The 141,492-nt window shown below is 47.4% G+C and overlaps 6 protein-coding genes and 1 long non-coding RNA gene across 8 annotated transcripts in view; 3 read left to right on the top strand and 4 right to left on the bottom strand.

The window, feature by feature from the left end:
* Positions 1-4,765: 4,765 nt before the first annotated feature.
* P3H4 (prolyl 3-hydroxylase family member 4 (inactive)) lies at positions 4,766-26,028 on the bottom strand. The gene is made up of 8 exons (XM_060281474.2): positions 25,331-26,028; positions 17,157-17,306; positions 13,188-13,359; positions 10,987-11,115; positions 9,490-9,635; positions 8,706-8,789; positions 6,167-6,311; positions 4,766-5,638 (listed from the first exon to the last, which is right to left on the bottom strand). Exons 1-8 carry the CDS (start codon positions 25,925-25,927, stop codon positions 5,619-5,621), a joined length of 1,443 nt encoding a protein of 480 aa, XP_060137457.1. The 5' UTR covers positions 25,928-26,028; the 3' UTR covers positions 4,766-5,618.
* Positions 26,029-30,412: 4,384 nt separating this feature from the next.
* Positions 30,413-32,958, bottom strand: LOC118094619 (uncharacterized). The gene is made up of 3 exons (XM_035135173.3): positions 32,913-32,958; positions 31,816-32,064; positions 30,413-30,662 (listed from the first exon to the last, which is right to left on the bottom strand). The coding sequence occupies exons 2-3, from the start codon at positions 32,054-32,056 to the stop codon at positions 30,568-30,570; spliced, it is 336 nt and encodes a 111-aa protein (XP_034991064.1). The 5' UTR covers positions 32,057-32,064; positions 32,913-32,958; the 3' UTR covers positions 30,413-30,567.
* Positions 32,959-38,853: 5,895 nt separating this feature from the next.
* Positions 38,854-41,736, bottom strand: EIF1 (eukaryotic translation initiation factor 1). The gene is made up of 4 exons (XM_035135583.3): positions 41,594-41,736; positions 40,139-40,302; positions 39,837-39,938; positions 38,854-39,565 (listed from the first exon to the last, which is right to left on the bottom strand). The coding sequence occupies exons 1-4, from the start codon at positions 41,622-41,624 to the stop codon at positions 39,521-39,523; spliced, it is 342 nt and encodes a 113-aa protein (XP_034991474.1). The 5' UTR covers positions 41,625-41,736; the 3' UTR covers positions 38,854-39,520.
* Positions 41,737-53,831: 12,095 nt separating this feature from the next.
* On the top strand, positions 53,832-68,602 carry LOC118094861 (keratin, type I cytoskeletal 19). The gene is made up of 9 exons (XM_035135582.3): positions 53,832-54,616; positions 58,481-58,609; positions 58,941-59,023; positions 61,380-61,536; positions 63,428-63,589; positions 64,488-64,613; positions 66,195-66,403; positions 66,678-66,706; positions 68,354-68,602. The coding sequence occupies exons 1-9, from the start codon at positions 54,149-54,151 to the stop codon at positions 68,449-68,451; spliced, it is 1,461 nt and encodes a 486-aa protein (XP_034991473.3). The 5' UTR covers positions 53,832-54,148; the 3' UTR covers positions 68,452-68,602.
* On the bottom strand, positions 64,511-78,663 carry LOC148683827 (uncharacterized). Of its 2 annotated transcripts, XR_015946562.1 has the most exons (4): positions 78,481-78,663; positions 69,447-69,521; positions 67,239-67,390; positions 64,511-64,648 (listed from the first exon to the last, which is right to left on the bottom strand). It is a non-coding gene; the product is annotated as an uncharacterized LOC148683827 (long non-coding RNA). The 2 variants fall into 2 exon arrangements; XR_015946561.1 differs by lacking the exon at positions 64,511-64,648 and having other exon boundaries at positions 66,852-67,390.
* A 30,882-nt stretch (positions 78,664-109,545) lies between these two features.
* LOC148683828 (keratin, type I cytoskeletal 14-like) lies at positions 109,546-119,620 on the top strand. The gene is made up of 8 exons (XM_035135740.3): positions 109,546-110,091; positions 112,076-112,158; positions 112,317-112,473; positions 114,148-114,309; positions 114,427-114,552; positions 115,801-116,021; positions 117,519-117,553; positions 119,374-119,620. Exons 1-8 carry the CDS (start codon positions 109,597-109,599, stop codon positions 119,469-119,471), a joined length of 1,377 nt encoding a protein of 458 aa, XP_034991631.2. The 5' UTR covers positions 109,546-109,596; the 3' UTR covers positions 119,472-119,620.
* Positions 119,621-131,651: 12,031 nt separating this feature from the next.
* LOC118094884 (keratin, type I cytoskeletal 14) overlaps positions 131,652-141,492 on the top strand; it is a 12,853-nt gene continuing 3,012 nt past the window's right edge. The window contains exons 1-5 of the mRNA XM_035135622.3: positions 131,652-132,545; positions 137,197-137,279; positions 138,448-138,604; positions 139,708-139,869; positions 139,983-140,108. Coding sequence (XP_034991513.2) covers positions 132,051-132,545; positions 137,197-137,279; positions 138,448-138,604; positions 139,708-139,869; positions 139,983-140,108 — 1,023 coding nt within the window. The 5' untranslated portion in view covers positions 131,652-132,050. The remainder of the gene's footprint in view (positions 132,546-137,196; positions 137,280-138,447; positions 138,605-139,707; positions 139,870-139,982; positions 140,109-141,492) is intronic.

Consider the following 141,492-nt stretch of genomic DNA (forward strand, 5'->3'; position numbering starts at 1 on the left):
TATTAGTAGTAGTAATATTATGGAATAAAACGCTCCTATTTTCATTGAAGAAATGTTGGAGGGTATGGGATCCCCGATTGCCTTTGCAGCCTGAAGATGCGCCACTTTGCTGAAGTGCTGAAACAATGAGCTTTGACTTCACTTCCTTCCTCAGGCTGCCGACCACAGCCGCCTGTCCACCTTTTCCCAGAAACTGCTGGCTCCCATTATGAGGACGTGAGGAGCTCTGCTGGGAGGTGTGGGAGTCGAAAACCGTCTAAAAATGATTTCATGGCTGGTGCTAGGTGAAGTCATTGGCCCTCGGGAGAGGCCGGGATGTCGCAGGACGTAATGAGAACCCTGGGGTGGTTATCCTCAGCGCACCTGAGCCTGTGGAATGCTCATAAACCTGTTGCCAGGGAGTGGCGCACGGTTGCTAGGTGGGTGCTGGCCGCAGGTGGAGCCCGCTGTCATGTGACTGCCGCGGTGAATAAGCCCGGCTTTTGTGCCAAAGGGCTTCAGGGAAGAGTTGAGCTGGGTGGGGCCTCTGCTAGAAGAAACTGGAAGGGGGAAAAGAGAAAGGAGGAGCTCACAATACTCAACATTACTCAGTGGAAATGTGGGAGGGGAGCACGCTGCAGATTTTATACCTTGCGCAGCAATCCAAGACGTGGCAGGGGTGGGGAGACACAGAATTTACCTTTGCGTTACAGGGCTCATCCACAGTGGAGTTAAATGTGCATTTGTCTCTTCTTGTTGCTGCATCCACTTCTTCCCTGCCAAATTTGGGTTTTCCCAATCCACAGGTAAGAAAAAACACCACCCCACATAAAACCACACATGACCCAACTGTGGACGTGCTGAAGTGCATTGCGTGGGCATTGTGGCTTGTTCTTACAACTGTAACGACACTTCTCTGGGTGCTGTATCTATTGCATCCCTTATCCTCCAAGGTGTACATTTTGTTCCCATCAGCCGAAAGGATGCAGCCTGCCCTTTTTCTACTGGCTGCTGCCAAAAGCACATCCATGGTATCTTCATTTTAAAAACCACTCCTTTGCACAGAACTCTTGGGCAAAATGGCTACATACAGTATATTTCGAAATCTAACATTTGGTCTTGCAGGTATAGGAGGAGGAAAAGGAGAAGGGGAAGAAAGGAAGCAGCAACCTTTCATGTGTGCGGCTCCAGATCATTGCCCAGCTTTTAAAATTATTTTTGACTGCGCTTTTGTGCATGTCTGGTGGATTGAAAAACTTGTAGTTCATTTTAAAAAATGTTAAAATGGGTGCACAGGTAAACAAACAAACACCCACCTGTTCTTTGGCGATCACTCGTAGCCGAGTAAGATTGTCTTCCATAAACACGGTTTTAACAATGAGTCCATAAGTGACTGTGGAGGCCAATTCTGGATCCACACGTCCTTCCACAGTGGGGACATTGGTTTCCAGGCAGGAGTTGATCACAGTGTGGATTTGCCAAGCGTGCCTTCCTCTTAGCACGTTTCTCCCTTGCGTCCTGCAATCGAGTTTCTTCAAAGCCCATGACACCTTTGGTAAAGGCTGTAACAGATTACTGGCTCATAAAAGACCCCTGGATGGTTAAGTCCAGTCAAAGGCGACTATGGGTTGCGCCGCTCATCTCGCTTTCAGGCTGAGGAAGTTGGTGTATGTTCACAGACAGCTTTCCGGGTCATGACTAAACGGCTTCTGTTGCAATGGGTCACTGTGACAGAAACCAGAGCGCATGGAAACACTGTTTAACTTCCTGCCGGAGCGGTACCTATTTATCTACTTGCACTGGCGTGCTTTCGAACTGTGAGGTTGGCAGGAGCTGGGACCAGAGCAATGGGAGCTCACCCTGCCGCAGGGATTCAAACCAACGACCTTCTGATTAGTAAGCCCAAGAGGCTCAGTGGCATAGCTGTCAAGTTCTCCCCCTTTTAAAGGGAAATTCCCTTATGCTGAATAGGCTACCTCAGGAGAAAAGGGAAAACTTGACAGCTATGCTCAGTGGTTTAGACCACAGCGCCACCCTGTGGGGAAGGTTAGCCCACAGCACAAATAAATCCCATCAAGTACCGCCCACTAGTGTGGATGGGAAACACTGAGGTAGATTTCAAAGGCACACAAAGGAACAGCCACCCATGTATGCAATAACGCCTTATGTGGACACAGTCAAAAAGTCAGGGGCAGATATTGGTCGATCCTCTTCCATGGTGTGGTCGCAGGCTTCATTATTGACAGCTGGATGTGCGAGCAGCCTCAATAATAATAATAATAATAATAATAATAATAATAATAATAATAATAATAATAATTTATTATTTATACCCCGCCCATCTGGCTGGGCTTCCCCTGCCACTCTGGGCAGCTTCCAACATACATTTAAATACATCAAATATCACATGTTAAAAACTTCCCTAAACAAGGCTGCCTTTAGGTATTTTCTAAATGTCAGGTAGCTGTTTATCTCCCTGACCTCTGATGGGAGGGTGTTCCACAGGGCGGGTGCCACTACCGAGAAGGCCCTCTGCCTGGTTCCCTGTAGCTTTGCTTCTCGCAGTGAGGGAACCGCCAGAAGGCCCTCGGCGCTGGACCTCAGTGTCCGGGCAGAACGATGGGGGTGGAGAAGCTCCTTCAGGTATACAGGACCGAGGCCGTTTAGGGCTTTAAAGGTCAGCACCAACACTTTGAATTGTGCTCGGAAACATACTGGGAGCCAATGTAGGTCTTTCAAGACTGGTGTTATGTGGTCTCGGCGGGCGCCCCCAGTCACCAGTCTAGCTGCCGCATTCTGGATTAGTTGTAGTTTTCGGGTCACCTTCAAGGGAAAAGCAGGGTTTTGGGGGGAGGGATGTCCCTTTATTCATGGTGAGGCAAGGTGAAATGAAATGCTGTGATGGCAACTTCCATTCACACAAGCAAATTGCACCATTAAGCCATGAACACACAGGTATGAATCAGCTCTCTGTTTCCTATTTTCATGGGTTTCTAGTACCGATACAAGCTTTTATTCACAAAACTATATGGTTGTGGCTTGGATCCAAAGTTAACTTAATGAAGTTCACGAGAGGAAAGGCTTCAGTCTGCTCACCCCACCCATCATTGTTCTGCGAGTGCCCTCTGGAGAGGCTGGGAAACCATTTTCCTGTGAACTCCCTTAAGGATCGAGCCATTGTATTCACCCTCAAAATGTTCCAGTAAGGTAGTCCCACATCAAAGGCATGACTGAGGCTGAAAAAGAAAAAAGAGATATCTACCCGGGAATTTCATGCTGAATAAGGATTTGAACCCAGTACTGCCTGGTTTAAACGTTCTATCCACTTACTAGAGAATATGCCTGGCTCACACCAAAGAATCTGAGACTCCTTTTTGTGCTCAAGATGAAGGTCACCCACAAATGCAAAACTGGATCCTGTTAATCTAACAGCTGGGTGGTTTTAAGAGGCGGCGCAAATATTTTGGAACAAGAACCACACAAACCTCTCTCTCAGTCCTTGCAATTCAGTCCTATTCACACTGAAGTCTGTAGTAAAGATACTGGGGAGAGCATTTTGCTCCGAACTTTCCAGATACCTAGTGGAGAAAGGTTTATATCTCCACCGTTACATACTGTAACAACATAATAATAAAATATTTTGTTAAAAACAGTGCACACAAGGAATGCTTCCAGAGCTGGCTTGCTCAAAGCTCAAAACTGCCACCTGGCGGAAAGCTGAAAGATTATGTTTCATCAGAGACAATGGCACGCAGATCCTTTATTAAAACAGCTGATGGGGATGTAGCTGACAATCCTTTAATTTCTGAAAAGCACAACCACTCTTCTTCCTCAGGCTGTTGGCGTCTCTGCCCCATTCCAAGAGAAAGCTGGGCCTGTCATTTTGCCTTGCCCATTACAGCCAAAACATATCTGATAGCACTTGTTTTGTGGCACAGAGCATTGATGCTTAGAGCCCTCCTACTGAAACAACAGGCAAACCCTGTTACTGAGGCATGCACATGACCTGACCCAAAGCCCACCACCAAATACCAGAAGAAAATAACACTAATTCTTAGTACCGTACATACAAGTGTATGTACATACTGGGGTCAGTATGTGGCTTTTTTGAGCAGTTGTTCGGAGCCGTGGCCCAGTGCCCTGGCAGAGTCCATCACTAGGCGAATTTGCCATTCAAATTTCCCACAATGCCCTGGAGTGAGACAGCGGCTGGGGCATTAGGGGAAATATAAATGGCAGCTCCAACCTTCAAGCTGTCCCGACTCCGAAAGGCCGACTAAACCAGGTGAGGGTAGCTGATGGGTCTCAAAGCTCCAGTGAGTTAGCGACTTCACCTGCATGTGAAAACAGCCTCCGGTTGATTGAGCGGATTAGACCAATCGTGGGCCCAACGGTCAAGGAGGCGGGTTCTGCAAGTGCCATAGAGGGATGTGAGGGGCAGATGGGGCTCGTCAACCTGGGAAGGGAGCCCATCTAGGAGAAGGAAAAACTCTGATTCGAAACCTCCACTGACTTGCCACACAAAAGAATTAGATACAGGTAGGTAGCCGTGTTGGTCTGAGTCGAAGCAAAATAAAAAAATTCCTTCAGTAGTACCTTAAAGACCAACTAAGTTTATGTTTTGGTATGAGCTTTCGTGTGCATGCACACTTCTTCAGAAAGAATTCACCCCCTCAAAAGAATTAGAGAGGAAGCTCTTCTCTAAGCCATGAGAAGGTAAAGGGTTGCAGAGCTTGGATAATAGGTCTTTAAAAAAGAAAAAGAACCAACACACTCAGAAGACAAGTCATGAAAGAACTGGGAGGTATTTTATTAAAATCCAGCTAAAATTGTAACAAAAAGAAATCTGTACAATGCAAGGAAAAACAAAACAAATTAAATTAATTGACAACAACATTACAAAGGCAACTCTGTGAGGTTTAAAAAGGCACTTGACAAGCCAATTTGAACGTACCTATCGCTCTGTTTTAGAACCATGTCAGAAGGGAGCTGACATGTCCGAACAGTCAGTACCAGGCAAAACCAGAGCAATGCATGCTGGGAGCCTGGTTCTTAAGAGAGCCAATGTTCTGTGAGGAAAGGGTCAATGGCTTACATTTGGTCCCGTTGGGAAATCAGTGGCACTAAAAAAAACCAGTTGCATAGATCACTACCGTGTGTGTGTGTGTGTGTGTGTGTGTGTGTGTGTGTGTGTGTGCGTTTGCCCGAATAGCCAAAGTCACTGGCTCCCAGCATATCTGAGGTCACACTGGCAGAGCCCAGGATGAAATCAGAAGCAGGCGCTGTGCCGGTCACCTCTGCCACTTTTGCATGGAAGTTTGTTACAAAGCAGGGCTCTCCTAGAAGCGAAGCACCATGGGACAAAACACAGCATCTTGGATTGGCTCAGAGGCACCCCAGTTGCGTTTGGGGTGGACTGGAAAGTTCTATGCAGGAGGTACTGGGAGGTAGAAACACCCCCCCAGCCTTGGAAGAATCTTAAACAAGGGCCTGGAGGGTGAGGTTCCCAAGGCAGGGATTTTGTTGAAACACCATCAGGGGCACATCTGCCGGTTCCAGACAGCCCACTTCAACCCTGGTGGGCGCAAGGAATCAGAACACACACCCCTCACCTACAGAGGATGTAGGGACCACACCGCTCATTCGAGCCCCTCTGTCTCTGTGAACAAAGAACACAGTGCGTTAAAGGAGTCCTTCCTTTGTCTTTGCAGGGGCACGAATACTTGCCAAAATGCTGTTTGCACTCTCCAGAGAAGTCATGCCACGATGCGCGTGCTCACTGCTGCCCCCTCCAGGATCCATGCAGCATGCACAAGAGTCCACCTGCCAGCTTCAGAACTCGGAAGCAAGAGGAAGGGGCGGGGCATGCAGGAGAATCGGCACAAACCCACCGGGGAGCCGCTGCAGCTCTCTCCTTTCCTATCCTACAAACGCTCTTTGCAATGCCTTCTGGGAGCTGCCTGAGCTCCGGAGCCAAGCTTAGCATCATTGGCAGGCGAACGGCTGGACAGACGCACATGGATGGGAGCAGAGGCGGCACATTGGAGACACAGATAGGAGAAGGGGACACAATGCCAAACAGGAAGGGGTTGTGAAGGAATGCAGGAGGGAGGGTAGGAGTGTGGACACAGGACCAAGCCACACAGTAGGGAGAAAGGTCCAGCCCTTCAACGTTGCTATTAATAACCTTGGTCAGCCCTGTCGCCTTTCGATTTCGGCTCCTGCCACCACTGGGACAAAAATCCTTCTTCGTAGTCACCCATCCCCTCAAACTCGGTATCTGATGGCAAAGCCGGATCCTTTGCTTTCTCCTCACCACCGTTCACCTCCGCCTGAGGGAGGAAAGAACATGTCACACAAAAACAGAACAGCTTGAGAGGGCTGAGTATGTGCTGCTTCCACAGAGTGAGGGAACTGGGCATAGAATCCAGCATCAAAAGATTACCACCCTCCAAGTTTCCAGTCTATATGACTGTCAAAACAGTCTTCAAATCACACGCATGATGCCTGATGTAATCTCAGAAGCTGTGGCAAGGTGGAGGTTGATTGGAACTGAGCTGGCGCCTCCTACTACAGTCGTACCTTGGATCCTGAACGCCTTGCAAATTGAACGTTTTGGCTCCTGAAAGCCGCAAACCCGGAGGTGAGCGTTCCAGTTTGCGAACGTTCTTTGGAACCTGAACATCTGACGGGGCTTCCGATTGACTGCAGTAGCTTCCTGCAGCCAATCAGAAGCCGCGCCTTTGTTTCCGAACGTTTTGGAAGTCGAACGGACTTCCGGAACGGATTCCGTTTGACTTCCGAGGTACCACTGTATAGATGAGCGGAGTTATATATTTATAGCAAAACATTATCTACGAATCAAGGTTGCCAACATTTTCCTTTCTTTTTTTAGGAAAAAAGGTAGCACTGTACCAAGTTATAATCAATTAGAAAACAAAACAACGTTCCTAGCATTTCCTTTATGTAAAGTAGGTAAATGTAAAGGGGTAAAGGGAGCCCTGACCATTAGGTCCAGTCGTGACCGACTCTGGAGTTGTGCGCTCATCTCGCATTCTTGGCCGAGGGAACCGGCGTATAGCTTCCAGGTCATGTGGCCAGCATGACAAAGCCGCTTCTGGCAAACCAGAGCAGCACATGGAAACGCCGTTTACCTTCCCGCTGTAGCGGTTCCTATTTATCTACTTGCATTTTGACGTGCTTTCGAACTGCTAGGCTGGCAGGAGCTGGGACCAAGCAACAGGAGCTCACCCCGTCACAGGGATTTGAACCGCCGACCTTCTGATCAGCAAGCCCTAGGCCAGGGGTCCCCAGACTTACCGCGCAGTGGGCCGGTGCCCGCCGTGCCAACCGCGCGGCGGGCTGGAGGGCAGGGGAGTGCGCGCCCGTGCGCATGCACACACGCACATGGGCGGGGAAAAAATCGCTGAAAATCGCTTATGCGCATGCGTATGGGCCTCCCCCGACCCGGAAGTGCATCGGAAATGACCTCTTCTGGGTCGGGAGAGGCCCATACGCATGCGCACAAAGGATTTCCGGCGATTTTTTGCCGATTTTTAAGATCGTCGCCGCGCCGCGCGCTGTAAGAGCGGGCGGCGGCAGCGGGCGGCGGAGGTCGTCGCAGGCCAGATTGGGAGGCCGATTGGGCCGCATCCGGCCCAGGGGCCGTAGTTTGGGGACCCTGCCCTAGGCTCAGTGGTTTAACCCACAGCCCCACCTGGGTCCTAGCATTTCCTTTATGTAAAGTAAGAAGTCCACAAATCACCCAAGACCGTTTACAGATGTTTGTGAGATGAGCAAGACTCAAAGGAGTTGGCTTCTCTGGATGCACGGGCAGTGAAATCATGATTGTGTCTGTATCCTTTACGCTAATAGTGAACTCATTTTCCAAGTGCTGATACTCAGGCGGCCAAAATGGCACCATCGAGCCTCAAGAGAGGTCTCAGCTGCCTTTGGAATACCCCAATTTGAAGAAACATGGAGAATGTGTGTGAGAGAGAAGAAGAGGAGGAGGAGAAAGGGAATAACTTAGAGAAGGCATGCCTGTCTTCCTGAACGGTACTTCACACTACGGCATTCTGTTGCAGGCCACATTAGTTTTATATGTATAGTCCCATGTGTAAATAATATCCAACACCTTGATAGATCTGATTGGATGATTACCACAACAGATCTGCAAACTTTGCTGGTTTGCAGGACTTGTTTTTCCTATGCCCTCTCCCGTTTTGGAACAAGATAATTGAATGCCTGCTTTTATTTCATATTTTATTTAACTGTAAAGTGCTGGGCTAGATTCTGCATGATTTGAAACCACATTAAATTGTATTTTTTTTACAGGCCGCCTGAATGAAGCTCATGGAGCCCTAGTGGTCTGCGAACCGTAGCTTGGGAATGCCTGGCCTATCACCTTCCTGTCCTACTGATCTTCCTGTGGCGTAGGTGAGGTCAGTTGATCAGCTGTTCCTGCAGCTGCCTTTTTGGCCCCGCCTTTACCTGCCTCTCGTCGCTGACAGGTAGGCATGGCTTGGCCAAAACAGCCTGGTGGGTAAAATGGAGAGGCCCTGAGGGCTGGAGGCTGCCCATCCCTGGGTTCACATTAGAGAGAGACCAAGTGTGTGTGTCTGGCCCCAAGCCACCCAGAAAGCCAGGATATGAGCTTGGGCCTCTCTCGTGAAGCATCCTAGCAGCCACCACATCATTCTGCCTCTGGCCTCGTGGCCTCTCACCTCATCGTCTGGCTGGAGATACTGCCTGGCAAACTCCAACAGCTTCTTCTGCGCAGATGTCTGGTTGTGATAGCGCAAGGCCTCCTGTGAAGGAGACAGAAGTCAGTCGTTGTAGGGGAGGCAAGTAGGGTGGGAAAGGAGGCCCCTTCTTCCCCCCTCAGCTACATGACAAGAGGCTTTGCCCACCAAGGAGATAAGCTCCATAGGCAGAGCACAAGACTCTTAATCTCAGGGCTGCGGGTTCGAGTCCCACTTTGGGAAAGAGATTCCTGCGCTGGAAGGGGTTCCCTTCCAACTCTACAATCCTAGGCATGAAAACACTTTCCCAGCCGCTTTGTTAATGCAGCTCTGGGCCCTGCACATCTGAGCACAGAACCCCAGATCTTAGCTTTCATTTTAAAAGGGAGGAAGCTTCGAGACTGAATGGCTTGGAAGTCTGGAGCCGACAGCTGGTGAAATCTCCAAAGGGGCTTGCGAGGTTTCCAGTGGGGGTGATCTTTGGCCCTCCCCGTGACAAGAGGAAGCAGAAAAAAATGGGCAGAATGTGTGTAACAATCCATAGTAGGTTGCACAATTTCTAATTTAATATAGAATGATAATTTTTATTATTTACACCCAGCCCATGTGGCTGGGTTGCCTCAGCCACTCTTATATTTTTAATACCAAGGGGTAGCATTCTCTGGGATATCTGGCCTGCCAGCTTTCCCAGGACAGCTGGATGTCGGAAACCGGATGTACATTTGGTTTTGCTACAATAGGCTACTCCTTAAGGCAGCCCCCTTACCGGCCGTGGGTGGAAGTCGTCTTCCTCCAGGTGCCACCGCTCACGATAGAAGCGGTAATAGACCAGATTCTGCTGCATGACCTCGTCCCCAGGGTCAAAGAGCATATAGCTGGCCACACTCTGCACGGCATTCTTGATATCATTCACTGTGCAGAGAGAGAGAGAGAGAGAGAGAGAGAGAGAGTTTATAAATAAGTCATAATACACATCATTTAGGAGCGAGGTGAAGGAGTGAGGGAGAAGAGAAAGACAGGGATAAAAATGTCCTGTAGGCCAACTGGCATGCTGTGAGCCAGATCTAGCCCCCAAAGTAATTTTAGCCCCAGCTGGCCCTACCCAATGCTCCCGCCCCCCACCCCCGGCACCGTCTCAGTCTATGACATCACCTAGATGCAACTGTGGCTATATCTGCAACATATGTTTAAAGCACTATTATACCACTTTAACAGCCAAAGCATTCTGGGAACTGGAGTTTGTTAACGGTGCTGAGAGCTGTCAGGAGAACCCTATTTCCTTAGCAGAACTGCACTTCCCAGAGTTCCATGGACACAGGGGTCGACTGTTAAACCACTCTGGGAATTGCAAAAGCATCAGAGAGGTTGGGATGCCATAATGAGTGGAGGAATATGAAATTTTAATTCTCTCAAGATGTTAGGAATTTGATCAACCTGGTGGACTATTTCTATCTTCTGTTATGCAGGTGGCATTCTGTGGCTTGGGTGATATTTTTGTGTCCCCCCCCCCTTAAAATATACAGTGGTACCTCGACTTACGAAGGCGATCCATTCTGCGGCGCTCTTCGTAAGTCGAAACCTTCGGATGTCGAAGCATCCATTTTGCGCATGCGCGAAGCACGCTTTTGCACTTCTGCGCAGGCGCAGAATGTGCATGCGGTGAAAATACTTCTGGGTTTGCCGACTTCGTAAGTCGAAACCTTCGGAAGTCGAGGCATTTGGATGTCGAGGTACCACTGTACTGCTTCATTGCAGTAAAACCTCTAAGCGGCTTACAAGAAAGATTACAATAATAAAAAGCCAGTTAATGCGACAGAATAAATTCTCATATACGCATTTAACATGGGTGAAAATATTTTCTTGTGATTGTTTCCTGTTGTTTTTGTTTTGATAAAAAAAATAGTTTTAAAAAATAAAAGCCAGGTTTTTTTAAAAAAAATTTTTTGGCACAGTGAAGGTGCCTGCCTGATATCAAGTAGCAGGGTGGAAGTTCCAAGGTGTAGATGTTGCCACACTGAAAAGATCAATTCCTTACAAGTGCAGAATGAGCATTTTGGTACTTGGAACAGTGCCAGTTCCGCAGATTGAAATGGAGTGTGTGGGGCGCAGGACAAGAAACCTCTCCCCTGGGATAGGGGCGAGGAGAAGAGGGAATACTGGCCAGATCCTAAACTAGAGAATTCCACAACAATCTGCCAGTAGCCAGCTACCCGACCAACATTGCTTTCCGAAGCACCATTCCTCCCCAACCCTGAGGACTCACACTTGTAGTACGCGAACTGAAGGTAGTGATACATCGTGGCCACAAACTTCTCCACAAAGTAGCCGCCTACATTTGGGATCAAGTCGGTTTCGCAGTCTACTTTGCACTGCAGGACATCGACAAAGTGATCTGGATGGAGGGGTGGATAGGGAAGGAAGGAATCCACAGGGTTAAACATCTATACCAGGCACGTCCAACAGGTAGATCCTGATCTACCAGTAGATTACTGGACGTCTGTGGTAGAGCACTGGTAGATAACTGGCTCCCCCCAAAGAAGCTCAACAACTTTGACTCCCCTAAACAAAGCTCAATTTTTTGCCTGCACCCCCCCAAAAACGGAGCTTTCCCCCGCCCTAAAAAAGCTCAACAACTTTGACCTGAACACCAAAAAGGGGGGTAGATCACTGCCGGTTTTTAACTCTGTAAGTAGATCACAGTCTCTTGGGAGTTGGCCACCCCTGATATATACCAACTGATGGTTGCCAGGTAGCTAGGAAGCTTCAGAGATTTTATCACCTTTCATAACCATTTGTGGCACTGTCTCCTGCAACCTGGTCCTATTGTCAAGGACTGGGCAGAGGAGGAATGGTGGAGACCACCTCCCCAGCCTGACCCTTCCAGAGAAGAAGTTCAGAATCACAACAGGGGTTTGAGGGAGGTCACAGCTCAGAGGTAGATGAGGGGGAAAGCTGGGAAATAATGGGAGAGGAAGAGGAGGAGGAGGAAGAAGAAGAAGCACCAGAGGGGCGACAGCTGATGGACACAGTGTCTTTAGAAAGCATTCCAGACCCCCCCCCCCAAGAACCCAGCAAGCATTGAAAGTAGGAGAACAAAGAGCTCAAAGGCTGATGGCACTTTTCAGCACCTGTAGCTGTGACACATGAGAGAGGAAGGGAGTAGAGACTCACTTAGGGCAATACCATTATTCCAAGAGGCTGCATTTCCAAGCCTCTCTCTGTGAATATTGAATAAAAAGCAGCTGGTAAGAACTTTTCCTTGTCTTATCCGTTCTTGGTGTCCTCCTGCTGAAGGGGTCGGATCCTCTGCCGCCTGACACCTACGCATGCTTGCTCAGCGGTAACGTTCTATTTGCTCAAAAAGGCAAATGTATGCAGTTGTAACAGTCTCCCCACTTTTCTGGAAGCCTTGGTATACTTCCCCATACCTACCCCTCCGCCCCAGTTTCCACTTTCCTTGGATATGTCTGGGTTTGGCTCCCATTTAGCTCTCTCAAAGGACGGAGCCAAGTTGAGACCTTGGACCAAGTCATAGTTTACCACAGGGGTAGGCAACCTCAGGCCCGTGGACCGGATGCGGCCCAATCGCCTTCTCAATCCGGCCCACGGATGGTCTGGGAATCAGCATGTTTTTACATGAGTAGAATGTGTCCTTTTATTTAAAATGCATTTCTGGGTTTTTTGTGGGGCCTGCCTGGTGTTTTCACATGAGTACAATGTGTGCTTTTATTTAAAATGCATCTCTGGGTTATTTGAGGGGCATAGGAATTCGCTCATTTCCCCCCTCAAAATATAGTCCGACCCACCACCTGGTCTGAGGGACGGTGGACCAGCCTACGGCTGAAAAAGGTTGCTGACCGCTGGTTTACCATGAGAAGAATGAATGATCACACATAGGTTTGTGGATGCCTGTAAAAGGTAAAGGTAAAGGACCCCTGGACAGTTAAGTCCAGTCAAAGGCGACTATAGGGTTGCGGCGCTCATCTCGCTTTCAGGCCAAGGGAGCTAGCATTTGTCCACAGACAGCTTTCCGGGCCATGTGGCCAGCATGACTAAACCACTTTTGGCGCAACGGAACACTGTGACAGAAACAAGAGCACACGGAAACACCATTTATCTTCCCACTGCAGTGGTACCTATTTATCTACTTGCACTGGCGTTGGTTTCGAACTGCTAGGTTGGCAGGAGCTCGGACACAGCAATGGGAGCTCACCCTGTCACGGGGATTCAAACTGCCGACCTTCCGATCAGCAAGCGCAAGAGGCTGAGTGGTTTAGACCACAGCACCACACTGGACGCCACCAGAAACAACCACCAGGCTAATGAGAGCTCAGAATAGAACAAAGACAGACTGCCATGCCTACCTGAGTAATGGCTGACCTTCCCTCAGTGGCCTTCATTTGTTGTGATGGCAGCTATCACTGCCCTTACCCTTAATGGCTGCCCCTTCCCCAGCGCCCTCACCTGCAATGGCGGGGTAGAAATCCTTAAATTCACGGAGTTCGTAGCTGCCTTCGCAGCCAGTCAAGCAGCTTTCGTAGGCCTTGTAGTACTGAGACAGGGCGTGCTCCATGTCAGCAATGCTGCTCCGGAAATCTCCAGCGTTGTAAAGTTTCACCGCTCGCACAAAAACAGTCTGAAAACAGGGAGGAGGGAGACTGGGCAGGTCAGGTTGAACAAAGAAGCCCACAGACCTGGAACTTAACAAGGAATGGCCATAAAAGGGTGAAGCGCCATTGAGCCTTCTTCCTTTTTCTGAATTTAAAATATGTTTAGGTTGTCATTTTTAAGTGCAAAGGCCTTCCAAGGCGGACTGCACAAGATAAACACACACACACACACACATATCTAGTTACAGGTAGGTAGTCGTGTTGGTATGACGTAGTTGAAACAAAATAAAAAAATATTGTTTCGACACACACACACATATATATTATTCTATACTAGTGTCATTCAGCCCGTTAAGTAAACGGGTGCTGCACCCCCGGAGCCACCTTCGTCACCAGCCTCTGTTGTTCTGGCGAAGGAAGGAGGCGGCAGAGGCGGCGGTAACAGCAGCAGCGGGAGCAGCCCCGCCCCCTGAGGGTGAGGAGCTCAGAATGGGCAGAGGCCAGGGATGGTGAGGCACGCTCGGGCCGGGCTGCTCCCGCTGCTGCTGTTACCGTCGCCGCCTCCGCCTCCTTCCTTCTCCAGAACAACGGAGGCTGGTGACGAAGGTGGATCTGGGGGCGCATATGGTTCTCACGGGGCCGAAGCCGGGGCGGCGGCGGCGGGAGGGGGCGGGGATCCTCTAGGCGCCCATGGAGGCCGCCGCTGGGAGCGGCCCGCTAGCACAGCCTCCGGCACCGCATGAGAGTGTCCTGGGCTCTCAGCAGCCGCAGCTGCCCCCTCCGCGCTGACTCCTCCGCGTGGGGCTTGTCCAGGCTGGCGCCTCCTCAGCCGCCTCCTCCTGCTCCTCCTCCCTCACTCGCAGGTCTCTAAGGCAGGCGGAGGCGGCGCTGCTGCTAGAGGCTGCTGCCACACGGACCCATCTTCCACCTTCACCTCAGGTCGCCGCCACTGCCCCGGTAGGGAAACGGTAGGCAGAGGGGTGGGGGGGAGAGAGAGTGCGTGCGTCCAGTCTCTGCGTCCAATCCCTGGGTCCGTGGGGCACATGCGCGGTAGCGTGGACACAGGGAATACTGGACGCAGAGACACAGGGACTTTATTATATAGGATTTCATTCACAAACCATTTCCTATGAGACATTTTGAAGGCATCTGCAGCATACAGAACACAGCAAATAGATAAACTTAGACTTAGATCCCAAATATTTACATCCTATGCCAGGCATCCCCAAACTCGGCCCTCCAGATGTTTTGGGACTACAACTCCCATCATCCCTAGCTAACAGGACCAGTGGTCAGGGAAGATGGGAATTGTAGTCCCAAAATATCTGGGGGGCCGAGTTTGGGCATGCCTGTCCTACACCCTTTTAAAATGTGTTTTTTTGGGGTGGGGGCTATTGGGTTGTTGTTTTTATTTTTATTATGTACTTTGTGGTTTTATATCTTGATTTTATTCTGTGAACCGCCCTGAGACCCCCCAGGTATAGGGCGGTAAACAAATTCAATAAATAATAATATCTGAATGACAACCTTCTTCCTAACAGACCTTCTCAGGTGTTAAGATCAACAGAGGAGGCTCTCTTGGTAGTTGGGAATTGAGGGAACGGCAACCTCTGAGCCCCCTTTCAACACTCTTGCCTCCACATGGAAAGGGTTAATGATGCCTTCTAGGTCTCAGATGTTCATTGGATTCTAACTTCTCAGAGTTGGGTTCTTCAAAAACTAACAGTGACATTTAAGCACCTTCTATAGTGTTTTCCCCAAATATTAACTCAAGCTTTCTTGGTCCAGGGTTACTTTTCAGAGTTTCAGAAAAAGACAGATTCTAGCCAACGTAAGGAAATATACTGTAGATGGATAACAACTTGACTCTGTATGGAACACAGCTTTTGACAAAACTGAATAAAGGCACCCAAGTCCACTGTCATATTAAGCTGGGGTGGGTGGGATCCATTTATTGAATGAACCATCATTCTGCAGTATCAAATTGCCTTCCTGTGCTTCCGCCACTTGTGGGCGGGGGAAAAATGTTCTCTTGGTTCTTGACACACCCAACTCTATCCAGCTCCCAATTTTGTTCATTTTCCAGCCAGACAAGCACTACAGATTGGTCCAGCCTTCTTATTGCCCTCAGAGCAGGGGTCCCCAGACTTACCGGCGTTTGGGCCGGTTCCCACCGCGCCGATCGCGCGGCGGGCCGGAGGACAGGGGAGTGCGCGCCTGTGCGGGCTGGCGGACGGGGGAGTGCGCGCCCGTGCGCATGCGCACGGGCACTTACTGGCGCAGCAGCGCGCTTCCAGGGTGGAAAAAGTGCCGAAAATCCGTTGTGCGCATGCGTATGGGCCTCCCCAGACCCAGAAGTGCACCAGAAATGACCTCTTCCGGGTCGGGAGAGGCCCATACGCATGCGCACAAAGGATTTTCGGCGCTTTTTCCCCGACCCGGAAGAGCGCTGCCGCGCTGCGCGCCATAAGAGCGAGTGGCGGCGGACAGCGGGGGTCGTCGCGGGCCGATTGGCAGGCCAATTGGGCCGCATCCGGCCCCCGGGCCGTAGTCTGGGGACCCCTGCCTCAGAGGCTTGCTGAAACCAGCAGGCCCAACCCTCCATAACAATGGACACCATTCGTCTGCCACAAAAACACTTGATTCTTTGCCCCCTTGTACATCCAAGACCTTTAAGGCAGGGATGGGAAACTAGAGGCCTTCTGGATGTTGTTGGGGCTCCAATTCCCATCAGCCTCAGCCAGCGTGGCCAGGGATGATGGCAGCTGGAGTCCAGGAGACTTTCGGAGCTCTCCTATAAGGCTTCCGACCAGGGTGGATAAAAATCAATAAATTTTTTAAAAAAATAAATTAAAAAAATCAGATTTTTTTATTTAAATCGGATTTTTAAAAATAAAATGCTTTTTGAGGAAAATATATTACCATCCAAAGGTTATTCCATCATGATATAAAGATTAGTTTTTTAATTATGTAGAATAAGGTTCTATATGTTTAATTTTGGGGGTAAATAAATTCCATTAATCCATTCACAATGTCATGCTCTTCCAGAGGTTTTTGTAAGATTATTGGGCAGTTTCTCTGCCTACAAGATATTATCACAGATGCTTGGTTTACTTTTGCAGTTCTCAAAACTGAATTTGACTCAGCAGAGATCACATGCCTCTTCTTCACAGCAAAAATGTTATAACATCAACAGAGTTGAGAAAAAGACCTTAACCCTATTGTTCTACAAACCTATGAATACAGAAACAACCCCTTCAGTGCTAAGTTTCAAGAAGTTCAGTGAATAGAATAGAAACAATATTTTTCTGATTGTTTGGAGTGGACAGTATTTAAGTTTTTCATGTGTAGGCTGGGCTGACAGTCTAAGTTTCCTAAAATATATATATATTGTTTATTTTTAGCCAAATTAGTTAACAAACATGGATGTTTGTTGAAGCAAATAACATATGCTGTAATGTTATTGTTTCAGTTGAATAAATCTATTTAAATTGTTATTATTAAGGTAATGATTATTTTTCTCCTTCCTAAGTACAACAGTACAAGTATGTCCAAGTATGAATGATTAACCTATTAAACTGGGGATAAAAAACTAATATGAAAAGTTGTTATTCTAAAAATCTTCATCTACTTGCATATTAAAGTTATACCAGCAAGAATTAGTCTTTATGTAGAAAACTATGATTTAAATCAAGCCTTACTGACTAGTGATTTAAATCGTGATTTAAATCAAATCCACCCTGCTTCCGACCGTGGTCCCGCTCCAGGAAATCAGCTCCCTCTTTTCCCAGCCACCCCTGAAAACCTCCCTCGCTCCATTTACCTCATAGGGCTGTGCTTCCAAGTCTATGAGGTATTCGTCCACATCAACCATAGTTTTGTAATAGTTCATGTACTTTTGGGTCATCTCGTGCTTGGGGTTCTTCTGCAGGAACGTATGCGCAGCCGACACAGCTTTTTCAATCTTATTTGCCTAAAGAAAACAAGGGAAAGTAGTTACAGGTAGGTAGCCGTGTTGGTCTGAGTCGAAGCAAAATAAAAAAATTCCTTCAGTAGCACCTTAAAGACCAACTAAGTTTATATTTTGGTATGAGCTTTCGTGTGCATGCACACTTCTTCAGATACACTAGAAACAGAAGTGTCAGACCCTATATATATACAGAGGGTGGTGGGGGTGGGTGGGAATGGGTGGTGGGCTGATGGGAGTGGTAAACCTGGAGATGGGTGTTAATGGCTGCTGATGGCTGCAATTAGTCCTGGGCTGAGGTGCTAAAGAGAGCTTGATCATGCATAATGAGATAAGAATCCGATGTCTCTATTCATCCCAGGTGCTTCCATGGTTTTAAGCTTGGTAATGATTTCCAATTCAGCAACTTCTCTTTCCAGTCTGTTCCTGAAATTTCTCTGTAATAAAACAGCTGCTTTGAGATCTTGTATAGAATGTCCTGGGAGATTGAAGTGTTCTCCTACTGGTTTTTCAGTCTTATGGTTCCTGATGTCAGATTTATGTCAGATTTATGTCCATTTATGTCCTGATGTCAGATTTATGTCCATTTAGGGAAAGTAGCTCAAGCAGAGGGTTTCATGCTTTCCAGACCCAGGGCCCTAACATGCATTTGGTGTGGACCCACATCCAAATTTATTTTACCATACATGGCAATGCTGCTGTTGCGATCAGGATTAGATCAGGTCGTCATTCAGTGAGAGATGCTAACCTACCACCTGAAGACATATGGTTTAAGGCAGGCTTCCCCAAACTGCGGCCCTCCAGATGTTTTGGCCTACAACTCCCATGATCCCTAGCTAACAGGACCAGTGGTCAGGGATGGTGGGAATTGTAGCCCAAAACATCTGGAGGGCTGAAGTTTGGGGGTGTCTGGTTTAAGGCCCTCCAGATGTTATTGGACTCCAACTCCCATTAGCCCCAACTGGCGTGACCTATGCAAAGGCAATTGTGGTTCTTAAAACTAGGGACTGGAACAAAGTTTTTAAAATTTTCACTAAATATTATGCAGTTTACACCCTCTTTGAAACAAGTGCAGACTGCAAGGGATTGTGTGTGCACTTGTGGAATTGCATTGCCCCAGATCAGGCATCCCCAAACAGCGGCCCTCCAGATGTTTTGGCCTACAACTCCCATGATCCCTAGCTAACAGGACCAGTGGTTGGGGAAGATGGGAATTGTAGTCCAAAACATCTGGAGGGCCGAAGTTTGGGGATGCCTGCCCTAGATCCTTATTTTTCTGAAATTTACCTAAATGTTTTCGAAACAATTGGTCCCCTTTTTATTTTTTCCATACAAAATATTGTTGCTAGCTTCAGTACACAACTAATCTCCATTCGTTCCTGAAGGGGAGGTCGGGCTGTCTTTGGTCTAGAAGCAAATACAGTCGTACCTCGGAAATCGAACAGAATCCGTTCCGGAAGTCCGTTTGACTTCGGAAACGATCGAAAACCAAACTGCAGCTTCCGATTGGCTGCAGGAAGCCCCGTTTCCAAAAGAATGTACGAAAACCGGAACATTCACTTCCAGGTTTCGATCATTCGGGAGCCGGAATATTTAACTCCCAAGGCGATCGGGAGCCAAGGCTTACGGCCTAGAACAGGCATCCCCAAACTGCGGCCCTCCAGATGTTTTGGCCTACAACTCCCATGAAGTTTGGGGATGCCTGGCCTAGAAACTGGGTCTTTCCTTTGGGGGCAGGGGAAGAGGGGGGGAAAGGAAGAAAGAATGTTACACTCTTCATGAAATACTAATGGAGTGTGATCACATAGCAGTCATTATCTGGAACAAAAGTGAGATCATGTGGGCGGTGAAACCTGAGACGCAACATTTAAAAAGTAAGTTATAGAAAAAGAGATAACGACTTGCCTACCTATGTGCTCAGCGGAAACTTGGAATTTTAAAAAGCAGACTTCCGTACCCATTAGAGCAGGCATGTCAAACCTGCGGCCCTCCAGATGTTTTGGACTACAATTCCCATCTTCCCCAACCACTGGTCCTGCTAGCTAGGGATCATGGGAGTTGTAGGCCAAAACATCTGGAGGGCCGCAGGTTTGACATGCCTGCATTAGAGTAACTAAAAGCCTCTGAGTCAGCAGCACAGAACTGCCAGGCTGCCATTCAGTGCCAACACTTGAAGTTAAAAAACACATTTGCCACCAATAGTTGCATTCTCTCTCTCTCTCATCTGAAAAGTTCCACTAACTTCTGTTCATGCCTGCTGTTCTCATCATGGTGTCAAATGCCAGGGTGATGACGTGGGAAGGAAAGCTCACCACTGGGAGCATCTCATCTGTTCCAGAGGGAAGAAAGGAGCTACTGTATTCAGGGTCGAAACAAATAATTTTTTCTTCTTCCAGTAGCACCTTAGAGACCAACTAAGTTTGTCATTGGTATTCAGGGTGCGGGAGAGCACAGGGACAACCTACTATCTCTGCTGGTTTTCTTAGATTCTCCTCCAGGCGATTTGGTGGCACCAGGAAGCGACATGCGGATTTTCAAAACCTTTTTCTTTTGCCCTCACCTGTCTAAAACACCCCTCTCTTTAGCCAATTCTGCCCTCGCATTAAAAAAATGTATCTCTGCAAATTTTCCGGAGCAAGTTTTTTTTTATAGAGAGGACGTTTCTAATGAAGTCTGGAAACTGGGTGTTTTTTTAAAGTAAAGTATTAAAAACCTAAGTTCTTTCCAATAGTAGTAAACCTGACTTTACAAAGGCCATTATACGACCTGGTTTTTAAAAGTCCCATTTGCACCTGCACCTTGGTTTTCAAACAGCTTAGTTCTCTAATGTTAGTGACTGTTCCGGTTTGCGAACTATTTTTGGAAGTCGAACTTCCAACGGGGCTTCCGATTGGCTGCGGGAGCTTCCTGCAGCCAATCAGAAGCCGCGCTTTGGTTTCCGAATGTTTTGGAAGTTGACCGGACTTCCGGAATGGATTCCGTTCGACTTCCAAGGTACAACTGTACTGGCAATGAGGCCAGGAATACAAGGGAGAAGGGGCCCCACCCATGGTACCCTGCCCTTCCAACATACCTCCATGGGGCCTCTGAATACACTTTGCGGGTGGACAGCAGAAGGGGCTTAATTTGAATCAGAAGGGTCACAGATGAGAGGCAGAGCATCAGCTATGTGTGTAGGAGGTCTCACCTCAAGATGCCGGAGGTCTCACCTCAAGATGCCAGAAACAGAACATGGGACCTTCTGCCTGCAAATCTCTGAGCTACAGTCCTCCCCAAAGGTCAGCAGCAAAGAGGCGAGAGCAGTGGTCAGATATATAAGCTGATTGTCAAATGGCACCTGAAACCTAGGTTGCGTAGAATCATAGAGTTGGAAGAGACCACAAGGGCCATCCAGTGCAACCCCCTGCCAAGCAGGAAACACCATCAAAGCATTCCTGACATATGGCTCTCAAGCCTCTGCTTAAAGACCTCTAAAGAAGGGGACTCCACCACACTCCTTGGCAGCAAATTCCACTGCCAAACAGCTCCTACTGTCAGGAAGTTCTTCCTAATGTTTAGGTGGAATCTTCTTTCTTGTAGTTTGAATCCATTGCTCTGTGTCCGCTTCTCTGGAGCAGCAGAAAACAACATTTCACCCTCCTCTATATGACACCCTTTTATATATTTGAACATGGCTATCATATCATCCCTTAACCTTCTCTTCTCCAGGCTAAACATACCCAGCTCCCTAAGCCATTCCTCATAAGGCATCGTTTCCAGGCCTTTGACCATTTTGGTTGCCCTCCTCTGGACACGTTCCAGTTTGTCAGTATCCTTCTTGAACTGTGGTGCCCAGAACTGGACACAGTACTCCAGGTGAGGTCTGACCAGAGCAGAATACAGTGGTATTCCCTTGAGTTCCCTTGAGTTACTTCCCTTGAGTTCCTTCGGTTCCTTTGAAGGAATTGCAAAGACTGTTTATGTACACTACTACAGCTGCAAGGATGCTGCTTGCCCAGAGTTGGAAAGATGACAAGATGCCTATGAAGCTGGACTATGCAGGGTTGGCAAGACTGAACGGGAAAATCAGAAATCGGGAGGATCAAAACTTCCAACAGGGAATGGGAGAAATATAGATTGTATTTAAAAGAACACTGTAAACCAGGCACCCCCAAACTTCGGCCCTCCAGATGTTTCGGACTACAATTCCCATCTTCCCCGGCCACTGGTCCTGTTAGCTAGGGATCATGGGAGTTGTAGGCCAAAACATCTGGAGGGCCGCAGTTTGGGGATGCCTGCTGTAAATGCTTTAACTCTTTGGCAAGATTTAAATAACTCTTGCAATGTTACAAAGACTTTGGACACAATGGGGGACTGTAATTTGGATGAATTTATAATATGCAGTTGACAAAGGTATTGAAAGAACCCATGGAATGGAGGGGGGAAGACCTAAGATTCAGAAGAATCTTGTTTTAATTTTAATATCTGCAAGAATTTCAATTGTGTGAATGAATTTGTAAAACCAAATAAAAATTACTTTAAAAAATAAATAAACCTAGGTTGCGGTCGCCACAGCAGAATGCCTAGGCACCTTTTTTTTTTTGCATTGTGATGATGATGATTTTCTATACCACTTTCTATTTTAAAGGGGGGGAATCTCAAAGCAGTTTACAACACATTAAAACCTCAAATAAAGCAATCCAGAATAAAACAAATTCAAGTTTCAAAGAAAAAATAAAAATTCAGAGCCTTCTTCCTTTTGCTTTCCCCATATTTATTCACCTACTTACTTAATATAGCTGTCCCAAAGCAGAACTACTCTAGGAAGCCAGTGTGGTGTAGTGGTTAGAGTGTCAGACTTGAACCTGAGAGACTAGAGTTCAAATCCCCACTTCAGTCATGAAGCTCACTGGGTGACCCTGGGCCAGTCACTGCCTCTCAGCTTAACCTACCTTGCAGGGTCGTTGTAGAGATTCACTGGTGTGTGTGAACCATGTACACCTTGGAGAAGAGGGTTGGATATAAATGCAATAAATAAGCTCTTCCACTTACTTGCTTAAGAGAGCTGGAGAGGCCAGCTAGATGGAGATGTCAGTTGCCAACCTGGCATTCAAAGATCTCCACGGGGTCGCAACTGGACCTGCGCCAGTCACTAATTTCTAATACTAGGCAACACAATCCAACCCCCCCCACCTGTGCGTTTTCCAGCAGGAAACCTGGATAGGAGAGACATTGTGGGACCCCCCCCCCCAGCAACCCACAATGAGGCCTACTGCCCTCCTGATAACAGCCCACCACATCTCCAGACTCCTCTAGACCAGGCATGTCCAACAGGTAGATCGTGATCTACTGGTAGATCACTGGACGTCTGCGTTAGATCACTGGTAGATCATTGGCTCCCCCCCCCAAAGAAGCTGAACAACTGTGGCTCCCCTAAAAAAAGCTCAACATTTTACCTTCTCCCTGAAAAAAACTCAACAACTTTGACCCGAACCCCCTAAAAATGGGCCTGCCTCCTTCCTAAAAAAAAAAGCTCAACAACTAACTTTGACCTGAACCCCCCAAAAGGGGATAGATCACTGCCAGTTTTTTATTCTCTGAGTAGATCGCAGTCTCTTGGGAGTTGGCCACCCCTGCGAGTCTAGACCATGTGATGTATGTTGCAGAGCACACCCCCAGGCCCAAAAGTACACCAAAATGTGGCATCTTCCCAAAAGTCTAGCTGCTTTCCCAGCATCACTTTGGTAGACAGACAAAGGGTTAAACAGCCTGGAAACTCCACCAAGAGGAGGCAGCCAAGGAACAAGAAGTCCAGGGAAGATCAGAAGTGAATCTGATCATCTCTCGGCAATAGTGTCCACCTCCTCCAGGAGTCTGAAAGCTGCGGGACGTGGCATCTGAAATGCCTCTGTTCCAGGAAAGCCAGGGGAGGCTACCTCATTGGTGAAGGAGATTGGGGGGGGGGCGGAAGAAAGAGAAGGGGAGGAGAGACCAGAAGCTGCTGGCAAAAGGCACTGCTTTGCTCATCCAACTCTCCTCCTGGAGGCCCAGATTTAAAGAGCCAGGCTGTCAGGATTAAGTTACTTAAAAGGGAAAGGGTCCTGGGAGGAGGGGGGGCAGAGAGAAGGAAAAAGAGGCAAAGCAAAGGAGGAAGTGAACAGTTTCCTCACTGGCAATGTAACACCTTTCGGGTTTGGAAAGCAGGGATCAGGAATTAGATGCACACACCACACTGTTTCACAGTTCACAAAAATCCCAGCACGGAAAGCGCGTAGGAATGAGCACAAACTCCTCATCTGCAGATTGTTGCGAAGCCTCCCAAATGGAAGGCTGTCAGAGGAGGTGACTGTTTCACGCTATGGTACTACCAAGTGATGGGAGTGCTGAGAGCAGTGGGGTTGATGGGGGGGGGTCCTGCTTGAGGCAGTTCCGTCTCCTGCTCTTGACCTGCTCAAAGGGACCCAAGCAAAGGAATGTTTTCAGAGGGAAACAGCACACACCTCGAACTTCCATAACCTCAAACTTCATCCATTCAGGGAGTCTGTTCGACTCATGAAACGTTTTGAAAACCAAGGTGCGGCTTCTGATTGGCTGCAGGAGCTTCCTGCACTCAAGCGGAAGCCGCGTCGGAGGTTCGGCTTCTGAAAAACGTTCACAAACCGGAACACTTACTTTGGGTTTGCAGTGTTTGGGAGCCAACTTGTTCGACCCCTAAGCCGTTTGGGAACCAAGGTACCACCGAACTGTGAGCCTGTACTGTTTAATTGTAACACATACTGATCATTCATTTGGCGGTGTGTGTACACGTGTTGAGGAATCATAGCCTGTGAAGATCATGAAGTGTGGTGCTCTGGGAGGGAAATCTACATGAAACAAATCACACAAGTGGGTTTTTCATTCAGGGGACACGAACTGGCTATAGTTCCTTGACACAGTAACCTTTCCACATGCAGGATTCAGTATCTTTGCATAGCGGAAAGCACCTTCCCTGAAAGCTGGATAGCTCAGTTGGTTGGAGCGTGTGAAGGAAGGTCATAAAATGAGAAGCAACCCGTAGATAAGGTCCCCTGATGTGCACTGGAGGGGCTGGCGGAAGGAACAGGCCTTGGATGTTTTCTACTGGTCACTTTGAACCCCAGATCCGAAGAAGCTATGGAAACATTAACTGAGAAAGAGGCTCCGGTGCAAACCTGGAGATCGAACAGAAGCTTATTTTGCTCTTAGAAATATTGAAGGGGTTCTGGGAACACAAGAGTACTGAGAAGGCCCTTAGATCCTCTGCGGTGGCATCTTTTAATGAAATGCATTGTCTCCAGAGGAAGAGATGTGAAAACCCGCATCTGGAAAGAACTCCCTTTGTCTAGAAACTTTTTCTGCCTAATATCTGATGGTTGGGAACTCTCTGTAGTCAACAGGGAAAGAAAGGCACACTGTATCATCTCAGGACTATTCTTTCCTGTATTTCTGCCCACTGGAAACAGATGTCCTGCCTCTGCTTTTACTAAAACACACTGGACAGTCTACCACCTCTGGGAACCATTAATACTTCTTACAATGCTTACAATATTTAGATCAGGAATAGGCAAACTCGGCCCTCCAGATGTTTTTCAGACTACAATTCCCATCATCCCTGACCACTAGTCTAGTAGCTAGGGGTGGTGGGAGTTGTAGTCCCAAAACATCTGGAGGGCTGAGTTTGCCAATGCCTGATTTAGATCATAGAATTGTAGAGTTGGATGGGATCTTGGGGATCATCTAGTCGAACCTCCCTGCTATGCAGGAATATGCAGCTGTCCCATACGGGGATCGCACCTGGAACCTTGGCATTATCAGTACTGTGCTCAAACCAACTGAGCTCAGGCTGTCTACTACGATATACTTTTTATATTATTTTTGTATGCCGCTTAGAAGTTGTTCTCTCTCTATATATAGAGGTTTAAAAGTGATTTTAATTAATTAATATTTTGATTAAATCGCAATTAATTGACATCGTTTCCGAGGAAGCCTCGAGACGCCCCCCTGCGCGCGCTCCCCATTTGCGCCCCGCTCACCTTGAAGAGCGCGTAGTGCAAGTACTGGTAAGGAGTGCGGCGCTGGAAGTCGCGCAGGGTGTCTGCGGGCGGGTAGCTGAGCTGGAAGGCGGGCAGGCTGCGCTTGCACCTCCGCAGGCACGAGGCGCGCTGCAGGACGAGCCCGAAAAGCTCCATCTCCCGGCGCCACTCATCCGCCGCGCCCCCGGCCGGCTCTCCAAAGTCCGCGCCGGGCCGTGCGCCCTCGCCAAGCGCAGCAGCGGCGGCGCCTTTCGCCTCTTCTCCATGCGCCGAGGCTCCCTGGACGCCCTCTGCAGGCTCTCCAAAAACAGCACCCTCTCCAAACTTCTCGCTGCCGGCGCACTCCTTGTGGCAGTGCGCCTCGCTGTCCCGGAGCAGGCGATGGAGGCGCAGGCTCGCCTCCAGGTAGCGGACGCTCTCCCGCCAGTTCTCGGCCTCGTACTGCTCTAGCGCGTACGCGTAGGCGCTCTGCAGAGGCATCAGCTCGGCTTCGGGGAAGCCGCGAAAGCTGTACTTCTCATACTGCGCGCCGCCTTCAGGCGCCGCCGTGGCCAGGAGCACGAAAGCCAGCAGGAGCCCCCGGCTTCGCCGCTCCATGCCGCCCGCGCAGCCGGCGGCTCGGTGCTCGAGAGCTGCTGCCCAGCCGCTTGGAGGCCCATCGGGAGTCTCCGGGAAGCAGGGGGAAGGAAAGAAGGCGGCGCGGGAGAGCCCAGGCGGATTCCGCAGGGTCTTAGTGCGGCCTGGGATAAGTTGTGGGCCCCGCCCACCAGTTTCTTCCTCCAGGAGTAGGGCTGGAGTTATGGAAAAAGTGAGGCCGCTCAACACTATATGATCCCGCGCCCTGAACTGAGGCATCCCAGAAGCTAGCGAGTTGACGTTGCTTGTTGTGGGAGAAGAGACCAAGGTTCTCTTCTCCAAGACCTATCTTCCTGCAGGCATCATTCATGACGGATCGATAGATAATACAGTATTTGTACCCCAATAAATTCAGAACAATGTGTATGAATGACAAAGATGCAATGCAAAGTTACACCACAGCCTAACACAACAAGCAAGCTAAAAACAGCCAGGGAAAAGCAGGTCAACAGCAATGTTGTCAACCCAAAATCTAAAGGAAGAGGCTTACAAACAGATAAAGAACTATATGACTTTTAGAAGACATCTGTAGGAATCCCTGAATAGGGAAGTTTTAATTGTTGTTAATGTTATGTTTGCTGGAAGCTGCCCAGAGTGGCTGGGGCAACCCAGTCAGATGGGCAACACACACACACACACACACAGTATTTCCTGCTTTTAAAGTTTTTACAAACTTTAGACTGTTGTTCCAGCTCAGTGGATGGGGTTCAAAAAACGTGTTTGCGAGCTCAGAAAGCTGCTGCCATATTCAAGATGGACAGCTCCACAAACAACTGCTTGGCGGGGGGATGGGGAAGTTTGGACAAATTCTAACAAAGATTTGAGCCCCTGGAATACTTTGAGTCAGGGTATCTAGTGTGGTGACCACCATGTCTGACCATTGGCTCTCCTGGCTGGGGCTTATGGGACAGTTGGCATCCCAACAACATTGGGCGGGGGCACCACATTGTGTTTTTAATAGGGTCGGATTTACTAACAAACCCAGCCGGATGGGCAGGGTATTTAATTTTAACAACAACCAACAACAACCCTCTGACAGACACACACACACACACACGGGCACACATATTGGCTCGCTGCCTCCAGAGAAAGTCTGTGAATTGCATCTTCTTTGCTTTCTGCAGCAGCCATCCAAATATGTGGCTGTGATGTTGCCTTGATCTCGCTTTTTAATAGTTTCTGGATGGAAAAAAAATGTCAGTTTGAAAAATGCACTGATTCTAAACTCCAGGAAAGAGATGGACGAAGTCCTCTGCTGCACTCTTAATAGGAACTTGAAAACTAGGTCAGAGAGTTTGTATTGTCTGAGGGCAAAGCGTGGTTCCAGTTCCTGGCATGATGTACAGAGCTCCCATCTGTCCCTTATTTTAAGGTATGGTAGGCAGCATAGTTTTTTTTAGCCCCTTCCTGCTTGAAAGCCACAGCCCGGTGGAGCGTATTTCAATAGTCTCTTCTTCTTTCCAGTTTACGATTTGGCAGGCAGAATACAAAACAGCTTTCCTTGCAAACACTGCCTCCTCCTGCAGAAATCCTGCATTAAATTGCTTTTATCAAGCCCTTCCATTATAGAGAGTTTTAAATCATCCTGACTTCTCTGACTGCCTTTGCTGCAGACGCAGGTCACAGCCCTCTTGAGTGCTTGTAACATATGCATCCCAGTTCTACACAGGTTTACTTAGAAGTAAGTCCCCCTGGCTTGTTTTTGTTTTTTAGAATATTTTAATTAATTTGTTGTGAAATAACGTTGATCCAAGTCCAACAAAACCTGTAGATTGTTGCATGCTTACATCAATCGCCTATAGAAAGAAGATTTGAGTGGGGAGGCTGTCAGATAACTGAACACATAATCAAGGCCACAAATGGGTGGGGCTCCTTCTTCGCCTCTTAGATAGTTAGAAGGACAAAGCCTGAGTTGAGTTTGCAGTAATGTGGCCTGGAAGCAAAGCAGCAAGCAGGAGAGTCTGGATGAAGACCCCTCCATCGTAGACTCAGGTTGTATATAAGCAAACCATATATCCTAATGACACCACAGCCTCCTCAGTGTCTTATTCCCAGAAGGAAACACGAACTCTAGTTAAGCAGCAGGAACCCCTGGCCATCTCTCACAGCGTGCAACTGTGCAATGAATTTTATTCAAATGAATAGTGTGGATCTGCCTTCTCTCCGACACACACACTTTCTCCATCTTACTGCCACTATGGAAGATGACTTGACAGCCTTTCTCATTGGCCAGGCAGGCTTTCGCTTCATGTACTGGTCTCTTCTCAATCAGGCTGCCGTCCTCAGAAAGTCTTGATGTGGGCAGTTGGAAAGGAGCTGGGTGGAGCAGAAGGGCTGTGGAAGCTGCCCTCTGGGTTGAATAATGAACTGCGCCACAGGGAGCGGGGGAAGAAGTGTATCTGGGACCCGTTCAGCACCCACAAACCACCCCAAAGATGCCCAAGAGTCTGTGCATGAGCTGAGTCTGAGCCCCTCGCCGCCAGGCTTCCTGCAGTCCATAAACAGCACGTGAGCCGTAGACCAAGGGTGACACCCACTTCCTGTTGTACACAGTTACCATTGAATTCAGTGAGGTTCAGTTCTCAGGGATAGGATTATATACCTGAAGGAGCGTCTCCACCCATATCATTCAGCCCGGACACTGAAGTCCAGCGCCGAGGGCCTTCTGGCAGTTCCCTCACTGCGAGAAGTGAAGTTACAGGGAGCCAGGCAGAGGGCCTTCTCAGTAGTGGCACCCGCCCTGTGGAACGCCCTCCCATCAGATGTCAAGGAAATAAACAACTATCTGACTTTTAGAAGACACCTGAAGGCAACCCTGTTTAGGGAAGTTTTTAATGTTTGATGTTTTATCATGCTTTTAATATTCTGTTGGGACCCGCCCAGAGTGGCTGGGGAGGCCCTGCCAGATGGGCGGGGTATAAGTAATAAATTTATTATTATTATTATTATTATTATTATTATTATTATTATTATTATCCTGTTTTCCAGAGACAGTTCCTAATTTCTGGCACTGGTCCCTCATAAATCACTGCCCACATCTTGCCTTTGTGGAAGGTTTCGGTGGTTGCCTGTTCAATTATCTTTGTCAAGGTACACTTCCTGTGCCTGCAAATGATCATTTCTGATACTCAACCCCCTCCTTAAGTTTCTAGATGGGGTAGCTTAGTTGGGAAGACTCTTAATCTCAGAGCTGCAGGTTCGAGCCCCACGCTGGGCAAAAGATTCTTGTATTGAAGGGGGTTAGACTAGATGCCCTCATGGTTCCTTCCAACTCGACGATTCTATGAGTCTCTCAGGGGGAGGGTTGATGTTTCTTGGCTTGAGCCTATCTGTGGAGGGCTGTGCAAAGACCCTTATGGGATGCCAACGGAACAAACATAAACAAGAAAGGTTGTGGTTTTGTGTATGTGGAGTTGAATTTTGTGGGAAACTGAGGGTCAAGTCATGAAGCAAACGGAGTGAACTTGGGCAGCTGGTCAGACTGGGTTTTCCCTTTTCTCATCTCATATATAGAGGGGTACCTAGGTTCCCCTGCGTCCTTGGCAAGTAGATTTATCAGTGCCCCCCCCACGAAAATACCAGCGGTATTTGACGCCCACTAAGCTGGCAAAAATGTATAGGACAAGTACAAATGTCTGCTGGAAATGTAAAGAAAACTACTTTTTATCATATGTGGTGGACTTGTAAGGTGGTAAAAGCTTTTTGGGAAACGATATACAATGAAATGAAAAAAAAATGTCTAAAATAACCTTTGTTAAAAACAAACAAACCCCAGAAGCTTTCTTATTAGGAATTACGGGTATCGATATCCCAAAGGACCAGAAAAAGACTTTTTATACATGGAACAACAGCTGTTCGGATGCTACTAGCCCAGAGATGGAAAGAAGACAAAGTCCCTACAAGAGAAGAATGGCAAACCAAGCTGATGGACCATGCCAAAATGGAAAAGCTGGCTGGAAAAGTCAGGAATCAAGAGGATGAAAACTTTACAAAATGGGGGAAATGTATAAGTTATTTAAAAGACCACTGTAAGCAGATGGAAACATTGGCAGGACTTTGATTTCACTTGTAGTGTAACAATTACCATGAACAATATGGATTGATATAATAGTTAGAGTATGGAAGAAGATGCAGTTTTAAATGATTAAAAAGGGACTCCAGGGAGTGGGTGGAGGGTGGGAAGTCCTGAGATTCGGAGGAATTTCTGTATATGGTTACCGGTATATTTTTGAATTTTTTTTATAATTTTGTATTGTAAAACCAAATAAAAATGATTTCAAAAAAGAAAAAGAAAATGACAAAATTCAATAATCACCAATGACTCTTAAACTGGACGTTTAAAAGCACCATCCTATAAATGTCTAGTCTAGCCCTCCAGGTCTTCCGACTGGGACATTACCAATTTGCTCCGCTGCTTCTGTCCTCTTCCCCAGTTTGTGGAATCACGAGCCACTCAGGCAGAGATAGCATTGGCACAGCTTTATTGGCACAGACACGCAAGAGGAACGGGTCTGGACATTTACAAAATGCTCATAATGTATTTAGAATGTGCATCGCTGCCTCTTCCTTCCCCGCCTGGCTTGGCCTGGGAAACGGGTCACTTAGGCCTCTCCTTCCAAGTCCTCAGAGCTTCGCCGTCCAAAGTCCATCCAGCTGGGGTAATGAGCCTCTGGGTCCTGCACTCTGCCAGCAAATTCTGCAGTTGGGGGACGAGACACGGTGCGATTAACTAAAGGCAGGCGGTGGATTGGCCAAACCTGCCCTCAATCTCAGTCCTGCCAGCCCACTCTCTGCAGATCATCAAGAGCGATGGGGTCTGCTGGAGTTTTTCTCCTATGGCTAATAGCAGCTTCAGGGCAAGGGATTTACATCAAGACACTGGCAGGGGAGGAGATGGCTGAAAAAACACCCCTCCCTGTTTCTGCCTCCAGCATCCCCAGTTCTGACTGCCCACCCTTTGCTGCCATTTAAAAACAAAGCGAGTTAGTCACATTCAGACCATTAATATAATGTGCTGTTTTCTCTCTCGCAATTTGGAGGTACCGGTAATTCCACTACCAATGGAGACCACAAAGTACTTCTTTGGCATCCCATGTTTCCAAAAGTTAGAGGTTTTAAATTGTGCTCTCAGAGCAGTATGGAAACACTTGCAAACCACCCAGACAGTTTAAAGATTGAAGCCAGGGAGTGGTTTGCCTGTGATTCTCCAGATATTTTTGGGAGTATGGTTCTCACCACCTCCCCTGATCATTGTGGCCATGTTGGCTGAGGCTGAAGGGAGTCCAAACAGCAGAGGACCACAGGTCTGCCAATCCTGGTTCAATCAAGTAAGGAGGCAGGTTTACATTCAGATCGGAGTCTCCCCACTCAGCTCACTTCAAATCTGCCTTCCCTGTCCAGGGTTGAGGGCTGGGGGGGGGGGGAAATGGCAGTGCAAATTTGAAGCAGAAGCTCGCTCTGCACAGTACTGATCGGCAGCACCCTCTAAGATGTCACCGAGAAACCTCTTCCTTCATCCTGTAGCGGGTTTTGCATTTAACACTTTAAGTGCCCCTTTTAAAATTAATAATAAGGGATGAGTGAATGCATGAATATTCATAACATACTTGCATGTATTAAACACCATGCATGTAGGGAGAAGCAAGACGGAGGGCTGAGTAAATATTTTATTTAATGCTTCGCCTGTCGTTTCATTTGCACAGCCAGATTAACCCCTTGGCAGAGGGAGATGCACACTATTAGTTCTTACTTTGGGAGTGCCTCTCTTGCTCTGAAGAACCCCAGCCATCCACTACGATCTGCAAAGGTCTTACTGAGAATGCGAGAAGCATGTGTGCAGTTTCTCCTACCTGTACGGAGGTAAGGCAGGAACTGGGCGACCAAATCCTTCTGGTCCTCAGAAAGATGTCCTGGCCACTCCCTGCGGATGGGACCGCCACTGCTGCTCCTCTGCATCCTCTCCGGTTGTGGTCCAGCCTTGGCTTGCCTGCTTAGCCTGCCACCCCCCTGATAGGACGTGGACACAGATCTTAAAAGGCTTGTGGCTATGAAGGTGATCAGCAGCAGGCTGGTAAGTACCTTGGTGTGCATGCCTGGAACTTGGAAGATAGTAAGAGGAGGACTTTAGGGGGTGGGTGGGGTGGTTGCCCAGCATCACATAAATTATGGAGCTGATTAAGTTCTATTGCATAGCCTGGATTTCTTTTTACCCACCTTTAGTTAACGTAATGTACACATTCACGCCATCATGCATTTGCTAGGCTTTAAAGTCTAAACTAGTGGTTCCCAATGGGTGGTCTGAGGACCCACCAGTTGTACTACCGGCCAACCAGATGCTTGCAAGCAATTCAGGAGTGCAGCAGCGCTCTCTCTACTTGGCAGACCCAGCAACTGGTGTTAAGAGGCACTGCCTTCAATACTGGAGACAGCACACCACTGTCATCATTGTAGTAACCATTAGAATAATAGAATTGTTGGAAGGGACCCCAAGAGCCATCCAGTCCAACCCCCTGCAATGCGGGAATCTCATCTAAAGCATCCATGGCAGATGGCCATCCAACTTCTGCTTCCCAAGGAAGGAGAGTCCACAACCTTCTGATGGAGATGGTTCCATCGTCGCAACAGTTGTTATTTGACTTTTTTCCATGTAGTTTTCCCACCACCCTTTTAAAGCCACATTGGTGGCCATCAGAACATCTCGTGGCAACAGATCCCCCAGTTTCAGTCTGCACTCTGTGCGGAAGCACGCCCTTTTGCTTGTCCTGAATCTTTTAGATCTAGCATCTAAAAAACCCTATCTACTCAAGAGTAGCCTTCCCCAACTGAGCGTCCTCCAGATGTCTTAGATGACAACTCCCATCCATCTCAGTGGATAAGTGTTATAGTCCCAAACACCTGGATGGCACCTGGTCAGGGAAGGCATGACTCAAGGATTCCTTCTCCTTACCTGTTGGGAGTCCTCAGTCAGTGCTCTGCTTCCGTCTCAACAGGATTCTCTCTTCTTCTCCAAAGCAGTGAGGTGCTCTCTTAAAGGCCTGTGGGCTTGCTCCTCCCCCTGATGGAGATAACTCCTCCTACTCTCTTTTACGTCAGCGGTATAGAATCAATTCCTGCAAGGGAGGGGGGATGTCTTTCCGCCCATTCCTTCCCTTTTATTGGGTCACCACGGTGAAAACTGCTCACCTGCAGCTGCTTAAAACTCAGCCAAGCCGTTTCAATAAAAGCCCAGCATTCAGCCTTCCCCAACCCAGTGCTCTCCAGATGTTGTTGGACTCCAGCTCCCATCATCCCTTGCTAGCACGGGATGGGGAAGGCTGGTGTAAGGCAACTCGACAGGAGCTAGATTTCTTGGGGGTTTGTTTTAAGGGGACAGTGAGAGGTGGTGGCATAGGTCAAGCCCCTGTCTATCTTCTTAGAGCAGGCATCCCCAAACTGCTGCCCTCCAGATGTTTTGGACTACAACTCCCATGATCCCTAGCTAACAGGACCAGTGGTCAGGGAAGATGGGAATTGTAGTCCAAAACATCTGGAGGGCTGAAGTTTGGGGATACCTGTCTTAGAGTGATCATTCCCCAAGCCTCCTCAAATCTGTTTTTCCCTTGGGTAGCTTTAAAAGAGGATATGCCTTTGAATACCAGTTGCTGTGAATCACAGGTGGGCAGAGTGTTGTTGTTGTTGTTGTTGTTGTTCTTACTTTCATTTCTATACTGCTTTCTATTTTAAAGGAAAAATCTCAAAGCGGTTTACAATACATTAAAACAGTGAATCAAACAATCCAGAATCAAACAAATTCAAGCTTCAAGGAAAATACTTCAGACCCTCCAGGTTGCAGGATTTCCACAGGTAAAATGGTAAAGGTAAAGGACCCCGGGATGGTTAAGTCCAGTCGAAGGCAACTATGGGGTTGCGGCGCTCATCTCACTTTCAGGCCGAGGGAGCCGGCGTTTGTCCACAGACAGCTTTCTGGGTCATGTGGCCAGCATGACTAAACTGCTTCTGGCGCAACGGAACACCGTGATGGAAACCAGAGTGCACAAAAACGCTGTTTACCTTCCTGCCACAGTGGTACCTATTAATCTACTTGCACTGGCATGCTTTCGAACTGCTAGGTTGGCAGAAGCTGGGACAGAGCAACGGGAACTCACCCCATCGCAGGGATTCGAACCGGGGATTGATCGGCAAGCCCAAGAGGCTCAGTGGTTTAGACCACAGCGCCACCTGCATCCCATTTCCACAGACACCTGGCTGGCCACTGTGAGAACAGGATGCTGGACTAGATGGGCCACTGACCTGATCCAGCAGTCTCATGCTATGTCCTTATGTGGAAAAAGTGCTGCAGCTGTATAACCTTCTGAGCACATATAGATACATATGAACCAGTTTTGATAGAGGTAAACCTGACCTAGCAACTGTCTGAACATCAGAACAAAGTTTGAGGAGGGAGGGGGGACAGAATTTAAATGGAAACCAAGGGTACTTGACACAAAACACATATTAAAATAGTTTATTTTAAAAATAGAGCACATCAGCCATCACAATGCCACTGGAGGAGGTGGAGAATGATCTAACAGCGACGGAAAAGAAACCACACTCCACTAAAAGCATCTTTGAAGTCTTAAGTGGCAAGGAAGGACCTCAGCTGCAAATGCTGTGTAAAGATGAAGTTTGTTTTTCAGATGCAATCCTTTCATCATCCTCTTGTTATTTCCCCGTCTTCTTTGTGGAGCAAAAATACTTCGATGATGCATAGATAGATCATCTTAAAAAGTGTCAACTTGCTACCATAAGAGCTGTTAAAGAAAGTGGGACTGTAAACATAGCCTCATAACATCCATCATGTAAGGCAATAAATTTGTATTTTCTTACCTTCTCCCCGCTACCCGCCTGCCTTCCATTCTGGTTTCCTGAAATAACATGTTGAGCTAAAGCTCCCCAGATTGCTGCCATCCCCAAACTCTCATCTTTCAATGCCAGAAAAGAAAGGAAAAAAAGAGGAAGCTTTAGGCCTACATTAATGCATTGAATTCCTACAATAAGACACCAGCCTCATACAAACCAAGGCTGTTTTGAAGATCTAGGAGGCTGCCAGTCCAATAAGAAACAACTTCTGGTACGTTGATCAAAATAACACAACGCAAAGACATTTTCAAACACGGCAAAAGGCTGATGGGATGCACAACTGACTTGTGCTTCCTTAGCTTGCACTTCTCCATCTCGTCCCAAAACCATCTTTGAATGGGAAAGAAAAATACGCGAGACACAAAACACAAGAAAATTGCTCCCTCTCTGGTCTTTGTTTACTGCCATGCATCCAGAACAGGTAAGAAAACTGATCAAACTAGGATATCCATTCAGCTGAAACAGTATAGTTTGCATGTAAGGATGTTGTATTACAAATAAGAATTGCCAACACTTAAAAAAAATGAAACCAAACAGAATTTACCCACAGAGCAAACAGGGCCTAGCATCATCTTGGAGTGAAAATGGCAGGCATCAGGGAAGTGGCAGTCAGTGGCAGTGTCATTGGCTGAGAATGCTAAGGGCTCCAGCCTGGCTGAATTAGAGAAATGCCCAGGTGGGGTTCAGCATAGCTACGAGAAAGACATGTCTCAGGTTGGCAGTTTCTAGGCCAGGGGCAGCAACGCGGTGCCCCCCCCAGATGCAGACTACATTTCCCATAATCCCTCACCATTGGCTACATCGGCTGGGTCTGATGGGGGTTGTAGGACTATCTGGAGAACACTATTTTGGCTATGCCTGCTCTACGTCCAGTTAGTAGCCTGCCAGTGTGGAGAGAGGATGCCAGGCCTCTTGACCCACTCTTCAAAACAGATCACATGGGCACAGGAGTACCTTTACAAGAGGAAGGTTTGGTCTTGAGTTTCCAATCCCTCTGCTGCAGACGTCACCACAAAGTTGCAGAGATTGATTTTCATCCCCTCCTGTCTCCTCTGACATCTCTCCTCCCTGCAGCATCTTGCGTAAGATGGATGCATCAGCCCATGAGGCTGTTGTTTAAACAAACCCTTTTCTTGGGAATAATAGCAAGGGAAAAGGGCAATTAGATGGGAAAGTAACCGATTCAACACTCCCTTCTGAGAGGAACACAAACAATTTATTCTACCATTACTGGAAGATTAGGAAGACTAGGAAGACGTGCTTTCCTGCTAAGACCAAGCTACCTATTTGTGCTTGATTTATGACTTTCCAATTGGACATCCTGCCTAGTTTAAACAGTGTCAGATGTGGAGGTAGGGCTGCTACCGCTTTCCCCGCCCAGCCGCTCCAGTTCTCTGGACAGAGGCTATGGCTCTAAAAGGGCAGAATAACAGGCAGCAATTCTAGTAGCGAAGCTCTGCATCAGTGTATTCTACCACAACTGGATTTTTTCGCTGAATAAAATGTTGTGAAGTACCAATTTGCACGTGCCACAGATGGGGAAAAAGCAGCACCGATAGAATTTCTGTGTGCTATGCTGCTAAAGTTGGCATCTCGCAGGAAAAATTTGTGGATCTATGGAACACATTTCATTAGAACTCAAGATTTAAAAACAAACCAAACAGGAAGATCAGTGCTCTATGCACTTGAAGATCCACAGCAGCTTACAAAATAACTGGAAATATTTAATGCCAGTATGAACCATCTTGAACTTTTATCATTCCTTACCTTATATTCCTATGATCCAAGTCTTCCCCTTTGCCTTTATTAATCTCCCTTCTGTTCTTTGAAGTTTCTGTTGCACACACCTGCTCAGACAACTTGCTACTCAGTGAAGTCTCAAAATAGCAGTTTAACTCTTCACTATATGTAGTGAAAATTTCGACTATTCACCTTTTTCTTACATTATTTTCAGCATGGTCTTTGGGATCACAAGGGAATACTGGTGGCCCCCAGAAAGCTGTCTAAGAAACGTTGCCATAGTTGAATTCCCTGCAACAGCCAGAATTCAGTGAGATTCAAGCGGCATACAAGGGGTTCCCTCTTGTGTTTGACCACCAGCACTGCAATTATTTCATGTGCACCTCCATGTTAATGTCTTTTCAAAGTGTGCACTGAAAATTACAAGGCGGCCAAGATTGAACAAACTCCTACATTTCTGAACAAACTAAGAGGGTGTTAGGAAGTCCCCCACTTCACTAAATATGATCGTTCTATTTTCTCTTATCTGGAAGCAAAGTACTTATGCAGTACATTTTACCTTCCTTGTTCAGCTGTAAGATGGCTAGAATGTAGACATGTCATTGTACAGTATATAAAACTATCAACGTGAGCAATAAACTATGGGCACACAGTAGCTGCCTGCAGTCACGTTACTTGACTATTTATCTCTTGATAAATGGGTATGGAAATCCACTCCATCAACCAGTCAAGTTCAAACTCAATAGCCAGGAGCTTATTCGCCACTAATGTATCAGAACCAAATTGGCTCTCTTAACACCCACATAAAAAAAGGAAATAGACTAAGAGACTCTTGACTTTAATAGATGAGAAAAGGATTGATAGGAAAGTATTAACAAGGAGTCACTCAGTGGAAAGTCACATCCACAGGATAAAGTGTCGACAAGCAAAGTGCGTGAGACCTAATAAATATTGTGGAATGGAGACAGCCAGTTTTAAAAAATCAATTCCATCGCTACACAGTATACAGTGCCAACTGTTCCAGATTGCATACTGGCTAAATATTTGAGGAACTTAAGGAAAACTTGCATAATCTTTTAACATTCATGAGATTTGTGTATGCACGCTTAGTATTTTTGTACATAACCATCACCTGAATAAGCACAAGTTATTAGTGTTACTGATGTATGTTCTAGTAGACTGGCTTTGCCCACCAGCCTGCAAGGTAAGTTTGTCCACACACTAGATTTTAGCTCCTGACACACACAGAAAAATACGCCCCATACCAGCTACAAAAGGTTTTTGAACTGCACTTAAGATTTTAAATACTCCCAGCTCTATCTTCCTTGCAAAGTGACTAGGCTGGAAAACTGGGGCACTTCCTGCAAGTGTCAGTTTGTTACATAATTGTTTGCCTCAGCCATTTCCCTATTTGGAATTATGTTTTAACACCATGAACACCACCTTTGGGCCACTAAATGGCACCAACAAATGATTTAGAACCACCACTTATACAGTGGAATAGGCCCCTTTGTTGCAAGGACTTTTGTCACACCCTGAAGAGAAAAATTCCATGTGGAGCTCAAAATGCCTAAAGTGGTTTGTGTGGAAACTGACCCCTTAATGGAATCTACAAGCTCTACCCTGGGCCAGATCTCTTTCGTCTTCTTAAAAAGTGTATCATGGCTGACATCAGGCCACCTCCGGCTATTCTTATTACTATTGCAGGACTGCACCCACGAGCTTCTTCACCCTACCCATCTTTCACCAATGGCACAAACAGAACTTCCTGATCTGTAAAGCCCAACTGAAGCACTTTACATATTAAGCTTACTAAACTTTGGTATTCATTTAAAGTAACTCTCCATCCTCAGTCTCTTTAGGCTGCATTAACACACAAACATTCTGAGCACACTGCTACACAAAAGGCCTAACCAATAAAATGATGCAGCATGTTACAGAGATCATCCCTCAGCATTGTGATGCAACTCAACGGTCAGCAGGCCAATTATGTTGGGGATACCAGGGCATGGTATTGCGTTGTACTTTTCCTGTCCCTTCTACCTAAACTCAGAATTTATCTCCTGAACCTCTACTTTGGACAGTGCTTAAGTCTGCTTATAGTCAGAAGATCTTCCTCCTCTGGAGATGCCTACAACTTTAGGCTGGAGTGGCACAGATCAAATGTAGTTTGTGAACTGCTACTTCAGCTGACAAAAAAACCCTATAGGTGTACCCTTTAGCAGGGTATTGAAAGGACAAGGAAACTGTTTCTGAAAATCATTTTTATTTAAATAATTGTTTAAATACATTTCACAGAACATCAGGACTTGAACCAAGAAAACTGTTGCTTCACAGGGTCATTAGTTGTTAAAAGCAGCACTCCACAATGACAAACCTATTTTAAAACTGCTCCCTTAACTTTAAGCCACAGATTGAGTCTGCTATCGATGGGTCTGGGAACGGGGACTTTGGTTTCCACATCCCCTGATACCTTTGAAGGAAGATTCCTTCAGATGTACGAAGGCAATTCAGACCCAAACTCTGCACTCTGCCACTTAAGTGTCACAGTTTGTTCCAGACAAGCACCTCTAGTTATTAGCCTCAATTTCTATGACATGGTGGCTTGAAAGTTTTTTAGAAAGTCCCCAACACAGCCAAAACATTCATGGCCTCTTATCTGAAGTGTCTTGTGTAGAATAAGCTTCTGGCTTTATACCACAACTGGGCCTGGTTTAAATGAGGAACAGCAAGACGACACAACGTGGGCTCTTGTCAGTTTATTACATTGCTGAGTTACACTAGTCCAGACTAAGGGGAACCTGATGCGATTACATTTTGCAAGCTGGCTTGTTTTTAAACTAGTGATGCGGGGCACAAGGAATTTCTCATCTTAGGGAAGTCTTCCCCCTTGAGACTTTGGCGAGCCACAGGCACTTAAAACCCATGGACTTTCAGCTGGTCGTCTTTAGCCAGTCCAATCTGCAGAAGGAAAGAGAGAAGTGAATGTGGCTTCAAACACCAACTCATGAATGCAGTCTATACAATAGGGTGTCTTTAAAAACTCACCAGCTCGATAGCCACCACACAAACCAACAAAAGTTAAAAACAGTTACTTTACAGGCTGTGTGGTTGTCTTAATTCAGTTGCTGTGATCCATCATGAACATATTCAACCTTATGCCCATCTTAAAATGCAAGAACAGCAGCAATAAGCCAAACAGGAGGTTTAAGGACTCCCTTGAGATGCTCACCTCAACAAGGAACTGACATATGTTCTTCCGCTGGTCCCCTTGAAGCTGGATCACCTCTCCATACTCTGGGTGCTCAATCACGGTACCATTGCAGGCAAATTTCTACAGACATAAAAATCAAGTATTAAAAATAAATCTCAGAGAAGCATTTTTTTTTGGGGGGGGGGGGGAAGGAGCTTTGCCGCAATATACGCTGAGGTGTCCAAGAAACAGATCACCTTCTATCAACCAAAGCACAAGCATCTTTTGCCACACCTCCAAGCACTTTTGAGTTCTTTCTGCAAAAGATGGAAGCTACTTGCCTTCTTGAAGGCCTTCACCAGTTTCTTTTTATCATAATCATCGGCGATGCCCTGGACTGTGGTGAGGGTTTTTCTACCGTTTCTCTGCTGGATCCTTATATGGATGTAGTCCTCAGTCCCAGCAGGAAGTAAGTCATCACCCTTACTTGCATCAGCAAAGGGGTCTGGAAAGAGAAAGAAAGGGTTAAAAGCTACACAAAGGACATGGCACCCCTGCTAAAAGTGTGAAGGTGCTTATTTTTGTCAATGCCGCCTTCTCAACACCATCTACAACACTTCATTTTCCTGTTCAAAAGCCCAAGAGCTATTTACTATGTACCAAACAAAGTGCCATAAATGAACTGCTTAGCCACAAGGAAAGGAGTTGGCATAAGAGACAGAGTGTTACTCCATCACTGATCCGGGCCTCTTCCCTGACACCCGGTTACACAGTACTTTGCTCTCTTTTCCTCTTGCAGGCCCTGAAAACAGCCCTTTCCTCTCGGGCCACGTGACACCCGTCGAGCCGCCTCTCCCTGTTCCGAAGCCCCTCCCTCGTCTCCGGCTGACGCAACCGCCAAGAATTAGCAACTGCGTCAGTGAAGCCAGAGGGAGGGGGGGGTGAGAGAGAGAAGAAAAGGGAAGATGGCAGAGGCTGCTCAGCAAACGCCACATCCCGGAGCCTCTCGTGGCCCCAAACACCAAGACACAGAGAAAGAAACCAGCATCTTGATGCGCCCCCCCCCCCGCTCGGGCTTCCTCGGAGATTTCTCCCCCACAAAAAAATCTGGCTCCCCGCAGCCCCCATGGCCGATCAATCATCTTTACAGAAAAACCCCTCCCCACGTCCAATACACTAGAATATTTGCGCTAAGCCCCCCCCCCCCGCGAACTTCCTACCAAATGCACTCTCCCCCATCGCCTCCAATACCCCCATAGCCTCCGTAACTCCCGCCTCGCTTTCCAGCCTATCGAAAAGTATTTCGCTTCCCCCCCATACTGGCTTCATGCCAACCTCGATCTAAGTTCTTTAACCTTCCTTAAGCATCTCCCCCCCCGAAAAAACCCCCAACAACACCGCGGTCAAGAGGCTCCTCCCCATTTACCCCCGTCCCCCCATTGTCCCCCCTTCCCACGCGGCAACAGGCTCCGCCCTCTCTACCGCAGCCATGGCTCCGCCCCAGACTCTTCGCCCCCCCCCGTCCCTTTTCGAAAAAATGCCCCCTCCCTTTCCCGCAGTTTCCAGTCAGCCTCTCCTCTTTCTCCCTAGTTCAGGGCCCGCTTGAGCCTCGCCCTTTGTCCCGACATTAGAGGCCTGTTCGCCTCCTCCGAGGCCTTCCCTCGATTACGGACCAACCGACGATCCCCCTCAAACGGTCGCCCTTCAGGCTCGTTTCTGTCCCCCCGCCCGCCCCACAAAAACCTGAGGCTTCCAACCTATTTGCCCCCCCCCCCCGCTCTGGCCGGTGTCCTCACCGAAGGAGTGGAGGTTCTGGATAGCGGACATACGACGCGCTTCGCTTCGCTTTTTCCCGGGTCGGAGGCAACAGCAGCGACGGCGAAAGGCGGACGCGACGAAGTAAACGGCTCTTCAACCTCTGCGAGGGGGCACCAAAAAAAGGAAAAGGCAGCAGGAAGGGCGGAGCCACACGGCCGGCCGTTTATATAGTGGGTAGGCTTTTGTGACGTCAGCGCGCACCGGGAGGCGAGGGAAGGGATTGGCTAGAAAGGGGAACGGGGTGTGTTGTGTATGTGGTGGGGGGAATAACGCGCACAACCCCGCTGGAGGGGGATGGGAGGAATCAAGGCTGCGGCTGTGCAGCCGTCACGCTCAGGCCCTTTCCTCCTTCTCAAACCCTGCCCCGCCCGTAGCCGCGTATTTGTGCAAACCCAGCACGCTTGCGCAGTGGGGCGAGGGAGGCGACGGGAAACTGGACACGACTGGATTTCCCCCCCTTGTGACGTCGTTGCGCGCTAGGGCTTGAAGGGGATTGGACGACAAAGAACGTAGCGCGGGGAGGGGGCGCTGCGCACTTTCTAAGGGGAGGGGGAGGAAAAAAGGCAGGCGGGAAGGAAAAACAGCACAGTAGTTGTGGAGGCGGAGGGAAACGAATGTTTGGCGCATGCGCGTTGTTGCGTGAGGCATTTTTTCAGGGTGTGAGTTTGTGTGTGCTTGCCTTTGTTTGCTTGTTATTTGCGTTTGGTAGTCTTGATAATCTCGTGTCATCATTTTTTAAATAATAATTAAAAAAGAGCATTTTAGGGTCCTGAAATGTGAAGTCTTCTGAAGGAAGCCTATTCCTTGGTAGTAGGAAATGCACTCTGTACGTTCCCAGAGGCGCCCCCTTTTTAATTGAAAAGATCACGTTCTGCTACGCAGGAAAACAACGTTTTAATTCATTAACGGAGTTTAGTAGCTACATCAAATCAAGCCTGCTTTCATTGGGGCTGAGGTGAATAGCACCCCATTTCAATTGACCTTTCACAAGATTCATATTACTTGTGGAGAAGGACAACAAATGGTGGCAGCTCTATCTGAGCTTCGGCTCTGGCTCAGTGTCTTTGGACCCTAGCATCTAACATTTTGTGCTACTTTAATCATCATCTATAGCAGGCAGAACTCCAGAAGAGCAGCAGCCCTCTTTTATCCCTCTTCAGAGGCGCAGAGGGGCCTTCTCTTTTTATATATACAGTATATAATTTTCATTAATTTTCCTGTTTTACAATTTAGAATACTCATTTAAACATCCTTAAAATATCAATGACTTCCCTTCTTCTCTTTCCATGGTTCATTTTGCATATCATAAATCCCTGCATATTTTACATGAACTAAACCGTTCAGTATTCCATTATTACATCCATCAAAACGTATTTACACGGTTGAATTTATCTTAATGCTGCTGTTATAAGAGTTTTAAGGTCTTAGATATATAATAAATGTTCATAAATGTACAAGGCAAACACGTACATAAATATATAAACCAATGACTGAAAGCAGTTACAGGAAGACAGTCCTAAAACCATTTTGACTCCCAAACTGACCAAATGTTTCTCTGCAAGGAGGGAGGGGTGAGGGAACCTTCCCATTGTCTCAGGAATTAAGTAATTACCATCTCAAAGAAATGGCCAGGCTACCAGGAAAGGAAATTAGATAAGGCATTATCAGATAACCTGGCAGACAGGAAAAACAACATTCAAGTTTCTGTTGTAGTCCGCCTTTTCTGTGACATAGGGTTTCTGTGATGTATGTATGATGTATGGAGGGGTGGTCTTGAGCTCCAGGGCAGGGAATTTCAAAATGTCTATATAAGGGCAGGTACACTTTTGTTCTGGGTCCTCCTCCGTTCTCCTGCCTGTAAGCGGGCACCCTGTTGCAACAGTTCAATAAAGATCAGGCTTACTAGCTGCTTTGCTTCTCAATATTCTCTGGCTGGCCTCTGTTACAGTATTTTCTCCTACTGATGGAGAACCTACAAAGGACTCTGTAAGGACAGATTTTGTTTGCAACACTGCCAACCCTTTCAAGTGTGCACAATTTCCCCCCATATATTCAATAAACTTTTCCCAATCTTCTCTAAACGGATGTTCTAGTTCTCTTATTCTATATGTTAACTCCGCGAGTTGCACATATTCTGTCAGTTTAAGTCGCCATTCTCCTTTAGTTGGGTTCTCTCTCGTTTCCCATTTTGGGGCTAACAAAACACAGGCCGCAGTAGTGGCAAACATAAATAACATTTTTTGACACCTGGGAATTTCCATCTGAATTATCCCCAACAAAAAGAACTCTCTTTTTTTTTGGGGGGGGAGTACTTTTAAACATTTTTTTCCAGTTCATTATGGATTATTTTGGATTGAATGACAATGAATCCATAATGGCAGAGGAGCCTTCTCAACGCAATTCAGAAATAGAAACACCTAATCCCGTTCCTTCGTCCTTTTAATCCAGTCAGTTATCTTGGTGACTTGTGCTGTCTATGTGTATTAAGCCAATAAAAGTTTTATCCTTAGGTCAAACATTTTGAAAGCCAGATCTACCTCAGCTGAGGTGAAACTCAGGATTTTCTTGTCTCAGTTTCTCAGGAGAGACAAGCAAAACAAAGACAAACCACCCCCCCCAAAGACTTGTATGTGTAGGCTCCTCTGTAAAATAATAGCCAGCAATTAATTAGCTGGGAGAATGATGCAACATGAATACTGCAGAAATGCCTGGACTTTGCAGTGAATTTTGTGAGTTTCTGAGCAGTAATTTCAGAACAGATTCCAGAACGTCTGGAATTCATGTGAGGCCCCAAACGTACGGTTTCCTGTTTCCCCCCGCTGCAGCATGCATGCATGTGTGGGAGCTTTGATGACTGGACATCTCCCCCTACTCCGGGGGAAAAAAATGCCACAGAGCTGGCTCTCTGCCTCTGCATGAGCTGTTGCCATCACGTGATACCAGGGCCTCTCTTTCACACTGCACATCTTTCAGATTTCCAAAATACTGCAGATCTCCAGTTTGTCCAAACGACTTCTGAAATGAACCAGTTAATCAGGCAGCACGCACCCCGTTCTTTCCTCTGTGAATTCCTCCTCTTCAATTGCAACTCCATCGCCCTTGACTTGGGACACAGCACTCCATGTTCTGGCAACTTCCAGACTGGATTATTATAGGGTGCTCAGTCCTGGGGCTGCCCTTGAAGATGACCCAGAAACTTCAATTTATCCAAAATGCAACAGCCAGATTATTGGCTTTAGAACTCATAATAATCCTTGTTCCAAAACAGCTGCATTGGCTGCTGGTTAGTTTTCAGGCTGTATTCAAGGTGCTCACAATAGTGTGTGCAGCTTTTGACGTGGCACCTGAGATACCGTAGGTGTTTTCAGAACTCACCCTATTATTGTGAATGTAACATGTTATGACATTTCTCTTGTGGTAACCATCTGGCACCTGTTGGTTAAGGTGAGTACATAGTACTGTAATAATAATAATAATAATACTCCTGGAGCTTCATGCATACGCTCCAACATTTCTCTGATGAAAATAGGGATGTCCTGTTCAATACTAATACTAATACTAATATTTATACCCCGCCCTTCTGATTGGGTTGCCCCAGCCACTCTGGGGCGGCTTCCAACATAGGTATTTAAAAACATAATAAAACATTAAACATTTAAAAACTTGCCTATACAGGGCTGCCTTCAGATGCCTTCTTAGTATAGTTACTTATCTTCTTGTTCTCAGGGGTCCATGCCCTCCAACATTTCTCCAATGAAAACATGGACATCCTGCCATACCCTCCAACATTTCTCCAATGAAAATAAGAAAAGTGGGACATTCCGGAATCAAACCAGAAACTGGGGTGGCTTCTGTAAATCCGGGACAGTCCCTGGAAAACAGGGACACTTGGAGGGCCTGTTCATGTTTCCTGCTGCTTAATTTGGGATATTCACTCTTCTTTTCCACCTGCTATTAGGCTGAAGCTACTGGAACCTTATAATGGCATGGTCTGCGTTCTATAGCCAGTTGCCAGATCTTCCTTGAATTGGTTTTGACCCTGGGGCTCCTAGGTGCTTGACCCCTATAGTAAAGCAATGCAGAGAAACATCTGGATGTTATTTTCCTATGACTCCCCAGCTGGAACCAGAACATACCTGCCCAAACCTGATTTGTATTTTCTGTGCAGTGCAGAGCACATAAATAGGCTCTCAAACACAGACTCCGTTGGATGACCTTGCACCAGATTGTCTATAAGCCATTCCACAGAGGAATGTGGCCCAGTCAGTCAATGCAGGTGAAAGCTTAAGAATGGATTAACTCTTTCTGTTTGTCATGGGTTTAGATGCCTGGTGCTTGTTTTCATCCCCGGTGGCGTGTGATCTGCTTATTTTATGCCAAAGGGGAAGTGATGCTTTGCATTGGGTCAACTCGTGTGTTGCAAGTGTATACACGCTTGTAGGTTCAACCTTCCCAAATGTTTGGTATTCTCCACACATTATGATTGCATCTGACACGTGATTAATTTGTGCGACTTCAACCTTGTGTACTTGAAAGCTGGCCGGTTGAAATCCCACAAGTTAATTGCCCACAAGGCAGAGATCTTAAAAGCTCCCTTTGCTCTGAGTTTCCCTAGCATGCAAATAGCTTTTAAACCAGGCATCCCCAAACTGCGGCCCTCCAGATGTTTTGGCCTACAACTCCCATGATCCCTAGCTAACAGGACCAGTGGTTGGGGAAGATGGGAATTGTAGTCCAAAACATCTGGAGGGCCGCAGTTTGGGGATGCCTGTTAAACTCTCAGACTTGCTTACCAGGCTCTGGGAGGCTCTCTTGAGATTTTGTGGGGACTCAAAAGAGCCTCCTAGAGACTGGTAAGCAAGGCAAGGTTAGCCATGCTGGGGCAGTTCCAAGGGGGTGTTACAGGTATACACATTTTTGCGTGCATGCGCCACCCTCTGAACACAACCCCCGTGCAAAACGTGTTCCCCTTCTCGGTGCATACATTGCATGAGTTAGAGATTTCCCATGTGCAGGGCAGGCAGGATGAAATGTGTCTGACAATAACAAAATTTGGGTTCACCCTTTGAATGGCAGCTTTAGCAAAAGTGGTACTAGACTACTTGTCAAGGGTAAAGGTAAAGGTAAAGGGACCCCTGACCATTAGGTCCAGTCGTGACCGACTCTGGGGTTGTGTCGCTCATCTTGCATTATTGGCCGAGGGAGCTGGCGTATAGCTTCCAGGTCATGTGGCCAGCATGACAAAGCCGCTTCTGGCGAACCAGAGCAGCACACGGAAACACCGTTTACCTTCCTGCTTGGAGCGGTACCTATTTATCTACTTGCACTTTGACATGCTTTCGAACTGCTAGGTTGGCAGGAGCTGGGACCGAGCAACGGGAGCTCACCCTGTCGCGGGGATTCAAACCGCCGACCTTCTGATCAACAAGCCCTAGGCCAATAAAGCGAGATGAGCACCGCAATCCCAGAGTTGTCCGCAACTGGACCTAATGGTCAGGGGTCCTTTTACCTTTACCTCCTATATAGCTTATTGGGCCACTGAGTTCAGCCCCAATTATCTGTTCTATACATCCTTGTGAGATCTTTGCTCATGCAGCCTATGGCTGTGTAAAAGGATCTGTGGATCAGTAACCCTACGCTGGGGCAATAAGAAGAAGAAGCGGAGCTGTGCATCCCTGATGGCTCTCCTGTCTTGGCCAATGAGGCAGCGAGAGAGACGCCTACCTTGTCAGGAGGGATCCTATTTTTCCCTGGAATGTTGCGTCATGGCCTGCCAGGGCCCGCCCCACGGTTTGCAAACCACAAAGGAGGCTGGAGAGGGAATATCCTGGAACGACCTTAAAAGGCAGCTCGCCCCTGTTGTGTCTTGTCCACCTCTCCAGAACTGCCTCAAGGCAAAACATTCCTTCCGACCAGATTTTCTTCTCTGAAATTCCTCCCTTCGCAATCACCACAATTTTTAGGGGTGGTGGCGGCGGAATATCTTGCAGAAATAAGCTAGAGATGATTGTTGTCAGGTCCGAAGGATGAGTTCAGGGTTGCAACGCTTGGCTGAGCTGCTCCTGGAAGTCGACATACAGTACATTATTTCATCCTATGGCCTTGGCCTTGAGAAGTTGGGTGGGTTGGTGGTTGGCAATGCTTGCTCCATTGCACTTGGTGGCAGAAAGCTCACTGATTTCAATCTGTGCCCGATTATGCCCTTTGTTTCTCTGGAGCTGAGGGCACCCGCTCTGTGGAACGCCTTCCCACCAGAGGTCAAAGAGAAAAACAATGACCAGACTTTTAGAAGACATCTGAAGGCAGCCCTGTTTAGGGAAGCTTTTAATGTTTGACGGACTATTGTATTTTAATATTTTGTTGGAAGCCGCCCAGAGTGGCTGGGGAAACCCAGCCAGATGGGCGGGGTATAAATAAATTGTTGTTGTTGTTGTTGTTGTTGTTATCATCATCCTTGGCTCGGTTCACACCAAGTTGGCTGTGGCCATCCAGTAACAATGCTACATTGAGAACACGAATCATTCCCAAAATATACATGCCTCTTACTTACCCACCTTAAGTATGTATACAGACTCGATGAGAGGAATGAGCTTGCTTTTGGCGGGTAATCTCACTTACACAGGGTCTAATTTGAGACAAACAAACTCCAAATTCCTCATCATTGCAAAGAAGGCTTTTCTCTTTTCCGATCTTTTGTATTTGTCAGAGTTGAACCTACCTCACATGGTTGTTGTGAGGATAAAATGGGGAGGGAAAGGAACCGTGTATGCTGCCATGAGTTCCTTGGAGAAAATGGTGAGATATAAATGCAATTATTGTTGTTATTGAAGCGCTCAGCCCCAGTCTCTGAGTGATGCAAGATTCCAGGGGTTCCAGGCGCTTCCCAGGGTTCGTGTTTCCTTTTGGAAATGAGGCACAACGGAGACTGTGGGGTCTTTATGATATATGGTTTATTTACACGTATATACAACCTGAGCCTGTGATGGAGGGATTCACAGCATCAACAACCCAAAAGGGTCTTGTTTCTTCCATCGTTGCATCCTTGGATTGAAACAGAAATCAACATGGCTCTCAAACGTTGCTCTGACTCTCTCTTCAGCTTGCTGCTTTACTTCTAGGTCCCTCTCAACTCTCACCTTTGTCTTTTTTTCACTACCACACACCCACCTGCCATCTCACACAGAACCACTTTGTTTCCCTTAATGGCCCATCACCCAGGCGATCGCTTCAACACCGAAGCTAGCCTGGCTTATATTTTAACACTTGCTGGATCCAGGGGTTAGAAGGATCTCTGCATACAGCCTACTTTCCCCCCACCCCAAACTCATAACATTATTACAGTATTAATCCGGAATGTGGATGAAGACATGCATCAAAATGTGCCTCCAATGAAGGCTTTGCAGCCACACTTTGATGCATGGTGGGTTATGCATCTGACTTGACACTGGTTCTCAGTTCAGCAATACCCAGAAGCCTCTTTCCACAATGACCTCCTTGTTTGGGGGAAGAGCCTGGTTTAGTAGAACTGGCTGGCTGATAGCTGCTGCAGCCTCTCTCTGCTGGAGCTGAAAGGGCTCTGCTTGAATAGAGATGCTGTGGTGGGTGTCCTATGGCAGGGACGTGGGTGGCACTGTGGTCTAAACCACTGAGCCTTTCGGGCTTGCTGATTGGAAGATTGGCAGTTCAAATCCCCACGATGGGGTGAGCTCCTGTTGCTCTGTCCCAGCTCCTGCCAACCTAGCAGTTCAAAAGCACACCAGTGCTAGTAAATAGATACCACTGCAGTGGGAAGGTAAACGACGTTTCCGTGCGCTCTGGTTTCCGTCACGGTGTTCCGTTGCGCCAGAAGCAGTTTAGTCATGCTGGCCACACGACCTGGAAAGCTGTCTGTGGACAAACGCCAGCTCCCTTGGCCTGAAAGTGAGATGAGTGCTGCAACCCCATAATCACTTTTGACTGGACTTAACCATCCAGGGTCCTTGGCCTTTTTTTTTTACCCTATGGCAGGGAACAGCAGACTTCAGGTTTGCAGAATCTATACCCTGAGATCCACCAACCAGAACCAGGTGCAAAAGTGGTATGCTTATCATTAAATTCTAAACCCTGGAATTGTTTTTGAGCACCAGAACAACAGAGCTCATAGCCCTTCTGCACAAAAATCCGGTCCAAGCTACCGTTCATTCTGCTATAATCTAGTGAGTCAGTTGTCAGTATTAAATAACCGAGAGTCCAAAATATTTGCTGATCTACTTCAAAGAAAGGAGATATGATAGCCATCTTCAAATATCTGAAGGGCTGTCATAAGGAGGATGGAATAAGCTTGTTTTCTCCTGCTCCAGAGGGTAGGACTCGGACCAGTGGATTCAAATTACAGCAAATAAGATTCTGACTAAACACCAGGAATAACTTTTAAATAATTTTACATTTTTTGGACACAATACAGTAAAACCCAAACTAATCTAAATAAGAACTTTCTGAGTAAGAGCGTGGAATGGACTTACTTGGGAAGTTGTGGACTCTCTTTCATTGAAGGTGTCTAAGCAGAGGTTGGAAGGCCATCTGTCACAGATGCTTTAGTTGAGATGCCTACATTGAAAGAGGGGGGGGGGTTGAACTAGATGACCCTCAGGGTCCATTCCAACTCTACAATTCTATGATATCACCAAGATTTCTACCAGTAAATCCTGATCTACCACCCTGATGCATGTGTGTGTAATGGGACACCAGGATGGAACCCTCCTTCCTCCTTTAGAACTTCAAAAGAACATTCACCTTCACAGCTGAAAGTCTCCTGATGTGGTGGTGGTGGGACTTAGAAGCTCTACTTTGCTTGCATTCAGCTCAGTCTCTTCCACCATCATGCCACTTGGGAGATGCTCAACAGAATGTGAGCAAATCATTTCGCTCAGCTTTTTGCTTCCTGCAGCGGCCATTCCTCCTCTTTCAAATCCCCCAGCTCCATGTGCACAGCTTGGTAATTTCCTCCATTTTTACCCCCCCCCACCCCAGTTGATGCAAGAGTAGCAGAACCACAGCTAAGAAGCTCAAATCATATATATGACTGGCACCTTTCTTTGGGAATTAAATCAATATCCAGACATTAACATTCAAAAACTTTACTTGCGGAAACCTATAGAGGAATTCAAACATACGGTAATATTTACAGTTGCATGCTTGTCCAAGCATGGTTCTTCAGTCTCTTCTTCTAAAGTCCAAACAACTGTATTTTCCTCCCTTTCCAGAGCTCAGCATGCAGCCTTCCGTATCTCAATTAGGCCATGCCTTGCAGCTCCTATGAGAGATTTCCACTTTTACCTTCTCCTGCAGCTTTGCTCTCTTTCAAGTAGAGAAGAAGCACTACAACACTCTATTCAATTAAGCAGTGCTCACAGTGGATTCTAAAACACAGTAATCTGGCTTCACATAAAAAGGAGTCTCTCCTTCTGTAGACACCCTTCCATGTGACCAATGTTAGCCAATCACTTGAGAACTACTAGAGAACGCTCTAGAATTCAGTTACCAACCAACCAAGTGTAAAGACATAGTAATGCATACAAGCGTTGGCAATTTCAGCGAATTAAATTACTAAATACCACCGACCTGTACAGCTTGAGGGTCCCATCTTCACCTCCCCTTCACCAGCGGAGACCTACTCCTGCCTTTTCCGCAGGAAAAGCCATTTAATAGGGACAGTGTCATAGTACCATCAAAAGAACCATCAGTGTATAATGGCGCTTTGCAAAGGGACATAAGCTGAACAGCTTTCTGCCCCAAAGCACTTACAGTCTCCATTTCTACGGTGGAGGAAATAACAAATGCCAGGGTGGAAAAAGAAAGCACTCCTATGTATTATTGAACTGCCCCATTGAAAGCTGTTGCTTCGCTTTAGGGCTGCTTTGATGTGTGTAGATTGTGGCTGTTTATTTTGACTAGTGTCTTTAGCACATCATTGTGAGACTGTCACACTTACAGAGATGTAGGGTATGTTCACATTACTGCTAATTCTGCCTCCAGCATTAGCCACGATCCATATCGATTCTGTAGTTTTCTGTAGTTTGTTGCCAAACACTGCTGTTTGGTGTGTCCCCCCAGACCTCCCCTCCCCAAAAAAACCAGTTTCACTCCAGCTAGAAAACCAAATGTGGATGAAACAGTGAAGCGAAATTTGAGACAGCTGTCGCACATATGGAGCTTACAACTTTGTGAATAGGAGTTCCAGTAGCAGGCGGGTTGTATGGGCAGGAAAACCAAAATGGTGCTGTGTGTTGGGCAAAGACATCCTTCTGATGTGAACAACACAGTGCTTAAAATGCACTTTGTGGGGGGGGGGAATGACCTTGCTGCGTTTTAAGCTTCTAATGTGAGCATACCCGTATTTTGGAATGTGTTGCCGAAACTGCTATGGCCAGGGATTTTTCCGTATTCTTTCTTCCATATTCAGAATGCCACTTTGTGGAAAAACCCACGGAACGTTCCGGGCACTGGAAAATTCCACATACCTGTGCTGATGTTTCCAATACGCTGCCTGCCTCAACTCACCAAGCTTTACTATCTTGAAATGTCTGCATTTTTTCTTGTGATCTGTCCTCACTTTCAGCATTCTTCCACTGAGCTCTTAACATGGGTATGGGCCAAGAATGACTTTCAGGAAAAAGATATATCGTGCATTTGAATTTTGAAGAGAACAAAATCCTGGAATGTTCACAGTTTGGAGTGGGGTGGGGGGTGGGGAATCAACGTATTGCAATAGCTTTCTATCTACTTTTTATGGTTTTAATAAAGCTAGATACAGGCTGCCTCAGTCAGCTGGAATTTTCTTGCTATGAAATCTCTCTCCCAGGGCCGTCTTGAGCAGATCGCACGCCCTGGTGCTGAGGGGCGGAGATCGCTCCGCCGCCCGCCCCGCCCTTGCAGGGCGCAAATGGTTTTCGCACGGCTTCGCCGCGCTGCGCCCTCCTTGCCAGGTCGGCGCCCAGCTTACCAGCCCCCCGCCATGGTGCACTGCGCCACCGGGGGTCTATGTAGAGCCGGCCCTGCTCTCTCCTTCCTTACACCCAGCCACCCTCCCTGATCTGAGAACATTGTGATCTGGAGTTCATGAATGGGGCAGGGGGCTGGGGGGGGGAGGCTTTGCTGTGTGCCAACCTTATGGTTCTGAAACCAAACTCAAATATGCTCCATGATCTTGTATGAAAAAGGGACTGGGGCTCCAAGCACCTCCCCCCGCAATGTTTTATTGCAGATGTATTCTGCAACATGTTCTCCCCTCCCAAATACTTTGGTTTTCGAATGCCTTGTGACTCGAAAGTCTTGGCTTCCAAACGCCGCAAACCCGGAAGCGAGTGTTCTGGTTTGCAAACTTTTTCCGGAAGCTGAATGTCCGACGTGGCTTCTGCGGCTTCTGATTGAGTGCAGGAAGCTCCTGCAGCCAGTCGGAAGCCGCACCTTGGTTTTCCAATGTTTTTGGAAGTTGAATGGACTTTCAGAATGGATTCCATTTGAGAACCAAGGTACGACTGTATTTTTTTTATTGATTTTGTCAGCTACGTATAAAATGCAGTGCATGAATTTTTAATACTGGGCTGACAGGGCCAAAGAAAAACAACAAGAAATGGTAAATAAAAGAAAAATTCAAAAAGCATTAACATTGATGGAATACGCAAATTCTAACACTTATGACACAATGGTGTGTGTGTGGGGGGGGGGGGAGAAATATCTAAACAAGCAGGGAAGCATATGTTGATTCAGGTGGCATTAGATTGTGTAACCCTCTCCAAAGTGATAGCTGAGTAATGGTGGGGGAATAATAGTTGAATGTTTGTTTGCATGACCTAGAAACAGGAACCAAACCGCATCAAAACGATCTGTCTTCAAAGTGCCACAGCCTTGCTATATTATTAGTAGTATTATTTCTTAAATTTCTATTCTGCCCTTCCTCTGAGGATCACAGGAAGGTTTACAATATAAAAACACAAAAATACATAACATACCGGTAGCAATGAACAAACACAATACCCACTCAATTGCAAGAGTAGAGTGTTCAGCTCCTGTGTTTGATGCTTATAATAGTGCTATAATAAATGATGCTGTAATAAAGGAGTTAGTCTCCTTTATTAGCAGTTGTGCGAATCTGTCATGGTTTCTCCATCCTACCATGTTATTGCTGCCCAGAGAAGGCTACAGCCTGTCCAGGAAACCTTGCCCAGAACATTTGTGGCATGAGAAGTTTCAGGATTCCAGCTGGAAGTTGCAAGGTATGCACTACCTGAAAGTTCTCTTTCAAACCAAAGACACCTGACGGTCGGGGACTCTTGCGTGACAAGCTGCTTCCTCCAGCCTGTTCTTGCAGGACCGAACCTGCAAAGGGTTCCTTTCACGTGGACATGCCTCCAGAGATTTTTGCACCCACTGTGCATATCCGGTTCTGGGATTGTAAGGGGCTGCTGGCGGGGAGACGAGAAAGGGACATTGCATCTCGGTTATCTTGGCACCCATCTGGCATTGACAAATTGACCCGGGTCCAAATCTGATCAATGGATGTCGCAATGGCGTTGCAAATCTGCCTCGGGGAGCGAGGACATTCCGCTTTCCAAAACAAATGCCTTTCTTGTTCATGTCCCTGTGAAGGACAGCGAGATGATCCAATGAGGGAAAGGCCAAGAGTTAGCCCTGCCCCTCAGCTTGCCTATATAAGGGAGCTCTCCAGGACTGAGCCTGCTGACTCTCCCACCCTGCATTGCCTCCTGCGGCCAGGGAGAACCATGACCAGTTACTCCAGCCGCAGCCAGTCCTTCTCTGGAGGCATCCAGGGTTCCCGAGGGGGGAGCCTGCGTAGCCTAGGCAGGTCTCAGACAGCATCGAGCATCTATGGGGGCACCCCAGCAAAGAACGGCCTGGCCTGGCGTTATGGGCAGGGCGGTGCGGAGGCGAACATCTTTGACATGAACGAAAAGGGCACCATGCAGAATCTGAACGACCGCCTGGCTGCCTATCTGGAAAGGGTGAGTAGCTGGAAGTTGGGTGCTGAGAACTGGCCTCAAGATACATGGGTGGTACAAATATCCCTCTGCCTACCTCAGGCTTTGCTTTTGGAAGGCGGAGGAAACAGGGACAGGGCTTGATTTCTAGCGTGGACCCTGTTGCTCCGTCTGTGTTGGCAGCTGTGCCACAGGGCCGGGCCTGCCGTTGGCAGAGTGAGACATGTGCCTCGGGCAGCTGACTTTAGGTGCACGAAAGGGCAGGAAATTGCCCCTGATTTGTTTAGATCATTACGGCTTCACTCCCAGGGAGAATGGCTCTTGTGGTGCTAAAATGACTTGGCCACTTTGCACCTTGACTCAGGCACCATGGGGAGGGCCATCATTTACTGTTCTGCCTCAGGCAATAAAACGGTTTGGCTTGGGCTGGATCTGCCGCGCCATCTTCCCTGGAAGAAAGCCCCAAGTTCACACAGTCAGCATTCAAAAACCGTTTCAGAAATGCCAAACGTTTGCAAATGCAGTCAGTTCAACCCTGTGAGATACTTCAATAAATCACGGGTGTGTGTGTGTGTGTGTGCGCGCGTTTTTTTTGCCAAATGGAATTGCTTTATAACAAGTTTATGCTCCCTAAAGGTAAAGGGACCCCTGACCATTAGGTCCAGTTGTGACCGACTCTGGGGTTGCGGCGCTCATCTCGCGTTATTGGCCGAGGGAGCCGGTGTACAGCTTCCAGGTCACGTGGCCAGCATGACAAAGCCGCTTCTGGCGAACCAGAGCAGCGCACGGAAACGCCGTTTACCTTCCCGCTGTAGCGGTACCTATTTATCTACTTGCACTTTGAGGTGCTTTCGAACTGCTAGGTTGGCAGGAGCTGGGACCGAGCAACGGGAGCTCACCCCGTCGCAGGGATTCGAACCGCCGACTTTCTGATCGGCAAGCCCTAGGCTCAGTGGCTTAACCCACAGCGCCACCCGCGTCCCCCACTGTTCTCTAAATCCACATCATGCATAACTGGGAAACTTGGGAAAATAGGACTTTCTGAGTTAGAAAGGCTGAACTGTTAGTAGATCAGTACATTGTTGGAAGTACTCCTGGGATTCTATCTATCTGTCTATCACCTACCTACCTACCTACCTACCTACCAATCTATCTAATCTATCATCTATTTTTAAATTTGTATACTGTATTGCCATATACCTCCAGGACTCAGGACAGTTACAACATAAACTTCCTGATTTCTGTGTTAGCTTGTACTTGATTTGGGGGTAGGATTTCCTGGACCTAGTGCATTCCATGTGGATTGCCCCCTCCTCAAACTACTGGCAAGAGCTGCTGCTAAGTGTGCATATATTAGCTTAGATTAGCCTACCTTACAAGGCTGTTGTTATTTGTAATTATTTGATTTCTTACGCACCCTTCACTGTAATGTCTCAGGGCAGGTTGCAGCAAATATGAAATAATAATTATTAATAGCAATTTAATAACAAATCACAGGAGTAGGCAGGATCCTATTGCAAAGATAAAAGTGGAAGAAGGGGGAGGATAAGGTACACAATGTTGAGTTCCTGTGTAGAAAAGCAAAATGCAAATATGTAATTTCATTCGCAGCAGCTCCCTTGCTTTAACTGCAACGTTTCATAGTCCTGATGTACAGCAATATATACATAAGGCTTTCAACCCTGATAAATCTCAACATGCAAAAAATAAAATAAAAAAAGACTCTGAATATGTGCAGTTTAAAACTTGGGCGTCTGAACTATCGACTCTCAGCCTAGCCTACCTCACAAGGCTGTTGTGAAGCCTTCAGCTTCCGGGAGTGAAATCAATATCCAAATATAGAACAGGAAGCAAGATATACATGTGATTTCACAACTCTCCGCAAATCACATACACATACCATTTGGTCAGCCTTGGCCAACAAAAAAGGATCCTTGCGCTAAAGTACAGCCTGCAGGGATTTTAATTTTCTGCAGCTGTAAGGTGTTTGATGATTCATTTTATCTTTTTTCTTATAGTTACTGCATATTAGTTAATAACAGCCCAGTCATGACAAGCAGGCCACTAGTGGCTGGGTGGCGGACATTGCAATAACGCCATTTCCCCCTAAGTAGGAAGGAAACACCTGGCTTTTATTTCAAGAGAATTACTTCTGAGTAAAACAAACCAAAGCCAGCAAATTCTGTTTTATTCTGTAGAGGCAGTACATTTTGGGAGTGAACGAAATAGTATGGAAATGGGGGAAAGTGCTTAAGCACAGACATCCCCTGTGTCTTCCTCTGTCCATCATTTGCCTAGCTGCAGTAACCTCTGCTACTTTTTCTGCTGCTCTGGGAGGGTCCCTCCTGAGTCCCATCTCTTGCTCTAATAGCTTAGCAACCACTTTCAAGTGTCCTTAATGGTGCTGAAGCCTTAAAGCTGCCTCCGCATTTTGTGCTCTAACTTTCTTCAGAAATCTCCAACTGACTTACTTTTTTAAAAAAATGAAAGTTAAGAATCTGGGTCCCCTGTTGGCTCAGGGCTTTGTCCATGTGTACCTTCTATAACACTCCACCACCGCTGTTATCCCCGGGTCAGATGTTGTGAATAACCCTCCATGACGTTCACAATTCATTCCCTGATGCTATTTTCCATGACCGTCACTTATGGATATTTTTAATCCCTCTAATATCAAACTCATGTGGGTCCTGTGCCAAAATGAGACCATTAAAAAAGTAAGGCAGTTGTTGTTTTCATCCTTGTAAAGGTTCCCCAGGTTTGTGTTACAGGGAACCAGGCAGAGGGCCTTCTCGGTAGTGGCACCCACCCTGTGGAACGCCCTCCCACCAGATGTCAAAGAGAAAAACATCTACCAGACTTTTAGAAGACATCTGAAGGCAGCCCTGTTTAGGGAAGCTTTTAATGTTTAACAGACCATTGTATTTTAATATTTTGTTGGAAGCCACCCAGAGTAGCTGGGGAAACCCAGCCAGATGGGCGGGGTATAAATAATAATTTATTATTATTATATATTATTGTGGAAGTATGTTTGTTAATTGAGCGAAATGGTTAAAAGCAACAACCCAGAAACAACCAGGCAATGACTTGTGTTCATTAGCTTCCTGGATCGACAGAAAGTTGAGAGTGTCAACTGAGAAAAGGAAGATAAAGAAGGAATTTCTCTGTTTGCACCCCAAAGCTATTGCAAGCTACTCTCTGGTGAGTAGACTGAACAGTCAAAACTACTTAAAGGAGAACACATCTGTGCTTGGTGGGGTTCAGCAACTCCTTTATTCTGTTTTTTTTTTACAAAAATCTCTTTATTTGTATATTCTTTTAAAATATTACAAAATACAATCAAATAAACAGAAAAAAGAACATACAGAAAAAAATAAAGAATAATAACGAAAACAGAAACATATAGAACATAAAATTTCAATCCAATACCCTTAACAAATAATGCATACGGTAGGAGCAAAGAAAGAAAAAACCCAAAGCAAATAAGACAAAACATACCCAAAAAACAAAATTGACTCCCTAAAGTTTGTACACCGCTTCCCTTTGTTTAACTTTCCCTTGTCTTGCTTCATCTGTGTTATTATTTACATAGATTCTCTATATTTCCCTACTTATCTTTCAATTCAAGCAAATCACCAATTCAATATTCATATCCTCTTTGATCAAATAGTCATCAACGTACTTCCATTCAGCTTTACGCTTCTGTTTGGGGATATTCCTAATTGCAGCAGTCATTTTGGCGAGGTTCATAAACTCTACCAGTTTTTCTTGCCCTTCAAGAATTGTTGGGATTTTTTCACCCTTCCGGTTCTGGGCAATGAGAAGCCTAGCAGCAACCCCTTTATTCTGATATCATCACCACCCTGTTTGATTTCCTCTGTCATATGCTAGGTGCGCTCCCTTGAGGAATCTAACACTCAGCTAGAGAACAACATCCGGGAGACATACCTCAAGCGAGCATCAACCGAGGCTCCGGATCTGAGCAGTTATTTCAACACCATCACTGATCTGAAGTCTAAGGTACCAGGGTGATTGCCAATTCTTCTTCTTCCAAAGGGCTGTAGCTTAGTGGCAAGAGCACCTGTTTTGCATGGAGGAGCTCCCAGATTCAACTCCTGGCATCTCCAGGGATGTGCAAGATTTTCAGTTGTAAAACAAAACAATTTTGCCTACGGATGGGCTTATTCTTGCACTAACAGAAGTCTGTCCTCTGGGCCTATTTTACAGCTCCAACTCTGGACTCGTGCATGGTCAGTATCCAGGCTTGGTTCTTTGGTTGCCTGCAGATCCCCCATGCCGAGATCTAGGATAGCATTATGGAGACTAACCAACCTCTTTCATCCCTCTGCAGATCCAGCAGGAGACCTTGAACAACGCTGGGCTGCTCTTACAGATCGATAATGCCAAACTCGCTGCAGATGATTTCAGAGTGAAGTAAGGACTCGTCATCCTAGCTGCCTCTTTCTGTCCATCATGCATATACAGCAGAGGCTTTCGACAGTGTGCCGTGGCACCCTGGGGTGCCTTGAATGATGGTCAGGGGTGCCGTGGGCAACGCTGCCTCTGTCCCTCTTTCTTCCCTCCCTCCTCTGATGCCCTATTGCAGTGGTCAGCAAACCTTTTCAGCAGGGGGCCGGTCCACTGTCCCTCAGACCTTGCGGGGGGCCAGACTATATTTTGAAAAATATATATGAATGAATTCCTATGCCCCACAAATAACCCAGAGATGCATTTTAAATAAAGGGACACATTCTACTCATGTAAAAAATGCTGATTCCCAGACTGACCGCAGGCTGGATTTAGAAGGCGATTGGGCCGCATCCGGCCCCCAGGCCTTAGTTTGGGGACCCTGCCCTATTGCTTCTCTCCCTCCCAAAGGCTTGCACAGCTGTTTGTTGCAGCAGCCCTGGCTACAAGCTCCCCAGGTGAATGGTGTCTCTGGGGCTGGCCATGGTGCGTTTCTCAGCCGCTCTGGGGCAGTGTGAGGAAGCATCTCTTTTTGGGGTGGGGCGGGAGCAGTTCAGAGATTGGGGCGGCAGCTGTGGCTGCCCAGAGGACTCCCAATGGGAGGGGAGAGGAGAGGAAGCTGAGGGAACCCTCCACAAGGGAGGTTGTTTGAGAAAGAGTGAGAGGCTGCTTGCTCTGCAGGCAAGGGGTGACATAACTGGGCTCCTGAGCTCTACAGGGGTGCCACAGAAATAATGCAGTTGATCAAGGGAGCCATGACCTCCAAAAGGCTGAAAACCTCTGATACACAGTATTATTCTGTGTATTCTGAAGGAGCGTCTCCACCCCCATCGTTCTGCCCGGACGCTGAGGTCCAGTACCGAGGGCCTTCTGGCGGTTCCCTCATTGCGAGAAGCCAAGTTGCAGGGAACCAGGCAGAGGGCCTTCTCGGTGGTGGCGCCCGCCCTGTGGAACGCCCTCCCATCAGATGCCAAAGAGAAAAACAGCTACCAGATTTTTAGAAGACATCTGAAGGCAGCCCTGTTTAGGGAGGCTTTTAATGTTTACTGAATTATTTCATTTCATTTTTCTGTTTAATAGATTATTTTATTTCATTTTTCTGTTGGAAGCCGCCCAGAATGGCTGGGGAAACCCAGCCAGATGGGCGGGGTATAAATAATACATTATTATTATTATTGTTATTATTGTTATTATTATTATTCCTTTTAAAAGGAGGGTGGGCTGCAACATGTTTTTCAACGGCCGCTGTGCCAGTATCCAGAGATGCAGGGATTAAATTCAGGCATTTCCAGGGAAAATTCTGGCAACAGGCCTGGGAGTAAAATTCTGGCTGCACTGTTTACCCCCCATCCCTGTAGGGTCAGCCACCCAGCCGTGGGCCTTGGAAGATGGGAAGGATCTGCTGCCATAAAGGCTACACAGAGGCACAAGTTAAAGAGAGGCTTTCCTTGTTAGAATTTTCCTTATTCTATAGCAATTTATCCAGCTTAATGAAAACTTCAAAATGCTGAAAAGTCACCATCACCATTGGGGAAAAAAGAAAAATGATCCACGTTGCTGTTGGTTAAAGCTGAACAGCAGATTTAGAGCCCCTCCAGATCTAGGGCTTTAGGGAGCTTGTATGGTTACTTATCTCCTTGGTTCAGGGATCACATAACTCCATAACCTACAACATTTCTCCGATGAAAATAGGGATGTCCTAAGGAAAAGCGGGACATTCCAGGGTCAAATCAGAAACTGGGACGGCTTCTGAAAATCTGGGACTGTCCCTGGAAAATAGGGACACTTGGAGGGTCTGAGATTAGGGGCTCTCAATAATACAGTGGTGCCTCGACGTACGAATTTAATCCGTTCTGAAGGCACCTTCGTAGGTCGAAAAATTCGTAAGTCGAAAAGCGCCATTGGAAACGCGATTTCCCATAGGAATGTATTGGAAACGGAAAAATTTGTAAGTCGAAGCAACCCCATCTAAAAATGTGTAAGTCGAAAAAACCCTATCTAAAACCGCCGCGGTTTCCGTTCGGATGTCGAGAAATTTGTAAGCGTGCAGCCATTTGCCCTAATTCGGTTGTTGAGTTGTTCGTAAGTCGAGGTACCACTGTAATAATAATAATAATAATAATAATAATAATAATAATAATAATAATAATATACCCCTCCCATCTGGCTGGATTTCCCCAGCCACTCTGGGCTGCTTCCAACAAAATATGAAAAAGACAACACAACCAGACCCTCAAGCATTGTCCCAGCACACCCTCAGTTATGTGGTTTTGCAGAGCCTTGGCTAGAAAATTGCTGCACAGACCCTTTTTGCCCTCTGCAGGCTGGAAACGGAGGTGGCCATGCGGCTGTCCGTGGAGGGGGACTTCGGTGGGCTGCGCAAGGCCCTGGAGGAACTCCACACCAGCCGGGCTACCTTGCAGGTGCAAGTGGACAACCTCCAAGAGGAACTGGCCTACCTCAAGAGGAACCACAAGGAGGTGAGAGTTGGGTGGGCGTAGGGACTCAGGAACAGCGGCGGGAAGCTTTTTCAACTATTCTGAGAGCCGCATGCCAGCGGTGGTTGAAGCCAGAGGCAACAGCGGGCAAAGCAATGGACGCAGATTTTACCTTTGCTCCCACCGAGTCTCTGCCCTTTATTTATTTATTTTCTATACTGCTTTATATATATTTTTGTTTATACACCTAGTTCTTTATTATTTAAAATTATATTCTCACATAACATAGACAACATTAAGCAAACATAAATAAACAATACAACAATATTTACAAAACATAAAAGATAAAAACCTTTCCCCTTAATTCAACACCATAGTAATCAAACATGTGCCTAGAATACTTCCCATCCTTCTCATTATACATTATTTTTCCTTTTATTTTCCACAGGTTTATATTATATTATATAATTTCATATCATTTCTTTTTCTTTTTCTTCCACCTGCTCTTCTTATCGTTATTATCTTACGCAAACATCATTCATTTTCTGCTAACATAGAGTTGTTCGTACAGTAAAGTTTTAAATATTCCTTATATATAACCCATTCTCTTGATACTTTTTGTATTGATTAGCCTCTTATTGAACCAGTAAGCTTTGCCAATTGTAAGTGTTCGAGCATTAATATTTGCCAGTCTAGGATTACCAGTAGGTTTTCATTTTTCCAATTTCTCACTATGAGTATTCTAGCAGCCGTTGATCCATACATAAATAGAGTTCTTTTACCTTTTTTAATTTCGGGTGGTAATATACTTAACAGAAATATCTCCGGCCTTTTCTTAAATGTTATTTTGAGTAATTTCTTTATATTTTTAAGAAGAATCTCAAAGCATTTGAGCATATTTACAGCATATTACAGCATAAATTAAAACATTTACAGCAAATTAAAACATCAATAAAAGATCAATAAAACAATCTGAAGAAAGTCAAATACCCAGTCAAAACAACATAATTAACAGAAGACTAAAATATTACCTTAAAGATTTCAAAATAAAACATTACAAAGGAGGTCAACTACAGAATACATATTTAACACAAACAAAAGTTAACAAAAAAAACTGTCTTAAACATTTTTTAAAAAAACAACATTGCTAAGTGAAGTCAAACATAAACTGCACATTTAAAACAGCATAATTAACAAGAGAATAAAATATGACCATAAGCATGACACAGCTGTTTGGCAGGCACAAAAAGATGGGGCAAAAGAATCCAGTAGTTAGGGTTTGTTGTCAGGCATAACGATGTCCCTCTGCTCTCAGCAGAAGCCTATTTACCGTGTTTCTCCAAAAATAAGACACTGTCTTATATTTATTTTTCCTCAAAAAAACACATGGTGGCTTATTTTCAGGGGATGTCTTATTATTATTAAGTATGGCACAGTTTAACCTACAAGGTTAAACTGCCTATCACTATGGCTTATTTTTGGGGTATGGCTTATTTTTGGGGTATGGCTTATTTTCGGAGAAACACGGTAGTAGAGCTGGTGAGTGTGGGCCCTACCCCTTAGGCAAGGCTGCCAAGTCTCCCGTTTTCCCTGGGAAATCCCTGTTTTTCCAGCTGTTCCTAGCTGAAAAAATGGATTTTTGGGGTTTTCCCCCGGTTTATTCTGACGCAGCGGCCATTTTGGAACTGGGCAAAGCAGCATCAAAAGTCACTTCTGAGCATGCTCCTCCCAGTTCCAAAATGGCGGCAGCGCTACTTCCGGTATGCTATTTCCGGCCCGGTCCCTTATTTCTCTGACAGCAACTTGGCAGGTATGCCCCTTAGGCCAGGTGGAAAGGGCCTTGCAGGGAGCAGCTTTCAAGACTCACAGCCCTTCAGGGCTTCTGGTTGGTTCCTCACTGATGTGCCTACTCGCCCCTCTTCTCGCCCCACAGGAGGTGACCTCTCTCCAGGGGAGGCTGGGGGGCACCATCAACGTGGAAGTGGACTCCATGCCCGGCGCAGACCTGCAGAAAGTGCTGGCTGAAATCCGTGACCAGTACGAGGACGTCACAGAGAAGAACCGCCAGGAAGCCGAAGCATTGCACAAGTCCCAGGTTAGGAAAGGCTCGACAAGCAGAGATGGTTAAATGGCTCAGGGGCAAAAGGCGGAGGGGGCGGCTTGCTGATGGGATGCATTTGCACGTAAATCTTTGGCCTTCGCCAACCTGGTGCCCTCCGTATGTTGCTGAGCAGCAGCTCCTATCATCCTTGACCATTGGCCAAGGAAGGCATGGGTTTAGCATCCTGTTTAAGGAAGTGTAGTTCTGTTTCAAAACAACATGACATGCTTTTCCCTTCCAGAAATCTAGCTGGCAAGAACATCTATTTTCTTTCTGTGCAGCTTTTAGGGATGATTCCATGACCTTCAGATTTGATTCAGGATCTGTTTCCATTTCTGGAAGACAGAGTAGCAACGTCATGTGCTGAAGTCTGCTCCAGCTCCAGCTTCCTTTTCTGTGCTTTGACATTTACATATTCAAATGCTGAGCATTCAAATAACTTCCCCCTCCTTCCTACGCCTCCCCAAGTTTCTGGTCCTTATGACTGCTGAGTTTAAGCTTAAGAATGTTTGGGCAGTGCCCACTGTTTTGCGAAATCTCAGATGCCAAAGGAAGGAAGGACAGACAGACAGAGTTAGTACATAACATAAATTTAAAGTGCTTTGCATTCGGTTCCCTGCATTGTTCCCTGGGAGCAAAATTAAGAACATCAATACAGAGAAACAAACACATACAAATGCATTTAATTTGCATTGCCTATTTAGTCTGAGGAAGCTTGGGGAGATGGGTTGGCTAGGAATGCTGAATTACTCTGCCATATTAAAAAGATGCTGAATAAACGCTGATGCAGAATTTTGATTTGATTAAAAAGAACCCCTAAGGCCCTTCTACCTAAGCTGGAAGAGGATGCAGGGAGGTCACACCAGAAATGAGGACTTCTTCTGTCTTGCAGGTCGACGCACTCAACCAGGAGGTTGCTGTCAGCAGCGAAGCTCTGCAGGCAGCTCAGCAGAAGGTCACGGAGCTCAAACGCCTGGCTCAGGCCTTAGAGATTGAGCTGCAGTCTCTCCGCAGCATGGTCAGTACCAGCCACTCTCTCCTGCTGCCAAGAAGCTGCGCATCGGAAAGCATTGTCAGAGTGATGTGGATTCCGTGATTACTCATGCTTGCCAACGGATTTGGAAATCTCTGTTTTCACTTCCTCTTTTAAAAAAAACTAACGCAAAATCAAGTTCCGGCCTTTAAGTCTGGATACCACAGCTTTTCAATTTGGGTGTGTGTATGTGTGCCATGTGTGCATTGAACAGAGTTCCCAGTTAAGAGAGAGAAAGATCTCCAGCACACTGCATATCTCTTAGCCTGTGTCAGGCTTGAGGAACCCTCTTCTCCAGCCACACCCCCCCAATGGCAACAAGAGGCAGGGAGGAAACAAGAATATGATTTATCCAGTCATCATGCTAAAGGCAAAGAATTCCAGTCATTCCTCCATAATGGAGTTGCTCACACTGAGCTCCCCCCTTCCCCTTCTAGCAACAACACCTGCTTCTACGGTGTCTGTCCGTGGACAATTGCATAGCTGCCAAGTACCCCGTTTTCCCCGGGAAACCCCCGTATTTTCTTACCATTTCCCGCAGGTGTCCCGAATGGCAAAATACCCCGTATTCCCCCCGGATTACAGAGCTCCTGCCGGCGGCCATGTTATTCTGGTGCCGCGCCGGCACCAGAAGTCACTTCTACGCACTTCCGGACATGCATAGAAGCGACTTCCGATGCCGCTGTGCCCATTTCCAAAATGTCTGCAGTGCCAGAATTCGCTTCTACACACTTCCAGACATGCGTAGAAGCGACTTCTGGCGCTGCGGACATTTTGGAAATGGGTAGAAGCGACTTTCGATGCCGCTGTGCCCATTTCCAAAATGTCTGCAGTGCCAGAAGTCGCTTCTACGCATGTCCGGAAGTGCGTAGAAGCGACTTCCGGCGCTGCGGCACTGATGATCCTGGATTTTTCAATCCGAAACTTGGCACCTATGCAATTGTCTCTCGCTCTTTGTTCTTGCACCCTTAATGAAAGCCATTTTTTGGGGGGAGAAGGGGAGGTCGGTTATGTTGTCCAGAGACATGTCAGTTAACTGCTCTGTCTCCCCTCCCCCTTCTCCTAACTCTGCATAACTCTGCTGTTCGCCTAGCTCTGAGCTGTTATCTCCCTGCAAGCCCTGCTGTAAATCAAGACTGCCTTTCTCCTCTCTGGAAGCTACAGGAGAAAGGGGTGGGGAGACCCCCACCATTCCTCCTCCTCTTCAGTCCAGTCCCTGACAGCCTGTCCCTATGGCTAGGGGACACATCATTTAATTTGCACAATGTATACTGGTCCCAGAAGGTGCTTTGGCAGAGAATTTATGCAACTTTGGGGAAGCGATTTGGTTTTTGGAGAAGGAGAGTCGCCCATCACGTGTTCCCTTGCAAGCATGATGGGAGTGTGCAACCTTTCATGTGTCCCTACATCTTTGGACACCAGATTGGTTGGGGGGCTGTGGTGCCCTCAAGCCCTGAGCTCCTTGCAGGAAAGGCAGGATATAAGAGAGACAACACAGGGCCTCTGCCAAGGCACCCGGCCATCTGCTTGGGACTTTCACAAAGCAACTCCCTTCTTTGTTTCCAGAAAGTGGCCCTGGAAGGTTCCCTGGCTGAGACCGAATCCCGCTACGGGATAGAGATCTCGCGCCTGCGTGATCTCGTGAGCGCCAGGGAGGCCGAGCTGTTCCAGCTCAGATCTGATGCCCAGAACCAAGCGGAGGACTACAAGCGACTGATGGACATCAAGAACAGGCTGGAGCAGGAGATTGCTACCTATCGGCACCTCCTTGAAGGGTAGGAGGATATGAGGGTGGGGAATGCAAACAAGGGTCCATCTCCCTGGACCTGTTGGTCACCATTCCTTCTATTTCTGAAGTTCAGGGGTGAGTCTGGATCTTTATGTCGCCGAAACAGGAGCCCTCACACACAAGAGGGAGGTAGCAGCAGGTTCAGGCGAACTCCAGGGTTGGAAGAACTACAAAAGATCTTTAGGGGAAACTAGCCTTAAGGTGATTCCAAGTCTTTGGGATCTTTTAACCGACCCAGTGTTCTTTTCTGCTCCCTTTAGGTCAGAGCCTGAGCCCCCGCCTACCCCAGGTAAGCAGAAAAACTTGGCTTTTAGGGTAAGGTTACCAGACGTCCCTGTTTCCCAGGGACAGTCCCCGAATTTACAAATCAGTCCCCATACAAAATCCATTGAAGTTGAAAAGTGTCCCCGGATTCATTGAAAAAAAATCTGGTAACCTTCTTTTAGGGTTCATTAGGAAAACATGCATATATTTGCATACATAGAAACTGCAAACCAGGACATTGTATCTTTCACAGATGAATTCAGTGGGGTTTACTCCCATTTAAACGGGGCTAGGAATGCGGCCCAAGTCTTTGGTCTGGAGTAAAACACACGGCACTCCTAAAGCCCATTGATGAGATCAGTGTATGGTGATTTCCCTGCACAATAAAAATAAATCAGCCCGGGATGAATCAGATCATAGTACAGGTACTGTACAGTAGTCAGTGTTTTGCAACACCGTTTGCCCACCAGGGGGCAGCGTGTCCCCACGCCAAACAGGATGGCAGTGCAATCACTAGCAACCTGGTCTTGCCTATGAGCATCGTAAGAGCATCATACCTGAAAGATGCGGGAAGACCGTATTATACAGCCAACCTTAAAAGGCAGCAGTTTCCTTCTACCAGCCCCTTGCAGTTACACAGTCTAGGACACAAGCTGAGATCAGGAGTATGGCAGCACAATGGCTTGAGCGAGGGAGTCAAGCCACACGTCTGTGGAAGGAGAAGAGAAAACAAACAAGCCATCAGGCGTTGTCTAAGCAGTTTGTCCTGGGGTTGTGTGTGTGTGTGTGTGTGTGTTGGGGGGGGGGGAGTGTCTTTCCAGACTCTAAAGACAGCCTGACTTGGAACATGAGCCAAAGGGCCAGGTCTCTCAATAGCTTCAGTGCACACACTTCTCTGGATTTTGCAACGCAGTTCTCCAGCCAAGCGATGTGTCAGAAAATGCATCTGCCAGGATGATGCGTGGACAGAAATGCACACTGCAGTGGAAATAGCACACGCCGATGCACTGATCAGAGGAAACTGCTTTGCAGGGGTGGGTGGGGGTGGGGGAAGTGCACATTGGCCAAAATTGCATACAAACGTGCAGATGGCTGGAAGAATTCACACTAAAATGCTGATGGGTTTTCACAAGGACTTATAAAAAAAGAGAAAAATGTTCCCCCGCAATGGCAATGTGGAGAACAATAACAATAGCAGCAGCAGCAGCAGCTCATTATTTATACCATGCCCATCTGGCTGGGTTTCTCCAGCCACTCTAGGTGGCTCCCATAAGAATATTTAAAACATCAAACATTAAAAACTTCCCTAAACAGGGCTGCCTTCAGATGTCTTCTAAAAATCTGGTAGCTGTTTTTCTCTTTGACATCTGATGGGAGGGCGTTCCACAGGGCGGGCGCCACTACCGAGAAGGCCCTCTGCCTGGTTCCCTGCGACTTGGCTTCTCGCAGCGAGGGAACCGCCAGAAGGCCCTCGGTACTGGACCTCAGTGTCCGGGCAGAATGATGGGGGTGGAGACACTCCTTCAGGTATACTGGACTGAGGCCGTTTAGGGCTTTGAAGGTCAGCACCAACACTATGAATTGTGCCCGGAAACATATGGGGAGCCTGGACTAGACTTAAGGCTGAAAAAATGAGAAAAACTTAACTTGGCTGTTCTTCCCATCCTTACAGAGCCCTCCTCAAGCCGCCGGGTGAAGACTCTGATTGAAGAGCTGGTGGATGGCAAGGTGATCTCCTCCCGGGTGGAGGAGGTGGAGCACCAGCTCTGAACGAGGCTGGCTTGGCCACAGAAAGGGCTGGCAGAAGACGGGTGATGGTGGCGGGTGGCGCTGGGGCCACGATTCTGCATGACTTTTCCTGCCAGGCTGATTATATACATGGCCAGGCTTCTGTCTTCAAATAAAACGAGTCTTTCACTTCTGCTTTGCTGTGGTTTCTGAGATAGGGCTTGGGGGGGGGGGCCTTCAAGTCAACATGTGACATTTTCTCCTCTACTTGCACCTCCTGGGTCCTATCCCCTCCATTATATTCCACTGCTGTGTTTTTATCTGGGGGTTGGGGACTGAGCCTTCATGATGGAGCACATGGTTTTTGCAGAGGTTCAATCCCTGACACCTCCAGGTAGGGAGGTGGGAGGGGCTTCTGACTTGAAACCCTGCTGCCAGTCCGTGTTGACAATACTGAGCTCGATAGGCCCATGGGTCTGACTTGGAATGAGGCACCTTCTGGTGTTTCCCATCTGCCTCCCTTTCTTCCATCAACATCACAGGGGAAGGACTGTAGGTCTGTTGTTGATCATCTACTTTGCACCCAGAATGTCCCGGGGTCAATTCCTGACATTTCCACGTTGGGCTGGGAGAGACTGCTGCCAATCAGTGTAAACAATGCTGGGCTGGACGGACTAATGGTCTGACTCGTTATAAGGCAGGTTTCTACATTCCCTGGGCAAAAAAAAAAAAAAAGGTTGGACTCCACCTCCCATCCTCTCTGAGTATTGGTGACGCTGCCTGGGGCTGGTAGGAGTCCAACAGCCAGGAGAGAACACCAGACTCGCTGGTCCTATTCTATGTGGTAACTTGCTTTAAAATCTGATTTAGGGATGATGGAATTGTAGAGTTGGGAGGGTTCCCGAGGGCCATCTAGTCCAACCCCCTGCGTTGCAGGAATCGCACCTAAAGAATCTCCGACAGAAGATCATCAAACCTCTGTTTAAAAAACCTTCAATCAAGGAGAGTAGCCCATTTTGCCCTTGAACAGCTCTTACCATCAGAAAGTTATTCGTGATGTTTAGTCGAAATCTCCTTTCTTGGGATTTGAATCCATTGGTTTGGGTCCTACCCTGTGGAACAGGAGAAACAAATTTGTTCCATCTTCCACGTGGCAGCCCTTCAGGTATTTGAAGATGGCAATCATGTCTCCTCTCGGTTTCCTCTTTCCTAGGCTAAACATACCCAATTCTCTCAACTGTTCCTCGTAAGGCTTGGTTTCCAGACCCTTGATCGTCTTGGCTGCCCTTCTCTGCACACGTTCCAGCTTGTCAATATCCTTCTTAAATTGTGGTGCCCAGAACTGAACACAGTATTTCATGTATGGTCTGACCAAAGCAGAATAGAGTGGCACTATTACCTCGCTTGATCGGGACACTTCTGTCGATGCAGCTTAGAATAGCATTAGCTGTTTTTGCTGCTGCATCACACTGTTGACAGTGACAGAACGGTTCCTTTACACACTTCCCATGCCATTCACACATAAAGTTTGTAGTACATGGACTTACTTTGACAGAGCATGAGGAACCTTCTCTGCAGTGATACCAGACATTATTGTTAGGCAGTCACCCATGCTATAATTTTAGAAGCCCGCAAAAAAGTTTATTTCAGCAAGCCTACCAGGACACAGAATTTATATAGCTATTTTAAAGAGTCACTGATTTTAACTATATTTTAATTGATATACCACATTGTTGTTTTTGAGTTTTAAATGGATCTGTTTATATTTTTTTCTCCAACTAAATGAATAAAAACCAGAACTGGGAAGGGAGAAATATTCTCTCCCCGCCCGCTGCTTTATATGTGAATGGGACAGACATGTGATTAATAGTCTTTTGGCATCTGGCTTGTCCCTCAGTTACTGTAGGTCAGGGAGTAGTTGTTGAACTACGATACTCCGCGGACATCTGAGATCAGCACCTCGGCTCCCTGTGCGTCATAGGCAAACCCAAATATAATACCGACCATCCTTGGCCATATACTCTTCTTGCCACCAGGTGGCAGTAGAAGCTGCAAAATCCATCCCAGGAACCCGCTCAATCTCTAGGTAATTGAGAGTGTCTCTAGCAGGTGCGAGAGGGAACTGGACAACAACTCCCGCAGAAAGATAGTCAAAGACCAGGGATGATGGGAGTTGTAGTTCAGCAACATCAGGTCGACCAGAGATTCCTCACCCACCAGCTGCGATATAACAATGGAGTTGTCTACACTGGACTTTGCTGCTGCACGGACTTGCAAGGGTTAAAGGTAGTTTCTTTGCAACATGCTTGGATTGAAACTGCTGCTCTTTTAACGGGGTAGGTAGGTGGAAGAATGGTTTGGTTTAAAAAAGTTTCTCTTTGGGTGCGAGTGGGGGGGAAGCAAGTAAGAGTCCTTTAAAAAGTTGCACGATTCCTGCAGCATGAGCTTTTTATAGGCAAGAACATGACCCTCCCAGTTGGAAGTTATTGTACTGCTAGATGACCCATTCTGAGCCTGTTCCACATTCAGTGTTCTTAAAGCTAGAAGTTCAAAAACTCATTCCCGAGGGTGAAAAAATAAGTAGAAATACGATCCGCGATAGAGTCGTCATGCTGTTCCATGTGTGGCCACCAGATGTCAGTGCAGCCTGCATGTTAAGGAGGGTGGGGGGATGTGCCAAAGGAAACCAGGCTGTACCATGGACAGCTCACCATCTAGGGGTGCAATAGGACAAGGAATGCATCTATTAAGCTACACCTACGGGACTCAAGCGAGCAGACTTTCCCAGAGCCAAACAAGACCAGCCGATGGTGTAATTCCTTTTAAAAGCAGCTGCTGGGGAACTCGCGTTGCATCACACCCTCTCCCCTAAATCGCACCCCCCCCCCAAGGATTTGCCTTCTGCAATGGAACAAATAGCACTGAGGGTTAAGGGAAGATCCGATTTGGGTGGCCACTCCCCCCCCCAGCTGTTTTTCAAATGATAAAAAAGTAAGTTAAAACAGACAGGACTTCCGATCCTGAGTCTCTTTATTGATGCTTCGGACATCTAAAAAGTCCACGCCCTCCTTCTGAAACCAGCCCAGCCCCTAGTGAGACCTGGGTTAGTTCTGGCTGCGCAATTGCAGGATCCTGGAGGTCCCTGCGAAAGACGCACCCTTTGTCTGCAAGGAGTGAAGAATGAAAATGGAATTCTCCTCTGCTCTCTCTCTCTCTCATGTACCAGAACTTGACAAGGACAGGCAGCTGCAAAGGCACTTTAATTCAACCCCCCCCAAACCAGGCACTCTGAACAGATGAGATGCCCCTCTCCGCCACACTCTTAGTAGACTCCAGGAATCGCAATTTTAATTCCCCACGGTGGCCCCACAGTCACATCGCTGCAGGCATTGTGGGAAATGAAAATGGCAGCTCCCAGGCTGGGCTGATGGGAGCGCGGCTGTCGCTTTGCTGCCTGCCGCTGTTGTTGCTGCCATGTTAGGCTCAACCACGTGGGAAGGGGACCACCAGTGTAGGAAGGCGCTCACTAGAAGGCACTTTGCTGAGGGCTCCCTCAAGCCCACAGCCGGTTTCTGCTGCCTCCGATCGCCTTGACATACCCTCCAACATTTCTCTGATGAAAATAGGGACGTCCCATTCCGTAAGGATAATTTTGCTATTTATACCCCACACATCTTACTGGGTTGCCCCTACCACTCTGGGCAGCTTGCAACATATATAAAAACATAATAAAAACATTAAAGAATCAGAAGAATCTTTATTTGCACCAGCCACTAGCCATAGCAATAAAATAAAATAAAATGTACTGAAGATAAGAAGTAAAAACTTAACTATAGAAAATACTTTTTTGGGGGTGGGGTTTACATCCATAATCAAATAACAGATCTTATTCTAATTACCCCCACTAAAAACCTTGCAGTTTTTGCTGTCACCTGATCATCTTGATCTGCTAAAAGAAAGGAAACAGTAGCAATGGCTGAGCAACCAGCGTGGACAATAATAGAGGGGTAATAAGCTCTCTCCTCAAATCTTTATAAAGAGTGCAAACCAGAAGCACACGAGCCACTGATTCAATACTGTATAAAACATTAAACATTTTTTTAAAAACAATACAGGTGGCGCTGTGGTTAAACCACTGAGCCTAGGGCTTGCTGATCAGAAGGTCGGCGGTTTGAATCCCTGTGACGGGGTGAGCTCCCGTTGCTTGGTCCCAGCTCCTGCCAACCTAGCAGTTCGAAAGCACGTCAAAATGCAAGTAGATAAATAGGAACCGCTACAGCGGGAAGGTAAACGGCATTTCCATGTGCTGCTCTGGTTTGCCAGAAGCGGCTTTGTCATTCTGGCCACATGACCTGGAAGCTATACGCCGGCTCCCTCGGCCAATAATGCGAGATGAGCGCGCAACCCCAGAGTCGGTCACGACTGGACCTAATGGTCAGGGGTCCCTTTACCTTTACCTTTAATACAGGATTGCCTTCAGATAGTTCGGGGGTCTGATAACTCCATCCCCTCCAAATTTTCTCCAATGAAAATAGGGACGTCCTAAGGAAGAACAGGACATTCTGGGATCAAATCAGAAACCGGGATGGCTTCTCTAAATCAGGGACATCCCTGGAAAGCAAGGACACTTGGAGTGCCTGTCTTGAGTGCTTTGTGTAAAGTAAGCATGACAGTGAGTTGTCTTTGGCTACTCTAAGGGCACTTAGAAAGGCCTGATGTTGCCCAGAGCTGACCCAAGCTGTGAACATAGGAATGTTGGATGCTAGTCCAAAGAACATGGGTCTAGATCAATATCGTCAACACTGACTGGCAGCAGCTCTCCAGGGTTTCAGACTGGAGGTCTCTCTCCCAGTCCTGCCTGGAGATGCTGGGGATGGAACTGGGAACCTTCTGCATTCAAGGCTGGCGGTCTATCCACCAAGCCACAACCTTCTCCCAGTTTCGTATTTGGTTACGAAGAAGCTTTGGCTCCAAGCCCTGGCGTGTTCCCTGCTCTATACCGCTATCTGCTGAGAATCCTGGACACGAAGGTCAAGGAGGAGGTTGGAGGCCATTACCAGGAGGAAGGTGATGGTAGCCGTTCTTGCTAAATTGGCGATGGAGACAAGGTTCTTGCATCCTGAGAGGGGTGACGAAGAGCTGGGGCACACTCTACATCTCTGAGTCAATATTTTAATTCGCAGCCGGTACCTTTGAATTAAAGCTTTGGCATCAGACCCATTGCTAGGAAAGCGCCAAGAGTGTTTGCAGAGCCAGGCCTGGCGCTGCTTGCCTGCCCTCTCAGAGCCAGCCGTTTGCAGATGCCAAGGACCCTCCAGCTGCTCAGGAAGACAATGGATGGAGGGCCTAAACTGCAACTCAGAAAGACCATTGAATAAACCAGAACTGCAGAACGAGACTGTCATGGGGGTTGAACTTGGGATCTTCCTCCTGCAGAGCAGATGCTGTGCCACTGAGTCACAGCCCTTCCCCTCGCTAGCTTTTTCTATAGATTGTTGCTGCCGTCCCCACTTAGTCCACATGGAAGCAGAATCCCTAGGATGCCTGCAAGGATCCTGGGAAGTGTAGTTTACTGCCCGCAGACCTAGATTTCCCAGTGCCCCCAACAAACTACAATTCCCAGGATTCTTTGGAGGAAGCCATGTGCATTAGGCAAACATATTTGGTACACTTTGACCTGTGAATCTGTGCTGATGAAGAATAATCGAAACAGGGCCTTGTCCTGATGTTGATGTTTACTGGAATTTATCCTTATTAAAACTCTGTGAAGATACTGTTTTGAAATCATCCTTCTTTGGCCTGAGTTCTTGTAATTTATCATTTATTTCTGGACTCTCTCAAGAACTCCAATTTCCACTATACTGAATCAGGCCATTGAGCTGAGAATTGTCTTTATGGTGACTGGCAGCGGTTCTCCTGGGTTTCAGGCAGGTAGGGCATTTTCTGCCTGACTTGGAGATGCCAGGGATTGAACCTGGGACCTTCTGTATTCAAAGCAGATGCTCTTCCACTGAGCCATGGCCCTCCCCAAATTTCTGCAGCAAGGAGGCAAGGGAAACACAGCCCAGACCACATATGAACCTTTCAGATGCAAAGCATGCAATCTGGTCACCAAGGCATGGTCCCTCCTCTCTGGAAGTCCTGGGAGTCAGCTGCTCCTTGGATGCTGTGGAAATCTCCCACTGGTTCGCTGTGACGGACCCATGAAGCTCTTGGTCAACCTCGGGCTCTGCATGCTTCTTCAGGCTGGCTTCCTGTTGCCCCTCCAAAATCTGGAGGAGCCAGAAATCAGATGGCTGATTGCAGCAGACTGAGTGGCATCCCCAAACTTCGGCCCTCCAGATGTTTTCGACTACAATTCCCATCATCCCTGACCACTGGTCCTGCTAGATAGGGATCATGGGAGTTGTAGGCCAAAACACGTGGAGGGCCGCAGTTTGGGGATGCCTGATATAGAGGGTTGCCAGGCTTCTGGGCTTGACCTGAAATGGATGAGTGGCAGGTGGATCTCCAGGCGGGAGACAGGGCCTTTAATCATAACGACAAAATTATTAGGAAGGCTCGCAAGCTTCACCCTGGCAGGAGACAGCTGCAAACTATGGCACAGACACTTGGGAGGGTGTGTGTGTGTGTCTGCCCTCTTCTGCTCCCCTCTCAGCCTCCAGGGTCTACATCACCAGGGGCTACCCCGAGCTCTCAGGTGTGGGCCCTGAAATCTTGAAGAGTCTGGGTTGCTGCTGTCCTGGCAACCCTAGTTGTGCAGGCCCCAGGAAACACAAAGCAACTCACCCACCCTGCCTGCTAGCTGCCCCATGCTGTGTAGTGGGGTGACTCAAAAGCCAATAAAATCACTGTCAGGGGTGGAAAGATGGGGGGGGGAAGGTTTATTTCAAGCTTAAGCGATAAAGAGGCACAGAGAGTTAACACTCCCAAGATTCTGTGCACCACGCAAAGGCACAGAAGCTCAATTTCGTCTGCAAAAGTTTCATGCGAACACTACATGTTATGAATACACGTAAGCTACTTGAGGCACGATCAGCACATATGCGCATTCCCATTGGTTACAGAAGCATGATCCTATTTGCATTTGCAACACCAGGGCAGTGTTAAAGCAATGTTGCAATTTTAGCTTGGTTTGCTGTCCGTATCAGCTAGTTGCACAGTTGGAGCAGATTATTCCCACAATGTGGGGATCTCTTTGCGGCCCGAGGCAGTGGTGCTTCTGAATGCCATTTGCTGGAAAGCGCATGAATGGAGATTGGTCTTACGCTCGGCTCCTGCTTTTGGGTTTCCACTGGTTGGCCACGGTGACAACAGGCTGTTGGACTAGGCCCAATCCAGCAGGCTCTTTTCGTGTTATTATATGCTCTTAGTTTTCATTCCCGAAATTCCTTAACAAAGCCCACAATACCAATTCACACCCAGGACATCAAGTGTTATCTGTGGAAAACACAGGGTGGGAGAAAAAAAAACAGGCTGCAAAGCCTTCCTCAGAGGACCCTTGGTGAGCTGTGTGCATTTCTCCTCAGACGCCGGGCGGGACTGGTGTTTGCACACACAAGAGCTCGCCAAAAGGGAGTGTCTGGCAGGCTGCCACTATTTGGCCCTGAGGGGGAAAAATCTTGTGTGGGTGGGAGCCATGTTTTCTTCTCTTCCTCCTTGGCAGCCAGGCCCTGCAGGAATGGCAAAGAACTCAACGCACCTTGCATGTTAAGGCAGACACCCTTTGCTTCTGCCTGGATCAGGCCAAACTGGAGCAAAGGAGGAAAAAGAGGAGGCCTCTGCGTGAGGCAAAACAACAACAACACACAAGTCATTTGCACGACCATGTTTCGCTTACTCCAGCCCTGTTTGTCCAGAGGGTCCAAAAGTGCTTGGAAAGTCCTTTTGGCCTCGTTCCTCTTTCCCTTCTCCTCAGAGAGAGAAGGAGGACCAGTTGGTGTTAATGGACCTATCTGAGCTGTGCCCATTAATTTCAGTCGGTCTCCTCAGAGTAGGGCTTTGTAGGAGACAACCCCAACCCTGGCAAAGGGAGGCCTACGTTTCCAGTAAGCTCTGAGTTTTTTTCCCCTCAAGTGGCATGCTGAGAGGCTTCCTCATCAGCAGATGCCAAGGTCAAGATATGGAAAGGGTTTGGCTGGCCATTTCATAAACTTAGGAATGTGGGAAGTTGGCTTACACTGAGTCAGGCCATTGGCCCTTCTCGTTCAGCATTCCCTGCCCCAGGGCCCTTTGACCTTGGCCTCCTGGTGTTGTTGGACTACAGCTCCCATGGTCTTCAGCCAGCTCATAGCCAGGGGTTGGGAAGTTGTGGTTTGACAAGATCTGGGGACCCTAGGTTGAAGAACCCTGATCTGGTCAGACCTCACCTGAAGTACTGTGTCCAGTTCTGGGCACCACAGTTCGAGAAGGATACTGACAAGCTGGAACGTGTCCAGAAGAGGGCAACCAAAATGGTCAAAGGCCTGGAAACGATGCCTTATGAGGAACGGCTTAGGGAGCTGGGTATGTTTAGCCTGGAGAAGAGAAGGTTAAGGGGTGATATGATAGCCATATTCAAATATATAAAAGGATGTCATATAGAGGAGGGAGAAAGGTTGTTTTCTGCTGCTCCAGAGAAGCAGACACAACACAATGGATTCAAACTACAAGAAAGAAGATTCCACCTAAACATTAGGGAGAACTTCCTGACAGTAAGAGCTGTTCGGCAGTGGAATTTGCTGCCAAGGAGTGTGGTGGAGTCTCCTTCTTTGGAGGTCTTTAAGCAGAGGCTTGACAGGCATATGTCAAGAATGCTTTGTTGGTGTTTCCTGCTTGGCAGGGGGTTGAACTGGATGGCCCTTGTGGTCTCTTCCAACTCTTTGATTCTATGATTCTACACTGACTGGCAATTGCTCTCCAGGGTTTCAGGCAGGGGACAATCCCAGATCCTGGGCACTGGACCTGGGACCTCCTGCCTGCAAAACAGATGTTCTACCACTGAGCTGTGACCCTTCTTCTTCTTAGCAGGTTAGCATCTTTAGTTCTTTCTCTATTTTACTCCAAGGAGAGGGCGATTCTGCCTCCTGGAATGGGAGGTAGGAAGCCCCAGACATACGGTTCGGGGCCGGGCTGATGTATTATAGCCCTTCCAGCGACGAGGTGTGTTGGCCAGGAGTAAAATAAAATAAAATAATTGAAATAGATGCATCCAGCCAAGGTATCTGCAGAGCAGGTGGAGGCAGACCATGGACCGTGAGGATGATCTACGTTGGGTCACTGGACATTTGGCAGTTGTCCTTTGTGGGCTAGTGGGAACCAGTCCTCTTTTGCAAAATGGCACCTTGCACCAGATGGTTCCAGAAGAGTCTGCAACTGTCCCAGCTCTATCCAGCAGCATTTCGCTGCGTTCTGGAATCTGCATTGCACTGCGTTCCGGAATGCAACCCCAGAAAGGGTGTCAACGTTACCCAGAACCAGTGGGGCAGCGCCGCTCTCTCCCCTCACCACAATTTGCAAGACGCCAAGAAGGAGAGGCAAGCCAGAATCTGAGCTCTTCCTTCTGAAGGGATGGGACAGAAGGGAGGCACAATTTGGCGATGGTACAGATTTCCACAGGCACTTGGTAGTGCCACCAAGGCACAACTGAGAACGGATTCAAATGAGACTTACAAAAAAAAACAAGTCAGCATGCTGTTTTGAGATTCAGCAACTATCAGAGAAGAGAGGAGCCATGGGAGCTAAGAACGGCTTCAGGAAAGAGGTTCTCACCGAGGTGGTGTCCCTCATTTGATTGCTCCTCCATACAAAAGAACAAAACAAAACCGTTCGATGAATCCACGCACCTAGAAATCTAGCAAGTTAGGGAGGAAGGTCCCAACATTCCATTCCCAGCGACCTAGCTTTCTATTTGCAGGGGGGGGGGTCTATGGGAGAGAATTCAGCCATGCGAGCTTTCACTTGCAGCACTGCAGCCTAGAAAATGGTAGCTACCCCCCCCGCCCCCTGTGACCTCCAGGTTTCATGTGGCAAAGCCAGAACTGCAAAGCAAGAGCTTTGGTAGCCAAAGCAAGCCAAGGCAACCTTTCTCACCAACTGTCAGAGCAGGAGGTCATTTTCCCAAACGAGGGCAGTGCATTTTAGCTGAAAACAGGCCGTCGCTGGTTTTCCGCTGATGCTTCTGTTTTCTTGTTGGCCAACGCCCTGGCTTAGTCACTGATTAATGGGAAGAGCTGGGTGCTCTCTCTGGAGACGATTCTGGGGCTCTGCCCAGGGCGTTCCTTCCCTTTCAGGCCTTGCCAAGGTGGCTGAGCAGGTGGGGAGGAATGTTTCCATAACCTGAGCTGCCTGCCGCACCCTTCGAGGGAACAGGCCATACTTTTAACCATATAAGGAAGCAAATTGCAGCGTGCATGTTTTTGCAAGAGCTGCGGATGCCTACCCAGGCCTGCACACCTGGGTGGCCTAACTCTGTTGGCTAATCATGTTTTGCCAGGGAAATGAGGCTGGGGTGTGGGGAGGCTGGGGGGGAAAGATTGCCCTGTTTGGGGGAGCCTCGTCGAGGTGGTTCCCTAGTCAGTAAGGTCCTTCAGCTGTGGATTTACCTGGAAGCAGCCACTTGGTCTAGGAAGCTGCCCGCCATATGCAATTCCCACAATGCTCTGGTGCAATGCTACACTGGGCCTTCTGGGGCATTGTGGGAAATTTTAAATGGCGGGAGGCTTCCCAGATTTTGGCTGCTGTCACCACAGCCATGAGAGTGGGTCGGGATCGATGCTGCCGAGGCCCGAGGGTGCTGGGCACTGTGAAACCACCAGCCTAGTCTCTGCCCCGGGGAACCATGCTTTTGGTAGTGTCCAGAGAAGGCAGGGGAAACATGGACAGCTTAGGCCTCTGAAAGCTGAGACCGGAGTGGGGAGATGGTGGAGGAAGGTGCAAGAAGCCACTGATGGCATTGCTTCTGCAACAGCCGAGCTAAGTCTCCCCCTTTTCTGCAATCCACTCCGTATGTTCAAAGCGTCCTTATGCATCTTTAGTAGCAGAGGAGAATCTTGGAAACTGTAGTTTGTTAAGGGCACTGACATCGCAATGCTGCAATTCTCTATACCTGTGGCAAGCTACAGTTGTTGGGACTACAAAACCCATCGGCCTCAGCCAGCATGGCCAGTGGTCAGGGATGATGGAAGCTGCAGGACAGGAAAATCCGGAGGGGGGGGCAGCACCGGGTTGGTGAAGATTATTCTACAGCAGGCACCCCCAAACTTCGGCCCTCCAGATGTTTTGGACCACAATTCCCATCTTCCCTGACCACTGGTCCTGTTAGCTAGGGATCATGGGAGTTGTAGGCCAAAACATCTGGAGGGCCGCAGTTTGGAGATGCCTGGTCTACAGCATCTTCTTATTCACCCTCTTGATACCTCCATAAGGATAACAATGCAGTGAATTGGTGACAGTGCATTCCACGGATGAACCATGCTTTGTTTGGAAAAAGTCGTAACTCCACCAACAAATCCCTTCCTGCTACTCCTGCCTCCCAGGTGTTGTTGGACTCCAACTCCCATCTCCCCTAGCTAACCTGACCAATGGGCAGAGATGATGGGATCTGGAGTCCAGGAACATCTAGAGAGCAACAGGCCCCCTTCCTCCACACATCAAGAAGACTGAAGCAGGGCTACCCACGTCCAAACTGAAGACCATTTGTGAGGAAGGGCTGTAGCTCAGTGGTAGAGCACCTGCCTTGCGTGCAAAAGGCGCAGGGTTCAATCCCCAGCATCTCCGATAGGGCTGGGAAAGACTCCTGCCTGAAACCCTGTCCTGCCGCTGCTAGCCAGTGCAGACAATACTGAGGTTGATGGAGCAGCCATTTGGGTCCTTATAAGGTCCTTCATTGGAGGTTTTCAAGCAGAGGTTGGATGCTTTAGTTGAGATTCCTACACTGCAGGTGGCTACACTAGAAAGTTGACCCTTGAGGTCCCTTCCCATTCTACAATTCTGTGCGTCTAAGGCTGCTTCCTATGCCTCTATATCCCATCTGGACAAGCCCTTGCTGCAGACCTGGCCTTCTGCTCGCACCTAAGCTATTCGTCGCGTGCACGTTGCCTGCCACTGTTGCAGTGGGTGTCTGGAAGGTGCTGAGAAGCTCCTTCACCCACCTGTGCATGAGCTTCATGCCCAACACGCCCAGGCCCAAAGAGCGAGAGGGAGTTTCCTAGGGCTGTTGCCAAGTTCCCAGGTTTGCAGTATGAGACACACAGCTGCTGGCATCTCTTAGCATTGCGGCCCAACAAAAGATTTGGGAAGAAGCCCAGTGAGAACCATGTATCTTTGGTTTCTCTTGTTATGCATTTGCAGCACTTGCTGGAACTCAAAGAGGGGCTTTCATAAGGCTTGTGCTTCCGATCTCCTCCTGCAATTTTATTTTTCCTGGGCACGTCCCCTTCTTGGGCAAAACCAGCGCCATTTTGAGCTTAGATGAATGAGATCTTCCTGGGCTTAGAAACAATGGATTCTCTGTGTCTTCCTTTCCTACGCTGGCTACCTCAGTGGAGTGCAATTGATGTGATCAATAATCTTATCTTGAATGTTTCCCACCATTTGACATTAAACTAACTTAACCTCCCTCCCATTCAGTTCCTTTCTCCAAAAGGGTTTCTTCTGGGTCTCCCACATGATTAATAATAATAATAATAATAATAATAATAATAATAATAATAATATATTATTTATACCCCGCCCATCTGGCTGGGTTTCCCCAGCCACTCTGGGCGGCTTCCAACAGAAAAATGAAATGAAATAATCTATTAAACAGAAAAATGAAATAAAAGAATCTATTAAACAGAAAAATGAAATAAAAGAATCTATTAAACATTAAAAGCCTCCCTAAACAGGGCTGCCTTCAGATGTCTTCTAAAAATCTGGTAGCTGTTTTTCTCTTTGGCATCTGATGGGAGGGCGTTCCACAGGGCGGGCGCCACTACCAAGAAGGCCCTCTGCCTGGTTCCCTGCAACTTGGCTTCTCGCAATGAGGGAACCGCCAGAAGGCCCTCGGCACTGGACCTCAGTGTCCAGGCAGAACGATGGGGGTGGAGACGCTCCTTCAGGTATACTGGACTGAGGCCATTTAGGGCTTTAAAGGTCAGCACCAGCACTTTGAATTATGCTCGGAAACGTACTGGGAGCTAATGTAGATCTTTTGAGATCGATGTTATGTGGTCTCGGTGGCCGCAAAGTGGAAAGGGCGAGAGGTCTCTTGTATAGAGAACATTTTGGAAGCTGCAGGGTTTTTTGTTTTTGTTTTACCAACGGCACAATGAAATCCCATCTTAAGGGAGGGCTCTTAAAGTCGCAGGGACCTCATCTCCCCTTTCTACCTTGCCAGACCAGAGAAGGCCAAAGTTCTTCAGGCTGGATTATTCCTGAGCTGAACTTTTCAGGGGTTGGAGGCCACCCTGTGAGACTGCCACCCACCCAGCCCTATTCTTCTACCCCTCTTAGGCTTCTTCTTCTTCTTCTTCTTCTTCTTCTTCTTCTTCTTCTTCTTCTTCTTCTTCTTCTTCCTCTTCCTCTTCCTCTTCCTCTTCCTCTTCCTCTTCCTCTTCCTCTTCCTCTTCTTCAGCAAAATCTTCAGAGAGCAGCCCCAAGTCCTGGTCAGAAGCAGAACACAAAGTCCTACTTCTTATCTGGAAGAAGGTGCACCATCTAGGCTTGCCACACGCCAGGAAAAACCTGGCATGTCTTTGTTTTCGGGGGAAATGGTGTCTCGGTGTGTGTGTGTCATGGAAAAAACGGATGTACGGCAATGCAATGGAAAAAGTAGTGAAAACTACTCCAATTCTTTTTTTTGTTTGTTCCCCCAAAAAGCTCAACAGGAATTTTACTTTTTGAAATATGGCCATCTAGGTCAGGGGTCAGCAATCTTTTTCAGCAGGGGGCCAGTCCACTGTCCCTCAGACCTTTTGGGGGGCCAGACTATATTTTGAAAGAAGAAGAAGAAGAAGAAGAAGAAGAAGAAGAAGAAGAAGAAGAAGAAGAAGAAGAAGAAGAAGAAGAAGAAATTCCTATGCCCCACAAATAACCCAGAGATGCATTTTAAATGAAAGGACACATTCTATTCATGTAAAAACACGCTGCTTCTTGTACCGTCCATGGGCTAGATTGAGAAGGCGATTGGGCTGGGTACGGCCTTAGTTTGCCTACCCATGATCTAGGTAACCTCTTGCTTCCCATGGCTGTCAGGGGAGAAGGGACACCTGGTATGCCCAACTTTATAAACTGCTTAGGAGCCTGTTTTGGCATTAAGTGGTTGGTTGATTGACAACAGCATTATTGGGGGGGGGGGGAAGATATGGCAAAATGGTAGCAGAGCCCAATCTGGCCTATAGGCTGCTCATCCACCTTCCTTGCCTTTAGTCTGGGGGTCCCCAAAGCGGCACCTGTGGACACTCTGCTAACCTCAGACAAGGCCAGACAAGGCTCTCTGCCCCCCTCTCATTCATAAAAATATAAAATAAAAATTGATGAGGTGTTAGGTTTCTGTTCTAGTTCTGGGGGATTGTTTGTTTGGAGCACTGTCTGCTCTTTTTAGGGTTTATCTACATGTTTTGCCCGTTCTTTGGGAGGTAGGGCAGTTCTCTGAGCCTTGCCATTTTCCCCTTCTGTGAAATAGGTACCCCCCCCCCAATGCACTTTGCCTGCTCCCCTGGCTTAGAGAAAAACATGGGAAGGAGGCAGAGCCCGTGTGCTTCTGGTTCTCACGCATCGGTGTCCCAGGCTGGGTTTCTCACCCTCGCCCAATAAAAATATAGGCGCGGAAAGGTACGGCGCACTCGTTAAGCAACTGCCGCGCTTCTGAGAGTCCAGCTGTGCTGCGGGTGCGGCTTGGTGAGAAGGTATGCAGAAGAAGCTTTGAAATCCTCGCCCATCCCTGCAATTAGTTCGCTTGCAAGTTTCAGCACAGTTGATCCGGGGCGTCCCCAGCCCTGGGTGAAGTCCAGAGCAAATAAGTTGCTGAGGCAGACAAAAGATACCCGCCTCCAGAGAGAGAGAGAGAGAGAGAGAGAGAGAGAGAGAGAGAGAGAGAGAGAGAGAGAGAGAGAGGGTGAGGGCATGTTGCTTCCTGACAAAGCAATGAACGATGAATGATTCACAGGGCCTAATCCTCTGCAAGGCTGGCAGAGGGACTTCTCAGGTTGCCTGCATGGAGGACCTAGTAGTGCCCTCCAGATATTGCTGGACTACAACCCCCATTGGACTGTGGTTGCAAGATTGGCGCAGGTCCCTATTGGACAATGCCGGTGATGTCACTATCATGGCTTGAGGATGTTGAGAGCTGGAGTCTCACAACATCTGGAGGACCACAGAGTTCTCATCGTCCCTGACCAGTGGTCCTGCTAGCTAGAAATGATGGGGGTTGTAGTCCAAAAGACCCAAGTTTGGGAAACCTGTTTTAGGGCATGCATGCCCAAAATGCACACTTGTTCCTCATTGGTTGTATGAACTAGCCTTCCTCAAGGAAAACTGCTAATTTTTTTTCGGGGGGTGGGGAAGGATATTCTTCTTGCTGGGAAAATGTATTGGCTTAAGATGTTTCTCATTCCTCCTTTCCAAGCCTCAAGGGAGACTAACGTCACAAAAAGTGAAATGTATGCTGCAACTAGAGGAGCCTCAGCAGAGCACCAGGGGAAGAGCTGTAGATTAGTGGTAGAGTCCCACGTTCAATCCCTGACACCTCCATTTAAGGCTGGGAATGTCCACTTCCCAAATCCCTGGAGAGCCACTGCCAGTCAGGGTAGACTATACTGAGCTTGTTGGAACAATGCTCTGATTCAGGTATAAGGCAGCTCCCCAGGTTCCTTTCTCAAATTCAACCTTTCCTGTGAAAAAATAACCTCAGGTTAACCAATCTGGGAAAGACTGTTGCTACTCAGAAAACACTGCTGGAACTAGATGGACCAACGATTGGCACAGGTCCCTATTGGACAATGCCAGTGCTGTCAACTGGGAACGAGCAAATTCCACCCACCTGCTGTGTGCATATTATTTTGTGACCCAAATGCTAACATGCAGCCTTGCAGAAGAAGCCAACTGTGTTTTCATGTTCTACTTGTTTGGCCACTGTGAGAAATGGATACTGGACTAGGTAGGTCTTTGGTCTATTATAGCAGGTGCTTTTCTTGTGTGCAAGGGCTGAGACTGACCCCATCTTGTCACTGCTGCCATAGGTTGTCCACCTTCAAGCTTTGCCTGTACGCTTTGCCTTTTAAGAGTTTGATTGCTTCCATTTTCAACAGTTGCGTCATCTGCTATCATGGGGGGAAAGGGTGAAGCAGAAGCCTTGCTCCCCACTTTCCCGTGCAGCAAGACCCACCTGTTTATGCATGGACCGGACATCGTGCTCCCGCTGCTGTGTCAGGATTGTCAGCCTCTGCTCTGGCTAGGTCAATGGAAGCAAATGGCAAGTTTGGAGCAGGGAAGAGCCATGCAGTTGTGGCCTTTGTAGGAAACAGACGTTGCCTACGCTGACCAGTTATATTCATATCTGATATACAGGAGGATGGGGCTCCAGTCCCTTCAACAGTTGCCTTGGAGAGGGAGAGAGTTTCGATATGTGCAGCTCCTTTCATCCCTGAAGGAGAATCTGTACCCAGCTAAAGTTCCCTCTTTGATATACAACTCTTTGAAGCAGTAGTTTCCAGTCTTTTCAGGCTCACCAGGACTTGTCTTGTTGTGGTCTAAACCACAGAGCCTAGGGCTTGCCGATCAGAAGGTCGGCAGTTTGAATCCCTGTGACGGGGTGAGCTCCTGTTGCTCGGTCCCAGCTCCTGCCAACCTAGCAGCACCTCAAAGTGCAAGTAGATAAATAGGTACCGCTCTGGCGGGAAGGTAAACGGCGTTTCCGTGCACTGCTCTGGTTTGCCAGAAGCGGCTTAGTCATGCTGGCCACCTGACCCGGAAGCTGTACACTGGCTCCCTTGGCCAATAAAGTGAGATGAGCGCCGCAACCCCAGAGTTGTCTGCGACTGGACCTAATGGTCAGGGGTCCCTTTACCTTTTTATACTGAAGACATATAGTGGAATGGCGGCACACACAAGCCATTCCTTCTCCCTAAGGAACCCTGGGAATTGCAGTTGAGGGTTGGGAGGTTAAATTCTAGGAGGTTGCAGTCACACTGCTAATTTAAAGTGCTGTGATGCAGCTTTAAGCTGTCATGGGAGAATTCTGGGAGCTGTCACTTGTTAAGGGTGCCCAGAACTGTAGCTCTGTGAGGGGGTAAACTACAATTCCCAGGATTCTGTGGGGCATGTCATGTGCTTTAAATGCATGGTTGCGGATATGACCTAGTATGTGCTTGGCTTCCGTGTGTGTGTGTTTGTGGTGCTCACAACATTTTCTCTAGTTTGCAAATATGCGCAAGGCTTCCCCACTCAAGTGTGGTGAACACTAAATTAAGTGCAAGGAGGGGGAGAGGAGCGAGAAATTTTGCTACCTCAGGCAGCAGAGGACAAGATGGCACCTGCTCCCATGCCATGTATAGAACTGGACCAGAGTGACTGACAGGGATGCCAACTTGAATTGGGGAGGGGGGGCAGGTAAGCAAGGTCTGCCCCACATAATCAATCACATGACGTGGTGCACACACATCATTTGAATGGCAATGCCCATCAACTTGGAGGGGTGGGGGCTCGGCCCCCTCAAATAATTTATTGGGGGGCCTGAAGCACCTTTGGCCCCTTGGGGTTGGCCCCTATGTTGACCGACGACTCTTATTTTGACAGTGGTGATGGGCTAGCATCTTCTCTTGAACCTGAGGGAGAGGGGCTAGCTGAAGGGGTGCCAGGGGGGCCCACGTGGCATGCAGCACCCTGCCTTCCAATGACTCCCCACTGCTCTGCACCTTCTGCCTGAGGTCGCCCCCTCACTCTGCCTAATGGCAAGGATGTTGCTGGAGAGGAGGGAATGCTAGGTGTTACGACCACATGCTCTCTGTCCCTATATCGACTTAAGAAATAATATTTATTTAGAAACACGGCACTTAGTTAGGAAGCATTCCTCAGACGTTGGCTTTGCCTTCTTACGCTGCCGGTTAATTCTGAATGCATGGGAGGGTGTGGGTCATGTGACCCTGTTCTGGCTGCCTTTTCTGCACTGTGCAGCAGCAGCTTGGTGCCACCTCTGGGTAGGGACCAGTACTGCATGCATGGGCCCGCATATACGTGCCCGTCAAGGATAGCAGAAGACAGGGCTAAAACGATGAAAGCAAACAGAGATACAGAGAAAGGCAGATAAACAGCAGGAAAACTCTTAGTTGGCACACTAAAGCAAATACAGTGGTACCTCAGTTTATGAACGCAATTGGTTCCGGAAGTCTGTTCATAAACTGAAGCATTCATAAACTGAAGCAAACTTCCCCATTGAAAGTAATGGAAAGTGGATTAATCCGTTCCAGACAGGTCTGTGGAGTACTCAACCTGAAGTGTACTTAACCCGAAGCATGGGTGTAATTGGTTCCTGAAGTCTGTTCATAAACTGAAGCAAACTTTCCCATTGAAAGTAATGGAAAGTGAATTAATCTGTTCCAGATGGGTCTGTGGCATTCGTAAACCGAAAATTCGTAAACCAAGGTGTTCATAAATCGAGGTTCCACTGCACCTTATTTTTACGTGTATAACATGCCCCCATGTATAAGACGACCCCTATTTGTTGGGACCGCAGCAAAAAAACATTAGGGGGGGGAATTGTTGAGCTTCTTTTGGGGGGAGATTGCCCAGAGTTGTTGAGCTTTGTTTTTTCTTCGGGGGGTGGGGTGGGGGTCACAACCACCAATTGCTTTATAGCCTGCCCACCACTGCAAATCACATGCCCATCACTGCGGCCACCAATCGTCTGCATGCTCGCCGCCAAAACCCCACCTGCCCACTTGATGCAACCGCAGCCGATTGCACGCAAGTCTCACTGCTGCCGTAGATCGACCGCCCAATTGCTGCAGCCGCTCGGCCCTGCAGGTCCTGCTGCAGCAACCAATCACACACCCAATCGCCGCTGCCAATCTCCTCCTGCCCCCCCCCGCTATCCATGTATAAGAGAACCCACAATTTTTGCCTATTATTTCTAAGGAAAATATATCGGTCTTATACACAGAAAAATACAGTACATTTAGGCACAGCAAGCAGCTAGAATCCTAGGGACAGGACAGGACATTGCATTTATGCATAGCAGACCCAGAGGCCAATTGCAGCTCCCTGGCTGTTGGGACTCTCCCCAAGCTGCACCCCTCTCCTCAGGCCACATCTCTCACCCGCCGGCCTGTATGTCCTCCTTTTTCTTGGCCAGGATGGAATGTGTCCTTGAACTCTGATAAAGCTTCTTGTTTGCCTGGATAGAGGACTGAGAGGGGTGTCCAAATGTGTGTGGAAACTGGCCGATGGCCACAATCCATTCCTTCGCATCCATTCCTTTGCCCACATTTGCCCCTGGCCCTAGCCACCACAAACATGCAGCCCCTGGGAGATTGCCCAGATGGGAATGCTGCCCTCAAGCTGAAAAAGGTCCCTGGCTTTTTCCACGTCCCATTGTTCGACACAGACGCAACAATGCTCAGACTGCCGACATAGTTACAGTGGCAGTGTAACCTATGGATCAGCCTTCCCCAACCTGGTGCCCCCCAGATGTTCATGGACTCTCGTCAGCACCAGCCAGCATTTACCATCTCCAACCATGGAAGCAAGAGCATAGCCATCTCAGACCTTCCAAGTGCCCCTATTTTCCTGGGACAGTTCCACATTTACAGAAGCCATCCCGGTTTCTGATTTGATCTTGGGATATCCCACTTGGCGGGTATGGAGTTATGCGACCCCCGAGCCAAGGACATAAGTAACTATATAACCTGTATTCAAGACATCGGAAGGCAGCCCTGTATAGGGAAGTTTTAAAACATTTTTATATATGTTGGAAGCCGCCCAGAGTGGCTGGGGCAACTCAGTCAGATGGGTGGGGTATAAATAATAAATTATTACTGTTCTTATGGAATAGGATGCCCCTATTTTCACCAGAGAAATGTTGGAGGGTATGATGATAGCTAGTACTGTGCTTCCCAACCTTTTTCTGATCGTGGTCCCAACCTTGTTTCCCTCCCATCCAGACACTGACCAGACCCAAATCTGCTCAACCTCCATGAGATAGATGGCTGCATCATATACCCTCAGCAATATTTGCCAAAGACTTGGGAAATCAGCAGAGAAGAAACAGATGCGGTGAAATGCGCAACTCCCTGGATCTGATCATGTGGCAGGCTGGAGTTCAAATTCATGCTCAGCCATGGAACTGGTCTTCAGTCACCCTCTCTCACCCTCGTAGCTTGCCCGTCTGTAAAATGGGCACAGAAAAGGACGTCCTCTACTGAGACCACTGGCCCATCTAGTTTAGAACTGTCTAGTCCATTCTTACTTGCAGACACACTTGAGGGTTTCAGACAAGCGTCTTTATATATTCGTTAGCATTCATTTTGTTACGGTTTTTTAAAGCTGCATCACGAATTTGGAGAAGCGCATGATCTTGTGTTTCAATCCACACATTAGTATGTGGGGTGTGGATCAGATCAACGGGAATTGACAAAGAAATTATTCAAGCACCCCTACATTTAGGGACAACAAATGACAAACACTTATTCTGAAAATGGCATGTAAAGTCATATTTAGAGATAGGGCTTGCTGATCAGAAGGTCAGCGGTTCGAATCCCTGCAATGGGGTGAGCTCCTGTTGCTCGGTCCCAGCTCCTGCCCACCTAGCAGTTCGAAAGCACATCAAAGTGCAAGTTGATAAATAGGGACTGCTCCGGCGGGAAGGTAAAACGGCGTTTCCGTGCGCTGCTCTGGTTTGCCAGAAGCAGCTTTGTCATGCTGGCTACATGACTCGGAAGCTGTCTGCGGACAAACGCTGGCTCCCTCGGCCTATAGAGCGAGATGAGTGCCGCAACCCCAGAGTCGGACACAACTGGACCTGATGGTCAGGGGCCCTTTACCTTTAATCCCTTGCCCAGGGTACATGATCTGAACCTCCAATCCCAGATTGCATATTAAGAAGGCACTCTGAACCAAGCATGTCTGTCAAGAAAATTGTCAGGGATGTTGATCGCTCCAGTAATTGCAACCTTGTAGGATGATTAGATCTTATTGACTTCAAAGTGACTTCAAAACACTTCATTGTGTGTGGTCTTCCCACTGTTTCAGCAGGCGCCCGAGATCGTGTGAAATCGTCTCACCGATTTCCTTTGTGTGGAGACGTTCATGCACAGCCGCTCTGCCGCCAGGTGAGGGCACCTTTGATACACTTTTGGAAGATGCACCTCACTTCCAGGTGAGTAGGCAGACAGGCAACTGGCACTGCTTGGGCTTCCTGCCTGCTTATTTTCCTTTGACAGGCGATGACGGGTACCAGCTCAAACTCACCTGTAGCGTAAAGGCACACACGGGACCGCAGCATGCCTGAGGAGGTCTGCTTTGGATGGGAGAATGGGCTGAGAAACCCACAGGAGTAGTTGGAAAGAAGACCAGAGCCCTTCCCCAAAATAAAAGCATATTTCTGTTTTTAAAAATTACAAATTTGCAAAGTTTGTTTCCATCGGCAGAAAGCTTTCCTTTGGAAAGAGAAAAGATTTGCCCTTGTTCTCTCCACCTTTCCAAGCAGCATACTTTCTGTGGCTACGGGAGGGATTGTTTGGGAAGAAGCTCGTGCTTTTCCGTCTTGGGAACAGCCACGCCTCGCTCGTTTCAAGGGCCGCCTGCCTCAGTTTCTCCTCTGGAGGTGCTCCAGGCCACCCATCTGCCAGGTCACAGGGACCGATTGCAGGTGGAACTTTCTGACAGATACTTCACACAAAGCAGAGCGGAGACGGCTGTCTCCTTCTCTGGGACTGGAACACACACAGTGTCTGCCAGTGCTGGTGTGTGACTGATGCAACCGAGCCAGCCGTGCTTCAGTGCAATCCCACACAAAGGAGGGATGAAATGTGCTGCATGTGATTACGCTCCCCCTTCTCGTGAGACACATACCATGCAGTTCTGGGAGAAGGCCAGCTTTGCAATGCACATTCTCTTCTGGACCACAGAAACCCTCCGGGGCAGATGTGCATTGTCTAGCAGGGTGGGGTGGCAGCACCTGATGGCAGAACGGAACGCCGAGGTTTGCGGGTTCAGAAAGGCAGAGCGAAATATGCAAAGCTAGAGACAGACGGATTACCAAATGCGGAGCCGGTCAAAACTGGGGAACGTCATTGTTGAGCAGCAGCAGACGGAGCTTGCGAAACCAAGGAGGCTGCTGAGTACATAATGTGAAATGACTCAAACGAGGGAACTGCACACGGCAGGTTGAGAGTGTAAGAGGAGCCCAGCTGAATCAGGCCAAAGGCCCATGTTGTCCAGCGTTCTGTTCGCAGAGTGGCCTACTGGATACCCAGATGAAGCCCACAAGAAGAAGAAGAAGAAGAAGAAGAAGAAGAAGAAGAAGAGTTTGGATTTGATATCTCGCTTTATGACTACCCGAAGGAGTCTCAAAGGAGTCTCCTTTTCCCCTCCTCCCCCACAACAAACACTCTGTGAGGTGAGTGGGGCTGAGAGACTTCAAAGAAGTGTGACTAGCCCAAGGTCACCCAGCAGCTGCATGGGGAGGAGTGGAGACGCGAACCCGGTTCCCCAGATTACGAGTCTACAATTCTTAACCACTACACCACACTGGCTCCCTCAAGTAAATCTTGAGGGCACTAGCATTCTCCCAAGCTGTGTTTTCCAGACAGTGGCGGAGGAAGGGGGTGCGGGGCACCCTGGGTGTAATAATAATAATAATAATAATAATAATAATAATAATAATAATATATTGTTTATACCCCGCCCACTCTGGGCGGCTTCCAACAGAAACATTAAAATACACTAATTTGTTAAACATTAAAAGCCTCCCTAAACAGGACTGCCTTCAGATGTCTTCTAAAAATCTGGTAGCTGTTTTTCTCTTTGACATCTGATGGGAGGGCTTTCCACAGGGTGGGCGCCACTACTGAGAAGGCCCTCTGCCTGGTTCCCTGCAACTTGACTTCTCGCAACAAGGGAACCGCCAGAAGGCCCTCGGTACTGGACCTCAGTGTCCGGGCAGAACGATGGGGGTGGAGACGCTCCTTTAGGTATACTGGACCGAAGCCATTTAGGGCTTCACAGGTCAGCAATAACACTTTGAATTGTTGCCGGAAACATACTGAGAGCCAATGTAGATCTTTCAAGACCGGTGTTATGTGGTCTCGGCGGCCGCTCCCAGTCACCGGTCTAGCTGCCGCATTCTGGATTAGTTGTAGTTTCCGAGTCACCTTCAAAGGTAGCCCCACGTAGAGTGCACTGCAGTAGTCCAAGTGAGAGATAACCAGAGCATGCACCACTCTGGCGAGACAGTCTGCAAGCAGGTAGGGTCTCAGCCTGCGTACCAGATGGAGCTGATAGGCAGCTGCCCTGGACACAGAATTAACCTGCGCCTCCATGGACAGCTGTCACCACTGAATAAAAAAAAAATTAAAAAACTGGGCTCACAAAACTTTTAAGTTACGGCAATAAGTGTAATGAACCGCAGCTGGCAGTGGGCGCCACACTGCAGGGCCTGGCACTTACCGCGGGGCCTGCAGCATGCCCGAGCCATGCGTCTCTCCTGGGAGTGACGTGGTGGCCTGGGAGCCTGCAGGTTCCACGCTGCCTGAAATGGCAGTGTGGGGATTGCGTCTGCCCACCGCCTCTCCCTCTGCCCCCCTACAGCTAAGGGAAAGGCGGCAGAGAGCCTCAACGCAGTGCACCCTGCCTTGGCTCGCCCCACCCCCATGGGCGGCTTGCCCCGCCCCAGGCTGCAGGACCCGCGGGCCGCATCCAGCACCCTAGCGGCTAGCTACGCCGCTGTTCCCAGCAACTGGTATTCAGAGACATGCTGGCATTCCACACCCTTCAACATCTCTCAGATGAAAATAGGAACATCCTATTCTACAATAATACCGTGTTCCCCCCAAAATAAGACACTGTCTTATATTTATTTTTCCTCAAGAAGACACACTATGGCTTATTTTCAGGGGATGTCTTATTTTTTTTATTATGCGTCCAGCCTCGCCTCTTCCTTGGCGCCCTCCAGAACTGCGCCTGTCACTATGCCTTATTTTCGGGGTATGGCTTATATTGCGCAAATGCTTAGAAATCCTGCTATGGCTTATTTTATGGGTATGTCTTATTTTCGGGGAATCAGGGCATATACCAGTAATATAAGGTTGATGATGATGATGATGATGATGATTTTATATATACCCGCTTATCTGACTGGGTTGCCCCAGCCACTCTGGGTGACTTCCAACATACATAAAAACACAACAAAACATAAAAAAAATTACTTCCCTATACATACCCTCCAACATTTCTCTGATGAAAGTAGAGACTTAAGCGGGGCTTTCCAGGATCAAATCAAAACCTGGGATGGCTTCTGTAAATCCAGGACTGTCCCTGGAAACTAGGGACACTTGGAGGGTCCGCTATCCTGACACTGGGAGTAGAACATAGTCATCATGGCTGCTAGGCGTGGATAACCTTGTTGTTGTTTAGTCGTTTAGTCGTGTCCGACTCTTCGTGACCCCATGGACCATAGCACGCCAGGCACTCCTGTCTTGCACTGCCTCCCGCAGTTTGGTCAAACTCATGTTCGTAGCTTCGAGAACACTGTCCAACCATCTCGTCCTCTGTCGTCCCATTCTCCTAGTGCCCTCAATCTTTCCCAACATCAGGGTCTTTTCCAAGGATTCTTCTCTTCTCATGAGGTGGCCAAAGTATTGGAGCCTCAGCTTCACAATCTGTCCTTCCAGTAAGCACTCGGGGCTGATTTCCTTAAGAATGGATAGGTTTGATCTTCTTGCAGTCCATGGGACTCTCAAGAGTCTCCTCCAGCACCATAAGCATCAATTCTTCGGCGATCAGCCTTCTTTATGGTCCAGCTCTCACTTCCATACATCACTACTGGGAAAACCATAGCTTTAACTATACGGACCTTTGTCGGCAAGGTGATGTCTCTGCTTTTTAAGATGCTGTCTAGGTTTGTCATTGCTTTTCTCCCAAGAAGCAGGCGTCTTTTAATTTCGTGACTGCTGTCACCATCTGCAGTGATCAAGGAGCCGAAGAAGGTAAAATCTCTCACTGCCTCCATTTCTTCCCCTTCTATTTGCCAGGAGGTGATGGGACCAGTGGCCATGATCTTGGTTTTTTTGATGTTGAGCTTCAGACCATATTTTGTGCTCTCCTCTTTCACCCTCATTAAAAGGTTCTTTAATTCCTCCTCACTTTCTGCCATCAAGGTTGTGTCATTTGCATATCTGAGGTTGTTGATATTTCTTCCAGCAATCTTAATTCCGGCTTGGGATTCATCTAGTCCAGCCTTTCGCATGATGAATTCTGCATATAAGTTAAATAAGCAGGGAGATAATATACAACCTTGTCGTACTCCTTTCCCAATTTTGTTGTTCCATATCCAGTTCTAACTGTAGCTTCTTGTCCCACATAGAGATTTCTCAGGAGACAGATGAGGTGATCAGGCACTCCCATTTCTTTAAGAACTTGCCATAGTTTGCTGTGGTCGACACAGTCAAAGGCTTTTGCATAGTCAATGAAGCAGAAGTAGACGTTTTTCTGGAACTCGTGGATAACCTTATCATCCATGAATTTGTCTAATCCTCTTTTATTTTTATTTTTTATAATTTTTAATAAGTTTTCAATTTTACATTTCAAAAATAAACATCTTACGAACTTCACAATATCCAATGACTTCCCTTCTTCTCCTTCCATGGTTCATTTTACATATCACACATTCCTGCATACATGTATTTTACTATAACCATTCGAATCAGTTCCCCACTTTTGCATCCATCAAAAATTATTTACTCTGTTGAATTTATCTGCCAGCGTTTTCAGCTATATACAGTTATTTTCCACATATTCAATAAATGTTTTCCACTCTTCTTTAAATATATGTTCTTCTTGCTCTCTTTTTCTATGTGTTAAATCTGCAAGTTCTGCAGATTCTGTCAACTTAAGTTGCCAGTCCTCTTTAGTTGGGACCTCACTCACTTTCCATTTTTGGGCTAACAAAACACAGGCTGCAGTTGTTGCATACATAAACAACCATTTTTGACACCTAGGAATTTCTGTCTGGGTTATTACCAACAAAAAGGACTCTGTTTTTTTGGGGGAAAGTTGAGTGCCGCAACCCCAGAGTCATTCACGACTGGACTTAACTGTCAGGGGTCCTTTACCTTTTTCATTTTAAACATTTTTTCCCCAGTTCATTGTAAATCATTTCCCAATATACGTCTACATTTTTACATGTCCACCACATGTGAAAAAGGTTCCCTCCACTTCTTTACACTTCCAACACATATCTGATTCTGTTTTATAAATCCTAGCCAACCTACTCGGAGTTAGGTACCATCTATGAATCATTTTCAAATAATTCTCTTTCAATGAATAACATGCAGTAAATTTCAGGTCTCTTTTCCAAAATTTCTCCCAGAGGTTAAGATCTATTTGTTGTTGTTTAGTCGTGTCCAACTCTTTGTGACCCTATGGACCAGAGCACGCCAGGCACTCTTGTCTTCCACTTCCCCCCGCAGTTTGATTAAACTCATGTTCGTATCTTCGAGAACACTGTCCAACCATCTCGTCCTCTGTCGTCCCCTTCTCCTTGTGCCCTCAATCTTTCCCAACCTATATCTATTGTCCAGTGTGTCATTGAAGCTTTAACTAGCTCATCTTTTGTTTCCCATTCTAATAAAAAATTTACACATTTTAGACTGAAGTTTATCCTTATTTTGTAAGAGTTCTTTTTCAAATTGTAAGCTTTGGTCCAGCAATCCATTCTTTCTATCTAATTAAGTATTTAGTATATCTGGTGATATTGCAACCAATCCATAACTTGGCCCTTAAGTTTTCCATTGATTTTAGTTTGGGTCCCCCCCCCCCTTGTAAAATCCAGCAGTTCCCTGAAAGCCACCCATTAACTCTCTTAATTGTAATTGCTTCAATGGGAGATAACCATAAAGGTGTCTTTTCTATCCAGCAGATTTTTATATTTCTTCCAGACTCTATACAGATTCTTACTAAGAATTTGGTTCATTAAACTCTTATAGATTTTAGCCTTCCCATACCAAAGACATGCATGCCAGCCGAATTTTAAATCATGACCTTCTAAATCTAAAATGTCTGCATTGTCCAATACAATCCATTCTTTTAACCAACACAAACAAGCTATCGCATAATACAACTGCAGATCTGGCAGGGCAAAGCCTCCTATTTCTTTTGTATGTGTCATGATTTTATTTTTAATTCTTGGTGTTCTCCCCTGCCAGATAAATTTAGAGATATCTTTTTTCCATTCTTTGAAACAGCTTAAATTATTTACAGTTGGGATTGATTGGAATATAAATAACATCCTGGGGTGTATATTCATTTTAATGGCTGAAATTCTACCTGACAGGGAGAGTTTCATTCTCCCCCACATCTCCAACTCTTTAATGTTATTATTTTCAAATAGGTTAAGATTTCTTGCTGTCAGCCAAATTCCCAAATAAGTAACTTTTTTGCCTATTTTTAAACCAGACATCCTTTCTAAAAAATTTTTTTTGACTGCTCATCTATGTTTTTGACCAACATTTTTGTTTTAGCTGGGTTTATTTTGAAACCTGCCATTTCTCCAAACCTTTTAATTCCTTTTTTTAAAAAAAAGTAAACTGACACGATCAACATTTCCTGGCCTTATAAACAAATATACTTTATCCTTTGGCTTTCTCCCTTCTCTAGATTTTGTGATATAGTCCTCTGTTCAAAAATGCCCCGCAATCTGCAGAAGTATTTTTGGGCGAAATCCATAAGAATGAAAACATGCACAATCGATGGACAATTAAAAATACAGTGGAACCTCGGTTTATGAACACCTCGGTTTACGAATTTTCAGTTTATGAACGCCGCGGACCCATCTGGAACGGATTAATTCACTTTCCATTACTTTCAATGGGAAAGTTCACTTCAGTTTATGAACGCTTCAGTTTATGAACAGACTTCCGGAACCAATTACACCCATGCTTCAGGTTAAGTACGCTTCAGGTTGAGTACTCTGCGGACCCGTCTGGAACGGATTAATCCACTTTCCATTACTTTCAATGGGAAAGTTCGCTTCAGTTTATGAACGCTTCAGTTTATGAACAGACTTCCGGGACCAATTGTGTTCATAAACCGAGGTACCACTGTAGTAATAGATTTTTTCCTCCTCCTCCTCCACCTCCTCCAAAATGCAGATTGATGTTGGAACAGGACAGAACAGACTAATGAAAGAGCACATGTCAGGAGCACAGGTGAAACAGGTCAAACCATCCATCTCGACCTTTTGCAACTTGAGTGAAGCAACAGCAGAGCTCCTGTCACTCTAATGAGTCATTGATATTGGAATAGGGTCAGCATCCTTATGTGGCAAGCCGAACCCATCAGAACTCCTTCTTCTGCATGATTCCTAAAGGTATGTTTGAGCCCCATCATCCTTTGCTCCTGGAAAACTTAATGCATACAGAGAAGGAGCCTGCTGTGCCCCAAAGTAAAAGACTTCTGGGAAAAGATTTACAATGAGTTGAAAAAGGTGTTGAAATACACTTAAGAAACCAGAAGCCTTTTTACTGGGAATAGTAGGGGAGGAAATCCCCCAAAAGGACATTACATTCTTTCTGTATGCCACAACTGCTGCGAGGCTACTACCTGCGAAGAATGGGAAGAGTCAAGACATACCAACAACAGACGACTGGCAAATGAAGGTGATAGGCTTTATGGAACTTGCTGAACTGACTGGGAGACTCCGCAACCGGGAAGAAGAGGAGGTGGAGGAAGATTGGAAGAAATTTAAGTTATATCTCGGAAAATATTGTAATATTTAATGACCTTTAGTACTCTGTGGACCCGTCTGGAATGGATTAATCCACTTTCCATTACTTTCAATGGGAAAGTTCACTTGTGTGGCGATGTCCCTCCCTCCCCGGAAATAAAGCACAGGACACAATGAATTAAGTTTAAGTGGGTGAAAAGGCCACAACTTTATTGGTTAAGGATGTTGAGCGGTATTGGCTTAGGCATTGGACCCTAACCGACTATATCCGACTGCAACCCGTGTGTTACAGTCTGGGAGAAATTAACCACCAGAAAGGAGCCCAGTGATATGTATCTACTGAGACACCTCCTGTGGCCACCGTTGGGGGGTGCTCTAAGGCCCTGACCTCCGCAGGCCCAGGACAAAGCTACCGCCCCCGGAACCCCTTTAACGGGATTAAATCTCCAAATTTGGGCAGAGGATGACGCAATCTGCCCCCCCATTCTTTATCTATGCAGCTTTCCAATGCCTAACCGCCAAAACCAAGTTGTGACGACATGCTATGAGGTAGGCGAAAAAACCAGATTGGCTAATCCAAGTGGAAAAAATCCTACCCGGCCCCACGGCCAACCGAGGCGACCGACTAATTCCATAGCAGCGCCGGCCTGCCTACCTAACTGCCTAGCCTAGAGGGCGGGTGGGTGGGTGATCCGAACGCTTGCGATGCTGGGGCGAAGAGAGGCAGAATTCCCGCCTCCGTCTAGATTTAAACGCCGATGAGGGCCCGCCTCCCGGCCGACCCTATTGGCCGGCCGGGGTATGACGGAGGCGGGAACCCTAATCTCGCGAGAGGCCTGAGCTACAGCCCTCTCGCGAGGGTCGGGCCGGGCCACGCCCACAACACCACCTCCGTGAAATGCGGAAGTGGTTTTGTGTGGCGATGTCCCTCCCTCCCCGGAAATAAAGCACAGGACACAATGAATTAAGTTTAAGTGGGTGAAAAGGCCACAACTTTATTGGTTAAGGATGTTGAGCGGTATTGGCTTAGGCATTGGACCCTAACCGACTATATCCGACTGCAACCCGTGTGTTACAGTCTGGGAGAAATTAACCACCAGAAAGGAGCCCAGTGATATGTATCTACTGAGACACCTCCTGTGGCCACCGTTGGGGGGTGCTCTAAGGCCCTGACCTCCGCAGGCCCAGGACAAAGCTACCACCCCCGGAACCCCTTTAACGGGATTAAATCTCCAAATTTGGGCAGAGGATGACGCAATCTGCCCCCCCATTCTTTATCTATGCAGCTTTCCAATGCCTAACCGCCAATCGAGCCCCAAAGGCTCGCCGCCAATACCCTCACACCCGCAACCAATGCTCTAACCCCCTAATTATGTCGGCCAACCAAATGTCGTTCCCCCAGGGTGAAAGGTGTATTCCGTCGTTACGATAAAGGGCTGCTTCAGTGCGTACTATCTCAGGGTGGGAAATTATCTGCCCCTTCAAACCCAGAACCCTGCGCAATACAAATGAATTCAATAGCCTTCTGGTTCTGTTCAATGCCTTCGGGCAGAGTCCCTCACGCCAAACGCGCCTCTGCAACAAGGCGGACCACATCAGCGTCATCCCCGGAAAAGAAGCCAGTAGCTTATCAAAGTCCTCAAAGATATTCCATTTCAGTTCCACTGCGTTTCGATACGCCAAATCATTCTCCCCCAGCTGTATGACCAGCGCATGAGGGGGCCCGACTGAAGCAGCCCTTTCCAAGACCGCAGGCAGGAGTTCTTTCCAGCGCATACCGCGCCTGGCAATCCACGATATTTTAACATTTTTTGGGAGGCCGAGATCACTCCCAAGACCGGTTTCCATAGCCCTTTGTTTGGCCCAATGCACAATGCTGTGACCCGCAATCCACACATTGATGCAGCGCCCACCTGCAAGGAAACAGTGACAAACAGGGGTTCAGTTGATGGCCGACTGCGGAACGGTAATGGTTTGCGGCTAAAAGGTAGGGCGCAGGTAACTTCTATAAGCATTCGACTTCCACCTTCCTATTTCTTGAATCCTTTCCGCTGAAAGGCCCAAGTGCATTGCGGAGGTTGCTGCACCGATACGAAAGGAGTGGGCGGAGAACTGGCTCGGGTCAACGCCGCATAGCACGAGGGCCTTGCGTAAAACCCGTGTGAACTGGGAGCGCGTGAGCTTAGAGCTGTCCTGGTGGACCAAGAGAGGATCTGTGCCAGCCGGCCTCTGATATAGGAAGTGCCTGAGGTCCCTTACTGGACAAGGGCCTTGGCCACCTGCTGCAGGGAGGCGAATGGTGGCCCCCAATCCCCGCTGATCAGTTTTAGAGCGGCGGATGTGCACTACTGCCACCGAGCTAGATAACGCTACATCCTGCATTCTGATCCCACGGGAGGACCCATCTGGATGGTCCTCACATACTACCTCTCCGACTCTAAGGGCCCCGAAGTACGCTAAGGAGAAGGCCGCGGAGAACAAGCTCGCCTCGTAAGGGGACCAGCAAAGGGACGTCAATTGAGTGTGGATCTTGCACAGAAGGTCAAATGTAATGGGCCTCCTGGGGTCGCCGGCTGGTGGCTGTAGCCTACGCCAACCTTCCATGGCCCTTCGCAAGTGGAAGTTATTGCAAGGGTCGATGGAGTACAGGGATTTACAGAAAAAGGAGATCGCTGCCGTATGTATGTTAAGAGTCTTGGGCGCACGGCCCAATTCCCTCAGGTGAACCACATATCGCATAACCTCCTTCTCGGTGGGGGGGCCCAAAGGTGATGTGGAGGGACCCTTATTTCTGAATTTAGAAAATTCCGCCCACACGCGTTTGTACGAGCTCAGAGTCGAGGGGGCAACCGATGCGAATACTCCCTTCAAGATTTCTCGCTCCCAAGGTTCCATAGGGATTCCGGGAACGGCTCTGGACACTGCTGCGCCTCCGGTGCCAGCAAGCGGAAGCGGTCCATCTGGAAACGAGACAACGCGTCGGCGATATCATTATTAACCCCCGGAACGAATTTGGCGGTGAATTGCAAGTTTAGTTCAAGACTGCGCAGCACGAAGGCCCGCAGAAGGGCCGAGACTCTCGTGGAGCGGGATGATTGTCTGGACATCACGCTGACCACCGCTTGATTATCAGTCCGGAAGCAGACCCTGCGATTTCTGAATTCCCTGGCCCACAAGTGCACCGCTACCACAATTGGGAAAAACTCCAAGAAAGTTAAATCCCGTGTGACCCCCGAGGCGTGCCAGCTAGCGGGCCAAGGCTGAGCGCACCACCTGCCCTTAAAGTAAACTCCGAAACCCAGGGACCCGGCTGCGTCAGATTGTACCTGGAAGTCTGACCGTAAGGTCAGGTTGTCCTGCCAAAGTGACACTCCGTTGAAGTGATCCAAAAAGGTCAGCCAATTCTCGAGGTCGCCCTTAACTCCCTTGGGTAATCGGACCCTATGGTATGGGCGCTTCAGACCTACGGTAAGTCTAGCCAAGCGGCGGCAGAAGGGGCGACCTGGCGATACTACCCTGCACGCGAAATTGAGATGCCCGAGCAAAGATTGAATCTGTTTAAGCGTTACTTTCCTAAGAGGAATCAGTTGTAAGATTAATTCCTTAAGAGCGGCCAGTTTATCCAATGGTAAGCGTGATGCTTGGGCCACGGTGTCCAATTCTATGCCTAGGTACGTTAAGCGAACTACTGGTCCTTCAGTTTTCTCAGCTGCGAGTGGCACCCCGAGCTCTCGCGTAAGGGAAGCAAAGGCTTCCATAAGCCTCTTACACTCCCCATTATTGGCCCCTCCCACGAAAAGGAAATCATCGAGGTAATGCGTGACACCTGCTAAGCCTGTTTTAAAGCGAAGGGCCCAGTCCAAGAATGTGCTGAAGGCCTCGAAGGCTGAACATGCAACAGAGCAACCCATCGGCATGGCTTTGTCAATGAAAAACGCACCCTCGAACTTGAAACCTAACCATTTGTAGTCGTGAGGGTGAACCGGCAGAAGCCGAAATGCCGATTCAATATCGCATTTGGCTAGCAGTGCCCCTTTACCGAATTGCCTAACCAGCTTAACAGCCTGGTCAAAGGATGCGTATTTCACTGTGCAAAGGTCCTGTGGAATGCCATCATTGACAGATTTACCGACTGGGAAAGATAGGTTGTGTATAAGCCTGAATTCGCCTGGGGTCTTTTTTGGTACCATGCCTAGGGGGGAGATGTGGAGGTCGGGTATGGGAGGTGTCTTAAATGGGCCCGCCACCCGACCCGCGTCAATCTCCTTATTAATTTTTTTAATTGCTATATCCGGTCTATCGCGCACGGACTTTTGGTTCGGTGGGTCACCGGTTAGCGGTGAAGTAAGTACTGGGATTCTGAAACCCTGCGAGAAGCCGTCCCAAATGAAAGAGGAGGCAGTGGAATTAGGATAGCTGTTTAACAGGATGCGTAGGGGATGAAGTTTTATGGGGGTGAATGCCAGAGATAGAGACTTATTAGTACCTACTCTGGCCAGGGGCTGGTCCCTGGGAGGCACCTTGAGAGTTCCTGGGGCCCTGGCCTGCACCCCCCCTCTTCCTCCACGAAAGGGCTGCCTTCCTTTGTAGCAGGAGGCTCCAGGGTGCTGGCCGAGACATTTGTCGCACTCGTGTGCGTACTTACAATTGGGCCTCTGACAGAGGCCCTTGTTGTACTCCCAGCAGACCCTGCGACGTGGGTCCTTCCTGGGCTCAAACCTGGCTGACTTTTGCGGCTCCGCCTGTTTCTTTTCGACGAAGGGCACCACGTGGTTACTCCAGTAGTGCTGATTTCTCTGGTCCCAGCGCGTCCTTGAGTTCTGCGAGGCGTTTCTACGGAAATCCTCATCGTAGTTAAGAGCCGCCGCCTCCCCCGCCATCGAGTAGGCCAGCCTAACGTCCGCTATGTAGGCCAACAAATGCATCGCCCTCTTGGGGTATGCTGCCGCAATTACCGCCAACCAAATGTGGATACCGGTCTGCCAATTCTCAAAAGTGCGGTCTGCACGCGGGGCTCTATACCTGCGCTTTCCAAATTGTTTCCTTTTTTCCCCCTTCCCTAGCATTTGGGACAGGGGCAGCAGCGTGAAAATGTCGATGTAATCACCATTCAAGATTTTCTCGCGCTTACGATTGGACAGATGGGACCCCAAAATTATATCGATGTCGGAATTGGTGGAGGATTTAGCCTCAGGCACCAACGCACCACCCCTGCACTCAAGGGTGCCGTTAAAACCCTTGCGATGGGAACTAGAGCGCCTCCTGTGTACCCACAGAGGAAGGCCCATCTGGTCTTCTGCCACCCCCCAGTAATCCTCCATGGGAATGTCTGCATCCGAATCGGACGATGTACCTGAATCCTCGTCTGAGTCGTCCTTCTTGCTGCGTTTCCTCTTTTCCGTCTTCTTCTTTGCTTTACCTCCGGTCTGACCTGTCTCAGCGCCCGCCGACTCGCTATGGGGTTCGCCCACCGCTCGCATGCTGTCATCCACCCGTGACGACACCGAACCTGCAGGCAACTGCGGAGGCCCTGCCTGGGCCTGTGAGGGTTGATACCTAAACATTTCTGAAACAGACTGAGCAGACATGAGGGGCGAAACCGGTGCGCGAGCCTGCGCGTGAGTGGACTCGAACGCACCCTGAGGGGGGTTACTGGGGAGCTGAGTGGCCTGAATAAGGCTATGGGAAGCTGACTGGGAAGCTTGGGCAATGGCCTGACTCTGTTGAAGCGGGGCGGCCTGAAGAAGGTTATGGGACGCTGGCTGGGAAGCTTGCGCCATGGCCTGACTCTGTTGAAGGATCTGAAGTGAAGCGGCTGATGTGCCCGGCTGAGCACTCGCGTCCCGCTGTGCGCCATGGGGCTGGGCGGCCCCTGCACTTGAGCCTCCCCCCCCACTAGACTGGGAGCTGAAAAAAGAGAAGGAAGAGCTGGATAACTGACTGTTACCGGGGGGGGACTCAGGAACACAGGTTTGTGAATTGCCAAGTCCATTTTGTACCCCCCTGTTCGCGGAGGCAAGCGAAACACAAAGAGGGGCGAGCGTGGAACACAGTGGTCCTAACTGATTGCAAATGTTCTGTAAATTGGAAGCCACTTGGGCCAAAGCCTCCGGGTTAAAGGCAGGAGCCGGGCCCGGTGAGGCGGTGTCAGCATCCGCTGCTGGGGCAGCGGCCTTAGAGGATTTGCTGCGCATACTGCGTCCTGAAGACATAGTCTTGCCTAGATATCAGTGCGCTTTGAATAATTAACCCCCAACGAATTTACCTGATACCTGAATGTACTGAGGCTAATAGACCACTCAATAAATCCAAAATATGTCCTGGCGCACTGAAACGATTGCGCCAAATTACCCCGCGATCTGATCCGAATCTGCGGGATGACCAGTGGCCCTTAACAGCCAGATGCTAAGCAATACTAGAGATATATGCCAAATGAGCCAATCAAATTGCCAGCAAGACGAATTAGCGACTATTAGAACACCACAATGCTAACGATACTAGAAACTGCTGCCTAGGAAACCAACCAAATTACCATAACATAAATAGTGGCTTTTAAAACCAGATGGTCACCAGTACTTAAAATGAGGCTGAAACGCAAATAAAGCTAAGCGATAAACAGAATAATCAGTGAAAAGACCCCCGCCTGTTAACTAACTCCACCATTGAAGGAATATATCGTAATATAGAATACAACTATTAATAATAGAATCTACTAACTAAACACGGCCCCCCAATGAATGGACCAAGGTAGGTGATCCTTAAGAAATATATTCCCCAAGCACAACTTTAATCAACCAAATAAAGCCAATACAGGTAATTTTCCGCAGGTCTCATCAATACTTAAATTGTAACAAAAATGCAGCAAATAATGACAATCAATGACTGGAACAACGTTCTATGCAAATGTCGCGAGGGTCGGGCCGGGCCACGCCCACAACACCACCTCCGTGAAATGCGGAAGTGGTTTTCTGGTTATGTACGCTTCAGGTTGAGTACTCCGCGGACCCGTCTGGAACAGATTAATCCACTTTCCATTACTTTCAATGGGAAAGTTCGCTTCTGGTTAAGTACGCTTCCGGTTAAGTACGCTTCCGGTTAAGTACGGACTTCCAGAACCAATTATACTTTGGGTTAAGTACGCTTCAGGTTGAATACTCCACGGACCCATCTGGAATGGATTAATCCACTTTCCATTACTTTCAATGGGAAAGTTCGCTTCCGGTTAAGTACGCTTCAGGTTAAGTACAGACTTCCAGAACCAATTGTGTACTTAAACCGGGGTACCACTGTATATATTCAGCCTTTTCAGCCTGGGGCCCGCAAGGCAGCTAAAATAACATGTAGTAGAAAAGAATACATAAAACAAAGATTAGGATCAAATACAAAACAAAACAGAGGATAAATATGCAATTTATAAGGTGCTAATTATTATTATTATTATTTTAAAAAATTCATCTACTGATGGCTTTTGCCAGGAAAAATCCTGGCACAGTTACCTAGTAAAAATAAAAATAATAAAATCATAATGAAAGAGAGAGAGAGACACCATAAACCCAAAGTATAAGTCATGGTTGGCAATGCTGCCCTGAGGCTATTCACCCAACAGAAGCCACGTAATTTTTTAAGCAAAGGCGTCAAGGTGAATAGGATGCCAGGAGTCAAGCCAGGGCAAGTTTCATTGATCCCTGAGTACACAGAATTGTTTCCACCTTTCTGAAGGGTTGTGAAAAGAAAAGGAGAGGAAAAAAGAAATAATTAGAGCTTGGTTGGGAGCCAAAGCTGGCAACGTGTGGGAAACGCAGGAGCAAGGAAACATAATGCGCCAGTCACAGTGTGGCAACGTGCATTTGGCACGCAGCCCCCTTGCGCATGATGTGGCAACAACTGCCAGTGCTCTCTGGCTGTGATGCAAATGCTGTCCAGACTGGAGGGTGGAAGGCAGGCAGGTATCCAGGGAAATAGCCCTCCCTCAGAGACGGGGGGGACGTCATTTCCAATTTGCGTGTGTAGGGGATGCAGTAAAGTCTCTAGGTCTGCATTCCAAGCGACATTTGCCTTCAGAATTCACTGCCAGAAGGTGTGGTGATGGACGTAGGCCCGGGGCGGGGGTCTTGATTTGGCCCATCAGGCCGTTTCTCTCCAGCCACGCTCACCTGCCCTACACCTGATGTCATCCATGCTGTCAGGTGCGGCCGGGGGCAGGTGAAGATGCTGCTCCCTGCAAGAAGCAGAGTGCCTGTAAATCCCAGAACTTTTGCCTGCATGGATTTATTTCAAAGGGGCAGGATGCCTACCTTTCAAAAGGACCCATGGGGAAGTTGGGGGGAAGTAAGGATCCGGGCTCGCTGGCTGGGAAAGTTTCGCTAGCTCCAAGTGGCACATTTTCACAAAGGATAGGCTGTTAACCATGAGAGTTACATGGGACCCCTCTGTTTGGGGACACTCCCTGAAGTCTGAGGATGAAGAGGGTGGTGATAAGATGAGCCTCAAGCTTCTTTTTGGCTCATCCAGGTTCCCGCTTCCTTCTGCCTCTCTGAGCATGGAACCCCCAAAGCTCCTTCTGGGTGAGCAGATGCAAGAAAGGGCTCCTTCGCTTTTCCTTCTTGAGCAGAACAGGGAGTTTCAGCAAGTGGAGCTTGCCAGCAGCTGTGACTTGCGTGACAAACCACCCCTGCTCAGAAACCCCTCTTCGATGCCTCTACTAAAGTTGCAAGAGACCGCTCCTCTTTTCCACCTGGCCATCCTAATTATTAACACAAGGGATGTTTTTTGCTTCCTGCGTGCATAGAGCAGATTCACTGCTGCGATCTTGTACAAGCACATATGTGGTATTTATTTTAATATTTCTTTGGCTTTTTACTAAATTACTTTTTTTGTATCTTTTTAAAATTATCTGAATAAAGAATTTTAAAATTAAAAAAAATTAAAAGAAAAGAAAAAAAGAAGTGTTTCTCAACCTTTTTCTGACCTTGTTTCCTTCCTGTGGGGGCCCCCCCGCATCCTACCGGTAGAAAGGTAGCTATTTTGTATTTTGTTTATAAATAGAACATGTTTTTATATTTTTTAAAATAATTATACAAATTATATAATTTCACCTGTGGCCACCTTGGAATATCCTGGGGGCTGCCGGGGGCCATATGCCCCCCCCAGTTGAGAAACACTGATCTAAAGAACTTCCAAATAGGTTGGGGTAGGGGAAACTCTTAGTCCTCCAGATGTTGTTACAATTCCCATCACACTCCTTGGCTATTTGCTGTGTAGGTTGCGCCCGATGCAGACCCCTCAACTGTCCCAGAAATACTGGGAAATCTGGTTTTTTTCTTCAGAGAACAGTGGCTATTTTGGGCACTGTGGTCTTGTGCTATTCTGCACCATGATTCCCCCTGAAAAAAATGTTTGTTTTTTTTTTGCAGTGCGAAATCACGGCACCCAAAATGACTGCCAAGTTTTTGCAAGAAAAAATGGGAAGATGGCGCCCCGGAAGATGGTATTCTGCTTTTTGCCAACACCTTCATACATAGCCTTTGGAATCTGCTGTGACAAGATTCGATAATGGCCAATAGCTTATTCCAAATATTAATATTGTGCAGTATGAAGTGACTGGGTGAATAAAAACAAACTCCTTTTAGAAATAAAACATTGTCAAGGCCCATAAGTTTAATTAAAGCTTTACTTGCAGAACTTTCTTCAAAACAGAACAAAAACCAGTAAATGACACATCCAAATAATTCCATATAATATCTTGTGCTGTCCAACACAGGCTCAGCATTTTAGAAATAATTCCAAACAGACCTATAAGCAAAGGTCTCTCTCCTTACAGCCTCCATTTTGCCTGGAGCTGTATTCACTCCCTTCAGGAGAGTCATTTACAGTGGTACCTTGGTTCTCAAACTTAATCTGTTCTGGAAGTCTGTTCCAAAACCAAAGCGTTCCAAAACCAAGGTGCGCTTTTCCATAGAAAGTAATGCAAAATGAAATAATAATAATAATAATAATAATAATAATAATAATAATAATGGTTTATTATTTATACCCTACCCATCTGGCTGGGTTTCCCCAGCCACTCTGGGCAGCTTCCAACAGAAAAATAAAATACAGTAATCTATTAAACATTAAAAGCCTCCCTAAACAGGGCTGCCTTCAGATGTCTTCTAAAAATCTGGTAGCTGTTTTTCTCTTTGACATCTGATGGGAGGGCGGGTGCCACTACTGAGAAGGCCCTCTGCCTGGTTCCCTGTAACTTGGCTTCTCGCAACTTGGCTTCTCGCATTCCAGACTTTTAAAAACAACCCCTAAAACAGCAATTTAATATGAATTTTACTATCTAACGAGACCATTGATCCATAAAAGGAAAACAATAAACAATGTACTGCAGTCACACAGTCAATCAATCAATCAGTAGCTGAACAGGGTTCCATTCAGTCACAAAAACTAAACAAAAAAGCCGCCAATACAAAAATGCAAAATAAATGGCACAAACAGACAGGACTCAGCGTAGCCCTCAAAATGAAAGTGTGGCACTCACAACGGAAGCCTAACACTTAAAACGGAGCACATTTGGCTTCCGGAAAAAGTTCACAAACTGGAACACTTACTTCTGGGTTTGCAGTGTTTGGGCTGCAAGCATAGCTGCCAAGTTTTCCCTTTTCTCGCGAGGAAGCCTATTCAGCATAAGGGAATTTCCCTTAAAAAAAAGGGATAACTTGGCAGCTATGGCTCCAAGTTGTCTGAGTACCAAGCCGTTTGAGAACCAAGGTACCACTGTACATCCTTACTCCTACAGAGCCTGGGAACAAAGACCAAAGGGCTTTCAAAATGGAGATGTGCAACCAAATACCTTTGTCACCTGATCTAAGGTTAAACACTCATGGGTTAACTAGCAGAAAACAACAATAGTTAATTATCAACCCATCAAGGAGTTCAGAGACCACTTAGTATACTCCAGTGGAATTTCACTATGTTAAAGCCTTCAGTAATGCATATTTAGGCATTCCCCATTTCAGTGGGGCATAGGACTTCACCCTATAGAGTTACAGTTCTGACCAGCTCATAACAAACTACAGTGCCCAGAAATCTTTGGAGAGGGATATGTGCTTCAAATGTGCTTTAAAGGTGTAGTGTGTATACAGCCTCAGGAAGAGCACCAAAGTTGCAAACTGGAGAAAAACAACAACTTCATACTTTTTGTTTCTTTGTTTTTTCTTTCTTTCTTTTCTTTCTTTGTTTTTTATGCCCTTGAAATGCACTCTTTGTCCTGAAAATGTTCATGGGTACAAATTCATTGCGGTGCAATTAGGAAGTTAGGGGCCTAGATTAGTGGGCGCGACTTCCTCCAGTTAGGTGCGTTGTGTCATCTCCTTGCACAAGGGCAGAGCAGGCTTAACTCTTGCTGTCACTGTGGCACCCTGCAGTCGTCAGAAGGAGGTGAGCAAGGCTGTGAACTGCCTGACTTTCTAATTGTGACTCAGCTGCACCAGAAACAAGAGCCCGGTGTGATCGTGACTGGAATAACTTGGAACATGTGGCATTTTGAAGCTCCCATGAACTTGAACAATAGTCCCAAGCCTTCCCATACAGTGATATTGGTGAGAATTCCCTTCTGGTGCTGGAATAAAAGCTCCCACGGGTATCGACTGACAAATCTCTCACTGCACACCCATGCAATGTGAATCTACGGCAATCTTCTGTGTAGGGCTTTTTCCTTCATTTCTTGCGCTCCCTGAAGCAGCCCCTGTCCAGAACTTTCAGGTTTGCGTCTCCTGCCAGAAACAGACGCGTAAGGCGTTTAGAGCTTGGAATCCTGCATGAATATCCCTTTGTTTTGTAATGATTCCCCCCCCCCTCCCTGAGATTTCCAGCTCTCAAGGGCTCATTGTTTCTACCTGGGCACGCTGTGCATTGGCGGGGGGGGGGGAGGAGGAAAAAGTGGCAATCTTACACCGTACCCTTGAGCAATAGTCCTCCTGCTTTCTGAATCACACCACCTGGTAACAGAAGGGGAAACACAAAACCGCCCTTTGTAGGGCAAGGTGTATCTGCTGGAATGTGACACACGCATGAATAGACCTGGGGAGACAAATGATGAGCGTGGATGTCGGCTTTTGATGTCTGTGATGACGAAAGCTCTGGGGAATGCAAAGCAGAGAGAAGAAGGGCTTTTCCAAAGCAACGCCCCCCCCCTCCAACCTTGGAGATAAAAGGAGCATGGAGCATGAGAGAGCCGTTAGTTCTCTCAGCCCTTTAGAAAGCAGCAACTCTCCGGGCTCGGGTGTCTCCACTTCCTGACAACCATGAGCACCACCTTCAGGCAATACACCTCTTCCTCCTCGATGAAGGGGCCTTCCTTTGCTGGGGGTTCCTCCCGGCTTTCCTCTGTCCATCTGGGTGGAGGATACAGAGCCCCGAGCATCCATGGCGGAGCTGGTGGTGTCTCCATCTCTTCCTCACGCTATGTCTCTGGGGTGGGCAGTGCCCTTGGGGGTGGCTATGGGGGCAGCTTCTGCAGCAGCGGCAGCCTTGGTGGTGGGTTTGGTGGAGGCTATGGTGGAGGCTATGGTGGAAGCTTTGTCGCTGGTGGCGGCGAAGGCCTTCTGGCCGGGGGCGAGAAGGAGACCATGCAGAACCTGAACGACCGCCTGGCTAACTACCTGGACAAGGTGCGGGCGCTGGAGGAAGCCAACACCGAGCTGGAGTTTAAGATCAAGGAGTGGTACAAGAAGCAAGCACCTGGTCCAGACCGTGACTACAGCCCATATTTCAAGACCATCGAGGATCTGCGGAGCAAGGTATGATGAAGTGACTCTAAGGGGGCTTATTAGCCTGGGTAGCTCAGTTGGTTAGAGCTTGGTGCTGATAATGCCAAGGTTGCGGGTTCAATCCCCATATGGGACAGCTGCAGATTCCTGCGTTGCAGGGGGTTGGACTAGATGATGCTCAGGGTATAATTCTATGATGGAAAACCATAGCAAACTGGCTGTTAACAAGCCCATAAGGAAAGTCTGAAAGGTTTGGGGAGAAAACCTTTTTTTTAAATAAAAAAAATCTGCTTAGTACCCAGAGACCTCAAATCCAATTCTTTAAGTCTATGCAACTTGTAAGTAGGCATTAAGGCAAGGATTTTTAAAATCACAGTAGTCTCCCAGAACACTTAGCTGATGATGTCAGAATAATATTAACCACAATCAGGAAATAATATTAAAGGGAAGTTCCAATACGCACCTGCTGCTAACACTGATCAGCACATTTGATGTTTCCCCTCCTTGAATTTAGACTTAATCAGAACTGTGTGTTTCTTTCCCACTATAGCTGTTAGATTTGTAAAGCTAAGATTTTAAAGATAGTGCTTGCTAGTGCTGTGAACGGGTCACAGATCTTATCTTGCTGACGATTTGGCCCTGCATAGAAATGCCATTGAATTACCCTTGTCTCTTCCATTTCATAGCCATTGGGTATTCCCCTCCATTGTACATAGCTTTCTTTAGTTAAATGCCACCACAGAGCTCTTGGCTGTTTAGCTGCAACTAGCCCAGTTATCGTCCAGAAATACCATTATCGCCACTACTGTACTGCACTACTATTAGTGGTATACTACTTTCTTTTGTGTCTTAATTTAAATTAATTTTTATTTTATTTTATTGACTGTGCAAAGAGCCTGCAAGCTTCAGCCTGGCAGGAGCCAGCTGCAGATTATTGCAGAGACTCCCTGGGAGGATCTGCCTGCCTCCCCTCTTCCAATTAACTTCCATCTCCAGGGCTCAGAGTTGGGAGGGAGTGCAGCGGAAGAATGGCCGGGGCCCACCTCTGTGACATCACCAGGGGATGCCCCTGAAATCTCAGGGTCTGGGGTGCTCCTAGTGTACACCCTTCCTGAAAATGTACACTCCCCCCTTACAGAGGACCAAGAATCTATGTGAAGTAGCTCAAAGTCCAACACAACCTCCTAGTTGGGAGGTATAATTATTAACTGTCGGGCTATGGAGGCTGAGGGAGGGAGGGATGGCACCAGCCAAACCAAAGCCTCTTCTGTAGTAAAATTAGCTAGGATTTCCCTAGTGCGGGAAGCTAATTTATTTTGCCCACTTTGATCCCTTAAAACTGGGGCCAGCCCATGACATTTTTTGTTCCTCAAGTCTAAGCCAGAGGGTGACTAACCTGTTCTTCTCCAGATGTTGTGGGACTCTAATTCCAATCAGCCCCAGCCAGCAATGCCATTGGCCAGGGCTAATATGGCGGACTCCCAACAGATTCTGGAGAGCTGTAGGTTAGACCCTGTACTCTAAATGGTGTCACCACTAATTAATACGGGGCATTATCTACTGGGATGTTCCCCTGCACAAGCCCTAATAAAAATGGATCTGGAACGCTGAAGGATGAAGATGTCACATTTTTAAAATAATAATAATAATGATAATTTAGTGCGTGCTGCGCTCCTCTTGGAGAGCTCAGCTGGTTAGAGCACAGTGCTGATAATGCCAAGGTTGCAGGTTCAACCCCTGAATGGGACAGCTGCAGATTCCAGCATTGCAGGGGGTTGGACTAGATGGTCCTCAGGGCCCCTTCCAGCTCTGCAATTCTGTGATTCCTCTATGATTTCTCTCCCTTGAAATGGCTTTTTGTTAAGTAAATTAGAAATAACGTCCCAGAGCTTGCACGTAGCAGAAGGCTAGGTCCTGAATGAAATGCCCGTCAAGGGTTCCCTAAAAACAAAATAAAACTCGCGCGGAATTTTTTTTACCATTTTAAACCACCCATTCCCTACTTCCCTTGCAGATTCTTGCTGCCAGTGTTCAGAATGCCAGCATCCTCTTGGAGATTGACAATGCGAAGTTGGCCGCTGATGACTTCAGAACCAAGTAGGTTTAATTGTTAAAAAACAACAACACACACAACCCAGTGGTTGGGTTGGTTTCACAGCCAGCACCATGGCTGGGAGCTGTATGACAAACCTTGCCTGGGACGGCCTCTTACCCCTTTCCCCTTCCCTCTTCCTCTCAATCCTTTGTGGATGCAGGTTTGAGACAGAGCAGGCCCTGCGCATGAGTGTTGAGTCTGACATCAATGGTCTGCGGAGAGTCTTGGATGACCTAACACTCTCCAGATCTGATCTGGAAATGCAGCTGGAAAATCTAAAGGAGGAATTGGCTTATCTGCACAAGAACCATGAGGAGGTAAGGATGCCCGACAGCCAACGTCACAGAGGGGTGCACATTTTTAAAGTGTGTGTGTGTGTGGGGACACACCAGCATGCAACTGGTTTATGTCTGATGAACCCAACACACACTACCTTGGTCCAATGTGGCTGCACATGTTACACGCATCTTATGAATGGCTCGGCGCAACAGACTGTGCCACAATGATTAACGTCTTTAAAATATCATTGGAAAAATGGGCAGGAAAGAGACCTCTTGGGCTGTGATCTAGACATTTACCAAACAATTCGTGTAACCATAAACCTGGGCCTGATTTACCCATAAACATACGTTTGATTACAGACGTGGTTAAGTCTAGGAATGGACTCCATTGGAAAGCATTGCGTTTGAACAGGTTCTGACTGTTCTGTTCTGTAAAGGCCCATTCACATGTGCAAGTCACTCTTAGATACTGCAGCCATCAAGTGTTGAAGATGCTTGAATGAATCGGCCCTTAGAAGTCCATTGGAAAAGCGAACAGGTTGAGTTCTGCATGTCAAATAAAGCTGTGAGAATCTAGCCTAGATCTGCTCTAGTGTGCCTTTTAGGGCAGAATCGGCCCTTGAAAATGATATACAAGATTTCATAAACACATACTACTACTACTACTACTACTACTACTACCACCACCACCACCACCACCACCAAAATATTTATAATCAGTGCTATTTTTCTAGAAAAAGAGGTGCCAGAGCTCACCATGAACTTCTCCCTTGTTCTCTTAGAATGGCAATAGCACCCACCTGAGAGGTGCCAAAACTGAGCTCTGGCAAGCTCTGGCTGAAAAGAAATAATAATAATAATAATAATAATAATAATAATAATAATAATAATAATAATAATCCAAATCAAAACCACACTACATGCCCCCCCTTAAAACGGAGTAGTAGCAATGACTACAATTGATTGCAACAGTAATGAGATAAAAACCAGTCTCGACAAAGCCAGATTGCGGCAATGGTTGGCCTCCAACCTAAACTCAATGTATCCAGAGCAAGGTGTAGAAGAACTAAATCCTTGGGGCCACGGCTCAAAATAATTCATTGTGTGAGAATTAGGCTGTCGGGATCAAATGACCGCAGGCACCTCCTGATTCCCTTACCAGTCATTCTCTAGTACATCTTCAATTAGTTTACTGGCAAGTGTGGCAAATACCACATTTTCCCGTGTATAAGACTATATCCCCCCCTATTTTTTCAGGTTTAAAATTGGTGGTTGTCTTATACACGGATGGTGCATATGGGTGATTTCTTTATTTGGAGTCCCGCAAAAATAGAGGTCTTGTTATACATAGGGTCGTGTTATACACGGAAAAATACGGCACTGATCAGGATAGCTGACCCTTGACAACATCAGCCTCATGCTTTCAGATGCGTGTAGGAAATCCTCGCATGAAACAGAGGCACATTATGAAAGACACTTTCATTAGGGTTTGCAATCCAAGTGCTGAACAAAGACCAATTCCTTTTTAGAAACAAGCTATATTTTTCAGATCGGTGGAATTTTCCCCAAAGAAGTTGCATCTGATTTATTTATAAGAATATTCCTAAATTGCCAACACTTTAAAAAACAACAATAGTGGTGTACAATAAAATCAACAACATGATAGAATCTTAATTACCAATAACCTCGCTCCGTGTTCCTCCAACACAGGAAATGACTGTTCTCCGAAGCCAGATGGGTGGCGAGATCTCTGTGGAAATGGATGCTGCTCCTGGGGTGGACCTGACCAAGATCCTGGCGGAGATGCGTGAGCAGTACGAGACATTGGCGGAGCAGAACCGGAAGGATGCTGAGCAGTGGTTCTTCAGCAAGGTGGGTCTTCCTTTGGGGTGAATGCACTTTCTTGGGGGGGGGGGAGAAGCAAGAAAAGAATGCTGGGTGTTTTGATCGGTGAGGTCACTATTGCATTGCCTCCCCATTTCCTTGTAGACCGAAGAGCTGAACCGCGAAGTTGCCATGAACACGGAGCAACTGCACAGCGGCAAGTCGGAAATCACGGAACTGAGACGAACCCTCCAAGGCCTGGAAATAGAGTTGCAATCCCAGCTTAGCACGGTACGGCGTCCAGGCAATCTTCTCCCTGCCCTTTAATCAGGGAAACGGTTGCGCAATGTTGCAGCCCACCACCAGACCAGACTTGCTGGGAATTCCAACAATGACTTTCTACCTTCTCCGAGGAAGCAAATATTAGAATTTGCTTCCAGAAGGTGTTGTAATGGCCATCAGCTTAGAGGGCGTAAACGAGGGTTAGACAAATTCATGTAGCTGTCAATGGCTACAAGTCCTGATGGCTGTAGTCTACCTCCACAGGGTCAGGGACTGGGAAAAGGAGGAAGGGTGGAGACCGCCTCCCCATCCTGACCTTTCCAGGGAGGAGGAAGAGGAAGACAGTATAGATTTACAACAGGGGTCTGAGGGAGGTTGCAGCTCAGAGGCAGATGAGGGGAAAAGCTGGGAAATCATGGGAGAGCCGGAACAACGCCTGGCTGACACATTGTCATTAGAAAGCATTCCAGACCCTCCATCTCCAAGAACCCGGCGAGCCTTAAAAGTAGGAGAGCAAAGAGCTCAAAGACAGAGGGCATGTAGCAGCACCTGTAGAAGTAATGAATGAGGAAGTGGGAGAGACGGGGATGGAGGTGGAGATTCATTTGGGACAATGCCATTATCCAAGAGGCTGGATTCTATAGCCTCTCTCTGTAAAGATTGAAATAAAAAAGGGACTGTAAGAAACTTTCCCTTGTTTTTATGCTTTCCTGGGCAACCAGCTGGGAGTCGCTGACAACATCCTGACACACAGTCAGAATGCTAGCTGCTGGGAGTCTCAAGTAGAGAGAGTGCTGTTGCGTTCAGATTTTGCTTGTAGGCTTCCCCCAGGCATCTAGTTGGTCGCTGGAAGAACAGGACTCTGGACTAGATGGGCCACTGGCCTGAGTCAGAAAGGCTCTTATGTTCTTAATATGCATTGACCGAGAGCCCCTGTGTTTCCCTTCGATTAGGGAATCTGATTGCACAGGATTTCCAGTTTCGGGGAGGAATCCAGTGAAGGTCTATTAGGGTGAATGGGGTGCTGCCCCACCAACCTTAGTCTGCCCTCAACAAGCCGCCACCTGCCTGCCTTCTTGCTTCTAACCAGTCAGAGGGTGGCTGTGTCTGTCTTTGTCTCATTGGCGCCACCTACTGTTGGGCTCCCTTCCTTCTGCCCTACCAGCCACTGCTGGAGGACTCTAACATTAAAGGTTGCTGTGCAGCTTCCCTCAGAAGCTAACTCTGATTTCCTCTCTCTCAATTCTCTTCCCCCAGAAAGCAGCACTGGAAGGCAGCTTGGCAGAGACAGAGTCCCGCTACGGAGCCCAGCTCTCCCAGATCCAGGTTATGATCACCAGCGTGGAGGAGCAGCTGTCTGAGCTGAGGTGCGACATGGAGCGCCAGAACCATGAATACAAGATCCTCCTTGATACCAAGACCCGCCTGGAACAGGAGATATCCACCTATCGCCGCCTGCTGGAGGGAGAGGAAGCCCAGTATGTATAAAGAGGGGGCCTGTTTTCTAATGTTGGATAAGGAGTCAATAGGCTGAGATAGGAGGATGTCAGGAGTGAGCTGGCAGTGAATCACACTGTGCAAGTTGGAGCTAACTCTTTGTTAGCAAGAACGTGATCTGCACAGACTTGGTGGAGTGTCGGGCCTAATGAACCTGGCAGCTCACCCCTGGTAGGTCTTGCCCCATAGATGAGTTGCCGAGACTGAAAGTCCCCACCTTGTCACAGCCCACTCCTCTCCAGGGTTTTCCCCAAGCAATCGGAGACTGTGCCTAAGTGCAGCCAACCTTTCCTCTGCCCTTTTCACGCCTCTTCTGGTTCTGGGAGACCAGTGGGGAGGGAAGCTTGTCGCAGCAGGAAGAGAAGATACCCATGCCTCTGCACCAGCTGGACTCATCTCTGCCTCTTGGCATTCCTCATCCCATTCTCCTGCTTTAGTTTCTGCCTCTGATTCTGGACTTCTCTCTGCCACAGACTCTCCCAGCTCACTAAGCCCTGTTACCTCTTCAGTTTCCAACCCCTCCTCTTCCCAGTCTTTTTCCTCTGACCACTCAACAATGTCCCGCCACCACTCCCCAGGCTCTGAGCCTTCTTCCCCTGGTGGTTCCCCAGATGGTTCCTCCCACCATTCCTTTGCATCAAAACCAGTCCATCACAGAGGATATCTTTCAATTGCCAAGTAATTAGGATTGTTGGCTGTTCTAGGCCTGTCCTCCCATCCCATTATTTCTGATGTATGTTAAGCACAATATGTGCCATTGGCACACTAGGTCCAGCTGTTGGTGCAATAGTGTCAACACACCATGCTACCCTTGAGCAACGTCTTGTGTTGGCTTGCAAACCTGGTGCATTTCTAAAGGTGACATTGGCACAGAAGTCCTATATCCAGTCCTCCACCCCCATTGGCCTTTCACACATCACATCCAATGAGTGTACAACCTGCATTCCTGTAAATACAAAGAGTTGTGCTTGCATGCAGTTATTCACACATGCCATCCAACTAGGATACAGTCTGTGTACACAGCAGCTGATCCGTATGAATCAACACAGGTACACATAAGGGTCTGGCTCTTCTGTTTCAGTGTATCTGAAGAAGTGTGCATGCACACGAAAGCTCATACCAAAATAAAAACTTAGTTGGTCTTTAAGGTGCTACGGAAGGAATTTTTTAAATTTTGCTTCGACTCAGACCAACACGGCTACCTACCTGTAACTTGTAGCTGTGTTTGGCGTAATGTGTGAAGAAGCCGACAGTATTGGGCCAGAGGAGAAAATGTAACAAATGGAAATGTTCCAGGGCTTCCTCTGGGGTTCCTTTATTTTAAAGCAATCTGATCACGAAATTAACTGGACACAAGGTTGTGTTGTTGTGCCTTTCCCTTTAGCGCATTTGATTACCATTTCTGCACCTGCTGCATTGCTGCTGAAAACGAACTCTTCGTGTTTCTCTAATCCAGTCTTGTCTTTCTCCCCTTGCAGCATTTCTTCCCAGTATTCGTCGGCAATTTCTAGCGGTAAGCATATGTTGGGCCGTTGCTCTTCCTTTTGCTTTTCAGAAGTTTCCTTTGTTTTATAAAAGCTGAGAATATTGAAGCATGCAGACAGGCAGGATAAGGAGATGATACAATCATCAGTATGCTGTCAACAAATAGGCCTAGCCATTCAAGATGGTAGCTGCTTCTATATTTTTACCATCCAGTAGGGATCAATGGCACTGTGGGTTAAACCACAGAGCCTAGGGCTTGCTGATCAGAAGGTCGATGGTTCGAATCCCCACGACGGGGTGAGCTCCCGTTGCTTGGTCCCTGCTCCTGCCAACCTAGCAGTTCGAAAGCACGTCAAAGTGCAAGTAGATAAATGGGTACCACTACAGCGGGAAGGTAAATGGCGTTTCTGTGTGCTGCTCCGGTTCGCCAGAAGCGGCTTTGTCATGCTGGCCACATGACCTGGAAGCTGTACGCCAGCTCCCTCGGCCAATAACGCGAGATGAGCGCCGCAACCCCAGTGATGGCCACGATTGGACTTAATGGTCAGGGGTCCCTTTACCTTTACCTTTAGGGTTCGATCTAGTTAAGTTTGCCAAAGTCCAGTCTGTGATTTCGGCAGTTGCCATTCTTCAGAATTATCAGGGAAGTATTTCATAAACGGGCACCATGTTTCAACAAAGCCGTCTACGTCATTTGTATTAGTCAATGCATGTAGTTACTTGATAACACAGGAAGCTAATTGGATTAAGGCACTGGCCTTCAACGAATAAGTCGTAGTCAACAACTCAAACTGAATCGAGCTATGGGTTGTCCTATAGGAACATAGGAAGCTGCCTTAGGTTGAGTCAGACCATTAGTCCATCTAGCTCTGTATTGTCTACACTGACAGGCAGCAGCTCTCCAAAGACTCAGACTGGGGTCTATCCCAGCCCTACTTGAAGATGCTGGGGATTGGCCTTCGGACCTTCTGAATGCAAAGCAGAAGTTCTGCCACTGAACTATGGTCCTTTCCTTTTGAAGAGGAATGGGAGAAGATGCAGAATAGAAAAGAAAACGTGTAGTACTTCTTCACACAGCCCATAGTTAAGGCATGGAAAGATGTAGTGTTGGCCACCAACCTGAACAACTTTAAAAGGGGACTAGGCCAAGTCATGGAGGAGAAGGCTATCAATGGTTATTAGGCATCATAGCTTTATCGCCTTCAGTGTCAAAGGTGGTGTGTCTCTGCATATCAGTTGCTGGCTGTTGTGGGTTTCCCAGAGGCATCTGGTTCAGCCCTGGAGATATTGGATGCTGTGTTACACAGACCTCTAGTAAAGTTCTTCTTAAGTAGGCCATGCCAGTTAAGTCTTAAGGGGGCCACTGCCACTATTTTTTTCTTTGTTTCGTTTTTTTTTATAAAAAAGAAGGGGCAAGCTGGAGAGGAGAAAGATGGAAGGAGGGAGAGGGGATAGTGTGTGTGTGTGTGTGTGTGTAGGAGAGAGGGAGAAGGAAAACGAGAGAGACACATACAGTATGAAATAGAAGTGGGCCCCATGTTACAAATAGAAAGTGGCTGGTCGGAGTTAAATATTGGCCCTAGATCTGTAAAGGTTGAAGAAACGTTCTGCAGATGTTGAACAAAGCACAAGAAGCCCTTTAAATGCCAGTTCTGCAAAGCTTGCTCTGTGTTTCCATGGTTTGGCAAAGCAACGCATTCTGAGGTTCCATGGGAGATGTTAAAATCCAGTTCCTTCTAACAGTGAGCTTTGGCTGATGTGTAGGACACAGAGAGGCAGGTCAGCAAATGGTGGGGGCTGAATCGCTTTCCTGCAAATAACATTTCCTCCCTTTCTGTCTCCTTGTAGGACCCTCAACCACCCGCCAAGTCCGCACAATTGTCGAGGAGGTCCAAGATGGAAAAGTGATCTCATCTCGTGAACAGGTCCACGTCTCTGGGCGTTAAGTCTGCACCTTGAACACACCAGCCTTTCCTTCTCATTTGAGATACTGCTCTGATTTTCTGTTTCCTGCTTGTCTTCTTACCAGCCGCAATTAGAGTTCTTGTACGGCTGCATACCCAAGGCTCCAATAAAGTGTGTTCATTCCAGCAAACCAGGACTTTTCTGTGGTCAGTTCAAGAGAATGGCTTCATTGCTCTTAACCCTACAACCTTCAGCCTTCCTAGGTGGAAAGGAGGCATGCCTTTTCAAAATAATTCCATAGATAGATGGATAGATAGATAGATAGATATGTGAGATTAGACTTGATCGTTTGAGTCTCAATCTCACAGTATCAAAGCACATTTCATTCAGAAGGACCAAACCTTCCAAAACATTGTTTCCCATGATGCTCTCAGTGCCCGAATATGCAGTGTGGGATTGATCCTTGTGAAAATGTCTTAAACTGCCTCCCAATAGCCTAGGAGCAAAGTAGGACAATACTGAGCTAGATAAACTAATGGTCATTGGTTTGTCTCACTTCATATTGTCTATACTAGCCTCCCGCAACTTGGTGTCCTTCCAATGTTTTGGACTACAATTCCCACCATCCCCGTCCATTGGCCATGCTAGCTGGGGATGATGGCAGCTGCAGTCCAAAAGAATCTTGAGGGTACCAGGTTGGGGGACTACCAGCAAATTTCAAGGGTTTTTAGGAAGGGGCTGTTCCCAGCCCTATCTGAAGCAGAGACCTTCTGTGTGCAAAGGAGTTGTTCCACCGCTAAACTACAGGCCTTCTCTCTAACAGAAATCAATGGGCTTAAAATGGTTTGGGAATCTTTGCCTTTCCAGGAATACAACTCCCATCATCCCTGATCATTGGCCACGCTGGCTGTGGTTGTTGGGAAATGTAGTTCAGCAGCATCCGGAGGGCCAAAGTTTCACCACCCATGGCTGGAAAATGCGCTTAGACCAGGCCTCCAGACCACACATGCCCCCTTGCCCCCACAATTGAGAGGGCCCCGGGGCTGTGTGGCATCATCACACTAGACGTGCGCGCATGATGTCAGCATGCTCCACAATGTGCTTGCGATGTGCGCCTGCGCCCCGCAGCTGATATCACTCGCGCACACTGTGAGGCATGCTGATGAGTCTTGCGGATGCCCCATGGCCTGCATATTTGGCCGCTGCAGAATTTTGAGGGGCCCCTGGCCCCTTCATTGAACATTTTAGGGGAGCTCTGGCCCCCCTGCCCCCTACTTGTCACCAGTGTTCCAGACTCCTTCACCAGTGAGGCTCCAATAATGTGCTAGCATTATCTGCCAAGAGACTTCATAATCAGAAACATAATTGAAGAGTCACATCCATTTCCACAATATTCCCCTAACTGTTAATTTCCACATTATACAAGTGTTTGAGCTTTGGCATGATGCAAAAGCTACTTCTGGAGCTATAGTGGAATATATAGCACACGTTTAGCACTCATTTTCACATTATTTGCAAACTGTTCCCCTCCTCTCGCCCCGGAAGCAAATAACATGGAAATGAGCACCAAACTTGCACTATAGTTCAGAGGAGGCTCAAATATAATGCAGAACCAGGGCAAGCCCTAAGGCAAGGCTGGGTGGCGCAATGCGCCAGGGCGCCGGGCCGCCAGGGGGCGTTGCGCTGCTGTGCCTGTGGCAGCCGTGCTGCATGCTGCGCCCACCAGACAGCTGTGCTGGGGAACGGGGCGGTGCGGGGGGCGCCGGAGGGATCTTTGCACCACGGCGCCAGGGCGCCAGATATGCTTAAGACGGCCCTGTGCAGAACTTAAGAGTTAGAGAAAGGTCCCGAAAACAGAATAAACTGCCTTGTGGATGCAGCCTGAAAGCAACAGCAGCAGCAAATACTGATCACATTTGCTGGATTGATTCCCTTCTTCTACACAGGAAGAATAAGCAAGCATTCACAATTTTGCTCTCATTTCTGTTTTCATCGGAATTCTCCAGCATCCCATAGTAAGCCCATAGGCTTTTGTGCAAGTATAAGAAGGTAGCCAAGATTCTAACACGATCACTGCTGCTGGATGTTGTGGTACACACAGGTTTTGCTTTTATCCACACATCACTGCCCCCCTTTAGTCTACACTCAAACTGATACTTGTAGGTTGTTTAGATAGAGTCTGTTCTCCTGATAGATAGCCCCTTTGCCTGCTCTCTGCAGATGCCGTGTTAAAAGCCTTGCTAGTACAGACTTGGTTCAGGGCTTAAACGAAACTCTGCTCTAGTTACTTGGTCAAAAACATGCCCTTGTGCTGTCTACGGAAAAAGCCTGAAGTTTTCCTCTGCTGCAGTTGCTGGCTTTTCAATACCTGTAACTAATAATAAAACTAGGGAACTCATTTCCATACATAGCTCCCAAGTTTTCGCTTTTCTCGCGAGGAAGCCTATTCAGCATAAGGGAAAATCCCTGTAAAAAAGGGATAACTTGGCAGCTATGTTTCCATAGGAGGCGGTGATGGGCACCAACTCAGAGGGCTTTAAAAGAGGATTGTACAGATTCATGGAGGATAAAGCTATCAATGGCTTCAAGCCATAAGGGCTATGCCAGGCATCCCCAAACTTCGGCCCTCCAGATGTTTTGGACTACAATTCCCATCATCCCTGACCACTGGTCCTCTTAGCTAGGGATCATGGGAGTTGTAGGCCAAAACATATGGAGGGCCGCAGTTTGGGGATGCCTGCTCTATGCTCAGCCCCCACATTTGGTTTTGAAGACCAGTTGCTGGAAGCCACAGGAGGGGAGAGAATGCTTTTGTGCTCAAATCCTGCTGGCAGGTTTCTCTCAATCCTCTGGTTGGCCACTGTGATAACAGGGTGCTGGTCTAGATGGGTTAAAAAGTCCAGTCAATGGAGTTTTGGGCAGGGCCGGATTTAGATGAAGAGAGGCCCTAGGCTACTCCACTGGTGAGGTCCCTCCCCACCCCCCACCCTCACAACTAGAAGAAAATGGAAGAGTCTTATAGACAAAATTGAGTGAAGCCAAGGATGACGACGGGTATTTAAAATTCTGCAATTCGCAATTTCTCCTCTAAAGGACATAAGATAACTTGCAATAGCTGAACTGTGCAAACCTTTTGTGGAATAGGCGGAGGCCTGGCCAGAACCACCAACCTTCTGAATGGCAAGCCCAAGAGGCTCATCGGTTTAGACCACAGTGCCACCCGCGTCCCATGCTCTAGATGGGCCACTAGCCTGATCCAGCACGGATCTTCTTGTAATCTTAAATGAAGCTTGCACACAAATCCTTTCTCATGTGAATTTACTCCTGATGATTCCCCAAATCACCTCGCAATCTTCCACTAGATCCCAAGCTACTTTCTGCATACACTTGCTGAAAGCAGAATCCCAGGAGAGTGGCCATGGCAGTTAAAAGTGATTTCTGTTGGGGATTAAACGAAGAACATGATCTCATTCCAACCTGGCTCATCTCACCACGCCGCAATTAACTTTTTTGGAAGTGAGTTTTATAGGGTTTCAAACCACCAATTCTGATTTAAAACAACCCCCCCAAAACAAACCTCAGCTTAAGGTTAATTATGATGCTGAACGTACGATCCTCACAATTATTTGTCCAAAAGGAGCCAACAAAATATTGTAAAGGCTTGCCAGGTTCCATCATTTCTCTGCGTCATTTCGAAGGAAGCCTCTAGGCTCTCTAAGGTGCCCTTGCCCAGCTGTTGGGGGATGTTTTTACAAGCGGAAGCCTTTCCATGTCTTGCAGGGTTGTCGTCTTTCGTCTCCCTTTGAGGCAGCCTGTTTGCAAAACATGTTCGTTGCGGTTGCTGGGACGGAATTGTTAGGACCTGCCTTTGAAGACAGTAAAACAGTTGGCAGGACATTTAAGGGAATGCTGTTTCTGACACACCTTGCACGGCCCTTAGTGTGTGTGTGTGTGTGTGTGTGTGTGTGTGTGTGTGTGTGTGTGCATGTGATCAAATAATGGGGGATGAAATAGGACTTCTAGTGCAGAATCTTGAAGACTGCACATAATACCATGACTTAGGGCCCCTCCAGATGTCCTTTTCATTGTGCAGCCACAATGTTTTAGAATCATAGAGTTGTAGAGTTGGAAGGGACCCCCGGGTCATCTAGTCCAACCCCCTACGATGCAGAAATCTTTCACCCGACACGGGGCTTAAACACACGACCCTGGGATTAACAATCTTCCCTGCCTGGTGCCTCCCACTACTCTTCTGCATCCGGCCAGTCCATGACTCTTTGAACCTCCATAAACGTCTTTAAAATCACTTTAAGCCTGCAATTGTTCTTTTGAAGCCCTACCTTGCCTGCTCTGTACCCGCACAAAATAGGTCAAATGCTCCCCACCTCCTGGTTTCCTCTTCTGTGTCTCACCCCCTTCCAGGACTCTCCAGGGATTTGCTGAGACAGGAAATGGATCCATGAGAAATTCATAGTTAAACTGACAGCGCGAGCTGAGCCAAATGCATCACCTATTCGAGCTTAAATTAATCATTTGCTGAAGGCAATCTAGAGCCGCACCAACAGTCTGATGGAAATACAATGAGTACCTGGGTCTCAAGACTACTTTTCACTCAGGGCATCGTTCTTTCTGCTTCTGGCCTGTACCACTTAAGACGGCATACGAGGTGGAGCTCATAGGATGGAACAGCCCACTAAATTTAAGGAAATAGCCCCTGCACATCAAAATCTAGCAATTGGGGGAGAAGGTTAGGTTCAACCCATCTCCCCAATACAGTTGTACCTTGGAAGTCGAACGGAATCCATTCTGGAAGTCTGTTTGACTTCCAAAATGTTTGGAAACCAAAGCACGGCTTCTGATTGGCTGCAGGAAGCTCATGCAGCCAATCGGAAGCCGCGGAAGCTGCACTGGACATTCGGCTTCTGAAAATCCTTCGAAAACCAGAACACTCACTTCCAGGTTTTGATTGTCTGGGAGCTAATTTGTTTGGGAGTCAAGGCATTCGGGATCCAAGGTACGATTGTACCTGGTTTTCCATGTGGAGATAATTTATGTATCAAGGAGTGTTCCAGCATGTGAGCCTCCACCTGCAGTCTGAAGGGATCACAGCTCAATTGTACCCAGAATTCTGTCTCTTGCACCCCCAGGTTTTTTTAAAAGGTTAGGTTCAAGAGATGAGAAAGACCTCTGACTTAGACCCTACTGAGCTGCTGCCAGTCAGAGTACACAATATTGGTCTGGATGAGTAAACAGTCTGGCTTGCGTATAAGGCAAGGATGAGACTTAATTGTTGCAAATTTCTTAAGTGAGAGGTCTTAAAAATATGTTTTTGGGCGTGAGGAGTTTTAATTTTAGCTCCTAAAAATGTCAATAATGCTGAATAAATAAAAACAACAACAAGAACATAATATTAATATATAACATACCTGCAAGTACTCGGCAAACATTTCTAATGATTTCTATGCAATTTTACACACATTTTATATCATATTAATTTAACCAAAATATCTTTTGAATTCGCAAGTCATGTTATAACAATAATATAATAATTTATTATTTCTACCCCGCCCATCTGGCTGGGTTTTCCCCAGCCACTCTGGGAGGCTTTCAACAGAACATTAAAAACAGAACAGAACTTCAAACATTAAAAAACGTCCCTAAACAGGGCAACTTTTGTTACAACTTTTTAGCACCTGCTCATTTTTGGAACTCGGAAGTTGGAAAATTCGACAATAAGGCAGCTTCACACATGCCTTGCCTTGAGACAGCACAAAATAGGGTCTTAATTAGTGGTTGTCATGGACCAGCAGAGGAGTGGGAGGCAATAGGTGGGGAACCTCAAGGGAACCCCCAGGGGACGAAGGCTCAGAGTCAGCGGTTTGGTGGTAGGATGACTATAAATGGCCAGAGGGAAAAGAGGGAGCAGACAGTCAGGAGGCGGTGTCAGAAGCTGAAGAGGTAACAGGGCTTAGTGAGCAGGAAGAGTCTGTGGGAGAGAGCAGTCCAGGCTCAGAGACAGAAGTGGAGGCTGGAGTGGAGGGAGCCAAAAGGCAGCAATAAGTCAGGCTGATGAAGAAGCCAGGGAAACTCTCCCTCCTGCTGTGGCCAGCTCCCCTTCCTCCTAGTCTCAAAGAACACACAGAAAAATGAAGAGCGCAGACCAAAGAGAGACAGGACAAGGAAGCCTTAGGCTGTTGGGGAGTGACCTGGGGGAGGAGTTTTAGAGAGCAGAGGGAAGACGGGGACCTTCAGCCCTTGCAACCACCTCATTGGTGCAAGGCCTACTGGAAGAGTTGCTGTGATCACTAGGCCATATTGAATTACAGTAGAAATTGGAGTTCTTGGTAAAGTCCAGAAGTAAACGAAAAATTACAAGAACTCGGGCCAGAAAGGATAATTTCAAAAAATCTTCACAAAGTTTTATTCAGGATAACTTCCAGTAAATATCAACATCAGGACAAGGCCCTGTTTCGATGATTCTTCATCAGCGAGGTTTCTCAGGTCTAAGTGTACCAAGTATGTTTACACTTAGACCTGAGAAACCTCGCTGATGAAGAATCATCGAAACAGGGCCTTGTCCTGATGTTGATATTTACTAGAAGTTATCCTGAATAAAACTTTGTGAAGATTTTTTGAAATTATCCTTTCTGGCCCAAGTTCCTGTGATCACTAGGCCAGCAGTGTTTTGGTTTCTTTGAATAGGGAGTTAACTTCACGGTTTATTCTGCCCTTTGCTGAATTTTGCAATACAGTTCGCAGCTTGGAAAAGGCACCAAACACCAAAATGATAAAAAATTTTAGCCAAGAGTGGAAAAAAACATATAGAATACCTTAAAGACCACGGTAGATATTTAAAAATGTTCGCAGGATTGTTACAACACTTGTAATATGATTTAAGGTAAAAAAGGAGATAAATTGGATTAGAAAAATTTAATTAGATGCAGTGGTGGAGGAAGGGGTGGTGGTGGGGACAGTCTGCCCTGGGTGTCATCCCTGAGGGGGTGGTGACATTGCTGCCCTGCTCCTCTGGAACACTCGTCGCTCGTGGCACCCCTATTAGATGTAAAATAAATTTTTTTTTTAAAAAAATGGAAAACCCGGGGGGGGGGGGAGAGTCCAGGGATCTAAGTAATCCTAGATGTCTAGAAATTTAAAATGTATAAAATGTATAATAATATTGTTGTGTTTTTTTAAAAATAAAATAAAATATTTTTTAATAAAGGAAAAGGCACCAAATTGTATATTCAAGGATCGGAATATATTTATAAAAGCATACATGAAATATCTGTCTAAATGTATTTTTAGTACAAAATATGTATTTAGAGTTTGAACATGAATGTCCATGGGCATTCTTAAAAAAAACAAACAAAATACACAGATTACTGTGGAAACAGGACAGAAGAGATTTATGAATGAATTGCATGTGAAACTGACCCGGACCAGAAATAGACCCATCCGCCCATCCCTGTTTTTCCCCTTTACCTTCTTGCAGAGCTCTGAGTTGGCAAATAGATGCTTAAGGTGGAGCACGGTTACAGTCATAGCAATCCAACGGTATGATGTGTACTTTCATTGTGAGTACATGCAATTGGCCGTTCCAATGGAATGACATAACTGGATGCGGCTAATTCAGCAGCGGATTTGCACAACAAGCAGCAGCTTGCAACATCATTCATATCCACTGGGATAGCACCAAACTTGAGATTTGTGTGTGAGAGATCATAGCCACTGCAGTTTACTTATTGTCAGGGGCTGGACTGAAGAGGAATGGTGGGAACTCCCCCTGCTTCTCCTGAAACTTCCCAAGAACAGGAGGACCGTATAGATTTAGAACAGTGGTTTGCAGAAGGACATAGTTCAGAGGCTGCAGAGCGGAGAAGCTGGGAAATATTGGGAGAGGAACGGTAGGAAGAAGAAGAAGCACAAGGGGAGAGACAGCTGACAGACTCAGTGTCCTTGGAAAGCATTCCTGACTCTCCCTCTCCCAAGATAAGGGGCATTGAGGGTATTAGAACAGACAGCTCAGAGGCAGAAAGTCCAGATTAGCTGATACAGGGGTGACATAGAATAGGGACAATATAGAGGGGTGGGACTTTACTTGGAGCAATACCATTATAGAGAGCAGGGGTGTCTTTCCCGTTGGGCTCAGTGGTGCCCTGTGCCACGGCGCCTGCCCAGAAAGAGCGCATCGAGGGGCGCATCGAGGAGGCACATGGAGCTGCCCGCGCGCACGCCTCACCCGCTTTGCTCCTTTCCCAGCGGTGGTGCCTGAAGCGAGGCGGCAGCAGCGGCGGTGGTGGAGCTGCCTCCGTCGAGGGGTGGCACCCCACCCGCTCAGCCCAGCCCAGCCCAGCCGCCCGACGCCGCACACTCCTCGGGGCGCAGATTGCCGCGCCTCCAACAAAGCCGCCTTGACTACCCCACAATAGTCGCACCTCAGCGCTTTGCAGCCTCTCCTCTGCGTGCACGTTTCCCGAGGGCGCTTCTGCAATGCCCCAGTGCTTGCCGCCGCCTTTGAATGGCAATTTTCTGCTTCTCCGGGAAGCAGAGCCCGGGTCAGTCACCCAGTGGAGGGCTGGGTGAAGTCCCTCCCCTTTGCCTACCGCTGCTTGCAACTTCCCCCATTTAATGTGGGGAAGAAGACACCTCCTTTCGCGTCTATCTGGCGCTCGGTTCCTCCATGAGGCTCGCTGAGGATTTCTCCACCACCCCCCACATCCCGGTGTTGTATTTTAGCGCTGCAGCTGCTCCAGGGAGCTTAAGGGGAGGGAGAGTTAAGGGTGGGGGGGCCACATTCCCCAAATGGGAGAGAGCTGGAAATGCCCCTGTGCAAAGGACCATAGGGGAATCTTCAAAGTGGCGCAGCGTTTGCAAGACCATCTTTTTGCGGGGATCATCTGGAGGAGGGGAGGGGTGCCGGGGATGTAGCTGGGACAGTGCCACCGCCGGCCGCCGGGTTCTCCATGGGGCGGAAGTGGCTCCTCCGGTGCAGTGCAGCTGGGAAAGTTGTGTGTAGCTGCTTGGAAGTAAGCACTGCTAAGTTGAATGGGGCTTACTTCTGTGTAAGGGTGAAAAGGTCTGTGGTTTTAAAAAGGATTATCTAGGCACATAGGGAATGGGGTGGGCGCTGGAGGAATCTTTGCACCACGACGCCGGATATGCTTAAGACGGCCCTGATAGAGAGAAAGAGAGACTGCATTTCTTTGCCTCTTGCTGTGATTATTGAATAAACTAACTGGTAAGAACTATTCTTTGCTGCCATCGTGGGAGGGATAGAATTCCCGAAGCCTGACAGTTATGCAACATTTGAAAGACATTTTTACCCTCATGGAGCTGGACATATCAATGCTCCTAGAACTTCAAATTAATCATCAAGAAACTTAGTGATGCCACAGTGAGAGGACCCGGAATTCTGCAATAGCTGCAACGATGCAAGGCATCCAAGCACTTTCAGAGCTGTCTACAAAAGTAAGGCATTAGAGCCCTTTCAGCATGGAGATGGGTCATAGCTCAGTGTTAGAGCACCTGCGTTGCATGTTGAATGTCCCAGGTTCAGTTCCGAAGGACCTCTCCAGGTAGGGCTGGGAGAGAACCGTATGAAAATCCTAGAAAGCTGCTGTCATTCAGTGTCGACAGTATTGAGGCTAGGCAGGCAAGAGTCTGCTATGATATCAGGCAACTTTCTACATCTCTAGGTGTATAACTAGAAAGTCAATAAGGAATAAAGCAAAAGGTGTTTGCAAGCAAGTGTGTTATGCGGTTCCATTTGCCAGAAAGCTAGATTTGTCAGTTTCTCATTGTCGAGGACAATAATATGTGTGTGTGTGTGTGTGTGTGTGTGTGTGTGTATAAGTTTTCTGTTTTACAATTTAGAATATTCATTTGACCAAGACTTCCCTTCTTCTCCTTCCGTGGTTCATTTTGCATAACATCAATCCCTGCATATTTTAAATAAACCAAGCCATTCAGTATTTCAAGGAGAGGGGAGCAGAGAGGAAGCTGAGGGAACACACTCCACAAGGGAGGGTGTTTAAAAAGGGGTGAGGGGCTGCAAGCGGTGACATAACTGGGCCCCTGAACCCCACAGGGGTGCCTCACAAAGAAGGTAGTTGGTCAAGAGAGCCATGGACTCAAAAAGGTTAAAAACCTCTGGTTTAGGGGACACTTGGTTCATAGCTGCCAAGTCCCAGTTAGAAAAATATGGGATCAGCAGCGCTGGTACCAGAAGTCGCTTCTACGCATGTCCAGACATGTGTAGAAGCAACATCCGGTGCCGGCGCTGCCCAATTTCTGGTGCCCAGACATGGGCAGAGTGGCACCGGAAGAAATCCGGGGGAATTACGGGATATTTTGCCATTCGGGATGACAGCGGGAAACGGCTTTAAAAACGGGGGTTTCCCGGGGAAAATGGGAGACTTGGCAGCTACCGGTATGACTTGGTTGCAAATGTAGGCTTGCTGCAGTGCAGTGTGTGAAATGGCTCTCAGGAATAAATTGGTATCGAAAGAAAGAAAGAAAGAAAGAAAGAAAGGGAGAAACATAAGACCAGTGCAATTTAATTTCTCCCTATTCTCTCCACACTCCTAGCATTTAGTTTGTAAGCTCACTGGGGCTTAGACCTATTTATTGATCTGGGCCAAGCTAATGCTGGATGCTGTGGCATCTGGAGAACCAGTGGGGGATTGATTTATGCAGAGTTCCACAACTCAGACAGGGCTAAAAAGGAATGGGCAACCTGTGCTCTCCAGATGTTGTTGGACTCTACCCCCCCAAAGCCAGCATGGCTAATGGTCAGGGATTATGGAAGTTGTAGTCCAGCAATATTTAGAAGGTCGCAGGGTGTCACCTCAAAATGGCAGGGGGAGAATGCAGTTCACATTTGAAACTGAATTTATCAAATTTGCACTTTCTGAACTAATATAAGAACCTAAGCAGCCATCTTTCAAAATTTGCACTTATCCAAAGTCTGTGGTGTAGTTCTCCAACCTATGTTCACAAATATGCAGCTATTGGGGGAAAGTGAGCATAAAAGTGTGTAGATTAGTCAAAACTGCATATGAAATTCACACTAATATATACAGTATACAGTAATTGCTGTAAAAATTTAATACTGGAAAAATGAGAAACCAAGAGAATCAATACTGGCAGATTCTGCTATCCCTACATGGCTGGGGTGCAATTTGCAAGAAAGGGAGGGCAGATGGGAGGGTACTTAACCCTTACCCTCCCAGCCATTCTTTTCTATACGCCCTTCAAATGACAAACACACACCTGGGAGCCCTAACTTTGCAGGATTGTTGGGTGTGTGTGTCTCTTATATGAGGAGGGGGAGAAACAAGTACTGTGAGCTCCTTGGGAAAAAAAGGTGGGTTAGAAATGATGATCATGATCCACTAGAGCAGGGTCTCCCAAATTTGGGTCTCCAGCTGTTTTTGGACTACAATTCCCATCATCCCTGACCGCTGGTCTTGTTAGCTAAGGATGAAGGGAGTTGTAGTCCAAAAACAACTAGAGACCCAAATCTGGAAAACCCTGCAGTAGAGGTTTTGGGGGTGTCCTCTGTTGATGTCTGGCATGTAACTAAACCCAGGACCGTCTTAAGCGCCCCTGGCGCCGTGGTGCGCCGGATCTCTCCGGTGCTCTCCCGCCCCGTTTCTCAGTGTGGCGGGCAGGTGGGCGCAGTGCACTGCGTGGCAGGCGGGTGGGCAGGCACAGCGCAATCTCTCCGGCGCCCTCCCGCCCCGTTTCCCAGCGCGGTGGGTGGAGCGCGCAGCTGCGCAGCGGACCGGCCGGCCAGCGGGCGGGCGCAGCTTGGGGCGCCCTCCTGGCGGACCGGTGCCATGGTGCCCTGCACCACCCAGCCTGCACGTAGGGCCGGCCCTGTCTAAACCTCTGCAACAAGGACGCTGTGATGATGGAAGATAAGCGTTGTTTGTTGTCTGGCCCTGAGATTTTCAGTTCCCAGCCAAGTGAATTCTTGCCAGCAGACCTATCCTTCCACTTGGTCATTGGTTACACACTCCTAAGAGTCTTTGGCTGAACACTGCTTTAGAGACAGAGTCCACACACTCCACATTCCAGAAGGTGCTGAAGGATATGGGTGCTTAGGAAGGACTCAGCAGAGGGAGCCAAGAAAAACATGAGAAAGGCAGGTTGCCCTGACTTTTCAGAAAGGCATCAGGGCGGAGTCCCCAAATACTTTATTCTTTCTTACTTGCATTCCATAGCTTTCCTGGTACAGAAACCCTTTTTTTATATAAAAAAAGATATAGCCTTGGGTGGAAGAGCCACCCTGGCTGAGTTAACAGCTGATGATTACTTTTCGGAAACAAAAGAAGAAACAGTTCAATAAAAAGAAAACCCCGCCCTCTGGAATGTGGCATAGGCATGAATAAACGCAGGGAGGAAAAGGATAGTTTGGGAAGTTGGCTTGGATGCCTGGGGTGATGAAAGCTTCAGGGAATGGAAAAGAGAGGAGAGCAGCCCCCCACCCCACCCCGCCACTCCTTGTGGCAACGCCTCCGTCTCAGATATAAGAGGAGAATACAGACAAGGAGCTGCTAACTCTCTTCAGTCCTTTAGAACCTAGTGAGGACATTTCTCTCCATTTCCTGGCAGCCATGAGCACCACCTTCAGGCAATACACCTCTTCCTCCTCGATGAAGGGGCCTTCCTTTGCTGGGGGTTCCTCCCGGCTTTCCTCCGTCCATCTGGGCGGGGGATACAGAGCCCCGAGCATCCATGGCGGAGCTGGTGGCATCTCCATCTCTTCCTCCCGCTATGTCTCTGGGGTGGGCAGTGCCCTTGGGGGTGGCTATGGGGGCAGCTTCTGCAGCAGCGGCAGCCTTGGTGGTGGGTTTGGTGGAGGCTATGGTGGAGGCTATGGTGGAAGCTTTGTCGCTGGTGGCGGCGAAGGCCTTCTGGCCGGGGGCGAGAAGGAGACCATGCAGAACCTGAACGACCGCCTGGCTAACTACCTGGACAAGGTGCGGGCGCTGGAGGAAGCCAACACCGACCTGGAGATCAAGATCAAGGAGTGGTACATGAAGCAGGGACCAGGTCCAGAGCGTGACTACAGCCCATACTTCAGGACCATCGAGGATCTGCGGAGCAAGGTAAATGGCAAACCAGACAGCCTTTGAAAGCACTGAATTGTAGAGTTGGGTTGTCTAGAGCAGGCGTCCCCAAACTTCGGCCCTCCAGACGTTTTGGACTACAATTCCCATCATCCCTGACCACTGGTCCTGTTAGCTAGGGATCATGGGAGTTGTAGGCCAAAACATCTGGAGTGCTGCAGTTTGGGGATGCCTGGTCTAGAGCAATGCAATGGTGCAAAAACAGTTAAGAAAAGAAGAGTAAGGTAGCTGAAAACAGAGTTGCTGTGGAGGCAACAGTAAGGGCTTCCCAGGTTGCTGGACTGCAAACCTAAACATGGCTATTGAGAACTATGTAACTATGGCTATTAAGGCATTTGAACCCTTCCCACTGGTTTCTGGCTTAAGCCCATATGCATGTGTAGCTGTTACAGAGCCCAGGACGACTTGTGACAATGCAGCTGGGACCATTCGCTTTGCACATAAGAAGAACAGCTATCTGCGATTCCTGCATGAAACTGGGGTGCGATGGAGAGTTTGGTGCTTGCTGTGGGAAGTGTGGGTTCAGATCTTTAGAATGCTCACATTTTAGGGCTTCCCACACATTAGGTGGCCAAGTGTGTTATCAACCGGATGCTCCTTAGGAAGCTGCAACAAATCCTTATCCTGTCGTCTGCCCCATATAATGCTCATGTTTCCATATACTGTATATCCTTCTCTCATTTACACACTACATTTTTTTTTAAAAAAAATAGTGCATGCTTAAATAATCTTAGGGGTACAAATGGACTCTTATTCAGAGGTGTGGATCTCCTGAACATAAGCTATGTTGTGCAACTGAGATATGTTGCCTAAGTTAGATTTTGGTATAAGCCCTCTAAATGTAGGGCACAGAGGAATGTAGGAAGATGCCTTATAGCAAGTCAGACCATTGGTCCATCTAGCTCACTGACTGGCAGTGACACTCTATAGGATTTTGCTGGGGAGTCTTTCACAGCCCTACCTGGAGATGCTGGTGATTGAACCTGGGACCTTCTGCATGCAAAGCAGATGCTCTACCCACTGAGCTATGGCCCTTCCCCATTTTTCCAAAATTTATTCTGGTCCTGCTCATCATGGGGAGGGGCAAGAAGGGCACCCTGATTTCTGGTCCACCAGTGAGACATCTGTAAAGTCAAATGAACCAACCGCTGAGAGGTTTCCTCCAGAACACATCATCTCTAATCCTTTTGGTTAAGATTCTGATTAAAAAACACAACCCCATATAACCTTCAGGGAGATGAAAGTTCACAGAACGACCGAGCTGGAAGAGGTCTTGTAGGTCATCTAGTCCAACCCCCTTCTTGATGCAGGAAATCCAGTTAGAGCATCCCCAACTGTCCTCCAACCTCTGCTTCAAGCCTACCCACCCCTAAGTCCAGGGCACCAATGAGGTGACCTTCCAGATGTGGTTGGACTCCAACTCCCATCATCCTGACCATGGGCCATGCTGGCTGGGTGGGGGAGTTGATGGGAGCTGGAGTCCAGCAATGTCCAGAGGATACAGTGTTGGCTATCCCTGTCCTGGGTAAACAGTACCATAGTCTAACTGCTTGTAACTTCAAGAGGTTTCTCTTAATGGTCAACTGAGATCTATGGTCTTGTGGTTTAAAACCATTAGATCTAGTTCTTCCTTTTAAAGAAGCAAATAACTTCCTCCTCCTCCTCCTCCTCCTCCTCCTCCTCCTCCTCCTCCTCCTCCTCCTCCTCCTCCTCCTCCTCCTCCTCCCCCTCCCCCTCCCCCTCCTCCTCCTCCTCCTCCTCTTCTTCTTCTTCTTCTTCTTCTTCTTCTTCTTCTTCTTCTTCTTCTTCTTCTTCTTCTTCTTCTTCTTCTTCTTCTTCTTCTTCGCCCTCATCTATGTAACAACCCATTAGGTACTTGAAGTGCTGCTCAGCTGCTTTAGAAAAACTGGCTGTGAGACAGGTGCACACCTGACATGTAAAGTACACCGAACATACATTTAAAGCACATAGCTTTCCCCAAAGAATCCTGGGAACTGTAGTTTCTCCATGATTCCTAGTTCCCTTAACAATCAAGGGAAGTAATAATATCACTGTATTCTGCTCTGGTCAGACCTCACCTGGAGTACTGTGTCCAGTTCTGGGCACCACAGGATGGCCCTTGTGGTCTCTTCCAACTCTATGATTCCATGAATTCCCAGGAGTCCCAGGATTCCTTGGGGGAAGTTGGGCGTGCTTTGCATCTCTGGTGTGGACCCACGGTTTCTAAAACCCTTGGTCTCTAATTATTTTAAGAGCGAAGGGCGTGGACTGATGGAGGAACGGAACTGGATTAATTTCCAGTTGAGCTAATCCCTAGGAGGATGACAGCCACAAGATCAAGAAAAAGGTGTCAGCTAGAGCGCATGGCTGCAGGGCACCAGTGGTTCCACTCAGGTGCACCCAAAAGGAATAGAAGGGCCGTGAGTGATGTCTGTGCTGACAGGACCATGGGCTTGTGGATGTGCGGTGGATATGACTTGCGCTCCAAGTATGCGCTCCCTCTGCCAAGTCCCTCAGATCATGGAAAGGCTGGAAGTGCCCGGGGGCAGGGAGAGGAGAGCTCTCTGACGCAGCTCACCCTTTTGTCTAGCGTCGCAGTGACAGGGCGATGACAAGGCGCAGGGGCAACGGTTTTCCACTGGACCGAAACGAGAGATTAGGAGAGCTCTTTGAAGAGCGAACTGGCTAAATAAAACAAATGCAAGCCTGCTCAATTGCACCTCCCACAACAACCCTGTCAAGTAAGCTGCGTTTCGCCAGGTGCAAAAGGAGGCAGGCGGATCCTGCACCTTTAATGTGACGAGAGTGGGAAGACAGGGTGGCATACTGGCTTGGACCAGGACCTGGGAGACCAGGGTTCAAATCCCCACTTGGCAATGAAGCTTGGACCAGTCACTGCCTTTCAGCCAAACCTACCTCACAGGGATGTTGTGGGGATTAAGTGAAGAGAGGAACTGTGTGCACTACCTTGAGTTCCTTGGAGGAAAAAAAGGTGGGATATAAACGCAATAAAATAGATGATGTGTGGAACTTCAGCAGTTCTGTGCTACACCAGCTGAGACCCCCTCTTCTGCATGAGTATCCTGCCCCCTTTCTATCTGCCCACCTGCATTTTACAGATGAGGAACTGACAGCACAATCCTATAAGTTTCTACTCAGAAGTACATCCCATTGAGTTCAGTTCAGTGGCACTTACCCTTGTGTAAATGAGTTTCTGAATGCAGCCTGAGTTTGAAAGATGCCTCACCTAAACAATTGTAATAGAGGAGGAATTTTTTTGTAAAAAAAAGATGTAATGCAGCAGAAAAGATATAATTCAGTAGAAAAGGTTTGAGGAAAAATACTGGGGAGAAGTCAACTGAGGGTGGGAAGTCAGCTCAGGAAATAATGTAATTATTTGATTTGAAGGGCACTGTGAACATGTTTTTGTGTGTGTGTGTATATGTGTCTGTCTGTCTGTCTGTCTGTCTATCTGTCTATCTATCTATCTATCTATCTATCTATCTATCTATCTATCTATCTATCTATCTATCTATCTATCTACAGTGGTACCTCGGTTTATGAACACAATTGGTTCTGGAAATCTGTTCATAAACTGAAGCGAACTTTCCCATTGAAAGTAATGGAAAGTGGATAAATCTGTTCCAGACAATCCGCGGAGTACTTAAACTGAAGCGTTCATAAACTGAAGCGAACTTTCCCATTGAAAGTAATGAAAAGTTAATTAATCCGTTCCAGATGGGTCCGCGGCGTTCGTAAACCGAAAATTCGTAAACCGAGGTGTTCATAAACCGAGGTTCCACTGTATCTATCTACTATCTATCTAATCTATCATCATCTATCTATGCCTTGTGTGAGGCTTCTGTGTTTGCTCATGGATCACCAGAAATCTCTATCCATTGCTTGATCTACTGGTGTCCTTCTTTGAAAATGGCACCTAATGAGGAGCAGCCAATGGATAACAACATCAGAGTACAAGTCCCTTCCTTGCTTGGCAGCAGACTTTGCCAATCTGGCAATTTCCAGGCATCATGACTCTGCTATCTAGGGCTGATGGGAGTTGTAGTTCAAAACAGTTGGCAAGCTGCAGGTTGGCAAAAGCTGCTTTCCATTTTCCTCATGTTTATCATAATCCATTTGGATAATAATAATAATAATAATAATAATGCAATAAAATGTCAAACATGTCTTCTAAAAGTCAGATAGTTGTTTATTTCCTTGACTTCTGATGGGAGGGTGTTCCACAGGGATTAGTAGGGATTACTATTAATATGGTCAACCAAGTGGCAGTGATGGGTAGAGTAAGCCTGTTGGATAGATCATAGAATCATAGAATTGTAGAGTTGGACGGGACCCTGAGGATCATCCAGTCCAACCCCCTGCAATACAGGAATATACAGCTGTCCCATATGTGTATAGAACTTGCAATCTTGACATTATCACCACACTCCAGCCAACTGAGCTATCCAGGCTAACCTGATGCATGTTACCTTGGTGCCATGAACTGCCATTCTAACTTCCACCCTAGGCATCACTTAATGCCTGCTCTTGTCCTGCATACTTAAGAGAGTACATAATTCGGACAAGCCTCTTTAAGACTTCTCTTTAAGAATACTTGTTCTTTCCCCAGATATTGGCTGCCACTGTTGACAATGCTGCCATCGTCCTGCAAATTGACAATGCCCGCCTGGCTGCCGATGACTTCAGAACCAAGTAAGTTTTGCTTCCACAGAATATGTATGAACCATGAGTGGGTGGCGCTGTGGGTTAAACCACTGAGCCTAGGGCTTGCTGATCAGAAGGTCGGTGGTTTGAATCCCCGCGACGAGGTGAGCTCCAATTGCTCGGTCCCTGCTCCTGCCAACCTAGCAGTTTGAAAGCATGTCAAAGTGCAAGTAGATAAATAGGTACCGCTCCAGCGGGAAGGTAAATGACGTTCCTGTGTGCTGCTCTGGTTTTGCCAGAAACGGATTAGTCATGCTGGCCACATGACCCGGAAAAACTGTCTGCGGACAAACGCCGGCTACCTCGGCCAGTAAAGCGAGATGAGCGCCGCAACCCCAGAGTCATTCACGACTGGACTTAACTGTCAGGGGTCCTTTACTTTTACCTTTTTATGAGCAGGTGGAACAAGCTTTTCGTTTGGAGAATGGTCTCCAATCTACGGCTCCCTGGACTGATGAAGTTGCTCCAGCCATATTAAGCACTGGTGCTAGGATTCAAATAGGCCAACAGCTTCCAAGGCAGACCTAAAAGCAACTAAACAAGTTGGAGCAATGAAAGGAAAAGTAGGTTTAGAAACACAGAGTTTGGTCCAGAACACAAGCAAGGTGTAATTAGCAGGAAGCCAATAAACGAGGTTGGATAGGATAATCTGACATATCAGGAAACTTAACCAAAGGCCTGTCATGAACAACTAGTCTGATAAAGCAAATACTGTTGTTTTCCATGTATAAGACTATTTGGGGGGGGGGGACTAAATTTAAAGAAAATGAGGGGAGGTGGCCCAAAATTGTTGAGCTTTTTTAAGGGGGAATGGCACATGCGCCATCCCCCCCCCAGCAGGGCAATTGCTGGGGGTTGGCAAAGTGGGAAGCCTCTCCCCCCATGCCACTGCAGGCAGGAAATGCTCCCTACAGTGCACACCTCCCACAGTGGCATGGGGGGGGAGTTGCGTGCCAGCCAACCAGCAGGCTGGCAGCTCCCCCCATGCCACTATCCGTGTATAGGACGACCCCAGTTTTTTGACATGATTTTTGAGCCAAAAAACCTCATCTAATACATGGAAAAATACAGCAAGCAAAACTACGTGGAAGAAAACAAAACAAAAAATATGAAAAGGGGATATCTTAATTTAATCTGTCCTTTTTTCTGCTTCCAGGTTTGAGACAGAGCAAGCCATGCGCATGAATGTGGAGGCTGACATCAATGGGCTGCGCAGAGTCTTGGATGAGCTGACACTATCCAGGGCAGACCTGGAGATGCAGATTGAGAACCTGAAGGAGGAGCTGGCTTATCTCAGGAAGAACCATGAAGAGGTGAGAGGCAAAGCTGCCACGAACTTTTATCACATAACCAGTGGCAAGTAAAGAATCCTATGCTTGCTGGCTTCAGTCCTATAACCAACCAGTCAGGTGCATGTACTGCCATGCTCAAGTTCTGGTCTTTGGAGTGCCTGGACAAACCTACATTTAGGGTGGCTTGTGATGGTGTGCAGAAAATCTAATTCATAGCAGTCGAGCAGCTGGTCAAAGCCTGCTTGCTAGCCACCAAGACAGAGCCTGCCTTCAAAGGACCATGGTTCTATTCAGTGGTTGAGTATATGCTTTGCATTCAAAAGGTCCCCTGCTAAACCCAGGAGAGCTGCTTCCAGTTGTTTTGGGAGATATGGACAACTTGGACAAGTAGGCTACAGTGGTGCCTCACTAGACGAATTTAATTCGTTCCACGGGTCTATTCTTATAACGAAAAATTTGTCTAGCGAATCCCATAGGAATGCATTGAATTTTTTTTTTTTTTTAAAAATTGCCCATAGGAACGCATTAATTGAATTTCAATGCATTCCTATGGGAAACCGCGATTCGCTAGACGAATTTTTCGTAAAACGAATTTGTCTAGCGAGGCAACCTCCGCTAGAAAAATCCTTTCTTTAAGCGAAAATTTTGTCTTACGGGGCGTTTGTTAAGCGAGGCACCACTGTAATCTGCCATAAGGCATTTTTCTATGTGGTTTTGGACTCCCATGTCATAGCTGGAATGGATAAGCAAATAAACATTCTTTCTTTTTTATAAGATTTTTTTATTTAGAATGTTCAGAATACATTACAATAAAAAACAAACTGATCTAAACAATTTTTTTAAAAAAAAGAAAGTAAAAATAGGTAGATCTCTCACAGGTAGATCTTAACTCTTGTCCCATACAGAAAAAGGTGAACCCTCTCACCTCTCACCTGGGACCTTCCTTTTCTTCTCCCAGCCTCCCGCCCTGGGAGAACTTCCCTTCCCTGCCTCTCACACAGGGTCCTTCACCAACCACCCATCACCTTCACCTGTGTGCAATTCCCTCCTTAACCCAGAGTAGAGGACAAGAAACGAAACAAAAACAAAGCAAATAAACTTTCCGCCTTTCCCTCTCTTTCCAGGAAATGACTGTCCTCCGAAGCCAGATGGGTGGCGAGATCTCTGTGGAAATGGACGCTGCGCCTGGGGTGGACCTCACCAAGATCCTGGCGGAGATGCGCGAGCAGTACGAGACCCTGGCAGAGAAGAACCGCAAGGATGCTGAGCAGTGGTTCTTCAGCAAGGTGGGACTTCCTCTCAGGATGGAGGGGGGGAAAAAGAGTGCCACAGGTTCTCAAATGGATACTCTGTGCTCTGAGTTTCATGTGAGCAGCGCGTCTTCTCCTTTTCCTTGCAGACCGAAGAGCTGAACCGCGAAGTTGCCATCCATACAGAGCAGCTGCAGAGCGGCAAGTCGGAGATCACAGAACTGAGGCGGAGCGTCCAAAGCTTGGAGATAGAGCTGCAGACTCAACTCAGCACGGTAAGGGGGCAGGTGGCACTGGGGAGGATGGTGAGTCTCTGAAAGTCCCCTTGGCTCTATCTTGGTGACACAGTCCAAGAAGGAGGACCTTCTCATTTGAATGATCTGCGGTGTGTTTCTGGCCATTGCGTAACAATGCCCACTTCCCCTCTTTTGGACAATAGCATTAGTGTGTCCTTACACAGAGTGCAACTCCTCAATAGCTCAAGGAAAAAAAAACCAAGGCAGTTAAGAGAACAGAGACACACAGGGCTCAAAAGTCAACTGCGCTTGAATCCCATTGAACTCAATGGGATAGGTTGGTGGTGACAAATGGTGCAATCTTATACAGTGGTACCTCGGGTACAGACGCTTCGGGTTACAGACTCCGCTAACCAAGAAACAGTACCTCGGGTTAAGAACTTTGCTTCAGGATGAGAACAGAAATCGTGCGGCGGTGCTGTGGCCAGCAGGAGGCCCCATTAGCTAAAGTGGTACCTCACTTTAAGAACAGTTTCAGGTTAAGAACGGACCTCCAGAACGAATTAAGTTCTTAACCAGAGGTTACACTGTGTATATGTCTATTGAGACCATTTAATTAAGTAGGACTTACTTCCAGCGAAGTGTGCAGCCTATACTGTATCAGATTGCAGTCTTTGTGTTCTTTGGGTGAGAAAGTCAGAGGTCATTGAGAAGGGATGGAGCGAGTCATCCTGCTGCTCTTGTCTCATAGCCTAGAGCAGGCATCCCCCAACTGTGGCCCCTCCAGATGTTTTGGCCTACAACTCCCATGTTCCATAGCTAACAGGACCAGTGGTCGGGGAAGATGGGAATTGTAGTCCAAAACATCTGGAGAGCTGAAGTTTGGGATTGCCTGGCCTAGAGGCTCTGCAAAAGTTTAATATGGGATGATTAAAATGTGGTTTCATGGCTAGTTTGTCATACTAGGACCAGGGAGACCCAGGATCAACTCCCCATGCGGTCATGAAGTTCACTAGGTGACCTAGGACCAGTCACTATCTCTCATCATACTGTACCCGGTAGAGCTTTCAAGAGGATGAAATGTGTGCCTGTGTGTGTGGGTGAGAGAAACTCTTTTAAGCTTCTTGGGTGAAATATGAATGCAACAACAAAGCTGTTTAATAATTTCCAGAGCAGTAACTCTATCTAGTGCAGCAGAAACAACCTAGAAACTTGTGGCACCTTAAAGACTAATTTTTATCATGGCATAAGTTCTCCACATCTCAGTAGTAATGTGCAGGGGTTTTAGAATTTTGTCTGAATTTTTCCTGATAAACACATTTTTATATAAACTTTTTTTTTTGGCAACCAACATCCCTCAACATAATGAATTTCATGGAAACTTCCTCTAATATATGCATATTATTTGGTTAGGAAGCTGCAC

This window comes from Zootoca vivipara, chromosome 12 (assembly GCF_965207765.1).
Source record: "Zootoca vivipara chromosome 12, rZooViv2.hap1.1, whole genome shotgun sequence".
NCBI lineage: Eukaryota > Metazoa > Chordata > Lepidosauria > Squamata > Lacertidae > Zootoca > Zootoca vivipara.

Bases quoted from the DNA above. Each gene is read 5' to 3' on its own strand.
- LOC148683828 (XM_035135740.3), top strand. From the start codon at position 109,597: ATGAGCACCACCTTCAGGCAATACACCTCTTCCTCCTCGATGAAGGGG. The intron at 110,092-112,075 runs GTATGATGAAGT...CTTCCCTTGCAG, and splicing joins TCGAGGATCTGCGGAGCAAG to ATTCTTGCTGCCAGTGTTCA. The intron at 114,310-114,426 runs GTGGGTCTTCCT...ATTTCCTTGTAG, and splicing joins AGCAGTGGTTCTTCAGCAAG to ACCGAAGAGCTGAACCGCGA.
- LOC118094861 (XM_035135582.3), top strand. From the start codon at position 54,149: ATGGATGTCGCAATGGCGTTGCAAATCTGCCTCGGGGAGCGAGGACAT. The intron at 61,537-63,427 runs GTGAGAGTTGGG...CTCGCCCCACAG, and splicing joins TCAAGAGGAACCACAAGGAG to GAGGTGACCTCTCTCCAGGG. The intron at 66,707-68,353 runs GTAAGCAGAAAA...CCATCCTTACAG, and splicing joins TGAGCCCCCGCCTACCCCAG to AGCCCTCCTCAAGCCGCCGG.
- P3H4 (XM_060281474.2), bottom strand. From the start codon at position 25,927: ATGGAGCGGCGAAGCCGGGGGCTCCTGCTGGCTTTCGTGCTCCTGGCC. The intron at 17,307-25,330 runs GTGAGCGGGGCG...TGTTTTCTTTAG, and splicing joins TGCACTACGCGCTCTTCAAG to GCAAATAAGATTGAAAAAGC. The intron at 5,639-6,166 runs GTTATTAATAGC...CTTTGTTCACAG, and splicing joins AGGCGACAGGGCTGACCAAG to AGACAGAGGGGCTCGAATGA.
- EIF1 (XM_035135583.3), bottom strand. From the start codon at position 41,624: ATGTCCGCTATCCAGAACCTCCACTCCTTCG. The intron at 39,939-40,138 runs GCAAGTAGCTTC...TTATGTCTGTAG, and splicing joins TGGTGAAGGCCTTCAAGAAG to AAATTTGCCTGCAATGGTAC. The intron at 39,566-39,836 runs GTGAGCATCTCA...TTCCTTCTGCAG, and splicing joins TATGTCAGTTCCTTGTTGAG to ATTGGACTGGCTAAAGACGA.
- LOC118094619 (XM_035135173.3), bottom strand. From the start codon at position 32,056: ATGCACACCAAGGTACTTACCAGCCTGCTGCTGATCACCTTCATAGCC. The intron at 30,663-31,815 runs GTAGGAGAAACT...CCCCAACTGCAG, and splicing joins CCTGCCTTACCTCCGTACAG to AATTTGCTGGCAGAGTGCAG.